This window comes from Hippoglossus stenolepis, chromosome 6 (assembly GCF_022539355.2).
Source record: "Hippoglossus stenolepis isolate QCI-W04-F060 chromosome 6, HSTE1.2, whole genome shotgun sequence".
Taxonomy (NCBI): Eukaryota; Metazoa; Chordata; class Actinopteri; order Pleuronectiformes; family Pleuronectidae; genus Hippoglossus; species Hippoglossus stenolepis.
This window is the reverse complement of record NC_061488.1, coordinates 24,191,953-24,297,008: the sequence shown is the minus strand read 5'-3', so window position 1 is coordinate 24,297,008 and position 105,056 is coordinate 24,191,953. Positions and strand designations below refer to the sequence as shown.

The 105,056-nt window shown below is 40.3% G+C and overlaps 3 protein-coding genes across 6 annotated transcripts in view; 1 reads left to right on the top strand and 2 right to left on the bottom strand.

Moving 5' to 3' along the window:
* Positions 1 to 49,559: 49,559 nt before the first annotated feature.
* On the top strand, positions 49,560 to 79,481 carry snphb (syntaphilin b). 4 transcript variants are annotated; one of them, XM_035160390.2, is made up of 7 exons: positions 49,560 to 49,820; positions 64,632 to 64,765; positions 66,949 to 67,152; positions 71,863 to 72,042; positions 73,004 to 73,111; positions 74,404 to 74,553; positions 74,700 to 79,481. In XM_035160390.2, exons 2-7 carry the CDS (start codon positions 64,716 to 64,718, stop codon positions 76,714 to 76,716), a joined length of 2,709 nt encoding a protein of 902 aa, XP_035016281.2. In that variant the 5' UTR covers positions 49,560 to 49,820; positions 64,632 to 64,715; the 3' UTR covers positions 76,717 to 79,481. The 4 variants fall into 4 exon arrangements, with proteins under 4 accessions (XP_035016281.2, XP_035016285.2, XP_035016286.2 ...); XM_035160394.2 differs by lacking the exon at positions 71,863 to 72,042; XM_035160395.2 differs by lacking the exon at positions 66,949 to 67,152 and having other exon boundaries at positions 49,561 to 49,820.
* Positions 79,482 to 83,569: 4,088 nt separating this feature from the next.
* Positions 83,570 to 103,375, bottom strand: sdcbp2 (syndecan binding protein (syntenin) 2). Its single transcript, XM_035158900.2, has 9 exons — positions 103,181 to 103,375; positions 95,093 to 95,143; positions 94,113 to 94,209; positions 90,847 to 90,947; positions 90,057 to 90,221; positions 88,859 to 89,034; positions 86,869 to 87,040; positions 86,068 to 86,159; positions 83,570 to 85,148 (listed from the first exon to the last, which is right to left on the bottom strand). Exons 2-9 carry the CDS (start codon positions 95,141 to 95,143, stop codon positions 85,094 to 85,096), a joined length of 909 nt encoding a protein of 302 aa, XP_035014791.2. The 5' UTR covers positions 103,181 to 103,375; the 3' UTR covers positions 83,570 to 85,093.
* A 1,504-nt stretch (positions 103,376 to 104,879) lies between these two features.
* The window catches only part of fkbp1ab (FKBP prolyl isomerase 1Ab), a 9,255-nt gene continuing 9,078 nt past the window's right edge, over positions 104,880 to 105,056 (bottom strand). Inside the window, exon 5 of the mRNA XM_035159453.2 lies at positions 104,880 to 105,056. This exon is cut by the window's right edge and continues 1,240 nt beyond it. The gene's annotated coding sequence lies outside the window, so the exon portion shown is untranslated.

Below are 105,056 nucleotides of genomic sequence, written 5' to 3'. Positions count from 1 at the left end.
AACTGTATATCACACATTTCTCTTGTAGAGTGTTATTTTATTTCATTATAAAATAATTATAATAATAAATAAGATGATGTTCTGACTTTGATGTTTGCAGGATTTCTCTCCTCTGTCTTATTCCTGGCACACAGTGTTTCATACATACACAGTCACACACACAGTCGCACACACACACTTGTGTCTTCATGACTTTAGAGGACATTACATTGACTTACTTTGATTTTCTGGAGATTTACTCTAATCTTAACCATAATTTGTAGTTACCTAACCCTAATCATACCATAATCTTAACCTCAACCATACACTAGCCTTCACACATGTCCTGGCCTTAAAATTCAGGGATTTAAATTATGGGGACATGATCTTTGTCCCCATAAGGAAGACGAGTCTCTGTACTGTGATTGTGTAAACAGATTTCGGTCCCCACAACATTAGTAATACTTAGAGCACACACTCACACACACCACTTAGCAGAACGGTGTTTGACCTTTCTCTAAAGCGCACTCATGATAATTAATAGCTGTAGGACATGCGTTTGGCCTCAGAGGGTCTTTGCCATATGAAACAAGCCACATGTCTCACTAAAGATGATATCTGACGAATATTATGTGACATTACCATTTCCCTCGTGAAGTGGGAAATCAATCCACTATTGTGGCTGATGTTTGTTCAGACATAAAGAGGAGGGTAGAAACTGTGTCGGCTGAATACAAGATGACACTCAGGCTTTCCCTCTGCTGTCCAGTGATATGAGAGCAGCAGCAGACCTGACCAACAAAACCATTTACCAAACAAAAATGGGGTAAAGCCAATTTGTTCTTGTTTATAACCAGCCAGAGACATTTATTCTCACAACCAGCTGGAGAAATATCATTTGGGAGCTTGGACCAGCTACGATTTCAATGATTTTACTGTGTTCTAAATGTAGCTGCTGCTGACTCTTATCTTTGTTCCACCGCGCATAAGTGATTGACAGCTGGGTACATGTTTCCAAGAATAACATATGCCACTTCTAAAAAACAAAACCTCTTGAATCAAACTGCAGTGGACAGCAGTGAAAGCAAGGCTGTGTGTTTGGGTGTCTACTGTCACCCTGAGGCACTGGAGAGCTCATTCCCTGCCACATCAGAAAAAATAAATGCTTTAAAAGTTCTGACTTAGGGTTCGGGTTAAGCTACTCTCTTCCTAAGATGGTTTAGACAGGTTGGTTATACATTTTCCTAATTCTCTGACATTCCCTCAAATCTGCTATTTCATATTTCTCAACAAGATTATGTTTAATAAAGAAATTTCCACCCAGCAATTATCTCAGATTGTATGTGTTTATGCATAAAATGAGGGACACCTAGTCACTCAACAAAATCACGACCGTTTGCTGTCCAACTACTGGGTATTCTTTCTATTGGATATGTGAGTTAGTTTCTGTGAAAGGGAAATTCATTCATATGACACAGTTCGTGCAATTATAAAAGTGCAGAGATTGTACAAACACAAATAAGGAACTCACAACCAAAAGAATACATACAATAAATGTTTACCTATATAGAGAGATAATCCTGGTACAACAATGAAAATGAAAGACTTGTAAAGATTAAGTGTGAGGGTCTGCAGAACTGGATGACCTCTTAATGTTTATGCAGCTAATATACACTAAATAGTGTACAGTGTTGCAGTGGTTAGCACTGTCACCTTAACTCTGGGTTTGAGCCCTTGTTCAACCGGGCCTTTATGGGTTTTGCAAGAGTTTTCAAGTTCCTCCTCCACTTGCGTGGGTTTTCTCTGGGAACTCCAGCGTCCTTCCACAGTATAAAGACTTAGGATAAGTAGAGACTCTGTCTGTAGGTGGGAATATGAGTGACCCAAATTAAAATCATGAACCTAGATGTGAGCATAATATGTAAATCCTTTAATTTTCTTGTTTTCTTTGAAAGTGGTGGCGAGGTTAGTCAGTCTCTATTTGTTTCTTGCTGAACTTTCATGGAGCTGTTGAAATTCTATACTGCACTACAACAGGAGCTATTCTTGCATTTAGTATAGCCACTGTCTATAGTTTTTATTCCATTCATAATTTTTATAACCCCTTACATCCAAACAAGTATTTTACTGATGTCTATGTTTGACTGTCCTCTTACTGCTGTAACGTTGCAAACTTTCCTACTGTGGAACAAATAAAGGATTATCTTATCTTATTTATTGAAAATTGATTGATTCCACTTACCTCTGTACAGCCTGACATGTGCAGGGAGATTTGAAAGAAGTGAAATAAGGCTGATAGCCGGCCTCTCTTCGGGGTTGGTGGAGTTGAACTTGTTCATGTCCAACCCCTTTTTTGTGTTATGGTGCAGAGTTGGTTTCTACATTAATCGATATAATCCTCAAGGTCTTCCACATTGAAGGGTTGTGTAGTTCCTGTAAATAGAATAAAGAAAGAGAGGATATGAAAGCTTTATTTTGGTGGAAAAAACTGTAGTAATTGTGTTTATAGTCTATCAGCTGGGGGCTGCCATCTTTATTCTTGCATCTGGCTCTGCTTGTAGTTGGCCAACCATTGACAGAGACACTGAAGAATTGAATGCAGCCTGTTCCATCTGCAGCCACGACTGTCCTCCCACCTTGGTTACATTCTGCCCTTGACTGTGTCCCCAGACTCTTTCTCAAGGTAATTCAGTCATTCTAACAACCATTGATAGATTTCCAAAACCCATTTTGTCACTGTCCAAGCACCCCTCTTCCAAAGAGAACACAGAATGTTCATTGTGTGTTCTTCCTACTAGACATACTGTACTGATTATTACTATAAAGATTAGAGTACTCATGTAATATTTTAGTAATGATTCTGAGGAGTGGTCATGTAATAATAGTGATCATGTAATAATGTAGTAATGCTTGGAATGATCCCATTGCAAGATGGTCTCTAGTTTAACAATGTGATCCAATTGGCTTAGGAAACAACACTACTACTTCAAGTAGTAGGTTAGTTAGCCCGACTTAAACACAACCTGAGTCCAGGTTCAATTTTATAAACCCACACCCATCCTGCACCCATAAAGCTTGGAGCAACAACTGACCCCTTGCCTGCAAGTATCTATAAATCTGATCCAGACGTGACCCGCTAATGCAAGTCCCGCGACCTGACTCACAATAATAACTCAACACATAAGCCACACAGTCACTCACTATAAACCATCCAGATTGTATTTACACAGCTTTTTTTTATAATGGTTGGCCTGAGGTTAATTGTCGTTCTGTGTAGTGCACTGTCCCATTCAGATGTAAAAAACACTGTGGTAATCATCTTTCCACAAAACAAGTTGCAAGTTTCAAGTTTCAAGAGTTTATTGTCATATGCACAACAATTACATTTAGCAGTCGCTGGCAATGAAATGCTTGGGTCACAGGCTCTCTTCTAGCAATGCTCAGAATATTACAAGCAAAAAAAATATCGAATAAAATAAATATAAAATAGAATATCAAAAATATAAAATATATATATATATATATACACATTTAAAATATATATATACACCTAAAGAAAAAAATATATATCCACAGTGGGTCCCTGCTCTTTCCAGGCAGCTGCCTTCTCAGTTCCGGAACGATGATGAATAAAGGGGTAATAGTTTCTTATTATTATTTCTTATTCTTAAAAAATAAACATACAACACATTTAGTGTAGTTTCACAGGGCACCCAGTGCAGGACTCTGAGTTTTGCTCTAATCAGAGCCCAGTTGACAGAACTTTAACATGAGGAGACATTCAAAGCTTAACTGGCCCCACTCTACCAGTTACAACTGCTAAGGCTATAATTGGACATGTGCTGGTGAACAGATGAGGCCGAGTCTCTTGCCTTGCCTTTCTTGTGGAGTACCAAAATAAAGTTCTTGAGTTATTCTTTCAGATGGGACATCTAATCTTTAATCTGATCACTTGTTTAATTTTGTCAACAGAATGGAGGCCATCAGACATCAGTGTGTGTAAAGTCTGCATAATTATGATAACAATCTTGCAGAAGCGTCAAGAGAAAAAACATTTTATGACTAGTGCTCAGGTTTGTCCAATTTATTGTTGTAGGTCGAAACAACAGAATCATGATGTAAATATTCACATTCATTATCAGTTAGATGGTTTATTTTTTCAGTATATTAGTCAATTGAACTAAACGCAGATATTTGCCCATATGTTTGCTAAATGTGTCTTAAATTTCAGCCATATTTCACGTTTATTGTTTTTAAAGGTCCATGCTTAGACTTTGCATTTACCCTTATTCTAGTTCATCCAGTTTGATAAATAGGGTCCGCCTTCTCGCTGTGCCATTAGGAGCTGGATGTGGAATTTCAATTCTCTCCCTTGTCTCTCCCTGTCCACTCTCTGGTCCATTCTGCCAAATGGAAATTTAAGCACATGGCAGACCACAACTCAAGTCCATATATCACTTCCAAATAAAAGAATGCTTGTCTAATGACCAACAACGGAATTGAAGTGGCTGCATTTGAATTGCTTTATCACAACATGCACACAGACACACATCTGAAAGTGAGGGAAGAGCTTTCAATCCATTAAAACAAGAATTCTATAAAACCATTTGTCTAAACAGAAAAACAGCATCTCATTCAGTGTCTTGTTGACGTTTCCTTCCTTTTTCCTTATCTTCCTTTCTTCCCTTGGATACTATGTCAACCTGATGTTAATTTGATACAATCAAACATACCTTATGGTCCTTTCATTGTAAATAAACAGGGTGTGGTATACATTTACCGTGTATCTGCAATCTGCAGAAATGTGTCTCATGTCAACCTGTATGCACATTATGTGTAACCTTGAGCACATAATGATATAATTTATAAGATATATTCCAAAATGTATAAAAGGCCACAGCTGACTCGAGGGAGGAGAGTCCACTGCTTCTCACAGAAACCAACTCCTTCAATATCTGACCTTCAGCATTAATTGTACCTGGTTCGAGTGAAACATAGGCTACTTTGGTAATTGGAAAATTTCACAAATAAGAACTTGGTCAAGCTTTGTGTGGCTGAGAAGAACCTGTTTCTTCGATAGAAGGGACCATAATCCCTCCATTCTTGGTCTGTCAATCACATGGCGAGTTCTCCTCACCCAGCTCCGGGGAACACCTGAACACATTCCTGCAGGGGTAAGCTGTTGTACGGTAAAGACTAATGTTAGGCTTGCTGGTCGGGATGAATGGCATGACAGTTTACAAAGGAGCCTTGCAGGCAGTGAGCAGTGATGCACAGCATTTTGTAGCCTGGCATGTAATGATGCATTACAGACCATGGGGAAATGAGCATTGTCACTCAGTAACACCGATCCATCCAAGAACCACCGAGAAGTCCCATGAAATAAAGAAAATCATAACAGACTCTTCACATTTTTACTTAATCTCTTTCAGAGAGACTATGTACAATATGTCATAAGCATACACCAAATACTGTCATGGTTACACACACACACTCACCATTTCCTGCTGCATGTGCTATGTCACTTCCTGTTTTATTTTGATACTCACGCTTGTCTCTGTTTCTTCTAGGTAGCTTCACTCCGACTCCCTGTGTACCGAACCCTGCCTGGTAATACAGACCACTTCTTTTTGAAAACTGAACTCTGTCTGCGAGTTGTGCTATTGGGTCCCAGTTCTAGTACGGAACCTTACAAATACAAAGAGGGACCTCATGACGGATCACCAAAAGTGAAGCCAATATGTCTTGTTGCCCCCTGGTGGCTTGCTGCATTATAGGTCATAAACCCCCTCCTCCACCATGTAAGTGGATGGGAAAGTAACCAATAAAGGCAGATTACACTTCAAATAAGTTTTTCTTAAAGATGGTTTCTGTCATTTTAGTTTGTTCTTATCACCCTGACATTTGTTAAAGTGCAATTCTTTTATTATTTGATGCTATAAAAAAGTGATGAAACGTCATAGCGTCATTACATCATAGAAAAATCAAATCATGCTGACAAAAAAATCCATAAAAAGTCGATAGGTCGTTCTACTTGTTAGTTCAAGATATTACTGTTGTAATAAACTCAAATAAACCACTGTTACAATTTTTAATAGAGTACTGAGGTAATTAAATGAATCATAGCAGAACCACTGTTGCTTTTATTTATAGCCTTAGCAATTAGAAGATTTTTTTTATGATCACCAGTACTCAAATAAATACCAGCACTATACAGTATGAAGCCGTCCATCTTCCGCTTTTCAAAACAAATAAATGGATTCAACTAACAGAAATGCTGGAGTGCTTTTTTTTTTAAACAGGTGGGCTACAAGAAGTGTTGAAAATATTTATGTTCATGACATATTCGACAGATAAACATTGAATTCTGATCTGAACCGCTCGCAGAACTCGGAAAAAAATCTGCGAGAATCTCTGGAAGAGCAGCGCAACTTCCGTTCCGCAGCCGTTCCCCGGCCACCCTGCCGCCAGTGTGGCCCTGGTGTTAATAATCAGGAATCAGTGTACGAAATAAAAATTTGTATAAATAAAGGAATGGTGGTGGGGTGGTTAGCAAAGTCGACCCACAGCAAGATCCTATTAATCTTTTAACTTAATTTTTTGTTTTACTCTTTGTAGGTTGTTGGCCTGTTGATGAGGTTGTGATTGATCTGATTTGGTATTGTTTAGTGTGATTTTTGTGTTGTGTTTGTTTTTGGGTTCAACATTTTTTGTCTGTTCTTTACGTTACGAGTTAGGTTAATTAATAATAAAAAAATTTAAAACTGATTTAAAAATCAAATCGAAACCTTTGGTTTAGATTATTTTGATGTGCCCTTGGATAACTGTCAACATAGCAATCTCTCTTTCACAGGTTTTGTTTTGCCTGTCTCCCACATCTTCCTCTAATTATCAGCTTATCAAATTATATTGAATAATAAATAATGTATTGTCTGCAGTAATTACACAAAGTTTTCAAAAAATTTCATTGGACAACCAGAAGTCGTTTTGCATTAGAGTTAACTATTGATTCTGTTGAAGGATATTTAAAAATCATATTCTTGGATCTGAGTCCAACTAAAGCTGCAGAAATTGCCTTCAGGAGAAGGAGAGTCAGCCACGCGCCATATTTCTTGATGTCCTTATTTCCCTGACTAACAGAGTGTATGAGCCATAACTCTCCTTCTCCTCTTCATCCTCCTGTGGGTAGACTTCTTCACAGTGAAGGCAACAACACAACCTGGCAGATAATCACCTCGAAGCACCCAAAGAAAAACATGAATTAATGCAGAAAAACAGAAAAGTGTGTGAGCAAAGGATTTACAGTCGAGAGTAACAGGGAAAGCCTAAGTGGATAAACAAAGTGGAAGAGATCCAGACAGACAGACATACAGAGAGAGGGGTGTTCAAGCGTATGAACAGCATGTTACTGCCCAGTCACTGGATGTAGGTAAATCAACACAGGAGGCATCCAAATCCAGTCCCTGGGAATTTGTACAGCAGATTGTTTTTAGAGCCAACACAGGAGCTTAGAGATGGCTTTCCCACAGGTTTCCATGAGGGAGCCGTCGCTCTCATTAGCTGCAGCTGCACAGAGGAGGGAAAGCAGTCAGATAGAATGGCCGGGTCACGGACAAAACACTCAACATTCCTCACTATTCTGTCAGCCGACACAGTTTCCACAAATTGCCAAAAACTAAATCACATAATTTACATCCGTCCCAGAATATCATCGAACTAGAATTACCAAACTGCGGTTGTATGACTCCGCTGACCAGTGCAGTTTCTGTGAACATATTTCAACATACTTATTTTTCCAGATCATATAAGGTCATTGTGACCTTTGATCACTGAAACGTAATCACTTTACGTTAGGGTCCAAGTGACAACTGATCAAAAGTTAAAGAAATTCCCTCAAGCTTTCTTGAGATTTCACATTCAAGAGGCCAAATACATGTTTTTTAAGCAACTGTGAACTTGACCAGGAAATCTAATGAGTTAATCAGTGAGTCCAAGTGAATTGTACCAGATGTAATGAAATTCCTCATGGGCAGTCCTTAAATATCACAATCACAGGGACGTGAGGTCATTGTGACCTTGACTTTTGACTTTCAGGTACCAAATGAACATTAGTCCTAAATGTAAATACATTCCCTGAAGCTGATGTTAAAATATCATGTTCAACAAAAACATAAACATACTTTGTGAGGCCTGTGTGATCTTAACCTTTGACTATTGGCTACCAAGATGAAATCCAACTTCAAGTGAATGATTTTGCCAAATGTGAAAGAATAGCCTCAAGGCGTTCCGGAGATATCGCATTCACAAGGCGAAAAACGCGCTTTGTGAGGTCACAGTGACCTTGACCTCTGGTCCTTGGGCTGTCAAATTCTATTTAGGTCATCCTGTAGTCTAAATGAAAGTTTGTGCCACATGTAAGGATATTCCCTTTGGGCATTCCCGATATATTGCATTCAAAACTATGCAAGGTCATGGGACCATGATCTTTTGACTTTTGACCACTAAAATAAGTTTAATTAGAGTGAGTGAACATTTGTACCAAATTTGAAGACATTCCCTCAAGCTGATCTTAAGATATCACATTCAAGAAAAACATGAACATACTTTGTGAGGCCACCCTGACCATGACCTTGACCTTTGGCTACCAAAATCAAGTGATTCAATTCTTGAATGTTTGTGCCCAATGTGAAAGCTTGACAGCGTTTCAGAGATATCACCTTCATAAGACCTTTGACCGCCAAAATCTTAGTTCATCCTCGACTTCAAGTGAATATTTGTACCAAAAAAATTCCCTCAAGGCATACTTCAAGTATTGCGTTCACGAGAATTGGGCGGACGGACAGACGTAAGTACATACGGACGGACGGCTGGACAGCCCAAACACACATCCCCACGGGCACATTGCTCGATTATGCAAGAATTGCAAGGTAACACAAAAGTATGTCTGGTAACACAAAAGTATTGCATGGTAATACAAAATATATTGTGAGGAAACACAGAGGTGGCCCTCAGGGGCTCACAAGATGACAAGATGTTGCAATAGTGAGTGTTATTTTTATTGAGGACAGGTAGAGGAGAGAAAATACTGGATGAACAGACCACTCTATAAAAAAAGGCACATTTTCAGAAACAGGAAAGCATTTTATTGACTAAATGATCACACAATCAAATGCGATTGAATGGTGCTTGTGTTCTCTCACTGTGCATGAGAAAAGTAAATGTTGAGGGGCTTGACATCAGTGTGAATAAGATCAACAAAGATGTCAATATAAAATATCTGCTGTAAGATTACAGGAAAGCATTGTATTGACTAAATTATGTCACAATCAAATGTAATGCTCCCGTAATCTTACAGAAGACCGTTTATCTTGACATCTTTGTTTATCTTATTCACACTGTTTTGTTTTTTCCAATCTGTGTTCACATCTTTACTTTGCTCATGAACAGTGAGAGAACCCAAGCACCGAATGGGTGTAAGTAAACATGAGCTAGCAGAATGGCAGGTGGCGGAAGCTGCTATTGACTGGGTGTCAGATGACAAAGTCCTGTGGTGACAGCTTTCATTCCTGCCATGTCAACACAACATATCATGTCCATTGATCACTTCACATCAGTCTACATGAAGAGGTTTGACTGATTAGTCGTGTTGCAAACCATCAACCCGATATGCTGTATGAATGGAGCTGGCCGGGCAGATCATTTGTTATCATGTACTATAAATAATGTCATGATGATGTCATTATGAAATGGCATTACAATATAAAAAGCTGGAATGCCTGATTAGACAGTGTGTGTGCAAGGTATGCATCACCCCTCTGATGCTTTTTATTTAAATGTTGGACAGCTTGCACTGGAGTTTAGGACATGGATGTATGATCCATGGTGTAGAGCAAGAGATACTGCATATCAGTAAGTGATTAATCAAAGTAGCTGAGACTTCAACTGTTCTTGCCTCCAGTCTCAAAAGTCAACTTGATGAACGAGCATTGAGTTAGAGGTTGTTGAGTGCTTGAGAGCACAGGATGGTCACAGTCAGAGAGGTCAATCAATCAATCGAATTTTATTTGTATAGCCCATATTCACAAATCACGATTTGTCTCATAGGGCTTTAACAAGGTGTGACATCCTCTGTCCTTAACCCTCAACAAGAGTGAGGAAAAACTACCAATTGAGTGGGAAAAAACATAGTGTGGTTGAAAATATAGCGGGCCAATTTAAAATGAAATTTAATGCTGTTACTAAGAATATAAAAAATAATTTAATACTTGAATTTTAAAACTGGTCATTTCATGATTCATTTGACCATCATCTCTTTCTGCGCAACCCTTGTACATATTGAAGTATTTTGTAGAATTAGTGCAGTGCCTGTTCTAAACATGAATAGGCTGTTTGCTTGGCCTGTGTTAATACTGGTTGCAGCTTTCTTTCTGAAACTGTTAAAGTGACCTGCAGTAATTGAGCTGCAGAAAGTAAAGGAGCTGCTGCTGGACTCAGTCCACAGAACCATGATGCTGCAGCACCACTACTGCACAAAGAACTGTTCAGCTGTTTATTCAAAGTTTGACTCAGTAGTTTCAGTCAGAACACAGAACCCCCGAACTGGAGAATCAGTCGCAATTGTCGGAAATGCACTGTTGTCGTGATCATCACGTTGTCTGTTTATTCAAAGTTTAGTAATATTGAACGTATCACTTGTCCAAATCCCACCAAATTCGATGCTGCACTTGTTTGGCCCTGTGCAATACGCATGCAGAGTTTGAAGACGATAAAAGGGTTATTGAGACATGTGTTCCACATATAGACAGAGATTCCTGGAATTATACTGTTTAAAAAAAACTTAAACAGTGTCAATGATAGAATCGACTGATATTATTGATTAATGATCTGTGAATATGTATGTGTCTGTTATTTGTCTTTGAGACCTTTTTAATATGAGCACAGTCAAACTAAAGGACATAAATTACCCCTGACAGACGAGCATACTGTATCTTGTATTATTGCCAACACTCCATGGAATAGAACCACCAGAGAGGGAACATAACAGAAAATTGCAGTTGAAGGATGACAGAAAAAAATCACTTTTCATATCTTGTTTCATCACAGAAGCAAGTAAACCTTGTCCAAAATGCCGCAGCAAGTGTCCTGACAAGAACCAAGAAAAGAGACCACATTTCTCCTGTATTAGATTCACTACACTGGCTTCCAGTTAAATCTAGAATAGAATTTAAAATTCTCCTCCTCACCTTCAAGGCCCTTAATAATATGGCACCATTATATCTTAAAGAGCTGATAGTACCTTATCAACCCACTAGAGCACTGCGCTCCCAGAATTCAGGCTTACTTGTCGTCCCTAAAGTCTCTAAAAGTAGAGTAGGAGCCAGAGCTTTCAGCTATCAAGCTCCTCTCCTGTACGTTTAAGAGTCGGCTTAAAACCTTCCTTTACGATAAAGCTTATAGTTAGAGCCGGTCCAGGCTTGTCTTAGACCTGCTCTTAGTTATGCTGCTATAGGTCTAGAAGGTCGGGGGACACATGACACACGGAGCTTCTCTTCCCAGCTTCTCCTTCCTCTTCTCAATCCTTATCACGTCAAAGAAATTAATATCTCATCAATACATGTTACTGACTTGACTTCTTCCCCGGAGTCCCTTTGCCTTATCGTCCGCAGATCCAGGGCCGCAGCTGTGGCCACATCGTGGATTATGATGGTGGATCGCGTATCAGAGATCGTAATGGTGGATCCAGTATGGCGGATTCTGTATCGTGCTGGCTGATCGTGATAATAATGGCGGATCCTTTATCGTGTTGGCATCTGATAATGGTTGTGGACCACGATTGAGGTGGCAGCTGATGGTGGATCCTAATGGCAGTGGACAATGTCTGTGGACTATAGTGGCATCCGATCTTGATGGTGGATCATGATCTTGCTGGCTGCTGACCATAGACTATGATTGCAACAGGACTGCTTGATACATAGTATTTCTCCTCAGACACTTGACCATTAATGACATTAATCCACCAATTCATTGACCTTCAGTTATGCTTCAAAATGTTTACCCTTATCAATGCTGCTAAAACCTTTATCTTGATGATGTTCTCCTTTACACTTGACATCTATTGCACTTCTGTCCGTCCTGGGAGAGGGATCCTCACATGTCGCTCTCTCTGAGTTTTCTACTTTCTTTTTACCCTGTTAAAAGGGTTTTTTAGTAGTTTTTCCTTACTCTTGTTGAGGGTTAAGGGCAGAGGATGTCACACCTTGTTAAAGCCCTATGAGACAAACTGTGATTTGTGAATATGGGCTAAACAAATAAAATTTGATTGATTGATTGAAACCAAACAAGTGACCATGAACAAGTGAATGTCTCATTTACTGAGATGTTTAGAAAATACTGAAGTCCTTTGGGGATGTGGCACTTTTGCTCTCTGCAGCCTATATGCTGTCACTTTTTACTCGATACTGATAAACTCCCTTATCTGTCAACTTATAATATATTAAAAACTATTGCATCCTTTTCTCAACTAGTTTATGGGTTGAAGAAATTTTACACCGTACCGATATTTATTGTTTCATGGTAGGATGGGGAAATAAAAAACTACTCAATCTCCCATAAATAAATAATATAAATGTAACATTATTATTATTGAATCGATCATGCCCAGATAGCATACGGATAAGGGCCACTTCAGGCAAATATGCAGTGCTTCTGTTCCTATTGTGGCCTTAACAAAATTGATTTAGGTCTAAAGTGGCTATTTGTAAAATATCAAATGTGATCCAAATATCACAAAACAAATGTGCACAGCAGCTGATGTCTTATGCAGAAGATTTTAATGTGGACTTGATGCATCAAGGAGACCAGAAGGTGGAACAATATACAAACACTAACAGAGTAACATGAGCAATTATCACCCCCAAGTCTGAAGATGTCTCCCACAGCTTCCACATATATCTTCCTCTACTTGTGTCACCCATTCTAACAGCACATCCATGAATGGCTAGAATTGCTGTCACTCTCTATGTTACATGTAGGTTTTCGCATCCTATTGGATAGTTAAGTCGAAAGTATGAATTCCTAAATCACATTTTGTCCTTACGTCTTGCCACTGGTGAAATAGGCAAAAGAGTTGAAGTTGGCGAGAGTTGAAGTTGGTGCCTCTCTGTCTGGGGCATCTGAGTTAGATATGAAAGTCACTAAACGTAGACACTATATGTACTGTTGGTTGGTCCTTTATCTATAACCTCAACTTGGGTACTGCTTAAAGAGAGAAGAGAGAATCTGTGGAACTAAACAGGCACTATTCTCCTGTACAGATATAATGTGCAATGTAAACTATATACATAATACTGTATATAGTGGCATACACATTAATGTGTCAGGATGGTCAAAAATTCCTCAACAGACGGAAAAGGTGTGATGGATGGTGATTCATTCTCCCTTCAATCACCTGCCAAGTATCTTTTGAAAGCACCAGCACCTGTTTCCCATGAAGCCCTCCCAGATGGTTCGACATGTAAGACACCATCTGCTCCATCAGGTTAATAATAATTGGGAATTCAGGGAATCGGTTCATATTTTCACCATTACATTTAATGTGTGAAACTGTTTGGCACTTTTCATTGTCATAACGTCTGTGCCCCTGTCACTGGCTTGAAAGAACAAATCTGACACTTGAAGTGCAGACAAGTTGAATATAAAATGTAATTTATCCAGCATTCAATTTCCATTACCTTACCGCTGCAGGCAGTATGAGGCACACTGTGGCACCCCATATTTACTGAGGGCTGATATTGAGCCTGTGAATAATCTCATCATAGACGGTATCACATTGAAAATATAACACAAGCATCATATTCTATGTATTGTTAAAGTGGGTGTATGCAGACTGTTATTCAAACTAATGCACCCATTATTGCAACCATGCATTATCTGTTTGTGTGTGCGTGCGTGCGTGTGTGCAAAGATTTTAATATAAAAAGTCAAACGTATAACTGAATAGCATTGGCTACTTTCATTTTTCAAGCTTCTATCATCACATGTTAATATTTAAAGGGGACATAGCATGCCCATTTTACCACAAGTTGATATGGTTCCTTGGGGTCTTAATGAAATGTCTGTAACATACTTTGGTCAAAATACCACAAGGATCATTTAAAACAGCACCCTTTTTACCCTGTATAAAACAGCCCTCCACAGAGTGACCTGTTTTGAGTGCCTGTTCCTTTAAATGCTAATGAGCCAGCTCCCCCTCCCCTCTCTCCCATGATTTTTATTTTATATGATATAAATTATCAAATATGCATCCCATACTTTGTATTCCCCTTCTGTTGTCCTGGAGTTTTAATTTTCCCAATCACATAATTAATGTCCCCTCTGCCCATCCACTACAAGCACACAAGCAGACAGACAGAGAGAGAAAGAGAAAGTGAGGGGGGCTATGAAGACCATCATTTACCCCGAACCCGACATTCACGGGTACAACAACAAGCGGAGAAAGCAGAATCGCGGGCTGACCTTATATATACAGTCTATGGGGCTGACCAGTGGAGAAATGCGCTCCCTGTGAACAGCCAGGCGGCTGCGTGGCTTGAGAACGGCGCTGCGCTGCCTCGCCAGCTTCGGTGTAAACCCGGCGTGCGTGTGTGGGGCGGGGGATGAGGTGGGGGGTGGGCCAAGGCCATGTAGGGAGACTTCCAGTGTATTGTGACGACACAATACACAGGAAGCTCATTCCAGTCACTCAAGCATGACGTTTCTTAGAGGAACCATAACAAAACGGGCGAGTGTTTTTTTTCCAGAGTTTTGGGTTGGTAGACATGCCAGATACCCAAATTAACGTGTAGAAGCACTAACAAAGTGGAATTTTCATGATATGTCCCCTTTAAAAAAAACTTTCTGCTGTTACACACAGGCTGTGGAAGCATAATAAAAAAAGAGAAGATACAAACACTTGAAACTTAAAGGAGAAGTAACCAGTTCCTATTTCAGGGGTCGCCTCCTTCAGAGGTTGTGGTCTTCCTAACCAATTAAGGAGGTGGTCTTCGTGGGCTACGTAGACTGAAATAAGACTGGTCTATAGAGGCTTTCCACGATCTGCATCACCAGCTCATTCCACCCTTAGCTACCTAGCAACAGAGCTGAATTTGGACGAGAAACTTTGAATGCCCCTTGTTTTAAATTGTTTGACATGTGTACCATTAGCTGTTCAGTTGAGTTGAAGCATGGCATTAAACCTTGCGTCACTTGCCAAACTTGCCAATCGGTCGTCAAATGCAGCCTCTGAAGGTTGTAGCTGCTGAATTGACACGGTTGTAGTTGACCCTGACAGTCACATGCACATTCTCCTGGGTGTTTCAAACAGGCCTAAAGATGTTGTACATATGTATATAAGTCCAAATTTTATAATGAATTTAATGTATTCCTGCCACTATAGCCTTACTTATTGGCAGGCAGTTACCATGGTTACACCTCTTTTTTCAGAGGCAGAGAATTTTCCCGACAAATATCCTTACCTTTAGTCCACCAGAACAATGCACATCATCCTCTGCTGACGTCACCATCCTCCCTTAAATGCAAAGACTGAGATGCAGACTAGACCCGCACCCACACTGCGTCTCCAGCCTGCTCTGACTGCTTGATAACACACAGCAAAAACATGAGGTTGGGAAAGAATTCATCACGTCTTTGCCTGAAAAACAGACAGAAAACCCTTCTAACATCTGGCCCACGGTGTTGTGTCAAGGTTTTCATTTTATAAAAGCAAAAAACAAAAAATCCTGGGATAGACAAAAAGAAACAGCTTGCAAGCCATCTGGACACAATTAAAGAAAAGGTCTAGCACAAACAAGCTCAGAAAGTTGATGCGTGTTTCTTTGACTTGTCACGTTTGTGTCCAGCCGAAAACCTGCAGAGTATTGAACAACTTCCAGGAAATGTCAGGAACAAAAGCTACATCTGGAAACATCCACCGTACTAATGTCACGCACCGGCTGTCATCAAAGCTTTGGATAAAAGTTACCAAAGTTGCTCTGACTCTTTACTGTAGAGGTTAAATAAAGGCTAAGGAAAATAGACACATTTTGAGTGAGCCATGCTTTGCATCTATGTGTTTGTATGGTGCATCAAGTGTCACACCAAGTTTATAGAATTGCCCAAGAAGAGAGGGTCACCCCAGATGAAAGAAATCCTCAACAAGAACTTTCCCGAACAATTAAAAATTAAAGGTACGGTGTGTGGAATTTAGTGACATCTAGTGGTGAAGTTTCATGTTGCAGCTGAATACCCCTCACCTCACCCTTCCCTTGTCATAAAAAAATCAAAAGGTGTTAAGTTTGTCCAGTCTGGGCTACTGTAAAAAACATAGCGGCCTCCTTAGAGAAGACCTGCTCCCGATGTAAATATTAAGTTTTTAAATATAAAGGGTTCACTCTAGGGTAAAGAAAACACAACAATTAGTACAATTTAGATGAAACACACTTGTGAAAACATCTCTAGGATTTTTTTTAATTCAATTTCTGCCAATAGATCCCTTTCACCTAAATCTTACACACTGAACCTTTAAATGTTACAAAGTTACAAAGCAAATCAATGAAATTAATACTGAATTAACAGAGTCACAATACGGTTTATTTGACATGTGAAAACGTGTCACAGCTGCTGTTGCTCTTCTGTAAGAAACATTGAGATAATAATATTATTTAGCTTTCTGTAGCTTTATTAAACAATGTATTGGATCATTTCATTTCTGTCACGGCAGAAGTAGTATGATTATTGGGAACATGGAAACAAAATATGAACTCAACCCTGTTATCTAATTGGCAAGAAACATAGAAATAGTAATACTAGAGACAAATTTAATCACGCTGTACTGTAAAGCTCCTTTCAGATATGCACTGAACTCCGGATAATCTCCGGACATTCTCCTGAGGGGCTGTATGTAAAGCAAACGTCTGAGTGAGAGCCTCCGGACTTTCTCCATAGTTTCTCCTTCCCGCAGCAGGAGATCCTCTGCAGGATTAACTGCGAGTGAGTGGGCGTGATGTTGATGTTTCTAACAAGTGACGGACGCAAAAAAAAAAGAGAGACAAATATCTCAGGATGAAAAAGAGGATCCATACACGTAGAAGACACTGACAAAGATATCAAGAAAGCTTGTGGGTGTTGATGTGCTGGAAAAAACCAACATGTGATCTCTGCAGCAGAATTAGTCTGTTACATTCTCTCTCTGCTGCACCACCCCTCACCTGAACGCTCCAGAGGATTCTGTGTTGTTGTGAGAGCGTCTGAACAGAGAATCTCCTGCTGTTCTGTGATGTGAAAGGCAAATTTTGGAGAAAGTCTGGACCCAATTGTGCGGACATTCTCCAGAGTTTATGTCTGAGAACAGCCTGAGTTACTGAAGGTCGTTCCTCCTTGCACAGGTGTCTGCCAATGAGAGCCTTCTTTGAGATGAACTGCACCTCTACAAAAAATGTAGACACCAGACATCCTTTGAGATCCAGGACTGATTTAATGAATTGACATCAGACCCATGTATTCACCTTGTCCCAGGTAAGGCTGGAGCTAAACAAGCAGGTGAACTGAGCAGATAAAATGACAAAGCAGACTGGGGAGCAGAGACTAGAGGGTTAGGGATCATTGAACAAAGACAATCACAGGAGGAGGGAAACCAGACAAAGACAAGAAAATAAGGTAAATAATATTAAAGTTAAACAGGAATCAATAAACACAAACAACTGAAAAACAAATCCAAAGTCTATGAATTCAAAAATTCATCCAAACACAAAGTTTCGCAAAGAAAATCAAAAGTCCATAACAGATATTCAAAAAGTCCTCAAAGTAATTTCATGTCCTTTAATAAGATCCTGCTGATAATGATGTTCATTTGTATGGCAGGGAAGATTATAAAATGCACTGCATGCTGTCTGTTATCATTACAGTGTTCATGGTTTATCTCCTTATGAAGCCATTGGACAGTTGTTAATGAACACAATGTGAGTGCTGTGAAGCAAAAGAATACTGGACATGGAAATCTGGTTTGTGTTCATTAAGTAAGATTGAGTAGTGGGGTTATATCAAAGGAAAAAAAGCTTGTGATCAATGCTGTAATATTGAGAAAATAAAGTTGTAATTTAAGGAGAAAAAAGTCACAATATCACAAGAATAAAGACAAACATTTATTTAGAAAATATGCAGCAAGTAAACCCCGTTTTACACCCTCTGGATCTAGAATCTTTACCGAACTACGAAACCCTTTTGACTAAATCACAGATGTACAGTAATAATGATGTCCTTTCAGTCGACCACTACCAACATTTCCTTCCCCACAAAAGAGGCAATTTCCTCCATGTCTGTGTTTATCTTCCTTCACAATCATTTCAATGTCCTGACACTTCCTGATAGTCTACCTATGAAAAGGACGTTTTTCTCTCCACAGTTGCTTCAGTGTTTGCTCGTTGTTTATTTATACACTGTACAAATAAAATTCTGTTGAAATCGAACTTCAATTTGAACCATCCATGAAGTGAAATCACTGCTGATTGTAAGTAAACTTGTCTTTGTTTTAACACATTTAGGTAAGAGCATCAACACCATCTCCACCAGATATGCGTCACAGATAATAATGTGACAATTTAATCAGTGGTAATAACAAGTTCTTTCAGTTGGAGTAGAATCGTCTTCAAACCTAATGTGGTCTATGAACTCTCCTTGGCTGGCATGTGCGTCACAGAAGCTCGAAGGTAAATGGGCTCTTTATATAGAGCTTTTCTTGTCTTAATGGCCACTCTAAGCACTTTACAGTACATGTCACACTCACTCATTCAAACACACATTCATAGAGTGCAGCTATATGCAGCAATTTGCTATAAAACATCTTTAAAACTCGGACGATACAGATTCAGGATGTGGACAGAAGACCATCGACCTTTTGGTTAGGGCATGACCTGCTCCAGTCTTTTGAGAGTTTGGAAACACGGTTGACCCTGTTCTATTTTTAGAACTCCACAGCTGTGTTTTAGTCTGGACGGGAAAAACAGAGACATTTGGAAATGATGACTCCATATTCACTTCCGGATTGGTTCTTATCAGACGCAACTCGACTACCAGTGGTGAGTGCAAAGAGTTGTATACACTCATAACAGTTATCTCATCGTAAGAAGAAAACAAATCACTCATCATACTTTTCACAATTGCAGTTCCTCGTTTGTAGTTTTTCTTTAACTAAGCAACTAACTGCAGAATAGACAATCTGCTTCCTGTTTACACTGGCACACACGCCCAGTAGTGTCCATGAATGGTTGGTTGTCTTAGCAAGGATGACGATTTGTAACTGGTGCAGATGTAGCCGGAGGTCCTCCCCCTTCCAGCTTTTACTGGGCAGTGCCATGCTCCCTTTTATATGGAGGTGTGGCCATACGTTAGTCTCTCTCTCTCTCTCTTTCTGTTTGCACTCATCTCCTGTGGCGGCTGCAGCCTGGCATGGAAGAGTCTTTTGTCTGGCACTGCCGTTACTCCTCCTCATTCCTCTGCCTAAGTTCTAATTTTATGTCACTTTATTAGTGTAATTGATCCTGGTGTTTGACATTTTAATTTCCGTTGAAAATTGGAAATTATTTTCTTATTTTCTAAAAATAAAGTTAAACTTCTTTTCTTTTTAAACTGAAACTGTCTCTCGCCCTGTGGTATTTGACAAACCTGTTTGAATTTGCTTATTCAAAATTTAGCTTTAGTAATTTCCTAGGGGTAAAACTCCCCCAGGTGATGTTGCAACAATTTTCATCCCCGCTCACGCAACACAGAGCTAACACGCTTGAGTGGATTATGATCATTTTAGTTTCAAAACACTGTTTTAAGATGAAAGCATATAACTATGGAGCCTGAAAACATGCAGGTAACAGTTAGAAACTCAATGAACACTATGATACACCACTTAAACCATAGTGGTAGATTTACACTTGATCCTCTTTAAATACTAGGGAAGTGCAGCATTTTGTCCCCACACTTACAGCGCATGACAGACCATTCAGTCCAACACATGACATCCACCATAGGTTCCATCAAACCATGAAGCCACACAGTGCAGTTTTCTTGTAAGAAACACACTTCGTAACATTTAGAGTTACCGAAACACACTGTGCCCTGCCTCCTCATGCTGGAGCATAAACAATCAAGGACCCACTTCTATAATGATTGCTCTCTAGTGCCATTATTGTTATAACCCTCCAGTAAGTTCCTTTAAACCAGTGGTGCCCAAGTTGCTTTTTAGGCCAGACAAATAAGTCTGCTACGTGTTGTGACTAACACTGCATCACGACAACCCACTGTCTTCCCCAATGGTTCCATGGTAAAGCTAGAACGAGGATTGGTAATCTTGGAAAAACTAGCAAGAGCAAATGCAATTGATACATTCCATCCCCTCCCATCAGCCCTCGCATCATAGCTACACCCCTATAACACATGTCTGGGACAAGATCGCTAACTTCTGGCTATCGTCTCTGGTTCAGCGGTGCATCTCTCCAACAGAAGACTCAGGGTGTGCGCAGGAAGGTGGTTCAGTTGGTAACAGACAGATACTCCAGTCGTTTGTTTTACTGGCCTGTGAGTGCTACAAGGATTTCAACAAATAAGACAAAAAGTGTCACAGGAATAAAATTACGAACCCTACCTTCAACACTATTGTGTAGATGCTATATTGCCTGATACTAGGTAATTTTTCCGCAAATGGCTGTGTCCAAAAAAACCAACTTATCACTATCTAGTCCACTATATAGTGAGTTCATCATTTTGTAGTGCTATCCGAATGTTTAGTAAATTTGTTTAAACCCTATGTAGTACTCTCATTGTTTCCCAACCGATGGTCACTAACAGAAATATATACGATCATGCATTGTGCTCGCAACAGAGAGATGAGAAGCGAGAGGGCAGCAGGAAAAGCCTGACCTGTTGTACAACATGCTAATAAGAGCAGAGCAGCACATTACAGCACAAACTCCAGCATAAATGTTTATTTCTACATTTCAACATGGTCGTTCAAAGTGTTTTTTACCTAAAAGTTTAATACTTAAGTGTTAACTAAAACGTTTAAAATTCATTATTGGACTTTCCACCGGCCGACGTTGTTGCTGTTGTACGTCATAATCCTGCAACAATGACATAATTACCGGCGCAGAGAAAATGTGCAAAGGTTGTGTCTGAAAGTGTTTTTTCTTTTGCCCTTGAGCTCACTATACAGTCCTGTACATAGATGTCCCTATAGTGTGAGAAGGGGTTAAGGAATGAGTAGGTGATATTGGACACAGCAGAAGATTTTCATCATGAATCTAAAGTGGCAGAAATAGAGAGAAAATGTAGATAAAGATTCACAGTCACAAAGGTAATGAGTATGACATAATTTACAACCATATATGCAATTAAACGGAGTAAAAACAACAATGTTACCCTTGCAGAGATTGGAACAATGCAAAGGTTGGATATGCAGAGAAACAGATGGAAGAAGACAAAGCAATAACCCATCAATCAATTACTGAGGCCTTTTCATGCCAAGTCGGGTCTAAGCCTTGGATGAAATGCATGGTTGACCTTCACTATAGCAATCTATCTCATTCATATGGCACTAATGAGACAGTGACTGGGTGTGATGGATTATGTGCCATGGCACTGTGTGCACAAATCGGGCTACAAAAATGTCCAGTTGGGCAAAAGCATGGAGTAAAAACAACAAAAGCACATTTGAAAATGAGTGAATGGAGTAAAATAAACAGCGTACAGGATGACATGAGTCAAAGAAATGGATGCCAAATTAATGTTTGCATGCAACGGGTGATAGATGGGTACACAAGCAGCAGTGGAGAGTCAATAATGGGACTGTTATGAATTCCTGAGGGTGCAGTGCCACATTTTCCCTCACAGCTCATCAGGTTAAATGGTGGATAAACATTCGCTGGTACAAAATGAATCTGCAGTCAAAACTGATAGTATACGGGGCTGAGCTGGGAAGCCTCGAGTAACACTCGGGAAAATAATTGCTTATCACTCCTAAAATGTGCCTTGGAAGGCCTTCTGAAGAGAATATGTATTTGGATTAAATGAAAGTAGGAGTTATTACCATGATAAGCATTTTTTCCATCACTTATTAAAGCGTAGCTCTTGTTGATAGGAGGAGGCAATCCACAAGGTGAGCAGAGATACTAGAAAATGTTCACTGACATAGTCGGAATATTAAGTGGAACTCTTTCCGCTTGGCCTGACAGATGACTATGTCCACTTGTAACACACAGATGCTCCAGACTCTCATGAATTGGACAAGTCTGCACTGCATTTTCAGAGCAAGTGAGCAAACTCTGAATAGATAGCACTGTACTGAAAAGGAGTTTTACAGGAAGAAGAAAAGAGAAAAGTAAGAGACAAAGAAACTGAGTTTAGATCTAACTGTGCAGTAATCTGCATGTCCAGATCATCAAGCCCTGTGTAATACAGGATGGAGTACAGTGTCTATTTGTCCGTAGACATGTTTTAATTGCTTAGTCTTGGAAACTATTTTCTTTTATCTTGGCAACAAGTTAGCAACTTTACATCTGTTTCCCAATCTCATTCACTTTACTCCCTTCCTTCGCTCATTTTCTCAACATAGCCTAATAGAATAGGGTAAGTGGTTGTGAGGAGTAATGCAGGAAATGGGAAGGACAAACAGGTCACATCCAGAGAGCCGTGAGCTAATCCCTACAGCTGTTGAGTGTCTGGAGTCTTTAGGTGATTTTGCTGGAAGAAAGGAAATTCACAGCTTTCACTGAACCAGCAAAATAAAAAACCCTTCTTGGCTCTCTGCCCAGACAAATGCATAAATTCCCACACTTCCAAAGAGGCTCTGTTGATTCGCCATCAAAGAGAAGGTATCACACATGTTGTCAGCCGGTTCCGCCCACTGTAATGAACAGATAACATATTTTAGCAAAAGCGTCAGCCAACAGTATCAGTAACGTTTAAACTGCACAGCTGTTCACCCACAGCACGAAAATAACACAAAATGAGGGACTGTGCATAAATTCAAACACACACACAAGCTATTACGTTCTATCTCAGTCATCTTCCATTGTGCGTCAATCACAGAGACAGCTCAATTATGTTTATCAGCAAGCCCTGTTTCTTCACCCGTTTCAGAGTCTCTGCTGGTATCCAGAGTTTTTACTTATATTAATGATAAGATGAGCTAATTATTCCGAGCAATTTTATTATCAAGAGCACTCGAGCATCCTGAATTGATGGAAGTCCATTTGTATTTGACTTGGAGGTGAAATACAGCAGTGTAATAATCACTAGAAAACTAGATATTTTTAATGCAGACTGGTTTTCCACCATTAATACTTCAACTACCAGAATTCAACTGTAAGTGTAACAGAGAGATCCATTTTAAATGTAGTGTGATATACTCACACAATGAAAGAGATATATTTAGTCATTTTCAGGCTAATAACTGATTTATGGGTTGTATTTGTAATGCTGCCATGACTGCATTACAGCTTAATGAAAAGAAAATGGCTGGGTTCGGGGCATTGTAGAGGGGAGTGAGACTGAGGAGGGCTCTCACAAAACCTGGAATGAAGAGTCTATTTTTGTTTGTATTTTTTTTTTAATTTCCAAGTAATTATTGTCATTAGTAAACAAAAATCTGAATAAATTGGTTGAGACTGAGTGTCCCTGCACTACTCCACGCTCAGCCGACTACTTGTGCTAGAGCTGGAGGCTGCAGCACCTGCCGTGAGAAAGAGATACCTAAAAGAAAAGAGAGAACGAAAAAGGGAAAGAAAGCAGATTGAGGGAAAACTGGGTCACACCTCTCTCCTCTCTGAATAGGAGAAAAAAATGAAAATGCTTCAAGGGGCCACTTCATATAAGACCCTGGAGCACATGAATGATTTCAATCAATCAATCAATTTCACAAATCACAATTTGTCTCATAGGGCTTTAACAAGGTGTCAGTAATATTTCAGACAGTAAAGATGGTTGTCCACCAAACAGAAGGTCAGTCGTTCGATCCCTATCTACCCCAGTCCGCGTCCCTAAGTGTCCTATGACAAACACTGCAGTCTTGAATAGAAGCACTGTATGAGTGTCTGAATGGGTGGACGTGACGTGGAGTGTAAAGTGCTTAGAGTGGTCGATAACAGTTGAAGAGCAACAGGAATGATGACGTCAGATGATCCACCATCATTTTCAAAAGGTTAACATTCGACCAAGAAAACCAAGAATAATTTAATTTTTTAAGAGCACAGAGATCAATGAGTCTAATTAAAACAGAACTCTCCTCTAGCTTTACTTTTCACTTTCAGATTAAAAAGGCCCAGTGATTCTGTACGTCATTGCATGGTGAGAATACGGGAACTTGTCTTGGTTCTTGAGGAGTTTTAGCCTGAACTGATTGAACATGTCACTGCTAGTTCACAGCTTCACAGCAAACTTCTAAATCTCTGCTGCAGTCACCAGCCTCACCGTCACACACTCACTCTTTCTCGCACACGCCTCACTTGTGTACAATTTGTGTAACACATTTACATTTCTGCACAGAGATGACGGATCAGTGCAAGCTTGCCCACTACTGTTGCCTCTTAAAGCAACACTATGCTACTGTTTTTCCTACAAATAGCAGCTTCAATGTTAGTTTCATTTTTCGCTGACTTTCAATAGAGAGAATATTTTTATTTCCAACCCTCACCTGGTGATCAGGCACAATCTCCTGTGAGAAGTGAGCAGCGTCAATTGTCAGAATCAGGGCGGGTAATGTTGAACTGTAGATCACTTAATTAGTAAATGGTTTGTATTTATATAGAGTTTTTCTAGTCTTGATGACCACTCAAAGTGCTTTAAAGTACAGTTTTGCCATTCACCCATTCACACACACATTCATACAGTGCATCTATGTGCAGCACCTTTTCTATGAGGGGCCATCCAGGGTTCAGCATCTTGCCCAAAGACACTTCAACATGCAAATGGGGAAGACTGGGATCGAACCGATGCAGCCCTTAGCCACAGCACCCCTCCTCAGTCTCACCTTCCCCCCTCTACAATGCCCCCGAACCCAGACATTTTCTTTTCAGTAAGCTGTAATGCAGTTATGGCAGCATTACAAATACAACCCTTATAATTGTGTGAGTGTATCCCACTACAATTAAAATGGATCTCTCTGTTACGCTTACAGTTCAATTTTGGTAGTTTAAGTATTAATGGTGGAAAACCAGTCTGCAATATAAATATTTAGTTTTCTAGTGATTATTACACGATGTATTTCACCTTCATGTCAAATACAAGTGGACTTGTATTTAAAGTTAAAAGAGTTAGAAGTCATAAAACCAGCGTTTATTTACAATATTGAAGTGAGGAAACTTTTACAATATCAAGAATTCTAAACAGAGTTTGGTGGATTTGTTAAAGAGGCAGCTCTTCTGATTCAGTAAGTCGCGGATCATGAGTAGTACCCACCATTCAGTTGTGTTCCAGTATAGTGAGTGGTAGACTTCGTATTTTCTCTACATGAAAACCAATTCATGGGTCAAACGTGGTGCTTAACAGAATTAATCACCACATGTGGCTGCAGAGGGCGCTGTGGCTCAGTAAAAGTTGCATAACTTTAACAATTAAGAAGAAAATAATGTTGGATACATTTTCTAATGGTCAGGTTAATTTTCCACATTAATGCAAGCAAGATACCTGATCTCAGAACAGTGGAAACTGGGTCAGAAGCAGCTTGAACAATAATTGTTTGTAGCCAACTGTAGTTAGTCATCTGTCTGAGATCCCAGGTTTGATCCTCAATGTGCATAAGTCCAAAACATGCTGCGCTCAACAGGACACGAAAATGACCTGCAATCAGTTGCATCATCTGGAAGTCAAGCTGGTTTCCAGAGACCACTGTCTGCTGCTGCGACAAGTGGCCAGTAAATTACAAGCTAAATACAAACACAGTACCATGATCACTAAAGTATTGTCTGATAGATGTCTATTGCACTGCTTGAAATGCTAAACCAAACGGCACGCCACCGGTCAAACTATTTAAAGATAAAATGTCACAAATTCCCTGACTGTCTGGACAAGAGGCAAACATTGTAGCAATGAAGGGCACTCACCTGTGCACACACACACACACACACACACACACACACACACACACACACACACATACAAAGTGCCTCTTACAATCATTAGAATCAACACAGCCAATATAGCCACGGAAGCGGGAGTGTTGCTCAGATCTTGCATTTAAGTAAATGAACCTAAGCATAAGTAGTTGTTAAGGGTATTTCTAAGCATGCACACACTTGAATGTGATTATCTGGCATAATCAGCGATTGCTATATAGAATAATACAACATTCAAATTTCACTTGAATAAACATGAGGGGACATGAAGTGGAAAAAACGAAAGAGGTGTGGGTGGAGAACAAGGGATGTCATGAGATATGCACTGATCTCAGACAGATATGAGTAATAATACAGGTTTATAATTGGTTCTGTTGAGGACATTTTGAAAAGTAGAGCATGGAGAGTGTGACTCACATGTGGTGGGTTAAAGTGGTTTCAGTACAGGTCTTAGAAGATATTTATGAATGTCTATATAGAATGTCTTTTGCAGTATCTCTTGAGAGTTTATTGTATCTATTCAGAGGACAATTGTTTTAGTGCACCTCATGTAGCATCCAGTGGCAGCTGGTCAATAAGGGGTTCTGGGGCGCCGCCCACTCCAACATCCTGATATTGGAGATATATCGATTTTCCTCAGGATGCTCTCTGCACCCCGGACATGCCCACTTTTATTTACAGCCAATAGGTATTAATTTACGTTTTTTTTAACCTAATGTGATTGATTGTCACTGAGTTACGTCCGCTGTGAGCTGACTTGTAAACATATGGCTACTTCAAATGGAAATCCAGAGATTTCTTTCGAAATCCACCGTCATCTTGATATAAGGCTAAGCAGGTAGCTTACTAGGTTGTAAACTACAACACTTTTCAGTAAAGCAAACTTTTTTAAAAGGTTGTCAATTTTGAAATGCAATGATTGTAAGAGTGTAGTGCTCTGAGTACCACCTACTTAAATGGTAACAGTGACTAAATACAGTTACTAAATTATTGCTACATATCAAAATTTTGGTCATATGGCTCATGACTTTCCTTTGGATATTACTTTAAAAGGTTTAAAAGGTCTAATATTCAGATAACGCTTCACTATCCTCATTTTGTTCATTGTTGCAGCTTCTCGTATCAGCCTCTGTCTGAAATGCTTGGTTTTAGACTCTGCCTTTTTAAGCCCCCCTCCCCATGAAAGCCCAGTCTTCTCTGATTGGCCAGCTGGCCCATTTATTGGGATTAGTGAACTGCTTCCAGCACATCAAAAAGTTACATGTATTCTTTTACTCCCCAAGACTCCCGAAGGGGACAGCCTTATGGACACATCTGATAGTGGTAATCAAAGAAGGGTTGAATCAAGGGCAGCTTGTCTTGGTTGTAGATACTTGAAGACATCCCCCTCTCAGCCAGGAGGCGTCTTCAGTTTAGAGTGACGTATGGAGTCTCAGGGGTCATTACAGGGCCGGCTGTGGCTGAGGGTTAGAGCGGTCGTCCTCCAACCTGAAGATCGGCAGTTCGATCCCCAGTCTTCCCCATCTGCATGCTGAAGTTGCTGAACCCCGAATTGCCCCTCATAGAACAAAAAAGTGCTGCTAATAGATGCACTGTATGAATGTGTGTGTGAATGGGTGAATGTAAAACTGTACTGTAAAGAGCTTTGAGTGGTGCTAGTAAAGCGCTATATAAATACAAAACCATTTACCACATTATCAAGGCCATTGATTGGCTCATCAGTGCTCATGGCTGTTGTAAAAACAGTGTTAGAGTCAGTGGGGTCACCTGAAGCAAAGTGTAAACAACTTTGCAGACACTAATGCATTTTTGTTTGAAAACAGTTTTGCTACATTTACGCAACATTTGCTTTGGTCTTAAACACTTTACACCTTCACCCATTCTGACACATTGATACAGCGCTTCTATGATAGATCGTTGCTTTTCAAAGTGGGGGTCCCGACCAGGGGGAAAGCTTTAAGGGAAAAGGGGGGACAATGTGTTAAAATGTAATTATTAAATATTGAATTAAATATGTTTTTTAGATGTTATTAATCACTGCATATCCGTCAATGACAATCTTTCTTTTTTTTTACTAATGCCAATCTTTTAATTAAAGAAAAAACACACACCACTCAAGCCAAACAGAATCGAGCAGCCGCTCCATCATAAAGTTGCTGTGTGCCTGAAAACTTGCTAGGCCATCTCCTGCTAAAGTCAAAAATTAAAAAAAAAATTTAAATCAGACAACCGGACTGAAGGTGACTAAGCTGCAAAAGAGCCACAACCACAGAATACCACCTGGGCATCTAAAACTCTGCGGTATGAGCCATCATACATAAAGTATGGCTTTACCATGGCAAGTAAGAACGGCCGTGATGTGCCCAAATGTGTTCTCTGCCTCGAGATCCTCGCCAACGAATCTTTAAAGCCATCTAAACTTGAACGACACCTGAAACAAAAGCACCCAGCAGAAGCTAACAAATCAATAGACTTTGTTAAAAGAAAAGAAGAGCACCTATCGATGCAGTCGGCTATATTCAAGCAACAAGTCAGCGTTCCTGAGCGGGCCTTGAAGGCATCATTTTTGGCATCTTACCACATCGCTTGTATACATCCAATTTATTTCCCAGGACAACTTTGTTGAGGAAATATTATTTTGCAAAGCACTGGAAGGTAGGGCCACAGGAAGAGACATTTTTCAAGTTTCAGATGAGTACATCTCAAATGGAAAAGGGGACAAATGGTGGAACATTGGGAGTCCAGTTATTGCATTGCTGCAGGCTCGGTAATGATGAGAGAAACGAGTTATTGGTCTCAATCCTTCTTTGTACAGAATTAAAGTAACTAAATTGAGCTGCCTCCTTCTGTCAAGCACAAAGAGCTTGAACCAGGAATTGTAACTTGCGGCTATTTTCCATTGATATGTGTCACAGCTGCAGATGTACTCTCTTGTAATCGCGTAATAATGACTTTGAGGCATCTGCAGTAGTGCTCCCAGGTGTGCCCAAGTGAACCATGATGTCCTATGGATTAACAAGAGACAAAGCAAACCGTGTTTATTCTTTGATTTGCTCCTAAATGAATGAAACAAAGGGGAGCATTTGGTGGAGAACAACAACGCATAAAAGTAAACAGGTTTAAAGGGGCCACATGAAGAGTGAAGGCTAAACACTCAACTGAGAATTCTGCCTGTCACACCACGCTCCAGTGATCTCATTACTCTCAGGCAGGGAAGGGGATTACGATTTTATCCAGTGAAGGATGTCTGCCTGATGTTAAAATTCTCCATCTACTTAACTCCCTGCAGCTAAACTTCATTCTTTAGCCATCAACTCCCACTAAAAGTGCTGATCTCCACTGCTCTCTCTGCTGCCTCTGCTTGTTTCGACACTGAGCCAATGAGCCATATATATTACAACACGAGTTTATCAGAGGAAGAATCAAATCTGTGCCGTCTTTTTTATTACAGTCCCTCTGGACTCATTTTATATTTGACAATTCACATAATGAAAGCTACACAAATCCACCATTTCCAGCACCCTGAGGAGCGGTTCAGAGGAGCTGATTAGATAAAAACAGGAAATAGAAACATTGCTTTGCCCACTGCCTATTATGATCTTTTTCGTTTCAAATATTCCTTTTTAAAGACTGTTCAGAATACATTTAACCTCATAAGTACTCCTCAGTGATTGCAATGTCATCTGTCCATGTAGTATTTTAAAGGTCAACATCCTCTGGGACAAGGGTTTGTATACAACTGAGCTGGATCTTTCACGTCTATCAGCTCCAGCAGTATTCACTTCACCAACAATTTTAAACATTGTAATTTTATTTATAGAGCTGCCAATCCTCCCTTCTTGCTGGTTTACGCTGGTAAATGTATTTTTTTTATGATCATATAAATGAATACACCAACTAACACCAATTAATTTTTCATTGTGACTGCACAAGGCTGCAGCAAGTCATACATACACTCCTAGCAGCCTTTCTAATGATGTTTCACCCATCAAATTATGTCTCTTTGTTTTGTGGCCATGGATAAATTAACAGGAACAAATAGTGAATGACTGAATAATTTGACCTGGATCATTTCAAACTGTGAAAAGATGTCACTGAGAAGATTTTTGCTTTTAGTGAGCATCTGTCATAGACTTTGTGTTCCATCTGATGGAAACAGACTAGAAAGGCTGGTTTAATTATGGGAAGGAGACATAAATACACAATTCCTGGGATGTTTTTCTTAAATTTCTCATAGGCACAGATGAGCTATTGTTAATATTAAGGTAAGGCTTTTTTAAATATTCTTCTCAAATTTAACTTAGGAGAAACAACTGCTGTAGCACTTTGGCTCAAGAAAAATGTCCCCATGGGAACAATAAAGTATATTTGATTTGATTTGATTTGAACTGCATATAACTCATCTGTGTCTTACTCTAAGGGAAATATAAGATCTCTAAATGATCTTAAGTGAGTAATTTATGTCGACTGAACATATAATTCATAAGATCTCATTCTCAAATATGCCTCAGTTGTTTTCTTGAGCTGTTAAAGATGAACACACATTAACAACACATCAGGAGATTCTTTGCTCAGACGTGTTCACGTGTTCAGAAATCTGTCCAGCTGACGGGTGGAGCAGTACCGACACCTGCTGAAATCACGTTTTTGTTTACAGCACATTGGAACCGGTGTCTGCTCATATCACCATAAACTCTCAAATCTAGTCTTGTCTTTCCAAGTTGACATTTTGTGTCTTCTACATGTATGGCTCCTCCTTTTCATCCTGAGATAATTGTTTTCTTTTTGTTTTGTTTTTTTCAGTTATGCGTCTGTCGCATGTTAGAAACATCAGCAATACACCCACTAGTCTTGCTCACTGTGAATCCTCTGGATCACCTCATGGCAGAGTTTTTACTGGGGGGCCGGCAAGAGTAACTCTTGACTCCTCCCAACATTTGCATTCTCACATACTCTCAAAATTATTCTCTGGATAATTTCAGAAGATTATCTGGAGTTCAGTGCATGTCTGAAAGCAGATTTATTGAATTACTTACGTCACATTTTGAGGTACTTGCACTCGATGGTGCCCCCTAATATAAAGTCTGCACAAAGTCTGCAGAATCTGAAAAAAATTAAAAGAAGACAAATGTCAGGATGAAAAAGTGGTGTCAAACACGTAGAAGACACGGACGAAGAGAGTTTGCAGGGATATTAATTTATTAATACTTTATATTATTCCTCTGTCTGCTGTTCCACCCCTCACCTGACTCCTGTGGACGGTTTGTTGCTGTTGTGAATGAGATTGAGCAGAGAACCTCCCTCTGTATTATGCATGAGTGAAAAGAAAACTGCAGAGAAAGTCCAGACCCAATTCTTAGGCGATCCTCCTCGGGACATGTCTGAAAACAGCTTATTTCAAACAGGCCTAGATCCTTTGCTCAGAGCCCATTTCCACTTGACAGCTTTGTATGAACACACCACATCAGAAAAATAGAATAATACAATATGACTGAGTTAAGTTCTAGAGGTTTCTTCCAGCGAAGAGCAAAGTTTTTCTCTCCTCAGTCACCAAGTGTTTGCTTGTTGTGGGAACTGTTGGGATTCTTTATCATTTTGAAGGTCTTGACCTTACCATGTTAAGTGTATTGAGATACTTTATGTTGTGATTTGGTGCTGCACAAATGAAATTGAATTAAAAGAAAATCCATATCTCAAAGTGATTTCATAATTACTTTTGATTTCATTAACTCAGCATTAAATCAATAAAAACTGAAATTACTATATTTTGTAATTATTTTAAATGGATGGATCCTGGGGTGGTGGAGGGACTGAATGGAAAGGCAGTGATGCTGACGCAGGACAGCAGAGGCACAAGCAAAGGGAGGGATGGGATCTTTGCAGCTGAAATAAACTGGGAGGCCGTGTATGACAGAGGATTGTATAGAGTGAGGCATGTCACATGATTAGAGCAGCTCAGCTCGAGTTGGCTGCCTGAACTAGCTCACGAGCATTGCTCCATTATTAAAAGTAGATGAATATGGCAAACCACGACAGGGACAAAAGTTTATGTGATAATTAACACCTATTATTAAGTGTAATTTTCAATTTGTGCATAAAGGCCTAAGTGGAAATGCCAAGAACTTGGAATGTTTCTATGATTCTGTGTTTCAAACCTCTTTTTCTGCAGCTGTTTGATAAAGATGAGAACATTTGTGTCAATATTGTCTCGATGCTCCTTCATTTGTATATTGTTTTAAGAATTTTCTGGCTTCACTGAAGTGAACATGGTCCGACCCAAGTGTGACAGATGGTTCATAGAGACTTCCTGGAGAGTTACTCTAACCTTAACCATAGTTACTACAGTACTTGCCCAACCATAACCCTAACCTTAACTTAACCTTAAAACTTGTCTTCACTTTAAACTTTGGTCTCCACAACATGGGTTACACCTGGACCACTTTCAAACCATTAAAAAAATGACAGTGAGCTATTGTGGTGATTGTTTGTGAAACAGAAAGACGCTCTCTGCTTGTCATGTGACTTTATTTTCTCCAGACATTCAGACAGTTCTATGGAAACTTCATTTTTAATCTTAACTTATCTATAAGAGACTTGAACATATGCGATCAGTGGTACCCGGTGATAATAAATGACTGTCAGGGCATTCATCAGAAATCCTTGCCTTCTTTCTCTGCTGTAATTGAGTCATATTTGTTATAAACTCTACCACCATGTCCCGTCACTGCCGAGAACAAGGGTGGGCTGGTATTCCCTTCCTGAGTCTGACACAAAGTCTCCCTTCTCCTGCCTACTTAACTTTTATATGTTACCAGACAAACTACCAACCACATAAACATAAACCCTGGGTTTAGTTAGCAGGATTATGTTACTGAGCTCAGATTTCAGCTAATTATAAAACGGCCAATAGCAAAAGTTCTGTTTAGCTCAGACTTAATTGCACTTACTAAAATTAATTATGTTGATACTATTTACAGTCAAGTTTGAATTCTAATCTTGCTAGTACTAAGAGAAGGGGAAGCATATAAATGCTTACACACAAATTACAACAATGAAATTGAATGCAAAAAGAAGTGCAGTAATGTTTTGTCTTTACGGTTTTAAACAGCCTACTGGGAGATCAATACACCTCCATTTCTGACATGTGTGACAGCAACATGAGGAGTTTTCTACCTCAACCAGACACTTGCTGTCGCCTCCCTCCAAGGAGTGAACTTGAAAACAGAAGTGGAGCAAGGAGTACCCAAAATGTTTTATGATTTTAAACAACCTTGAAGCAATTGGCCAGACACTGAAATTGAATAGAGGGACAGCACCTCGTACTGTCAGCACATAGATCACTGCTGCAGCCCAGAGCGGCACAACTGACAGATCCACAGAAGGATCAATGCTCATTTGTCTGCACTTGTACCTGTCAGCCAGTGAATGCAAAGTATGGAGAGAAAAAGAGAGAGTAGATGTGCTTTCTCATGTTATCTGTGTCCATCTGTCTCTTTATCTTCGTGTGTGTGTGTGTGTGCCTGTACTTATATCTTTGTGAGGACCATTTTAAGCATAGACTCTACAGAGTAGGGCCATTTTTGGAAATTGAGGACATTTTGACCAATCCTCACCTTTTCAAGGAGCAGTTTGAGGGTTAAGACTTGATTTAGGGTTAGAATTAGGTTTAGGTTAGGGTTAGGGTAAGGGTTAGGCATTTAGTTTGGATGGTCAAGGTTAGCGTAAGGGGCTAGGGAATGTATTTTGTCAATGAGTGTCCTCACTAAGATAAAAGTACAAATGTGTGTGTTTCACTACTTGACGTCACTGGCCACAACCATCAGACAAACCTCACACGTTTGCAAGCATTTCACCGTAATACGTTTGACTGGACCTGGGAACTAAAGTGAGGTGGACATCTGTATACAACACAACACAGTGTGAGAGCCTGCAGCCAGAGCCTGCTGAAACGCCTTCAATGCCTTGTACTGTAGAGAAATGTTCCTAATGGTATGATAAAACTAGGGATGCACCGATATGGAAATTCTTGGCCGAAACCGATATTTAAAACAACAATCTAGCCGATACCGATATTTGTTTATTACTTGAATAATATGAAAAACAGAAAAAGTGACAAGTGTAACTTTAGATGCCATGGTGTCAGGGTAAATGACGTATTCTCCAAGCAAGCCTTTAGCCCCCTCCCCAAATCTCTCTTTTTTATATATGTCTGCTTGTGTGCCTGTAGTGGATGGGCAGAGGGGGACATTTAATTATGTGATTGGGAAAATTAAAACTCCAGGACAACAGAAGGGGAATACAAAGTATGGGATGCATATTTGATCATTTATATCATATAAAATATGTCATTTATATCGTTTAAAATCATTTTTCAGTCTGTTTCCTGGCGCGATACGCTCGCTCGCACGCCGAAACCATCGGTGAAGGGCGCTGGCGCGGCGCATCGCAGCCCATGTGAACCGCACAAAGGTTTAACAGGGGGGTGGATGGGAGGCGCCTGGCTTTCCTTGGCGCTGCGCTGCGCGGCGCTTCAGCGCCCGGTGTAAACCCGGCGTCAGTGTACCATAATCTGGATGCCAGATTGGCAGGCTGCAGAAAACATACCAATGAACATCGGCCAATGTTATCGGTGAAAGTCAAGTTTATTACCGATACGCCGATGGCAGTAAACGAGGCGAATATCGTCCGCTACCGATATACGGCCGATACATCGGTGCACCACTATAAAACTATTCATCACTGGAAATCAGGTGCTACCTTGGAAAAAATCGCTTAATGTTTAAGTAACATTTTATTTAGATCATGTATTTATTGCTTGGTTTTCTTGTATAAAGTATTATTTCAATATGTAAAATGGAAATAACACAACTGGCATGAGCCTTCTTAAATTGGGACATGATATTTTAAAACTATTTCAGAGGAATATGCCAGAAAATGTCACTTCTGTTGGTCGTAGATTCTCTTTAAACAAGTGGGAGGTTAAGTTACTGTAAGACTAAGTGTTGACCAGGCATGAAGGGTCTAATTACTCTTCTGGTAAATCTGTCACCGGTGTCATTGCTTGGCTTAGCTAACACACACTTATTTTAGTCTTTCTGACATATTCTATCACTGTGTCCCATTTCAAAGCGTCAGTCTGCCTCTAATGCAACACAAAATACACAAATAATCAAAAGATTCACAAAGCAACTCTGATTCTATTATTATTAGTAGTATATTTTACGAGAGGACAGTGTCTCAGGTCTGAAATTTATTTTACTCTGAAATACTGGGTGAAAACCAAAGAACCAGATGTTTCAAGAAACCAAGCATGATCTTTCATCTTTTTGACTCAGCAGGTCCAACACGAATTCAAGTTCAGTTTGAAAGTTTCAGCAGGGGAGGGAAAAATGAAAATATTTAACATTAATTTCTGTCAAACTCACAGAGGGCGTAAATGAAAAGATGGAGAAGATCCTGTTCTCAGTCTCCCCGGGTGACATTAACAGCCAACAACATACAAGCTGTGATGCAAGCACGCACACGCACACACGCACGCACACACACACACACACACACACACACACACACACACACACACACACACACACACACACACACACACACACACACACACATACACAAACTTTAAAACCTGAGACGAGTAAGCAATTAAAGAGAGCAGGAGAAAAGAGCTGAAATGAGAATTCGCTGAGAGAAATATCAGAGGGAGATTATCACTTTGCTGGGAGTGTAAACATAACCTCTTCTACTGAATTAGGCCTTTGTGCGTACATGACCTGCCTTTTTAAGGGACACGCACACGCACACGCACGCACGCACGCACGCACACACACACACACACACACGCACACACACACATAGTGTATACACCTGTTCACAATTAAGCTCTACTCTTATTTCTTTAATAATTCAGCCAAACAGGGAGCTGTGTTCAGGGATACTGAGGGAAATGAAAGTGAACATGATTTTCTGAGATGCAACCTCGAGGATGGAGCGGCAGACAGAGGGCTACACATTGATCACAATCGTTTTGAAGGTCACCGCAGTTACAGCGTTGTATAAGGTTTTATATTTTATCTTTCTGTTGTTTTCACATGATCTATCTTCCTGCTGTCCTTGTTTTCACTTCATCACACTTAAGAGAGGGTTACATAAATGTAAATAAAGAGAAGCCTGTCATGGTTAGGTCAAATTGTATTACTTTACTTTACTTTGTGTGTGTTTCCCAGAATGTGTTTCCCAGAATAATCAGGCAGATTGGCTTTTGTTGTTTGTCTGCTCTGGAAATAAAATGTTAATGAGAGCCTCCGGACTTTGTGATGATGTGCTTCATGAACCTAGAGCATTTAAACCTAAAGCCTCAGATTATGGTCTTGTTTTTCCAATGAGCATTGCTGATATTTAGTAGAATCTCAGACTGTGCCACCCTGATGGTTTTTCATTTACCCCTACAGACTCTTTCACTTATGAAAAATGCAATTTAACATGAAGAGTGGCTTTTCACCACTGATAAAATTAATAAGATTAAGGCACCTACAGCGGCGCAAAGTGTCTCGTTTCAGGGCAACACAGTCGTTGCTGTTGTTTAAATTACAAATGCACCAATAGAAAATGAGATGTGACTCGTAGAAAGTGTTTGCACCTGGACTGAAATCAGTGGAGCTGTGTCTCTCTGTTGATTTAAGGGGGCATTATCAAGATAGTGATATGATGTATAATTGCTCAAAATGACAGAAACCACCTTTGGAAAAGTTTCTTTTGCATGTGGTTTTTTTTCCTTCTTTTGTGCGTTTGTGTAGATTATGAATACTCAACCAGAACATAGAGAATTCCGATGGGTTAGGTCAGGTGCGGACAGAAATGTATAAAGGATGTTGGGGATCAGGTCCAGTTTGGACACATTGCCCAAACAACTCAGGAGCAAATATTTTAATTTTGAAATACTAATTAGGATGGCCTGCCTACTGATCCACCTCTTTTCCGGTGGATGTCAAGTTAAGAGCACCATCATTTTTAGCTCATGATTGATGGTTAAATAGGTGAGCAATAGCTAAACATACTATTAATGTTAAACACAGAGCAACGGCAGCCTTCTGTATGTGTGAAAACAATGCTTTTGATGGCCATTTACAAGGTCCTCAGTCTGCTCACGCATGTGTAACCAGGGTAAGCAGGAGAGCTGTAACCATGGTAACAAGAATTGCATGATATTCAGAGACGGGGACACAAACACTCGTCAGCGTCAGGCTCAGTCCCCTCCCTCTCGGGTCTGGGTCAGGTCAGACAGAAAAACCAGGCTCAGAGAAAAATATGGCCAGGGTCGCGCTCTAATGTGTTGCCCATATCACATCTGCTAATATGGAAGGGGTAGGGCTAATTTAACTAACTTGAAGCTCTTAGCAGCTAAATAGAAAGTAGAGTTGATGGAGCCCATGAATAGAGCTGAACGTGAGTGAACACAGCACTGAAGAAATACTAATGAAACCGTAACTGTTTACCAACAACTTTACTGTATCAAAACAATGAGGAGATAATGTGTCAAGGCCATTTTCACAACTTGTTTCTGCCGCCCCGAGTAGCAAACAACAGCTGGTGCAGCTAGTCCATTACTTCTTGCTTAATATTCCATATTATAATGCTCCATCTTTGTTAGAAGTTTAAATTACTGTAATGCAATGCTACACATGATGTTTAAATTCAATATGTAACCTACTATTTTGTTTATCGTGTCAATATAAGTGCATGAGTGGACAAGGCAGAGATTTCAGCCCCATAGAATAGGACTCACCAATCACATTAAGAAAAGAGCCGCACTGGCAAAAATCGAACCGAACGACACCTTCACTATCTGAATAAAATCAGTCACTTCTTAAAATCCTGAGTCCTGCATTAATGATGATGATTTCAAAAAAACACAATGCTCAGTCTTTGTATGCATCACAAAACGTTTCTCTTCAACTGTGGTCCTCACTGGCTCTGACTGTGCAAGAGAACAGGATAATAAAAGCCTCCTGTCTGCAGGATTGGGTCTGGACTTTCTCCGGAGTTTCTCTTTCACACATGAACTATGCAGCAGGAGATTCTCCACTAAGACAACAACAGAAAATTCTGTTGAATTTGAATGTCGTGGCTTACGGACACTTGGATGACACCACAGGAGCTGTATGGAGGCATGTTGTGTTTTTTCTGTTGTTTTTTCTGTTTGAAGAAGTGGTCGCCCAGTTACTTCATCTGTATTGGATTTTGTTGCAACACTGTTTGCCCCTTAGACTCCAAAAGTGTTTCGTGAACACCTACTCCTCCATCGGCATAGTGGTGAGTAGATGAGTGAATTTTAATTTTTCAGTGAATATCTCTTTAAGAGACTGGTTGAATGTCATGATCCACCAGTCCGAAGTCACCTTTTCCACAAATGTCTTTCTTAAATTTTCCCCATAAAGGAAGTTATGTTTTCACCCGCGTCTCTTTGTTCTTGTTTTTGTCGTTTTCCATCTAGGTTCATTTGTCCACAAACAACATTTCTAAACATAAATATACAAATACTCAAAGATGTAAAAAATTCTCTGTTATTGTTTTACTGACCTTTTTTTCATATGTTCTCATAAAATGGGTGATTGAACTTGTTTGCCATCGCATTTCACACCCATTCAAGAGAAATGTAATGTGTTCTGACTATAGAAAGTGTTTTCCCTGCCTCTCTGTAAACATTGACAGAGGAGGACACATTGCGTGTACACAGAGAAAGGGGGTCAGTCAACTCGGACTATATGAACTATACACCAGCATCTCAGCCAACTGGAAGCTAGTACAGGGCAGTGAATTTGCAGCCATTCTGTTGGTGCTTGTTAGTATTACAAAGTCCATACATTTCTCTCCACCAGTCTAGTTCTTTTGACTGCAGATGGTTTGTATTTGCACATTAAACGACTGACGCTGTTAATTTGGGCTAAAAGGTGATGGGGAAATTTGAAGCTGGGGCTAAATAGCAGAGCACTGTCTTACCAAACACAACAAACATTTATTTAACCACTTTAATTAACAGCTTGTTTGCTTTCTGTTAAAGTCCTGAGCTCCTCTGCCGTAATAGACCCGCCTCCAACTGATAACTTGTAATTGTTCTCATTATTGCTGCTGTAATGGTACAACGGGATTGTTAATTTGTTTGAATGGATGAAGGTTAATTTTCTGTCAAGCCCACAGTGTGAATGATGCTGAATCAGTGGCCTAATTAAACACTTACAGCTGAATTAACTCTGGAAGCAAAATAAAAGCATCAATGAAAAATCGGTTCAGTCTCGGACAATGCAGCAACATATTCAGAATTACAGATGAGCTGTTAAATAAATTAAGCTGCAGGACAGCTACATTCTATATAAAGAATCAGTTCCCACCAGTCCACAGGGCTGCACTTAAACAACGACTGACAAACAGATACATATCTTCCATGATTTAGCCGTCCTGTCTCACAGAACCTCTAAGCATCAACAGTTGATTTTATTTGAAAAAAAATCTGCAACAGCACTAATAGAAGAAGTCTCTCCTCTGAATGGCTGAATTAACTTAATGCAAATATATACAGATATGAGTTTTGTTCAAGTCAACTTTATCCAACTTAGAATATCTAGTGTTAATTTCAAGGCCACTATAGCAAGGCAAAGCAACAGGGCTACAGACAAGAAAGTTCTTCGGTTGATTAAAATCTCTTTAAAAACATGTTGTTCGGTAAAGTTGAAGCCCTAAATAAAAAATGTTTTAAGATGTTTAATCCTTGCTTGCTGCTGCCAATCCTGGAATCTGTTGGGCCAGGAAGGATCCACTTAGTGGAACCTCCGTTGCTCTGGGGTGGAAGGACATATTTGTCAATTGCATTTGAAGGAGCCTTCAAATTGGGACGGTTGAGTGGTCGATAAGATTGGAAAAGTGCTGTATAAATCCATTCAGATTCTGTGGGATGTCCTTCATTCAACAAATGCTGAAAGGTTTTATGTGAAGACATTGGGGGCCAACAGTACTGATCTCTCAGAATCACATTAGATTGTCCCTGTGTAGGTAGGAAACATCCTGATCTCTGGAGATGAAGAACAAAGGATTTTAAAGAAGAAATAATTGAGTGGCATTCTGAGGGCAGTTCGTCAACAATAAAGCCAGTGATAGAGAAACAAAAGTAGAATAAATAAGTGAAACTATGTTCTTACAGGTTTCCATGCTACCACAGCTCAGTTCCCTTCGGCACGCCTTAAGACCCTTAGGACTACCTAAGGAGGTTGAGTGAAGAGGTTAATAGACACTTGGCGAAAGAAAAACCAATGTGTCCATCTGTCGTAATGGTTTTCCTTTTTCCATCAAGCCTCTGATGGGCCCTTTGCCCCACACAAACAGAGCTATGATCAGTGAATTGTTCCATGAAAAACATCAGCCATGAAATTGAATCCTGCCACGACAGGGTGGGAAGCATCCAAAAGATGTGCAGGTATGAAAAGAAATCTTGGGTGTTGTCACATTTCATGACATGTCCCTAATGCAACCTCATAAAGCCCTAACAAATATGGAAGACGGGGAGGATGCTGCAATAAAGACCTGTCAGTAAGACGTAACTGACACACTGACCCTCTGAGGAAATATAGTAATTTATCGCTGTGGCTTTTTATTGAAGGAATTTTGATTCCGTGTCAGACCAACTATCTCACACTCCATGTGAACACTCTACGAGTTTTAGAAGCTGCTTTATTCCAGGCAACTCAAGTTACAGTTTATTCTATAAACATTTTCAAAATATCTACTTTTATATATAAAATACAGTGATAATCTGGAAATCTTCCAGATCCTTTATTTTAAGTCTTATCTTATTGTCATCCTCCCAAACATCTTACAAGCACGGGTCAGTTGGGTCCTAGCTATTCTCACTTGATTCAAATTTACGTCCTACTTAAATAGAATTAAATTTAAATTTTCTTTAAGTTTTTGTTTTCATATACTTTTTTGATTTGTATGATTATTATTATTAAAAAAACATTTTTGGTGTTTGTTTTGTTTAAATAGAGGTCCCATCCATAATTGTCCTTCTTTGTACTCTTAGGGCCTGATCTACTAAAAGTTTGCGTTTGTAAAAACGTGTGCAAACTTGATTTCACTCACAAAAAAACATGCAAGCTGATCTACTAACTGAGGATTGTGTGCAGAATAACACCTGCTCTCCATTTAGTACATTTAACTTAATGAATATGCAATATCTGGCGTTTCTACCCGAGTGCACAAAATATTGGGAGGAGTAAATGCAAATAGTTTAAATTAGCAAACGCAATGTGATTTACAAAGCCTGAAAATAATTGCGGTGGTTGTGACTGCATCTATATTTAGTATGTTTGAAAGGTAGGTGCTAATCGCCACAGCGTTACACACAGATGGCTGTTGTTATTGTGGTGATGAGGAGACAAGAATGGAAGAAGACACAGATACTCTCCCATATCGCGTTTCTTTGAGTTTTATTAATATTTCTTTGCTGTAGCTCAACAACATGTTTGTTTGCCTCTTCCACTAACACCTCCAATCCCATGGCGTTAAATTTCACTCTGCTGGTCCATGGCGGAAACCAGTAGCGCACGCAAAACACTCATTACAAATACAACTGCCTCTACCATGTTTGCACCTGTTACCATTTACGCAATTATTTTTAGTAGATCACCTGCAGAACGCCCACCAACCAAACTTGCAATCTGTTTTAATGCACACGCAATTAAGCGCTCTTTATTTGGTATCTTAGTAGATCAGACCCTTACAGGGCACAGGTTAGTAATGACATTTGGTCTTTTTATAGGATTGAGCTGCAAAGCCAGTCCGGGCGTCTCTCCAGTGTCTCCGTCTCTCCAGTGTCTCCGTCTCTCCAGTGTCTGAGTCTCTGAGTTCTTCCCTTGAGTTCTGCAGACGCTGCCTTTTAAGCACGAGGACCAATCAGCTAACAGCTCTCCCCTGCGCTGATCGATCCTCTATGAGCAGGTGAGGGTGCTCTCCCAGCCCCCTCACCTCCACACACGCCTTAGGGTATGAGTCATTAAACAGTCAGACTCTTTTATAGGCAAAGAAACAGCAGAGATTTAGACGTAAAAATACGATGATATGTATTTTTTTTCTATTAACTGAGGGACACAGGATTACAACTGGGAAAATGTATTTTTATGTCATGGGGCCTTTAACAATTTATGAATCACATATATTGAGTTTCCCACAAACAGTGGCAGCTGATGGTGAAATTATTGTATTGTACATGTTTGTGCCATGAGTAAAGAATCGAATTGTTGTGCTGTCTTTTTTATCATCCACCTTGACAAATCAAACACTTTCTCTGCTTCATTTGGACGCTGTCGGACATAAGTGCTGCACGTCAACAACATTCACCCCAAACAGTTTTCTGTTAAAGGATAAAGGGTCATTAATCGCATTAAAACAGTTGATTTGCAGGAATAGACTGCTCGTCACAGGGTGCGCCCCAATGAGCCAAGTAGCATTGCATGCACTGCAGACAGAGCTCATTAAAAACACAGAATAAAGCCACCTGACACAAACACACAGAGATGCCATCAGCTCCTGATTATGAGGACACAACCAGGCAGCGACATGTTTACTGAGCATGACTACTGACTGTTTAGGTGACAGTGTCTGTGTTGTGGCAGCTCCATCAGAACCAATCCTCCTGTATCACAGTCGCACACGAGTCATTTTTCACAAGATTATTTGCAATTATAATATTTGGAATCCAGGAGTCGTCAACAGGACATTTAAACCAAAGAGTTATTGCCACATTTTCCTTTTACCCATGGCGGAGGAAGAAAGAACATATTCAAATTGAATAGGTTATAAAATCAATACACCTCAGCAGGACATTAAGTCATTAGCCCGAACGTGTGTTGTCTATTTCAGAAGAGCATGCATCTGTCCTCCACTCTTAATTTAATACATTTAGAATCTCATCTAGAACTTCTGACAGGACTCACATTACTGTTCAGTTTGAAATACAAAAAGCTGGATTTTTTATTTTTTTTGACATTGGTTGAGTGGTTTGTCATAATATATTGGAGGAAATCCAATTTATTTGTTTGTGTACTCTATAATTTAATTGTGTCATAACTGAGTACAATTCAAGAATACAAAGTATATGAAGCCTATGTTTCAAATCCCTGAAGAATACAAAACTATATGCTATTAGTTACTTAGTTATTTTACTGTTCACCTTTAATTGTTCATGGCTTCAACAAATAGCAAACAAATAACTACCTAAAATAAGGATAAGCAAAAGGTTTTCAGAAAGTTATTAATAATAGTTTTCTGTTGGGTATTGGACAGTTGTGCTGCTCTTACAGAAGCATATGACTGGCTCAAGTCTGGACCTGAGTCCTTAGAAAGAGAGATCTTAGAGATCTGAGGTCAGCGGCCGCCTGTCAAACCAGGACATTTACTGGTCGACCACTTGGGCCAGTGGCTCAATGTGAAAAAACAAGAGAGAGAGAGATGGTGCTGTATGGTGGGGAGGTGATGGTTGAGCAGGTGAGTCGGCCTGAGCCTCAGTGGGACTCTGTCCTCCTCTTGAGCTGATGACGTTCTGAACAGTGGACTGTTGCTTTACATGAATAACATAAAATATAGTTTATTTAAAAAAGACAAACTAAAAAGTGTGGCTGAAAAGCTTAGAGACAAGCAGTTAAACACTGTGGTCACTGATCATGTGTGATATCATTGGTTTTACAGGGGAACCTACATGAGCTTCACACACCACACCACACAAATGTTCCAAGAACACATATCACATGTGCAGGCAGTCTTCTGAACATTAACTTTATTTAAATGGTGTAAAAAATAAATACATAAATAAATAAAATTGAAAAAAAGTTAAGGACCCTCAGCATTCAGCATCCTAATTACATTTGGCAAGAAAAAGTTGCTTTATACATTATGGTTGCTCTCACTGTTAATTCTATAGCGCCTCACTCAGGGCAAAAGCTCAAAGTGCAGAGGGTTGGTGAGGAGTTCAGGTTCCCATGTTTAACAATGAAATACCTTCCACCTGATTAACAGACGCACCAAATCCACTCAACCTACTAACATACACTCTCTGTGGCCAAGGTGCCAATGAATTATTGATATTCAGAAAGACACAGAGAGATATTACTTTCTGCTGGTGATGGTCAGTAGGTTGCAGTTCATCAGTCAACAAAGGTGATAAAATGAACAACTGGTTTTAGATTATAATAATCATAGATGTTGCACCCTTTACAGACACTGATGTGTTGGACAGAAAATCCATCGGACTAAAGTAAGATTCTTGCATATGGTCTGGCCACAACATCAGTGCCATATTTTTAAATGCAACTTGGAAGTGGTCAACAAGGTCCACAGCAAAAGTTGTTAAAAGCGTATTCAAAACATGTTCCATACATTTGTCTGATTAGCTCTTTAGATTTTCAATGAGTTATATACTGTCAGAGTAAATGATATGGACATGATGTAGTATGTTAACAGAATGAAATGATTTAGTGACCTCTGCTGTTGAGGGTTAAGCATTACAGTCAGAGAGACAACAGAGAAATGTCTCCACTGTTAATTCATGAACTGTATCTTTGATCTACAGAAGCCTGTATAAACTCAACTAACTGAATATATGTCCTTATGTCATCAATGAACATTTTTCTGTATGTGTCTGTATTGAGTGTCGGCATCATGTGATTTTTGCCAAACTCCTGCCATTCCTCTCATCTGGCTGTCGCTCAGGGTTTTCTTTGACCTCAGGCTGCTTACAGCTCACCTCACAGTAACAAGCTCACAATGCTGTCATATGTACAGCTCTACGGCTAACATGCACATCTGTCTGTCTGTTTGTATGTGGAACTCATATCTTGTGAACCATTCATCTTATCAGCTTCACACTCATAACATGTGTGTTATACCCAGGAAGGCAGTGAACGGGCGCCAGAAATGGAGTGTGCTAAACCTGACACGGTGTATGCTAAGCAACACAGCAAGGCTAGCAACATCAGTAAGGACCCGTTACCCATTTGTCCCGTTACCATTGGGGAAGAGATTCAGAGCCATCAAAGTCCGGACAAGCAGACTGAAGAACAGCTTCTACCTTAGAGCTGTAGCCTCCATCCCTCCCCACCCTCCCATAGCTGTTGCGGACTGAGGACTGCAGAATGTACAGTTTTCTAACTATTGCTTTTAATTAGCCAATTGTTGTGCAATACTTTTTTCACATGGCACAATCTGCACTTTTATAAGCACTATACTGCACTGTTTACAGTGTCATCCAAGTGCCTTTATTCATTTATTTATCATTAGAGAGAAACGTTACATCAAATTTCGTTGATGACAATAAATTATCTATCCATCTATCTATTTAAACAGCAAAGATTTCCCATCATCCCCTTTGCTTGCCCCCCACTGCTGCTGCACCAGTGTTGCTGCTGATCTATTCAGCCCCTCCACCACCCCAGCATCCACCTGTAGGCTCAGACGGGGGCCTCAGCACTCATCACTTCCATTATATCATGTAATCATATCTGGGGGCAGTGTTGAAGTCAGAGCCTAGACGCCACACTAACACTAACTACTGCAATAAACCATCTCAATTGCAGGTAAACCAGGTTGGATAAACTCAAAGTTTTCTGACTTCACTCTGCACTATAGACTGTTTATAAAAATCCCCAACAACTGTATATTGTAGAACTGTTTGAGGAGGACTCACTAATGACAAGGAAAAATTCTGAAGTAGCATCAACACAGGATGAGAGAACAGAACATTACAAACAGGCAGGTTTAGAATGGCCACTAAGCCATATGTCATGATGATAAGTTGATAAACACTCCCAGAAGGAACTAACCTGACACCTATTGGGTATTTGTGCTTTCTTTGCAAAAATGTTGCAGCAGCCGTTAAGAGTTAACTGAAAATGATGTGCTACAGAAATGTGATATGGCAAATTCTCCAGATAATGTAACAAAGTATATTTGTATCCTTCACATTCAAATGTGTCTTTGCTTCCCTCTGGGACATGTTGTTAAAAACTGCTGTCACAAACACATTGAAATCTCACACATTTTGTGCATTAATATTAATAATATGCAATTATTTGCAAAACTTCACAGTCGCACCAAACTCCTAACTATGAATAGGACAGTGCAGAGTACTTAAATGTTAACAGGCTTTGAGATTTACAGCCTTCAGGTGGTGTCACGCACTCGGTGGTGATTTCATTGAGATTACAGATTTAATAGAGGATGAAAAACAGTCTGACAGATTTATGTTAATGTGTTATCCGTGCACTTTGGATTTAAAGCCCATTAAAGCACTTTATTTCTGAGGTAATGGCGTTTTTTTGTCATGGGAGAACTAATTTTCAAGATCAGATTTATACAATTCAGTTTTCCGTGTACTTTCTTGGGCAGAGGGACACCATGTACTGTGTCACATCATGTACTGAGCTCCAGGATGGTGGCATTTTGGAGACAGGTAATTCTGACAAGGCTTTTTACTGATTTCTTAGCATAATGACCAATTTCAGGAATCCACCTGGAGCATAAAATCGAGACACTTGCACCCTCCTCTGTGACAGAGAGAGAGAGAGAGAGAGAGAGAGAGAGAGAGAGAGAGAGAGAATGTTGGTTACCGTTTTACATATGATATATGTGTACAATGTCATCAAATAACAACACTAATACAATTTTTTTTAAACAAACAAAATCCACATGTCCAAATCCAGGCCCCTATTCTAGCAGGAAATGAGTAATCATGACAAGAACATGTTGGCTTACACTTTATACAGTAACTCAAGTCAAATAGATGTTCACAAGTTTATCTCAGAGGGCCCTGCAATTAACTCGCTCCATCAAACTGCAGTGACACAACAGCAATGGACAAACAGCCATAATGATATAATAATGGATCATAGAGGTACAAGCTATAGATGTCAGTGGTGAATCAGTAAGACGAGGCATACAGGAACTTCCAGTTACCACAGTTATGACTTTAACCACAGAACATCCAGTTCAGGTCTGCCTTTGACCAGATCTTAGTTATGCTGCTATAGGCCTAGATTGTTGAGGGACATATGACACGTGGAACTTCTCTTTCCTCCTCATCACAGTATTGTCTCATCAATACATTTTACTGACTTGACTTCTTGCCAGGAGTCTTTGTGCTTTATCGTTGCAGATCCAGGATGGCTGCTGCGGCCATATCGTGGATCGTGGGGGTGGATCATGATTGTCATGGTGGATGTTGGATCATAGATTGTGATGGTGAATCGTGATGGTGGATGGTGATTGCAATTTCTTACTTCTGAGACTTATTCTGCTATCTGCTTTACACATTGGATTAACATATTATACCTTTCTGTAAACCTCACCAAAAGTCTAAATCACCTTGCTTTATGCATGTCAAATTCAATATTACCAATTTTTAAAAATGGACAGAAAGCTAAATCAGAAAATGTATATTAGTCATAGTAGTGTCATTAATTAATATTGATATATAAAGTCCTATTCTTTTCATTAAGAACCCTGGCAGAAATATAGAAACTATAATATTCATATAAAACATTCTATTAAGGTGTATCAAAAGATAAATCAATTAAAATTCAATCAACAGAAAGCAACAATAGGAATAACAGATTATTCATTCAGTAATTCTATTGGGGCACCAACAGTCCTTCCAGGTGAGAGACCATCAGCATCAATGATCACCCCATTGTCTTCTTGGTGAAACCAAAGGCTGCAGACCACAGGACAGACACTCTTCTGTGCTGTTGTATCACCTGTGTCCTAGAAAGCAAATTGATTATGTGCGAGTTATCAGTTTAAACAGACAGGCACAGACTGTATTTACCATTAACTCCTGTCTGTCAACTGCAGATCATAAGGTACAGGAAGTCACTAAATAAATATTTCATTTAGAGAATTTAAATGACTGTCCCAGATCACCCAAAGCATGCTGCCCCACATTATCAATCATGTTTGATAAAGTGGGACAACTAAAAATGTTTGAAAATAAAAAAACTAAAACACATTTTAAACAACTCAATGCAGGAAATAAACAGACTGAAGCTTGAGTGTCCCACATTACCCAGTGTCCCAGATTACCTGGATTCACCCTATGTCTGTGTTGTGATGTATTAAATGGAAAGGTCGGCCCATGAATGTCTTTGGAGGGGATCTTCATTTATTCTGACGATCCAATTGAAAAATAAATCCTCTGGCTAGTTTTTTACAGGTGGAGCCCTTACTATAAATTAAATAATAGGTTAGCATATGATTCCATAACTTTCAACTACCGAGTGTAATGGAAAATTCCACTGACCGGTGTCTAAAGGTAATGGAAAATTCCACTGACCAGGTGTCTCACTGCTGTGATACTGTCTACCTGACAAGGTGGAACCCTTATTTGGCGGTGTCTCACTGCTGTGACCTTGACAAACAGGATGTATGCCCTTATTCGGTGATGTTTTCTCCCAACTGCTACAGCGGACGGACACAGCAGATAGACACAGATGATGATTTCATGTCTTTTTTTCATATTATGTTTTATGAAACGCCTCTTTGTATAAATACTGGCTTTTGTGAACTTTGGGGCAGTTCCACTTTGAGCAGCCGTGCTTGTTGTGTAACCTCTGCAGAGCTTACTATTAAAAAGACTCAAAGGCAACTCCAGTCTGAGAATTTCATTATTTCAAATCTCAAGATGAATTTCCATCACACGAGTAAACGCAACACAACAACACAATAGCAGAGAAGCTAACATCCAAAAACTTGAATGACTGAAATGTCATGTATACCTCTCCCATGGAGTACAACAATAGAAAAGGTAGAGGTGAGGCAGGGGACACACTCACGTGAGGAGGGGTCATCCAGAAGTGGACGTAGGTGTACAGAATGTTCCACAATGACAATGCAGGCCTACACAGGTCACGTAATAAGTGTGTACGAAGATTCTGAGTAACTAACAATAAAATGAAATGTTTTAGAATATAGGACAAGATGGTGAATGTCCCTTGTATGTTCGACATAACATCAGTTGTGCACCTTAGCATCATCGTGTTTTGGCCTTGTAATCAATGATACCGAGGCTGAAGTTGAAGGTACGCTGAGGCTAAAGCTAAATCTGACTGGCTACTGGCTTGTATGGCAGTGTTATGAAAGCCATGTGGTCAGCTCAGTAGATCAGACATCATTACCTCCACGTTTTTTTAAACTAAACACTGTCAAATAAAATAAATTAAAATGCAAATTGGATTCTGTGACACATAATACTAAATGTATGTTACATTTAGTTTTGTTGGATTTAGTGATAACTTATGTGTCTCAAAGTGTTGATGCTGAATCAAAGTGTTTTTGTGAGGAGCTGGACGGGCCTGAAGCTTTAACAAATGCAGTGGAGTTTCCCTTTAAACGGAAACCCGACGTAACGTGACGCATGTGCTTCCGTCCACATCCCCTTGTGCCTCTCCTCCTCACGCAGTAGCCATCCAGCGCACCTCCTGCCTCCCCAGCCTGCCCCTCTCCTCTCCGCCCCTCCTCTCCCCTCCTCCCCGGGCGTGTGCGCCTGGACCACGGCTCCATCCAGCGGAGCTCCCGGTGAAGAAGCGCAGCGGGCCGACGATGAAAAGCGAAGCGATGGAGCTACGACAGGAGTGAGAGCCACACACACACACAGGGAAGCGGGCACAGGTAAGGCCAGGGCGCGTCATTGAAATCACCAGTGGCCGCTGCAGAGCTGTCGTTTTGCGGAGGTCGCTTCTGTGGAATGGGAAGTGCAGCGTGCGTCAATAATAACCGATGAGTTGAGTATCGTGCGGGAAATGTGTGGAGCATCGCGTTCGTTTGAGGCCGTGCGTGTTTCCCAGGGATCAGACTATTTCCTGCAGAGTCTGTTTATGTTGATGCAGCTGATGGAGGGATGCTGCGCACTGCGCTCCTCCAGATGTTTGCGCGTGTTGTCATCCTGTGCGCCCATGTCTGAGCGCGTAACCCCCTCCAGGGCCTGTGGGTGTGTGTCAGACCCATGTTTGCACCGGGTAATAACAGGCAATGTGTTTCATAGTAGTCCCCTCTGGTAAAGGTCGGTGGCCGGAGAGAGAGCTCTCTGTGTCTTGGAGCCAAAGTAGGTGTCATCCATGTTTGTAGGCAGTGAAGTCGTGACAGCTTGGCCGCCGCTGCAGTTTGACCTTGCAGCATTTCTGTTTTTCAGGAACGTCTCTGTCCCACCTGACAGAAAACAGAGGCACAGCTCTTCTCGCCATGACTGTCAATTTGAACAAGTTACTCTAATCATATCAAAGCTTGATCCAGTTTGAACGAGGCTGTGTGGGGTTAGGCCACTGTTCATTGAATTTACTATTTCAATTCCAAGTCGTAAGAGTAAAAGCCTGGAAGCACATTTCTTAATGAATGAATGACTGGATACCGTGAGGACTGAATGTCCTGCAGACTCTTTCAGATCTTCTTGAATAACCTTGGCACAAAAACACAGGATTTATTTTTGACAGCTAATGACAACCGATGGTCTAGCAATCTACTTCCTCTGTACCCCAAATACTTATTATTTTGGGTTAGGACAATGGGCCCATGGGAACAGATAAGAGACAACATAGGAGCCATAGTCATTTTGTGTCTCCTTGATCATTTTGGAGCTTTTTGTTGTCAGTTTGTTTCTTAGTAGTTGTTTTAAGTCTCTTTGTAGTGAAATAGAGTGTTTGTTGTTGTTTCTATTTAGTTTTTTCTATGTCTCTATTAAGTAGTGCCCCCTGGTCCTGCACGCGTAGTCCTGTGCTGTAATCCTTTCAGCCATTGGAACAGGCTTTTTAATCTATAAGTTCATATGCGCTGTGTAGTGTGTGGATGCAGGGATGAGGAAGCAAAACAAGTCTCGAGCACAGAGGCAGAGCTTGATGTTGTTTACTGTCCTTTGGTGCAGGTCACTCTTGTCCTTTGCAGCATGGCCATCTTGTCAGCAGCAGGTTCCTCCATCCTGTACCTCAGCCTTCACAACCAATGGCAGCTCTCCTACTCACACTCCTCTCAAGTGGCGGACTGACCGTCACCATGGTGACTTGGCATTCGTCTGCACTGCATGGTGTTTGATCAGATGTGCCCATGCAGGGAAAATCTCTAATTCAACCCTTACCACCACAAACTAGAATTGATCCTTAAGAGTGCAACATCATTGCAGTGGTCTCACAAATGCTACAGTTAATTCCAGGTCTCTATTTGTGCAAATTCTCCAAAGGCACCTGATGATTGTTTTTCATTCATCTTAAACGCAGAGCATGTAGCCATCAGTCCCATCTGGATTGTTGTGTTGCTCGTCACACCAGGGCTGCAGTCGCTGCCAGGGAGGAGCGTCATTTTCATCAAAGTGGTTTTATCCTGAATGAGAAGCAACAGTTGTTTGCACAATGTTAAATTAGAGAGGATGTTACTAAAAGCTGAGCAGCTGTGGCCTGAAACAGGGCATGCATGTGTGCATGGATGAAAATATCGGTAAAGGTAAATGAGATAGTTATGCTCTATGGCCCAGGCCAGTGGTCCCCAAACAACTTGGATTTGTCACCTTTTAAAGAACATCAATGTCTACTCAAGATTCCTGGACAGTACAATCACAGTCTCCCACTCTGGACAAACAACATAGCCAGGTTTTCTGCCAACGTGTCATGCTAACTGTCCATACGATGCTAAAGGGAAGTACACAAGAAATGAACTGTAAAACCAGATGACCTACTGTCTCTCCAGGGTCATTTTGACGATCAATGACAGGCCGGTCCCGTATTCGCATGAACATGATTTGATTGGCTATCACCCATGCTTAATATTTGCATGAATGCATTTTGCTTGGCTGGTGCCCGAGCTACCGCTGGAGAAGTTGTTTTCTCAACTTCTTATTATTTAACACAAAGCAAAGCAGCATTTCCGTTGAAGCCTCCAACATGTAAGTGCTCCTGAGGGACAAATCTTGCTCCTCAGCTGCCATATAATGTTCCTCAATTCATATCTAAAGGTTTCTTTCAGCTGTTGGTGCTGAGCAGGTAGCACAGCGTGACTTTTTAAAAGCTTTTTTTGTTGGGGGAAGCTAACGAGAGCGCGCCAGCGTATCACAGGTCCAACATACAAACAAACAACTATTTACACTCACATTCATACCTATAATCAATTTAAGCTAATTAAGCTAACCCCAATCTGCATGTCTTATAATAATATAAGCACCTTTGTAGCGTTTATTTGTGACTCTTAAAAAGGGTCAATATTCAATATTTTTACATTAACAATTAAACAAATGACTGTGTAACATGACTTTTATTCCTCTCAGCTCGAGAGTCCATCATTTTTGTGTCTTTGTGCTTTACTTTACTGTTTTGGTTTTACAGTCCACAGCTTCACTGTTTTGGAACAAATAGTGAGTGAATATGATGCCCTTTCCACACTAATGCAGATATTTTACAAAATGAACTTTTTCCTGTGTCAACTGGCATTTTAAGTTACTAAAACAGAGATTTTGCAAATGCCTTCCAAAGTGCAGATTTTCAAAAAACTGGTTTCCATGTTTTTGTGTGTACATGTAAAACGAGTATTTGGAAACAATGACTGTAGGCGGTGAAATGCCGGTTTCTATGATTGGTTTGGACTGCCAGGTCTAGGTTTTTTTTGCAGCTAAATTCTGTATCGTTGCACCAACATTCTCAGTCTGCAATATTACTTGGACCACAGTGTTCTTCTTTGACAGATCATTGATGTAGACTTTATCGCCACCTACTGGCGTTGCATTCTTGTTATAGCATTTGCCGTCTTTTTTAAATGAAAGGGGAAATATCCGTTCAAAAAAATATCTACATTAATGTAAACAAGGCATGAGGCCAGTGGCCAGAATCACAACTTAAAATGCTATTGCTGTTTAATGTCTATTGGATGTGCACAAAGGCAACATTTTCTAATGTTTGCTATATCATCGTGAAGATATGGTTTTACTTTTAGCATGAAAATGTCAGTGCATCTTCATCCAGAATGGAGCCTAATGTAGAGGAGCAATGGGTGTAGCCACCTGTCTCCTCCCACATAGTATTAATGTGATTGCAGATATTGATTTCCTTTTTTTATCAATGCTTGTCTTGCTTTTGATAAAAAAATTGTTTACACATACATTTAGCATGATCATTAAGGCTGCTCAGGCGCACTTTTAATCGCTGCTGCTTGGCTTACTAATGACAAACTCATGAGAAGATATTTTGAGGTTTTGGCCTAATTAAGCTCAGATAGGAGGTTCCCAGACGGCTCACATTAAAGAGCAGTCAAACTAATGCCATGTAGTTTACCCAGAACTTGCATCCAAATGAGGGTTAATTCCTGTCAGAGTCCAGTGAGACTGGTGTAAAGGGTCGGACAAAACTGGGCTTTATCTCAGATCAGTGAACAGCTGATTATAAAAGATTGTTTGAGGTTCAAGAAAATATGTTATGTTCTCCTCTCCCTTCTTTTCCCCTTTCACCCTGTGTGCTTGTGTGCGTGTGTGTGTGTGCGTGCTGTGTTGACGGTTGGCATAGCAAAAGCTCTGCTGTAGCGTTATTGCTGTGCTCTGCTGGATCTTAGCTCAGCTGCTCTGCATCTGCTGCAGCATGAGGGTGACTCTGCAGGATTGGTCTGATCTGTGTGCACGGTGGAAAACCAAATGTCATTGTTTGTGCTCTTATGCTGAACATTATTTTAAACCTGCATTTACAGAAGATGGATTTGATGAATGTGTGAGTATATGTTCTGGACTGTGTTATCTCCACACTATTGCACGCTTCATGCCAGGACTTTATGCATGTCCACAGAGCAATTGAGGCTTGTGTAGTTTTGTATTACTCTACTATCCAGCCTACTTAAGTGCTTCATGGTTTCCATTAGAAATGAAGCTGCTTTGGTGGCTTTTAAAATAGGCAGAGTAATTGATATTCCACAGCTCAAATAGCCTTCACCGCAATGTAGATGTACCAGCTGCTCAAAACCAAACAGTTAGAGGAGCCCAGTTTATCTTCCTTATCCTATGAGGAAGCTGGAAATCATCCAGCTCATAAAGGTGAGAAAACACACGTGCACCCTACTGTGTAAAGTAAATATTGTAATTTAAATTTTTTATGTTGTGCTTTTATTTTGGGAAAAATATACCTCTCTCTTTGGGGTCTACTTCCTAACCATGTGTTGCTTATGAACAATTTTGTTCTACGAGCCAGCTCCGCTTCTCTGACGGAAGCCAAATTCCATTCTTTTTTGTCTTTTGTTAATCCCCTTACTTTAAGTCTAAGGAGAAAGACAAACAAAATAGTTAAGGTAACATTGACGTTGCTAAACAAGCAGCACATTATAATTACACTGTAATAACACTCCCTGTCCATGGTTACTTCTGGTGATTGCTCAACAATGCTTTCAGAGAATACAGTTCTGATATCTGCTGCCGTCAGACGCTGGCAGCTGGACTTGACTAAACAGCTGGTTCATGCCTTGAAGAAAGGCTCCGACTTACAGATTTAAAGATTTTCCCCCTAATTTTGAGTGTGTACATGCCTCTTTCCCCTCAGGCTGAGTAAATTACTATTTAGTTAATTATAAGTTCACGAAAGAGGCACTGATTGCTGCATAAAATAACATTAAAACTAATAATCATGTGCCAACTTGAATATACGAGAAACAAGTGTCAGAATGTGAGACGCCATATGTAGGCTATACAGCATACATATAGCAAATACAAAGTTTAAACGTATTCCCAGAGCCAATTGTGCATATGTACAAATCATAGGTCATAACATTGCTAAATGTGAGTTGATTATAAAAGTCAGAAGTGAATGCAGAGCAGTTTGGGAGCTGAAACCGCCGCCTCATAGTGCTGAGCAGACCCAAATGAAGTGGCTAATTTGAAAGAGCCCCTTCTGGGCAGCATGTTTTCATGGAGACAGGTGACAGATATCCATGTGTGCACCCTGGTGTTGTGTTTATTTCACTGCCGATCTTAGTGGTAATTGGATCCGTTCACATGCAGATTTGCATATTCGCAGATGCCTGACCCTAAAAGTTGGGCTCTGTATGGGATGCACTTTAATGGGACATCTGTATGACATGATATTGTGTGTACTAGTAGTAATAGAAAAAGAGTCCGATGTAATATTGCTCTGATTAATGTTAGTAAAAGATCCTTGCTCACATATTTATGAGGTCTGAGTCTGCGGTCACTAAAATGAAGGGTGGCTAAATGAAACCTCAGGGACTTGTTAATGTGCATGCTGGCTCACTATTACACTTGATAGATGTAGACAGAGAAGACCCATCACTTTTTTCTGACAAGTCAAAATCTCTATGAAAAAAGCACAACATTCATAAATATGTTGTCTTATCTTGGAATCAACAGCATAAATCCAGTACGTCACCAGTTTGTACATTTTCTTTTCTCTTTTCTCATTTTGTCTCATTACATTGACCTATTTTTTGATTATAAGACATTCTGTGGTGAGATACAGAATATATAATGTGTATAAAATAGAAACAAATAGGTTTTACAAATGTGGGGGAGGTGAGGACAGGGTGTTTGGTGTCACAGAAACTGAAATGAATGTAACAAAATATATCTATTAGTATCTATTTTTTAAATAAAACAAACAAAATACCTTACTAACTTATCTTAAGAAGAAGCTCTCAAAATACACTGGTGACACCAACCAATAATCCTAGTGTGTCTATACAAGTGACTCAGTGTGTGCAAAAGTGTATAGGGTACCCCCACTTACCTATTGTCCAAAAAAACTCCGACCACAAACCTTACAAATACTCTCAATAGCAAACAGCACACGTAGCAGCCGATCTGAGACCGAGTCAAGACAAGCCCGGAACTCTGAGGGCTTGCTCCCTTTATTCTGAAGCCCTGATAGGCTGATGGGGAACGGGGGGAACCAATGAGCTGAGCCAATGCAGCAGCACAATCTACCAAGGCAGCAGCACCTGGGAGAACCCTAACCCTGGGAGAGACAGGGAGGGAGAGAGAGAGAGACAGGCAAGAGGGAGGAAAACACACAGGCCCTTTGACCCTGCCTGACCTTGCTGCACGTAACAGACTCACTGATTAATTGAAAAGATGCAGGGGTCAAAGGTCAGCATCAAGGTTTTTTGCCTCGTAAATGTGATATTGGCTGTAGCTCAGTGGTTAGAGTTGTCACCTCTAACCAAAAGGTCGTCAGTTTGATCCCAGTATTTCCTAATCTGCATGATGAAGTGTCCTTGGGCAAGATACTGAACCCCATATTGCCCCCTCATAGTGAAAGTCCTGCACATAGATGCACTGTGTGAATGTAAAACTGTACTGTAAAGCTCTTGAGTGGTCATCAGGACTAGAGAAGCTACTAATTGAGAGATTTTCTTCAACTTTTGATCAGTTGTCACTTGGACTCAACTATAAAGTGATTACGTTTCAGAGGTCAAAGGTCACAGTGACCTTATAAGAATCTGGGGGAAAAAGAACATAGAAATATGTTCACTGAAACTGCACTGGTGGGCGGAGGCATACTGTACAACAGCAGTGTGGTAATTCTAGTTTTCTTATACAATTGCTGTAAACTACAAGGACCAATCCTCGCTACATGAACTGACAAACACGATCACTTTCAGCTCTGTTTGTTTTCATTTGTTTTAAGGTTCTAATTCAGTCTAAACTTGTCAAAACACTGTGTATATCATTAAATCAAAAATAAACAAGTTCATTTACGAAAGGAAATATCAAAATTAGAATGTATGCTATGTTGTTCTTGTGTAACAGGTGTCAGACTTAGAACTGATTGAAGGTGGTGTATGGAGCTAAATTCATGCCAAAAGCTTTAAAAAAAAAAACATCCAAACATGTTTTACAAATTCCCTACCATTCACTTGCAAACAGTGTGGTTTGCAAATAGACAGAAAGATTTTCCCACTATCGTGTCATGCTGAGGATTTTCTTACAAATGTCCTGAGTAATTGAACCCAATTGAATGCAACCGCCACTATCAGACACGACTAGACATTGTGGACGAGAAGATGACGGCGTTGTGGCCATGGAAGCTAAAAACACTTAATGAGGTGTGCAGGAGTCAGGCCTGCGGTCAAACAGCCGTCGTTTACATCTGCGCAGTCTAACCAGCCGCCTCTAAATTTGGAGTGCAACCGGTACGGTGCATGTTGAAACAGCCCAGAGCATCTGACAAGAGCAACTTTCATCATTTGTTTTGGACTTGTATGAAATGCGGAAGGCTTTTTGTTTCTGAAGCATCATTTAGTAGCAATATGTAGTGTATTTGTACTTTTAGTATGAATTTAGCTCCATACTTAGCTTCACTTCAGCTTTGCATCGCCATATTGTTATCTAAAAATCTGCCAAACTGCAGATTTTCTTTCCACTTTCATATTCTTTCTCTATTCTGTTTTCTGAATCCAAATGCTACTTTCAAATATAACTGATTTTCCATTTCATTTCGTAATTTTCCAATAATTATGAGCTCATATTGCATTATTGAACCTGTAATCAGTCCATTAACTACAGAAAGTGTTAACTTCACAACTACCTAAAGAAAACAATACCATGAAATGTGTAATTTAGAGGTTCTCCCATGTTCCCTTATTTACCTCACTGATAGTGCAAAGAAACTAGCACATTGTTAATAAAATACAGCAGAACCTATGACAATAATTTAAAATATGAAATGTGCTAGAGCCAAAACATTAAACATGTTTGGACCTTTTTCTTTCCTTACTTAATATCACAATGAAAAGTTTACAACTGGCACCGTCTTGGGACACAAACCATGTTAGTGTGTTAGTAAAGTTAATCGATCTAATATTGAATACAAATTTTAGTCAACATGTGTGTGAGAAAGAAGGGGGCAGACAACAGGTGCTTCTGTTCAGTGCAGCTTCACTCAGCAGAATGAGTAAGTATAAATAAAAGTAAGTAAATAAAAGTCTCACCACACTGCCTCCTACTGGCAACACTGATATACTCTTTGTTTTATTACATACAAAGGTTTGTATTCTTACCAAAAGGCAATAATGGACCATTATGGTTAATACCAGCAAAAGTAATATTTCACTTGTAAATAACATTTCATGAAAACCAAAAAAATGACATACAATGTCACCTTACATTTTGTGTGCTTGTCACGTGCACAGTTGTGAGTATTTACAGGACAAGCACAAATGAAGGGTCACACTGTCTCGTTTCCCTGACAGCATGCTAATAGAAGCTGCTGACTGTGCAGTCAGTCCAGATTAGAGAATGAATCATCATCTCTGCAGACAGAGACACTGACTGAGCGATGCAGCTCTGCTCTAGGTTTTACTAAATGTGAAACCATATATCTTTTTATGTGAGATGTCAAAAGGAATTAACAGGGAATTAAGCTTATTCCCTTTCTCACTCAAAATAAGATGAGAAGATCAACAGCTCTCTCATGTCTGTACACTTAATATGAGCCACTAAATATGAGTTAGCTTAGTTTAGCTAGGCTTATTAGCTTGGCTAAAGGAAACTTCAAAAGCATATCAGAAATTGCTTTTTTAATTTACTCAACTTGCTTTTTCAAGTTATTGAAATATGTTTAGCTGTTTGTTCATTTGTTACAAAAAGGCAACAAACATCAAACATTGCTTTGCTTAAATTATTGAAAAGAGTAACAGTGTTAGTATGCGTGAAATGCTGCATAATGTGTTATTATGAACAGGTTTTGATAATGGATAGCTGGCTAACAAACATTGTTCCTGTGCAACTGGAACGATATCAACTCAGGGTACAGCAACAACAAAGTTTGGTGACATCATGAAGAAGCATGGGATACTTTTATTAAATTTATATTTAGTTCATAAAGACCAAGATCTCAAATGTGTTTTATTAAAACATGGTTTAAAAGTGGATAAAAATGTCCATTTTGACGCTTCTGATGCTAACAGAAAACGACCATGCACAAACAAGAAGGAACCGGTACAAAAATTTGAGATTTTTCTTGGTTTGAAAAATGCTTGAAACACCACTCAACAAAATATATAACATAGTCCGAGTCGTTTTTAGACATTTTAACACAGAAATGCAAAATGTATGTTTCTAATTTGAAATATATTTTAATCCTTCTTGATGTCAAAACGAAACACGAGTTGGCGTTTTTACAGTGTAAGCAGCTTTTTCAAAGTTCCGACAAAGCCAAGTGTGGGAACCAGGGCAACCTGATGAGAGGTGGGCGACTGCAACAAGTCATCATGGACTAGGGTGGAAAACATGGAATTACTGGAATGCTACTACAAGCAACCCGTGTGAGAGAGGACATATGCAGCGGATGAGGGACCTATGGAACCTTTAGAACCCAACATCTAAGCTAGCAACTATGGCTCAGTGTTCTAATGTCTCTGTCCAACATGGAAGCTTCTGTCAGGCATCACAGCAGCAATAGCAAGATGAGTAGGCACATGGCTCAACACATGAAAAGGATGGGTAGTAACACCAGAGGAACCAAGCACCAGGTACTGGTCCACAGAGCAATCATACAGGACTACAACTGTAACATATGTAAAAATAAAAATAACGTTATAAATAAAACTAAAGTTTAAATTTTGTTTGTAGAGAAGAATAATAACATTAGGCACCATGTTCCGCACAGCCCAGCTAATACGGTTTATTATCAGTGACTCTTTGAGTGACATTTCTTACATTTCCTATGGCACCTCTGTTGTGTAATCTGTGGATGGTGACAGCTAATGTCAGCTACTGTCGGCACATGATGACAGGGCACTGTACGGCTCACTGCAGCACCGTGACTCAGCACATTGTTGATCTCCGTTAATACAGACAGGAGGTAAAAAAGTTCCCTGTGCCTGATCAGACTCCAGTTTCCAAACACAACATAAACACACTCATCGTTGAATGGGTCTCTTACTAACAGCAGTGAGTTAGTGTCGCAGACCCTGCAGCTGTCTCTCAGTCCCAAACCCCTGTTTAACAGCATCTGCCTGTTTGTCTGTTGGGACTACACAGGTAAATCAAGGAGACTCTTGAGTGTAGCTGGTGTTAGTCACACTTTCCTTTTACACACATGCACAGCTCCTCCCTTCCCCAATCGGTTTGTTGACGACCCGTGAGGTGCACGTCGACATCAACTCTGCAGTCTGCTCAGTCAGGACGAGGAGGGGGACTCATCTCTCTGTTATATATTCTGTGCTCTCAGTTCAACTCTTCTCACTGTCAACACTATCACTACCATCAGTATGTGTGTATTCTCATGCATAAACACACATATGCACTAACACTATTTGTTTTGTATGAACTGAGATTAGTCAAGGCTTTTATCCTACATGACAAGGATACACTGTCTTTCATAAGAGAAACTGCAGCATCTCTGCTGCAGACACAAGGGAACAATGGCCCTGTGTGTGTTCCCAACACGTGTCACCACCTCCTCCTCTCATCTCATTGGCCTCTCTCTCTCTCTCTCTCTCTCTCTCTACATCAGCTGTGTGCGTGTGGACCTCAGTCAGGCCGTCTGTGGCGGAGGGTGGTGTTACGTAACAGGCCTAACTTATAAATCCTGTATAATGAGCTGTCATGTGGTTTGATCTGTTGCCACAGCAGCCAGAGATGGAGAACAGCTGCCTTCATGGGCCTATGTCAAACTGAGTTGAGTAAAATGTCATCAAGAAAATTGAAAATAGATATTTGACTGTTTTTACTAGTCACACTAGTGCAGATGTAATACAGTACACAACTGTGATTTAATTTTGTGTCGGTGGATGTATGAGGTTTTCTGTAAGTGAGCATATCACATTTAAGTGATGACTGCAGGTTTCTCCCCATTTATCTTCCCTGCTCCTTGTGTTTGCTCCTCACTGCCTTGATTCACGATGATTGTTACATCTCCTTATTACAGACTGAGTGATAATCAATTCAATCTTACAGGCTTATTAAAACAGGCTGGAGGTATTAGCCCAGTGTACTGCAGGTCTAACCAGGTTGAAAACACATGGAAGCTGAACAAAGTGTGCAGCACTTCAACTGGCATGACATTTTTGTGTTCGTGTGCATGAGTTTATGTGTTGGTTACCTTATGCATATAATTGCAAGAGGCCTGTGCTTAATTTCTTGCTTAAAATCTTGGGGTGGAGGTGTTGTAACAGAGTAAGCAGGTGTGTGTGTGTGTGTGTGTGTGTGTGTGTGTGTGTGTATATTTTCTTTGAAAAGGACTCGACCTTGACAAAGACGTTAGTTTGTCAGTATTAAAGCACAATGAGCGTCTCAGTGAGCATATTTCTGTATTTGTTTTCTAAATGACTGGTCAGAGCTGCCATTTCAACTGGATTATTTCTAATATGTTTGGATTATATTCATCACTGGTTTGTCTAAAACATTGAAGCTGTCAGACTGCAGGGATGTTTCTCTCCATGAAAGAAAAAGCCCATTAATGAATCTGGGCTTTGTGGTTGACTGTGCAGAGTATTGATCATCTGTCTGTATAATGAAAATAGTCTGCGGTCGATATTGTTTCTGAACTATATCTTCTCCAAGAATATTGTTGGTGTTTCTAATGACTCTATGAGTCTAATGTAACTCTAACAATATCATAGTAAGGCAGATACTTTAAATCAAGTTGAATGTAGATATTAATAAGAAATAAATCTGTTTGCTGGCAGAAACCAGGGATGTTTTGGTGGTGGTAGGGTTGTAATGGTGTATGATGGTGTAGCGTCATCAAAATTAACATTTGTGGTGTATCATCTGCACTGTACTTCTAACAAATTTGCATTTGGGGCTTTTAGCAGTGGGGGTCTTGTTCGTAATCCAGTATGGAGCTACAACATACAACACACAGTCCCCATCAGACCTCTGGTCATTCTTCAGAATCCAATCAATGAAATGAGAGAGCAGAGGAAGACTTACACTAGAGCTACATCTACGTGTGGTACGTTCACTGTCTGTGGGGGGAGAGACAGGAAGGAGTTGATGGTCGGCAGAGAGAACACCCAGCAGTTGGAGCGCGCACGCACGCACGCACGCACGCACGCACGCACGCACGCACGACCCTGAGGAGCACACCATGTAGTGTGTGATGTATTATTGATGAGTAATCCTCCTCGTTTCCTCTCTTTTTCTTTCCATCTCATCTTTTTATTATCTCATCTCTCATTCTCAGCCTAACTCTCCATCTCACAACTGATGCTGGCAGGATTTTATTTTTGTTTTTTGTTTCAACATACACCATGAAAACCACAGCTATGCAGATGCTCACACATTTTTGCATTTGGCCTTTGCAGCTGCATAATGATGTTTATGAAAATGGAAGCATGGCATTGCTCTGTCCACAAAGCTGTGTGCGTGCACTTGCATGCGTGCAAATGTACCCATGGAGTCAGGCGATGTCTGCGTTGTGTTGACTTGATGGAAAGGTCGGACAATGTGCTCTGCTCCTGCTCAGAACTGTTCACTCAGATAAACTGTCATTGCAAAATGTCCTTCATCTCTTTACAGTCTGGCTGCTCACCCAACATCTGCTCTCAGATTTCTGCTCTTGCTCTTTTCTTGAAACGACCTTGTCAGAATTCCCCAACCAATAGAATACCAGGTACAACGCTGACCAATGAAGTTGTCACTGCCTCATTACAGTACATTGCGAGTAGCACTTCACTTCTTACACAACACTCACACGTGCGTGTTGCTTTCACGCTTGACAGTGGGCATTGCTGACACACGCTTCTGGCTCAATTGTCTTAATGACAACCAATCGCAGTTTACCACTTGGACACAAGTGTCCATGAAATGTTAAAGGGAAGTATGAGGGAAATAAATTCCACAACCAGATGAACACCAGGTTAACCTCTCTCAAGGGCTATTCTGACAACCACCACACCCAATGAGAGAAAAGCAACAGAATCTCCATAAAAGAGTGTTGTTCATTGAACGTGCAAGTATTTTGGTGAACGGTAACTGTTGCTGACCTGAACAGTTTGCAACTGCTTAACGTGAGAGTTAATCTCGCAGGACTGAACAATGCTCACATGCTCACACCTGTTAGGTATAGATGTTTCAACTCAGGATGTGAGCAGTCCGTCTGGGAGAATGGAAGTTTAACAATGAGACCAGAAGTCCAAGAACTTGGTTTAGACCTCTGATTTTACTTTCTCAAATGACAAAGATACATGGCATCGTTACACCAAACTCACAGACAGATGGAAGGGTCCCGAGCTCACAGACAAAATGGCCGAATGCCTCAAACAATAGCTTTAAATATGTTTGGGTGAAACCATCCCTTACGTAGAAAAGGTAACATGAAAACAATTAAATGAAACAAGAATATTAATAAAGTGTCATCATATTGACACATTAAAGAGTACAATAACTCTAAAACAAAGGATTAAGGCTAGAGTTAATATTACCTAAGGCTTAGGAGAAAAAGAAAATACAAAAAAAAAACAATTGCTCCCTTCCCCCATTCCTCCTTCCTACATGGTTTAGTCCACATTGGCACCACCTCGTGGAGATGTGGCATTCAGGTGCGTGCGTTCATGAGAACCAGCCTCAACCAGGAAGTGAACTTCAAAGAAAACAAGGATTACAAATCAAAGCAAACAACAATGAAACAAATATTTGAATGAAAATATCTTAATTTAAACAAATGCATTTGTCAACTAAAGTGGGTCCTAATTTAGCTGAAACACAAACAGGGAAACAAATATTCTTAACAGAAACCAAATATTCAGAATTAATAAACAAAGAGCTGACCTGACTGGTGAGGGAGCGAGTGCAGCTTCCTCACAGTACCCCAAAATGAAAGGTTTCATTTCCGAAGAAATGTGTACAGTTTTAGAGTGAATATTCCCTATGAAATCATGCAGTTGTAGAACCAAATCGCTAGAAAGCCATAGCATAACATCTGAATATTATCAGTGCCACATTTTATTCTGAAAAAGTGAAGCAGAGCAAAGTTAGAGAGGTTTTTAGTCAGGACTGCCAGTAAACCGAGATAAGAAGAACATTGAAAGACATTGGATTAGCGGCTTTACCAGAGGTATGGCCTAAAACAAAACTTATCATGACAACACATCAGAGTTATGACTTGCTTCTATTGGTCGCTTTTTGATGTGAACATTTTTTTTTTTCATTCTGTGGAATCTGGGCTTGTGTTATGAGCATGAAATATGATGTTATGGACATCATGTATAGTTTGTGTGTTTTGTCTACATGTTGATTTAGATGCGTGGTGTTTTTGATTTAGTTGAAAATGGATGTTATGGTCGTTTTGTGGAGCTTCTACCCGTTCTAAAGAGGTATAGCATGTTCATATTGACCAAACTTTATTTCGTATACGTTACCTCGTCTGTGTCCACTGGGGGACCCGACGGGTTTCAGGACGTTAAAAACAATGTGAACTTTTATTATATGTTTTGATGACTTAAATCATAAATTGACTCTCTTTTCTTCCTGGGTGGGTGTGGTCACTTCCCGTCTGTTTCCTTCTGCAGGCTCCAGGCTCAACTGAGGAGGAACAGAGAGAAAAGAGAGCGTGAGGACCAAAGAAGAAACGTACGGTTGTGGTTTCTGGCCCCATGTCTGCCCCTGCTCCAGCCAATCGGAGGTCTGGGTCTGGCTCACGCCGGTAGGTGGCCAATGAGGAGCACTGATTTTTTTCATCTTCTAGCCCAGTGGTCACCAACCTTTATGAGCACAAGATCACTTTTTATTTCCAAACATAAGCCGAGATCTACCGGCCTGATATCTTCCAAAAAACCCACTTAGGAGGGTCTGATTTATTATTTTTTGCAATTTCTGTTAAAGGCTGAATGTACAAGTAAATATACACAAAGAGAGGCAGTTTGCACATTAATATCAATTTATATTTACAGCATCTGTTCAATGCACAATATTTAGCTTCAGTTCAACAATATGTTTTGCAGAGGAGCTGCTACTGCAGCACAATGTTTTTTTTGTTTTTTTCTTTGACTCAAATATGGCCGTAGATGGGACTATTTCCTTGTATAAAATTAGTCCTGTGTACTCAAATAAATACCAGTACTATACAGTATGAAGCCACGCATCTTCCGCTACTGCAAATATTTCACAATAAAAAACGCTTTTTAAACAATAGAATGGATTCCTTCAACAGAAACGCTGGAGTGCTTTTATTTTGAAAAGCAAACAAAAAGTGTTAAACTCATCCGATAAAAATCAGGTGAAAGATAATTATCTCTATTTATTCTACTGTGAACCACAATGTTTATCTGTCTACACTTCCCAAACCCTACACTTGAAGGAAATGCAGTAGATAAGCCAGCAGCTCTTCCGCCAGTAGCGGACACACAGCGTGTGTGAACAACAGCCAACCGACACACAGCTGATCTGCGGCGCAACCGCAGCCTGAGAGTTCGGGGATCGACGGTAATGACTGTCGAGATCGACCGGTAGATCGCGATCGACAGGTTGGCGACCACTGTTCTAGCCTTTCCCCTCATATTTCCTTGATAAGTATAATCCCAGAGAGCTTTTTATGTTTAGTGGGAATCCTCAATTGGCTTATTTTTATGTTTGTAATTTTGTGATGTATTTACAACGGGTTCATGGAAACAATTCAGTAAAAAATGAGGATAGAAACTGAAATTGTGTGCACTGCATGCATTGGCATACACATGGTCCTCCAGACAAAGCCATGGGTTAAATGATACAGTGGAGATGAAAAATAAGGTAAAAAGATGGATTCAAGTTGTTACCCAATTTCACAGATTTTTAGATTTATGAGAATCTCCTGCTGCGTTGTTCATGTGTGAAAGACAAACTCCGGAGAAAGTCCGGATCCAATTCTTCAGACCTCCTCCCAAATTCATGTCTGAAAACAGCTTCTCTCTCTCACTTTATCTTCTTTTGCAGTAATGTCATGTCTGCAGTTTACCGCTTTTCTGTTTTCTCGCCTGATGCTGCTGCTGGAACTGCTCTGGTATATTTGATAGTGAGGTGGGCTTAATATAAAAAAGATGTACTCAGCTACCTCCTACAGACTGACCAATGAGCAGCAAGTTTACTGCAACCTGAACTCAGTTTATCAAGTATGTATGTTGATGTATTTTCTCCCACAGCTACGGGAACTTCCTTAGCCTGTTCACTGGACATGGGTTAAAGGATGAGAATGCATTATTGACATTTTATGGTCTGTAGGAAACACTGATGACTTCTCCATCCATTAAGGCATGTAGGTTCGGACGTCAGTTTTCTGTCTTTGCAACACAAATGCTCCAGTAACGTTGTAAAGAGCATGTTTGTATTTGGGCCCGGTCACACATACGTGAACGTATAAGTGGCAAACCTTTGCTTCCCTTCACTTACAACCCGTGAGAGCAAGGAGGCGAATAAAACATTTGCTTCCTATGGCGAGGCAAATCATATCAAGGCTTTATGTGGAGTTCAACCTAAGTGAACTTTGACCTGTGATATTCACTTCACATTCGCCTATGTGTGGACGTGCCCTTATGCTTGATGTTTTCAATGATTAATATGTTATCATTCAGTTTGGCATCATGGCTCGTGAGCTCAATAATCTGAACCTAAGAAATTTCTCACATATTGTCAAAACTCCACCTGTAATAAAGTTTGTGTTTTAATCACTGTTCTCATTCAGGTGTTTCAGGTTTTATATGTGGATTACAGGCAGATAAATTCCCTCATAAACTATAGAGCCAAGATGTATATTTGTTGTGGTAATAGTGGTTTACTTGCCATGCCAGTGTGTTTAGCCACCGCAGCTCACTCTGTAGCTGTGGTGTCCTCCTCTCTCTCGTCTCTCTTCCTCAGATTCAACCCTCTGAAGGTTCTGCAGCCCAAACGCCGCTTGCAGCAAATACTGGCGTCCTCGTCCTCGCCCTCGCCGGTGCCCAAGCCGGCGACGGGGTCGGGGACGACTGCCCCAGCGGCTACTGCACCAGCGGCTACGGCACCAGCGGCTACGGCACCAGCGGCTACGGCACCAGTGGCCGTTCCTGTGCCCACGCCTCCTTCGTGAGACTCATTACAGTTACAGTCCCAGAGAGCATGCTCCGTGCTGCAGCTCCGGCATGCAATGTAGCCACTAAAACAAAGCCACCAACAGCACACGGACAACGTTCATGCTACATGTGTGTCTTAGACATAGATGTCCCTCTATTTTATTTTTGACTAATGAAGCCCAACCTCCTTTACCTACTGCACCTGTCAAGCTTTCCATCTTAGCACTGCACATCTGCACTTATAATGATAATGGTGATAGATTGTTAACCTCAAATTCTGAGTGCTTTTTGAAACGGTGGGTTCTTGATTTGAGACAGAAATAGATTTTTAAAAAGCTTCTCATTTCTAGATGACTAAGTTAGTTAAGTTAACATTAGCTCCGGACTTTTTAATGTTTCTGATCTTTTGAAACAAAAATAATGTAAAAGGGTCTTAAACATGCACTTTATTACATACCCAAAAATAAGACATGGAATGAAAGATAATCTTAAATTGGAGCCGAAAGCACTAACTTAACGCTGTTTTCTGGTTTAGCTTGCATCCTTGATAGCACTAACCAATACATTTGTCTATTGACTTTTACCCCCAAAGCTCAAATTAAGGTTTCGAATAAATAATGACAGCCATCCCGTAGATAGACACTGTTTAATTAATTCCTTTACACTTTTGCACTTTAGTTTGTACTTTTCGTCTAAAAGAAAAAGAAAGACTTCCACACCCTCTTAATGCAGAGTCGCTCTCTCACTGCAGCTCCATGTAAATCCAAAGCTTGACAGGCCTGCCATGCACCTAGGTACACTCACTAAGCTGTGACTTGGGGGTGAGGTTTAGTAAACAGCTGAACTACTGCCTGATTTTGAGTTTGAAATACACTCCTGGGTTTGAAGTTAGGTCAAAGTTCCAGTCCAGTTGTATGCAACATGAAGACAACAGAACTCTCAGTGTTCATATTCAGCTCAGACTGTTGAAAAACCAAAAAACACAGCATTCTACTGTGCTGTGTAACACTGCCCCCGAGTCCGCAGGACAAAACAAGGGAAAGCCTGGTTTACAGGTGTGCACTTGCGCATGCTACTGACATATGCACAGTAGTGTCACTAGTTAAATTTGTACATTAGAATTGGAGGGTTAGTTTTGTGTATTCTTTCCAAGCATGACGTTGTGTTTAGCGGCTACATGCACGTTAAAAATAGCACTGCTGTTTTGCTGTTGCAGCATACTGTGATCACAAGTGATCACTGGTTCACTGCAGCCGCTCACTCAACAGCAACACATTCTTTTACAAACACTAACCAGTTCCACAGCAGATAGCTGGTGAGACACAGACATTGCCTGAAATGAGAATGTGCTCTTGGAACTATTAAAAATCGTATCTGGGATGCTTCTTGAGCAAAGTCTCTGTCTCCACCGAAAACAAACCACAGCATAAAGGAATATTTCCGCACTCCACCCACTCACACTTATCAACACCTGACTCCTGGGAGGCACCTACAGCTTACAGCCAACCACTACGTCCACCAGACGGATAGGATAGACTGTCACACCTCAAACACTTGTGCTGTTTATTCTGTTCTCCTCCAGGCTCACCGCTTCAGCTGCTTCTCCCTGCCTCTCTGATCTGTTAATGTCTTGGCTTCTTGTCACATATTGATCTTCCAAGAGATACTGAGTAGTCAATATCTGGCCTCTTCCTGCACACAGGACACGTTCACTCAGCTCAACTCTTGCAAGATACTCGAAGAAGTTGGTGTAGCCCAAGAAAATTAAATGTACAGTGTAAAATTTGATGATCTGAAGTCACAAATAGGTCAGAACGCCAAATCATAGACCTTATTCACACAGTGGCCATTTTCCTGTTCTCAAGCTCAAATGCTGTTATGAACAGAATAAGGTTTTGCTGCTGTGGTCCAGGTTTATAAGTCATACAAACACAGAGAATCTGACAAACCATAGGTCCATAACTGATCAGTAAGTGAACGCACAATAGGTGTTTCAAGGTTAAACTACATATTTGAACTACATGTTTTCATATGGAAACCATGGAAACCATGTCCAGTGTGTTGTATATCTTTGAGTACAGTGACCTATTTATGTACCTCACAACACTGTCAATGTTGTTCATCATTATCATTATTATATTCACCTTAACACAGGTAACCAGTCTATATTTCAATTCAACCAACGACCAGTTTCCATTAGCAAATTCAGTTAAACACAATGTAACCATATGTGACAGTGACAGACATATGTGTTCAGATATTATATTACATATGATCACCAGAGTACTGCATACAAATCAAATAAATCAAACAAAAACTAGGTTGTGGCTCCAGCAATTAGCATTAGATAACAAGCTAGATTCCAGTGTTTTTTTCTTCCAGGCTCAAATCCCAGAAGTGCAGTGATATTTCAGGATTAAAAAGTATTTCCCATTGTATCACATAATGTTATTAAACAGTGATGTTAGCCAAGAAGTCATTGAAGGCTAACGTTAGCTGTTTTGTCATGGTAGCTAGAGCTATGTTAATTATCATTGAAACATATAACCTTCAGGATTTCAACTATCCATTGTCTTTTCAGTTCCTGATCCGTCAGGGGGCAGTGAAATGAGAACAGTTTGTCAGATTCTCTGTTTAAATGACTTACAGCAGGACATCATCGAGCTTCCCACCCTGAGCGTGGTGTCAGGAAAATGGCTGCCATTTGAATTGTCTATTGTGTTAGTGCCTCAAACATATGGTTGTGTGCACTGAGTCTAACACTGTTTCCATGTTTTGCTCTTTTGCTGAATTATCGTGTCCTGTTTACAAATCACCCATGGCTGCTCTGATTGGCCCTGCTTGTCCCGCCCTCCCTCTATGGAGGCCAGTGATTGGGCAACAGTCATGTCTTCGAGTAACAGGTCATTAACATTCACTATGTGTCATGTAGTGTCACTGATTATTGAAACATGATGATCATGATGTCCTGACAGAAGTTGCCCATCACAGATCACCCTTCCCTGTACTGGCCACCAATTATATAACTGTACTGTGATGCCCAACAACTTTAACAGGATAGTATCATTGGTTGAAGGTGGAAATGTGTGGTTACTTAACACTTTTTCAACATTGGGAATGTGTGCATTGTTTAGCATCAATTAGGTTAAATGAATAGTTTGGCATTAATGTGTTTGTCTTGCCAAGAATTAGATGAGTAGATCAATATAAGTCTCAATGAACATCAAGTATGAAGCTAGAGCCAGCAGATGTATAGCTTAGCCTAGCACAAATACTGCAAGCAGGGGGAAACTGCTAGCGGTCCACCTGCCTGTCGGAAGCATTATGTCAACAGAGACAGACGCGGAAGCATTATGTCAACTGTAATCTCTCATTTAGTATTTCTTCCATCAACCTTTCTAAAACAGTAAATTGCTTTCCATATATGAGACAAACTGGAATCATTATAGCTCTTTACTGATGTTTTTTAAAGATTTTCAACAATGGCTACATCCATACTTTATGTTTTACAATCTCTGTCCACAAAAGCATTTTGGCTCTGTATCAGTTTTAATCTACGTCCAAACTGACACGCCTGCACATGCATGCCCAGCGTACGCCTCACGTACGCTGGGCATGAGTAAACAAGAAGCATTTGTTTGTTAGTTGCAAAATTGCCATGGATTGCTCGAATAACAGCTTTTCTTTTACACATAACAGTTGTATCATTGTAAAATGCAGAATTTAACTTTACAACATCTGCCAGCAAAGACAACAGGGTTGTTTGTAATTGATTATCCATTTTGCGTTCTACACTGGTAGCGGAAGCAAATGCTGTAATAGGACCCTGACAAATCAGTGAAGTTTACGTCGTTAAAGACCCAATCAGCAATTGGTTGTGAGACTCTACTTTGTTTGCAAACATCACCGTTTCTACCAATCCAGACTACAATGCTGCCCAAAAGTTTTAAAACTAAAAATGGGTCAGCAGCGTCTACGAACTTCTTCATTTTAGCAGCTCTAAAACTCTAGAGTAGTGCAGAGGGCAGGCATATCCTTAGCAGGGGATTTTCAAATTAAAATGTAGTTATAGAGGAAGAAGGTTGACATCCTTTCAGGTGGTTTGTGGAGAGAAAGACTGGTCACTTCACAGCTGGCTGATAGTCTATAAAGATATTAACAAGCAAATATAACTGAAGAGAGATAATCTATGGTCATGTTCGGACAATTATTTGGTGTGCATTAGTATATGATTATGTTCTGTGTCTGAAAACATTTGAGTGGAAGCTTGTTGGAAGTCAGATGCTCTGCACGATGCGGCTCTTAGAATAAAAGCTGATGCCCAGCTCCTCTAATCACTGACTTCTTGTGGATGATATTTCAGGATGCAGTGTTAGTTTGTGTTCTGTGCCAGTAATTGCAAATGACCTTGTGTAGATGTTTTCGATGGGCAGCCAGAGAGCAGCCTCAGCTATGAAAGCACTGTGTCTTTCCTCTTGTAAAGCTTTCAGAGAGCCAGCTCTCCAGGGCCACTTCATTGTTTGAGTGCTTGTTGATATTTGGCATCTACGCTGCCAGCAGCTCAGACTCTGAATGAATCAGGTTAATCTTACAACATCCTACACGCAGGACAGCTTTGTCTCACCTTTGTAAGGCAGTGTGCACCTTCTGTAGCATGCACATTGCTTCATTCAGGTGTGGTCCTCCTCTGTGATTTAACACGCTGTTGTTTCTGCCTGGTCAGGTTTGACTACTGCAGGTTCATAGAGCTAGACTACGTTCCCATGGAGACAGGCTATATGGTCTCAATGCGTCCGACTAAAGGCTATCCATCGACCAAGTCTCCAAGTAAAGGATACACCTCCACCAAGTCTCCGGACCGCCACAACCGTTCCACAAACTCTCCCTCCACCCCTCGTTCTCGGTCTGTCCTGAGTCCCTCCTGTTTCCTTCAGATCAGTGTTGATCCTCTGAAGCATGTGAATAATCAGACTGTTTGACTGTTGGGAATGTTTCATGATGAGGAAAACTGAATTGTTTCCTCAGAATCATGTCTACTCTGACCTGTATCTCTTGCTTCGTCCTTTCCGTTTTTCATACTCTCTAGTGATTTGTTTCTTTTGATGCATGCTTCTTTTAGTTATGTCATTGAGCAGGTAATTTGTTTTTGATATTTGGTTTGGTTTCCATCTTTGCACAGCACATTGTCTTTTTGAAACAAACTGCAACATCACCGTCAGTGCACAAGGGAGTGTGTGTGTCTCAGGCAGAACCGTCTATGGGTAGTGTTTGTAACGTGTCTGTGTGTATTTGTGCATATCTGTGTTGTACTTGCATGTTAGTGAACTTGGACAAAAGTGTGCTTCATTCGTGTCTATTTAGACGTTTTGTATTCGAATAGTGTCATGGTGGTTTTGCAAATCACAGAGTTCACTGTCACCTCAGTGTCTACATTCAGAAGCGTATTACCACTCTCAAGCTGGCCAAGTATCAAAATAGATCATTTACTGTTTTAGTTTTTCTTACAGCATCTTCACCTTTTAAATAAACACAACTCTTCCACGGTTTTAGCAGCTAACTTTAGCTAGTTACCCTAAATTCCCAGGGATATACCATGATAATAAAAACAGGTCTATCTCAGATCATTTCAGGGAGTTGACTAGTATGAAAGATATCTTGTTTTGGAAAATTTGGGACTAGTACTAGTTACTAAATAAGTAGATTGTTGAAACCCCTAGTGAACACCTGATGCCCCAGATACAGAATAAAACAGACTGAATGTTTACACTGAATAAGGTAGTTTGACTCAATCCTGAACTAATATGGGAGAGTGGAAGAAGGGTGTGATCCGTGAGATTAACACGTCTCCTTTTACTTTGAACCAGGCGGACTCCGGCCACACCCAGTAATAGAGATCCCTATGGCAACGCCTCCTTCAGCAGCAGCAGCACCTCAGGCTCTTGTAAAGGCAGCGACTGCAGCCCCACCAAAGGGTGAGGCATCACACACTGCATGGCCTGCTCAGTAAAACAGATGATTGTATGCATTTCAGTCCAAAAGTGAACATATTTCCATTCCCTTGCTGTTTAATTAGCCTGATGATCAGACTGAACTGCTCTGTCATTGTCACTTAATTATCGAAATCACTCAACAAGATGTGGGCAGCAATTCACAAGGCTGGAATCAGGCTCTAATTCTACACCTTTTCTCTCTCTCTGCTTTTTAGTGATTATATCACACAAGCAAAATGATTTAATAGTAAATCAAACACCTTTGTGTTTGGTCAAAAATAGTGATGACCTAAAAAAAAATATATTTTCACTATCTTCAGCTCTTCTTTATTCTATGCAGACTTGTGTCTTTTCACTCTTTGTTTTGGTTCGTTATCTCATCAGTAGTTTTCACTGACAGGAAGCAACAAAGTTATGAAAAGAAATCTCTGTAAATTACTGGACCAGCACAATAGCCAGCTAGTGAGCAGCATTTGGCTCCTAAAGAGCCTGTGGCATTTCCATTAGAAGCTGGTGAAGATCAAAACCAAATTGCTCTCTCTCTACTCAGTCCTTTAAACATGCCTGATGCTTTTAATCAAGATTCATGAGTTATTCCCTAGGAAATCTGTAAAAATGTCAAAAAACTAACAAACACCCTATCTGACAATGAAAGGAAGTAATAGAACATTTCTGGATCTGGCCTCTGATCCAGATCCACACAAAGTTTAATGCGTTGTTCCCTGACCCATACTGCATCAATCCACCAAGTTTCATGGTCATTTGTACAGTAGTTTTCTAATGATATTGCTTACAAACAACCCAACACACCAACAAACAAACGGACAGGGGTGAAAACATAACCTCCTTGACATGTAACAAAGGAGTGATATTGGCTTTGTATCTGTCAGTGAGGCACAAATACACATTGCTCCATGTTTGTTTGATGTAAACCACTTTTAGATCATTTGTTGGCTTGGTCAAGTGTATGTCCTGCAAGATGATACGTCAGTGTTGTGTTTGCAGCTTGTTTTTCTGCACTCAAGTGGCCCAAAACATCAACCACTCTAGGTTTAATAGTAGGCAGGATTCAGATATTTGCACCAAAACCCACAGTTTACAATATAATAGACTTTTTCAGTACAAATAAATATATATATATTTTTTTAATCTAACCCACAAGTGGTTTCAAGACATAATGCCAAAGAATAAAAACTTGCAACACTTAAGTTTGAAGAGCAGCTCTACCCAGAAACACCATCAGACTCTTGATTTACCTGCCCTGTGTGTCCTAGACGTCACCAGAAGTACACTTCATGTACAGACAACCATGGTATTCGGCCACCTCCACCAGAGCAGTACCTCACACCCCTACAGCAGAAGGAGGTGTGTATCCGACACCTGCGGTCCAGGCTAAAGGAAACCATGACCACACTGCAAGACAGGTGAGATACTGAGAGGGGAGTAGAAATAATCAAATTTGATCAGAAAGTCTGTTTATTTTGTCGGGTTTTCCCTTGCTAAAATCTTTATCCTTCCTACTCATTTATATTCACGCTTTCTTTTCTCATGTCCTTTTTCATCCCCATAGGGACACAGAGATAGATTCGCTGAGAGGCAAGCTTTACAGGATGCAGGAAGACTGGGTTGAGGAGGAGTGTCACCGTGTAGAGGCTCAGCTGGCCCTGAAGGAGGCGCGTCAGGAGATCCAGCAGCTCAAACAGGCTGTGGACACTGTCCGGTTGAGGCTCAGTGATGCAGGAGGACCCAGTGGGGACATAGGGGTCCAGAAGTACTTCCAGGACATTAACACTCAGAACCACAAGCTCGAGAACCTTTTGCTCAATATGGAGTTAGCCCAGGCTGGATTAGCCAAAGAGGGGGAGGTCTTACCAGGCTATCGAACCCGTGTTGGGGGTTCGGCGCCAGCATCAGTGTCTGGGGAGAGTCCAGGGGGAATACCCAAACCTGCAATAGGAGGCAGGGGGTCTTGCTCCTGCGATGGTTCCCCAGCACGTTCTCTGACCCGGAGCTCCACCTACACTAAGTTCACTGATCAGGCAGACCAGAACGGCAATGGACAGGACTTCCCTTGTCTGTCAGGTGACGGCACCCAGGACAGTGGCTTTGTGTGCTGTGGGGAGAGCAGCATTCCCAGCCGGGCCGATTTGCTGCTGGAGGCTGCCTTTCTCTCTGAGGAAACAGCAGCACTACTCAACTCCTACGCACAAACCTTCTCCCAGTCTCTGCCCAACTATCTGCCCAACTCTCTGCCCCACTCTCTGCCCAGCTCTCTGCCCAGCTCTCTGCCTCACACCTACTCCCATACCTTACCTCATTCTTTCCCTCGCAATTTATCCCACTCTGTTCCCCACACTATGCCACACTCCTCCACCTACGAGAAGCTGTGCACAAGTGAACGGATTATGCCCTTTCGTTGTGGCCTGGATGGAGTGGGCTGTATGAGCCACCCCTGCCTGTCCCACCACCACCTGTACCTGCATCCCCTTCGAGAAATGGGCATTCAGACTGAAAGTTGCCCCATCCCTGCTACAGCAGGTTACCCCTCTGATCTAGATACCATTGCAGAGCAACGCACTTTTCGCTCTCAGGCCTGCAGCCCTACCTCCACCTGGATGTCTGATGAGGGGGAGGAGGACCTGGACTCCATCACCACCACAACGTCAGTGACCACAGCGACTATAATGAGTACGGCAACAGAGCCAATCCCGGCCTCCAAAACACCATTGGTCCCTCCTTTACCACGGTCTGCTACTGTGGCATTCACACTGGAGAGACCTTTATGTGGGGGGAAGGAGGGAGTGGAGGAAGAGGAAAAGCAGGAGATGGAAAAGAGAGAGAATGCAACAGATGCAAATGCTGATGCAACAGAGATGCATAATGACACAACAGTGATCAAGCTGGAGGATGATGTGAAGCAGAGGCAGGGCGCAGTAGGAGGAACTGAGGTGGAAAGGCAAGGTGCAGTGGAGGAGGCTGAATCAGAAAAACTGTGTGACTTATCAGAAACATCATCAGGGATGCATGATGAGCTTAAATTTGCAGGATGTTGTGGAGAGAGCAGGCAGAATGGAACAACAAAGAAAAACCTCACTGCGGAAGAAGTTGGTCTATCAGCAGGATCAACTCAAGTCAAGACAGGACAGTTGAGTCCAAGTCAGTCAGAATTATCACCAGGCGTAGAGCTGCCACATACCTCCCAGCCGAGGAGATCTGCTTCCCATGAGGAGATAGCTGGCATCACTGTCGTGGAGGTTAACGATGAGGACGAAGACGAAGATAAAACTAAAGAACAAGTCACAGCAGAGGGCGCCGCAGCAGAGGAGGAACATTCGTCTGACTCCGAGACAATTCAGAAAAGCTACTGGAGTCGTCACTTCCTAGTTGATCTGTTAGCAGTGGCCATCCCAGTGGTGCCAACAGTGGCATGGCTGTGCCGCGGTCCAGTCCGTGACGGACAGCCCATGTATCATATAGGGTCACTGCTGCGAGGCTGTTGCACTGTGGCACTGCACTCGCTGCGCAGGGGAGGTGGATTGAGGCATTACCCCGCAGGCGGGGGAGATTTGGGTGGATCCCAGATATGAGAGGAGAATAACTTCAGCACTTCTATGGTCATTAAATGTAGCCTCTCTTGTATGGGTCTGGGTCCTTAGCTTGATGCAAAATACGTTTGAGGAGAAGAAGAGAAAGTCCTACATTTATTAACAAGGGTTAAAGCTGAGGGACGCACCAGGAACAGGAAACATGCATTCATGACTTAGACCTCTGACCTGTAATCTGTTGTGTGTGGTCCTGCTCCTTATTGTCTCCGCCCACTTGTTCCTGCTGTTGCTAACAATATGTCTGCTAACACTACTGACTTGTGCAAAACTGAATGAGCTGACTTAAATGAATGATTAGTGCTTGGATGTTTGCTCTGATTGTTTTGTTTTTATGTGCAGGGAAAATGTTAAAGATCCACTGATCTGCCAACCTATTAATCTGACTCACATTTGGCATGTTAAAATGATCATGTGTAGATGAGTGAGAACATGAAATGTGGTATGTGTGTGTACATGATGTATGTATGTGCACACGTGTAAACCAAATAGTCTTCTTGTCTGCAGTAGACGAGCTGTGAGGAAGAGGTGATGGAAAATCCACCCTAATTCAGAATCCACATATTTCCAAAATGTTTTGGGTTCTCTTTTGAGTCTTAACGTCATCAACTGACCAAGAACAATAATGCAGACACAGAGCTCAAGTTGATTCTAAAAAGGTAGAAACACATTGAACACAGTAAGGCTGCCAAGTACCACAAATGCAGTTTACTGCTGATTCCACCATTGTTCCCATTCCAACTCTGAGTATTGGGCTGTTTTTTTCGTTATGGTGGTTTTGATAGGCCATTGTACTGGTGGTCAGTCATTTGGTTTCATTTAAACGAGTTTCTCACTCAGGGCTAAAGCCTGAGTAGTGATGAACTACCCTTGATAAACTGTAGGGAGTTCATAGGAAGCTGTAGCCAGCAGGCATTAGCTTAGCTTAGCATGCAGACTGAAAGTATGAAGGCATGGCTAACCTCAGCAGAGGAACCTGAACCTCACAAGTTCATTTTATAGGACGTTAAGTGCTGAAACTCTTTCTTGTTAGTAAAATTTAGAGTTGCTAGGATTTTGGACACATTTCCAAACTATAGTTCTGTACTTAATGTTGTGACTGAGTACATAGCCAAGACCGAGTTGGAGCTTTGACAAAAAACTGAAACTGATTGTCAGTGCAGATCAGGATAAATAATGAATTGAATAAGCCATAGAAATCAGTTGTTTGATCTTATTGGCCAAATGATGATTTGATAGAAAGACAGAAAGCAGACAATCACTTCCTTTTGCTTTTATATTCCACATTCCCAAGGGACACATTAATATTCTTTCTTTCAATAGGATTTTGCAATATAATCGAAACTTACTGAATAGGAGCTGGTGGCTCCACCCTGCTCACTGTGTTCTGTGTGGCTCTGCACTGACGGTATATTATCACATCTCTAGAAAACAAAAGCTCACGATGCATTTTCCTGCGATGTTCTCCATGCACAGCATCCCTCTGAGTTTTGACTGTCCAACCACAGCCAACATATATCAAACTCCCCAATGCATAGTGAGCCATTAAAGAGTAGTTTGACATTTTGGGAAAATGTGCGTATTTTGGCTTTCTTGCGCGAAGTGATTGATATCACATCCCCAAGCTAGCAGCTGGTGACGAGCTTGGCTTAGTTTATCTTAGCTTAGTTTATCTTAGCTTAGTTTATCTTAGCTTAGTTTAGCATAACGGCAGGTAGCAGAGAGAATCAGCTAACCTGGCTCGGCTGTACAGCTCACTAAAGCTGATTTCAGACATTTTCAGACACACATTAGTCTTTCACTTATGAACAAAGAAGTAGGAGATTCTCTGGTCAGACGTGTTCATAACAACACAAAATCTCCCTGGAGTGTTAGGCTGAGGGGTGGTGGAGCAGGCAGAGGCAGGACGTAACATATTAATTCCACAGCAGAGATCACAGGTTTTCGTTTACAGCACATCAACACCGACGTGGCCCTCATAACCAAAAGCTCTCAAATCTTGTTGACTTTTCAAGTTGGCATCTTCTACGTATTGCACCTCTTTTTCATCCTGAGATTTTTGTGTCTTCTCGTTTGCTGTGAATCCTCTGGATAATCTCCTGCTTATCGCATGGGCTCACTTTGAAGAGTTTTTCCTAGGCGGCTGGTAGGAGAAACTCCTGTGAATGTCAGCAGCAACTGACTCAGACATTTCTCACATACTGGGGAATGTCAGAAGATTATCTGGGATGTCTGAAATCAGCTAAATTAATACAATTTATTCTATTAATCCATACAAAACCATGTAAATGTAAAAAATTATAAATTATGGTTTTACACTGTGTAGTGTGCTGGAACAATTTAGCAACACCGCTCTTTGTTTTGTTTTTTTGTGTTCATTTTAAAAGCCTTTCTAAATTACAGGATGAATATTTAGGTTTATACTGTTCTACAATAATCTCAATGTCGAGGGTATTAGAACAGATGAGAGAGCTCTCAGGGTTTCCAATTGTCAATAGGGAAATATTTGTTGTTTCCAACAAAAGCAGATAAAATACAATAAAATATTTCTCCATACACATACATCTTTCATTGGATCAACTAACAAAGATAACCAAAACACTAACTCAAATGTTGTCAATCTATTACTTAAAGGTTCAGTGTGTAAATCTAGTGACATCTAGTGGTGAAGTTGCAAGTTGCAGCTGAATACCCCTCACCTCACCCTTCCCTTCCAAACATGAGAACCTGAGGTCGTCTTCAGTTGTCATAAAAACTCAAAAGGTGTTTAGTTTGTCCAGTTTGGGCTAATGTAAAAAACATAGTGGCCTCCGTAGAGAGGACCAGCTCCTGAAGTAAATATAAAGTATTTAAATACTAGAGTAAAGAAAAATACTAGGGTAAAGAAAACAACAATTTGTACAATTTAGATGAAAAATCACTAGTGAAAACATCACTAGGATTATTTTATATTCAATTTCTGCCAATAGATCCCTTTCACCTAAATCTTACACACGGGACCTCTAAGTATACAAAATCAACCATTAACAAAACATCAACACAATTTCCCAGGATAAAAACCAAATGTGTTCACTGTTAAATCACCAAATCAGGCAAACTCGCTTTTTCATGTACACAGTCTGAACTTTGAACGATGAGGCCTCCACCATGAGACCAGCCAGGTGTGTTTGTTCTGAAGGGATGTTTCAGGTGAGTGGACTTCCTGTATAGATTCTGGGGGTGGAGCCACAGGGAGCAGTAGGAGGGGATTTTCCACAGGCTTTGGTCTGTGGGATAGAATACTGAGAACAACAGGGACATTATGCTTTAGAGTGGAATTTTGCCAGTCCTCAGTCATATGATTGATCCTCATACCCTGAATCTTGCATCTGAAGCAAACAGAAAATATTATCAACCGATCCGGTCGAACAGGAGAAGTCATGTAACAATCAGACGTCTGTTTGTAGATACTCACTGGCCCAGTGTGACACTTTGATGTAGATCTGAATGAAGTGAGTCGTGCTCAGTCCGTGCGCTGTATATTTCTGCTGACTTTAATGCTTCTGTGGTGTAGTTTAACCGTCACTCTGGTCGTGTGTATTTCAAGTCCACTGTGCAAGAGTCAGTGGAGCTCCATTCAAAGCATTTCTAGACACACTACCACATGTTACATGACACTCACTATGTGATATAATAATAAGGTATCTGGCTTTGGGCTTACATTTGGGATCAGGCTGTGTTCTTTTGTGTGAACGTGTGTTTAATGAGAGGACTTCGATGAAAGGGACATGTCGATTTGCTGCTGTTCTGCAGAAGTTGAATTTTAAATGTAACAAGGGCAAGTGAGTGACTCTGAAAAAAGAAAACTCGTCCAACTGTCAGAGACCCTTGAGCCAACTGTAGATTGCTCAAAAAACAACTGGATACAAACCTCCAACACCAACTGAACTGAATAAACACCGCGAATCATGTTTTTTTTGCTTTGGTTATTTTTAACTATTTGGTTGGCATATTTGCACTATTGTTCACTTAAAGAATTTTAAGCAATTACTTGAAGTTAAGATTGTTTGGAAGTGTTGTGTGTCCACTGAGTTCAGATCAAATGTTCTGTTGGTCTGTTGTGTCAATCAAGTTTGACACAGTGCTGTTGAAAAACAATTCACAGGTAATTTCATGTCAGAAAATGCAGATATTTCAGGTAGAAAATAGTTTAAAACACGTGTCATTATAAGTGTGAATACTGCAAACCAGCTTCCTTTCATCTGTGAGAGGAGCCTTTGATCTGAGCTCTACATGTACAGTATCTACAGGCCACAGAAACTCCAAAAACATTTAAGTCTAAATGCTGTTTTTAAAATCACACACAGGCAGAGAATGAGCAGTGTTTATGCTAACTGGTCAAAAAGGTGTGATTGTCAGACATCAGTGACAATCATGACGAGCCATGAAAAGGTTGAGTGGATGCCTAGAGGCACAGGACTGCCTCCTTTCCCCCCGTCCCCCGTCACACTTCACCACCACCTCTCCTCTTTGTCACCGCTGTCAGTGACACGAGTCTTGGCTGAAGTGGATGAGCAAACGATAGAGAAATTTCATGTTTTACAAAAAGCCATACAAGCCTGTGAGGGAGCAGGTGTGAGAATGTTATTGTTAATCTCAATATTAATGTTGTGTGTAAAGAAATGATGACTCATGAGAGTGATGGCGAGTGTATGCCTGCACTGTACTGTGGTTTGAGTCTGGTGCTGCCACCGAACACAGGCTGTGGGAACAGAAACAGGGTGTCCGAGCAGAAGAGAGGGCGGATGTGGTGAACACGTGATGCTGTGTTACGAGGTTCAGGAGTTCAGGTTTGTTGTGGGTAGCAGCGATCATCTCAGCCCTGTTAATTTACCTCTATGCACAGCTGCATTATGTGGTCATGTGTCTGATAAGTTTATTCTCTCAAAGCTCTTATTGTAAAGTCATGTAGACGAGTGATGATCAGTAAGTGGATTTTCTAGTGTTTCACAAAGACCCTGAAGTCCTAAAAGATTTATTTTTTCATTTTGTGCGGGTCATTATCTTGTTCGCACGAGTTTAGCTCAGTGTCTCCTGCACACATGGATCTAGCATTTCTAAACGATCTTGTTCATAGGAGTAATTATAGTTGCACAAGATGCAACTAGTGTGCATGAGACCACAAGACTATAAATGATATATATATATATATATATATTAATTAACACAGACCTGGAGCTTTTTTGCACATATTATCATTTTTGCAAATGTTATTTTATCTTGTTTGCATATGATCTTATCTTGTACTAACTTATTAGCAAAAGATATCATCTAACAGTATGTACTTATCTTCTGCATATGAATAAAATAATAATAATAATAAACTTTATTTGCATGGCCCAATTCATACAGAAGTGCTTTAAATAAAAGTAATTATAAAGAAGAAATAAGAAACTAAAATTCAATATAAATTGGACAAGGTAAAACATTTAAATTCAGCAGTTTGATGGATTAATGAATGATAGTGAATCTTCTCCAATCTCTATGTATCTTATACACACATTTATCTTGTTCAGACATGATGGTGACACGTTTGGATACAAGTTGTCACAAGTCATCTCTTATTCAATTGTCCACAAGTTACACACAAGTGAGGTTGTATCTTTTCATATAAGATAAACATGACTTTGTTCACATGAGTTAATAACTTGTGTGTATCTTCCACACACTATGGATCATATACATACAAGTTACGCACAGGTTATTATTAAATCTCTTCAATTATGCTACTTTTATGCGTATCTTGAATTTCTTACCAATTTATTGTTGTGTCCATTTAAGATGACAAATTATTATCCTGCAAACACTAAATCAAATTTTTTTTATTAATGGGACTTTGGGGACTTTGTATTCATTAGCTTGTTGTCTTTTGATTTAATATGTTTTCAATGTTTAGAGAGGCCTGTATTAAACCTGCATGACTTCACTTACTCGAGCTAAACAGGTTTGGTGACAGTCACATCTTAAATCTCCTACGTCTAGCTGATTAACATTCAAACACCATGGGCTGCAGCGGTCTTCTTTGGGATTCTGACAGTCCAGTAATGTTAACTGTTGGAGTCCCAGCAGAGGCTTCAGACTCGTCGGGATGTGACTGATAAGTTTCCTCCAATCAATCTTGACCGTACAGCACTTTATCAAAAGATCCTTGTAACGCAGGGTAGGCCGTTCGGCTGTCCCTCACTGTACCTCTACAGTGACCCCCCTGTCCCATAATACACCTGAACTTCCTGCTGTGGTGTGAGGTTGTGTCAGTGTACGATGTGAGTGACTGGTTGATTATATACTACGTATATCCTTAGACATACATGATGCTGAATATTTCCTGGGGACAACAGGAGGAGGTGGGAGGGGAGTTTGCCTTTTTTTTTTTGTCAATATTTGAACATGTGATGTCATTTTATGCTTTATTCCTTGTCTGATTGTCTGAATATATGTTCCATAGACTATGTAATGGAAATTAATGTATACAGAGTTTATATCCAGTCTTTTAACATTCTTCCATTGAGGGCATTCAATGCCTTGTTTAGTCAATCAGCTGACATCATTAGTATCTACAGATAATGTGTTGTAAATGAACTATTTTAATGGCAATAGTAGTGTGTACAGTAAAATACATCAGTAGACTACTTCTCCATTCACACTCCCACCACACTGTGTAAAGAAAGAGCAGACCCCCTATATTAAACAGCATGGAGGAAATCTTTCTGTCGTCTCTGTCTCTGGATGTTTATTTTGCTTGATGTTGTGTTACGTGTAAATATACATGAGGTGAAGGGGGGAAACAAACACAACCCAGTTAATGTGAACAGAAAGATTTTTTATTTGTTTTACAATATTATCTTGGTTACATTCGTATATAAATTTTTTTTTTTTTACAGAATGACAGTAATGCTTATCAGATTACATACCTAGAAAATTAAAGGAAATACATGCATCCAAACATGAACAGCATTAAAAGGAGCGACTCTATATATAACAAGTAGAAATCACTGCGAGCTCTGCTCAGTCTCACTGTGCTCATCAGCAGAGGAAGGAATTTAAACTGAGCAGATGATTTTTCAGCATAATATCTTTTCTACAGTTAACAAGTTTGTTTTCATGAATTCTCTCATTAACATGAGGCACCATGAACACGACCATTGAACTTGAAATGGATACAGGAAAATCAACCTCTTAAAAGGTAGTGGAAAGTGCACTTAGTGGGTCTGCCCAGCGCGGACCCTGTCCAAACAAATACCAAAGACTCCCTCGAAAATAACACAAGACGAACACCCACACACTGCACCAGGATCTGGTCTGACTGTGCTGCTCGTGTGTTTATGGACAGGGCCGAGTCCAAGCTGCATATGACAACAAACATGTACTGCTGCCCATCTCCCTACACTTCCCCCTGGAATGTGCACACACTGTTCCCAGTAGCGACCCGCCGAACACATTAGAGTCTCATCGTAACGTTTGCCCACAGAGACAGGAAGTGTGATGCAATGATTCATCGCCATCTCATGGAGGAGCTGGAAATTCCCACATTGTATCTCTCACTTACTGTACATGTTAGAATCTAGGGTCTATAAAGGTTAGGTGTCAAGTAGAAGGAACAAAATAATCATAACGTGATCTTGGTGCCGAAAATCAACACTAATATTCACCATTATATGGTTTAAACTAAAATCGACAAATTTGTTAAAATCTATTAGTTTTACTGGCCAAGTAAAAACATACACTGGGGTCTGTTTCGAAGTCAACCAACGTTTTCACATGAGGCCCCGGGTGTTAGTGCAGCTCTGATTAGATGTAACCTATACACATTTAGGGGCCAATTGCTAGGACAGAAAGTGCAGCCGTGATCTTTGTGGTTCTTTAGCTTTTTAATGACTGACCACTGGCTTCTACAGCATTTTGACAAGGTGAAAAACATCATTTGCCAGTGATTCATCTCGACGCTGAGGAGGAAGCTCTGGACTCATGATCGTGTGCATGGCTTCAAAAAATGTTTTGTACTGTCCTCGATCTCAAATACAAAATAAGGGAAAAATAAACATGTAATACTCAGACTACAAGGTTAATACATATAAAAAGTAAAAATGTCAACAGCGGTGAGGGGAATGTTGAAAAGGTAAAAGAATAGAGTGAACAACTGAAGAGTAAAAAAAAAGGCATTTTTATGATGTTAAGGATGAGAAACGGTGAAGTGATTCTGATGCAGGAGGGGATTTGGTATGAAGACGGAAAGAGACAGGTAGATATGAATAAAGAACAGAGAGAGAGAGAGAGAGATCTGTATAGTAGATATCTTGACAGTTTACACTCGTCCTCCTGGTCTTCACACCTCTGGGACAGAGTGATCCATGGATGACCGCAGGAGACCAGTGGACATCCTGGAAAACAAAATCACACCAATAAGTTTAAGACATATTACAAATGACGGCCGAGACAACTAACACAGGAAGTGGACCGTTCTGGTCATGTCACCCAGCTTTGAGGATGGACCAAGGTATGGAATCAGACTGTGGAGACTGACAGCAATTCATGTTAACTGATGTGTTGAGTTTGTTTGTGTTCTCTTGTGTCACAGAGAACTCATGAAAAAAAAAAAAGTTATGGCAATTAATAGTCCAAACTGCAACTGGACCTGGTATCTCGTGAGTAAAAAGTAGGCACCTTTAGCTGTGTAGGTTAATCAGTCAATAATGTTAATAATTGCAAAACTACTAGTGAATTAAGACATGTAATTAGAAGTTAAGAGTCAGAAAGACTTGTGTAGAGTTTTTTGAATGTTTGATTTGTTACAAAAGAGTACACAAACGAATACCTTAAAAAGCTCATACTGAGCAAAGCACATTAAAGACCCTTTTCCACCTACACCTATAACAACTGGCTTTGCAATGGGAATGGATACAATCATCTTTCACTCCTTGGTCAAACGACTGCGAACACGAGTTCTAATCGGAAGTGATGAGAAGGTGACTCCCGTGTGAATGAGCTAATTTGTGCCTTTGTGACGTCATACATGCACCTAGTAAAAACACAGAAAGACAAACTCGCCTTTTTCTTTGAGTGGGGGTTATCCTGTGTTTAAAAACCCTGCGTATACTTGCACAATTGATATACTTGTATACTTGAAAAGAGAGGGTGTAACATGGGGAACCAGAATACCTGTGGTTAATCTGTGGACTCATCACAGACCTGAGCAAAGGCCCAACTGAACTGTACCCGGATCATTTATTACTCACTGACATGAATTGACTACATGACTGATGAGCTTATTTCACTAGATCAGGTCAACTGTTATCTCACCTCTTAATCATGTGTTCATAGATGAACTTGGGAATGATGGTGATGGTCATGGTGGTCGGAGAGGTGGTCAGAATGTCCTTGATCTGAGAATCCTGGAATTTACACACAGTGACTGGTCAGCATTTTTAATTTTAAATGAATAAAAATGACATTAAAAACAAAGGTTTTGTGAAAGACATTTACTTGAGTTTTTCTCCAATGTGTTGATAGATAATAGACATAAATCACTCTGTGGTATTAAAAAACAATTTAACGAAGTACAAACCTCTTGTCTGATAGTGGAAGCTAAAAGAGATAATAAATAGGAACTAAATATTTCAGGCAGGCTGTTCACTGCTACACGTGTGTACCATTTACGGGAGGTCATTGAACGTCAACGATCATGAAATGCATCAAATCAGAGGAGAAAAACTGTTGAATCACAATGTTAGGTTCAGACTTGAATCTAACCACAGGGCGAACAAAAACTACAGGCCTACGTGAAGCAAACTAATAAGTAAACATTGCTGATACGTACTAAACACTTAACATTTACGGACTTGGGAGTTGGTGAGTGCTGCACTTACTTTAAATCGCTGCACGTGCCCACTTTTTATTACATTCTTTTATATAGGAGCAGCCATCCAGGTGCAAACTTAAAACCCACCAAACATCTTATGAGAATCATTGTAATGAATCATTTATAGTCCATGTTCTTCTCTGCTCTTTACATCCTACACATTATTTCATACCCAATTATGAACTTATACTGATCAAACTATTTGATGCAAAGGCTCATATGCAGAAAAACAAGTGTCTGACCTTGAGTCCGATAATGTTCTGTCCATTGATTTCACAGATGAAATGCTCAGTAAGCAGACCGTTGCGGGCAGCAGAGCCATCCTTGACCAGTGAGGTGATTTTACCAGACTTGTAGATGAAGCCCACGTGACCTGAGCTGTCTTTTTGCATGGTGATGGTGCGCTGAAATGGCCTACAGAGACAGAGACAGAGAGAGAGAGAGAGAGAGAGAGAGAGAGAGAGAGAGAGAGAGAGAGAGAGAGAGGATTAGGGATCCACAGGTATAAAGCTTAGTTACAAAGAGTAACTGTACATTTATAAAATAAAAATAGACTATTTGACGTTTTTAAAATCATAGATAAAAGAAGAGTTGTGTAGCAAAGAGCAAATGATGGAGGAACCACCAGAGGGAGCCAAACATTGAAGCCACTGCAGAATACTGTGAGACTGACAGGAAACAGACAAAATCTCTCTAGGGTTAAATATAGAAATACATATAGAAATGTAAGGCTTTTATGCACATGTGATGTTTGTATGTTTTCTTTGTTCGTTGGAGAAATGGAGATTATTTGTTAAATACAAGATATAGAGATGAGATCTACACATCCTCTGTCTGATTCCATTCAATATATTAATGATCGTCAAAATATAATCTGGAGGATCATAAAGCATTTAAGACATTCTCAGTACTTTTCTCTCAAACTAACTACATCTACAAACAAAACCAAGGGTACGAAAATGATTAACATTAAAACAGAAAAAACAAACATCGTCAACAAACTAAGCAATAATGTCAAATAGACAAATTAACTAATTGTTTGACTGCAGGCTTCTGTAAGATCCAGCATGAATCTACAGAATCATGTTGTGTGCTTCTAGCAAACAGTATCCTCTGCTGTCAAAATGAACTATCTTCTTCAGAGGCTGATTTAGCTTCCGGGCCTGTTCTCATGAGCTGCAGCCAGTTTTTCAATGACTGTTTGTCTCTGCCAGCAACAGTAACTAACGTTAGGGGTTCTTAGAAAGAAAAAAAAGAAACGGATCAAAGCAGGGAGCAAGCAATGACATACACTTTTCTAAAAAGGCAAAGTTAAAATTAAAATAACATTATCAGGAACTGTGAACGTGCATGTCATGTTAATGCATACCATCCATTTTATACTCATATCATATCATATCATATATATATATGACAGCTGGGCTGTGAGCACAGGTCCCACTAGAGGAGGCCCTCATGCCACCCTCATGGAGTCTATTTCTGACAGTTTGGTCAGAAACATGCACACCAGTAGCCTGCTGGAGGTCATGTTGTAGGGCTCTGGCAGTGCTCCTCCTGTTCCTCCTCGCACAAAGGACCAGATACTGGTCCTGCTGCTGGGTTGATGCCCTTCTAAGGCCCTGTCCAGCTCTCCTTGTGTAACTGTCTCCTGGTATCTCCTCCATGCTCTTGAGACTGAGCTGGGACACACAGCAAACCTTCTTGCGACCGCACATATGGATGTGCCATTCTGTAGGAGCTGGACTACCTGTGCTACCTGATTGGGCTGCAGGTACCGCCTCATGCTACCATAGTGACAAGGACACCAGCAGGACACAAAACTAGAGAAGAATCTGTCAGGAAGGATAAGAAGAGAGCAATTGTCTGTGGCCACCATATGTAAAACCATTCCTTTTGGGGGTTGTCCTGCTTTAGCCTCTCCATCGCACCTGTTGTTCATTTGCACCAAAGCAAGTGAAATAGATTCACAATCACCTGTGCTTTCCAAATGGACAGATTGATAAACCTGAAGTTTAACTGACTTGGTGTTATTCTGTGACAATTAAAAGTGTTCGCTTCATTTTTTTGAGCAGTGTATGTTTCTGTATGTCTCTTCTGTAATTTCACTTCTTATTACCAATAATTGAAAAAAATTAAATTGGAGTCAACATAAAATGGTAAAAAGAACATTGATGTAAGGTTCAGGACATGCTGTTAAAATCTTTTGTCCTCAGTGAATCAAAGACTCCTCACCTGTCCCTGACCACAAGCTCAATGCGTGTCTCAGCTGCAGCCTTCAGGGCCTTGTGGGCCTTGTCTACGCTCCAGCCGGCACAGTTCTGACCGTTGATCTGAAGGACCTGGTCCCCAAAACGCAGACCGGCCAGGGCCGCAGGGGAATTAGCCTGCACCAGCTGGATAAACACTCCCTGTGAGAGGAAAGAGGAAACAGATAAAACATTGAACATGGCTCCAGGGAATGTAAGAAGGGAGGGGAAGAGACAGAAAACTGACAGTAGCTATAAAAAAAGGACTGACTCAAGTGGAAGGAGGACACAGGAAAGAAGATGTTAGATATTCATGAAAACTAAGAGAGAGAAGAAGTTCTAGATGATTTAAAACAATGAACGTCTGAAGGGAATGATGCAAAACATCAAAAGAAGGCTTGGGCTACACTGTTTTACTTGACTGGAGCATTACACTTCAGGTTTTACTGCCTTTTTTGGAGGACTCAGAAAATTGATGAGTCAAAAGTCAAAAGTCAAAACGGAGCATGTTGTCTCTTCTTTGGTTGCTTTGTTTCCTGCAGAATATTTTGCATTGTGTAAAAAAAAAAATCACAATTGAGCTGTCCATTTCTTTTCAGCAGTAAATCCATTACCAATACTCTGCATCTTCTTTGTTTGCCAACTCATTTATCAACCCTGCCCACTGTATTAGTGCAACTCAGTACAAACTGAATTATTAACAACAGTGGATTTCAAAAGTCTGAGACCAGAATGTGCACATTCAGACGCGCATTACCACTCTAAAGCTACCCTAATTCCAAGGGATATTCCATGCTAATAAAAACAGGTCAATCTCAGATCATTTTAGGGAGCTGACTAGTATGAAAGATATCATATTTTGGAAAACTTGGGACTTAAATGATGAGGGAGGGTCTTCACACTTGTCTGCGGATGCTATGATCACGAGCCTACAGCACATCCGGTCTTTTGCTAAAGTTGTCTCTCGGAATTTGAGACCCGTACACACACAAATAATGTCTGCAGTTGGACTTGCTGCAAATGCCCGTACCAGAAATGTTTGGTTGGGTCACCTGTACTGTTACACCCCTACTTAACCCTGAACTAATATGGGAGAGTGAAAGAGGGGGCGTGGTTTGTGTGGTGTTGAATCGGGGTTAACAACAATGCAGGTTCCTGTCAAAGAGGAAGTGATGCTGACTCACGTTGTCGATGGAGCGGAGCCGGAGTCCCACCTTCCGATCCTGGTCCTTACAGAGTATAATCTCCCGCAGCCCTGGGCGGATCTCTGCCCGCATGATGCCAACGTCTGTCCCCGTCACGGGTCGCACCATGGCCCCAACACCTGAGCTGGAGGGCACAGCCACTTGCTGAGGAGTGAGGAAAGAAAGCCAGGCAGGAAGGAGGGTGAGAAGGTGTGCGGTTTGGGAGAGGTGACAGGAAAAAAAGGATTAAAGATTAAATTAAAATTTAGAGGTAAAATGGAATTAAGCTTCAAATAGAGGTATGTGGGAGGATTAACTTTCATCTCCTCCTCCCCCAGTGAATGAGGTCAGGAATGCTTCAGGCACTGCTTTTGAAAACTCAATCATTAATATGCTTCAAACTAACAATGAAGAAATATATACATATGTTTGAAAAATTTAAATAATGGTAGAGGTGAAGACACTAATAAAAGGCTGAGAACACAGAAATACCAGCTGACAAGCTCAGGTGCTGCATGAGCCTTGACATGTGCAGGATCCACGCACTTGTGCGCACACACATACATACACTCAATTGGAGGAGAGTGAAGAGCTCACAGACTCCCACACACTGCTCCAGGCCTATGGTGAGTCATTCACTAATGTGGATCACCAGGAACCCAATACTGCGGTGCCTGGATACATCTACAGCTCATGGCGCCTTCTATTTACAAAACAATGGCCACTTGGAGGCAGCAGAAACACCCCAAAAAATTAGGGAAAGTCTAAAAAATACACAACAAACACTTACATTGTCAGTCACAGGCAAGAGGGCCAGGTTCCTCTGGACTTCATCACTGTTGAGGGCCAGGCCCATGTAGTCGCCCAGCTCCTCCAGATTTGGGTACAAGGCTGGACGAATTTGGGTGAAAGGAGGAGGAGGTGGGTGGAGCGAGGCCAAAGAAAGAATTGAGTTGTGGAGAGCAGATGGAGGGAGGACAAACAGGTGGGAGAGATGGAGAGTGAGAGACAGTTGGTTGGTAGGAGAAGAGGGAGAAGGTGGAGGAGGAGAGAAAATATTTTTTATCTTTTGGTTACATATTGAATACATAAGTACATTAGTGTATATGGCAATACAAATGTATGTTTTTCTTAAGCTCTTACCGTGATCAAATAAAATTAAGAAATTGTATTTTGTAAGTTGCAGGTATACAAATATGGTGATATTAGCCACACCACAAGAGTTTTTTTTCTTTCAAATCAGATCTCATTCTTTCCTAGATTTTGTATTTTTTGTTCAACATGGTCATTCATGAGCTTCACTGAAGCCTCTTTTGACCACTGTGTGTTGCAGTGCAATAAACCTTCCTGGCACCAGTATTCAGTTTTGTGCTATGCACTCAGGTTATAATTGAGCTGATTAAACTTGCCTAACCTTTCCCACAGGTGAAATCACTCGATCATGGTTCGACCAAAAATATTTATGTGAAAAATGCAGCAAGAAGACAGCAGATGGTGTCATTTGTAATTATAACAAAATATTCTCATGTTCCTAACTTCATCTCAAAAAACTAACACGTGTTTTAGTGTTAATTATGCAATGACAATATTTGTTACATAAGGTTGAAATATATCTTGGTTTTCTCATCCTGTTTCATGATATGAGAGTATGGGCTTAAGTCTCAGAATCGGTAAAGCCCAAGTAGAAGGGCTACTGTAAAGTCCTAGCTACAGTCTGTGTGTCCAGGAATGTGCAGTGCCAAGTTGGTGCGATTTGAAAAGGCGATACATTCAATTATATAGATAACGCTAAGTCGAAACTTGTTTTCTAAGTCGAAATTAATCTATGTATTAGTCAGTGACTTTTCTCGTTCAACAGCAATGACTCTACAAGATACCGTCAAGTCAACATGGTTTGAGTCAGCAACAAATGAACCACACCCATGTGATCAGAAGGAAACAGCTCTAGTCATAGTACAAAACAGGAAGAGAATGATATGTTAGCACAAAAAGTACAAATGATAGAACAAGTCAGATCTGACTCATCATGTACTACTGAATATTTTTTATTTATTTCAGAAAACAGAGAAAGCCTTTTCTAGTGGCCTACTCTTTTTTCCACATTTAGATTTCTGCGGTTTCATTCTTCATCACCTTTTCTTTCATTCACCTCTCCAACACATGCCTACACATCCAAGCCCACAGAATAAAAATAAAACAAATGGCTATATCCAAAGCTATACAATCGCCCTGTTCTTGCAGTTTAGCCTTATCTGCCCCTTTTCTGCTATCTTTAATAACAGTGTGTGGGAAACAGCCCTTGAACTCAGCCCATACTTCATAATTAGTCAGTAAATGAGGACCTGCTGGCTGATTATAAATCTTGCTTTACCAGGCAAATGTGTCCTGTTGAAGCTTTAAGGAAGGAAGGGTAAAATCATAAATGTAATGATCTTTCAGCTTTGAAAATGCAGATTAAAAATGTTAATAGTATGAATCGTGTTGCTACAAGGATAAAAGAAAACCTTGGCAGGCAGAAGAAAGACCATGTTACTGAGGCCATTTATGTGCAGTGATCACTATTTACAGACTAAGTGAATCTGACCAATTTATATTTACTCATTTGGCTGATGATTTTATCCAATGCGACTTAAAACTGAGTGACAACGCAAAAGCTTCAGTACAGCAGTAGACCTTGATGTAAGTGCTGAGTGAAAAATCTGTTGTAGTGTAGTGTTGTGCCTCTTTTACACCAAATTTGGCAGCTATACACAGGTTGTGTGTCTAAACCCTCTAAAAATTACGACAATAAACTCGATAAAAGAAGTTTGCCTTTCAGTTTCGCGCATTAGCGCATTCACCTGGATGTAATGTTTCTATCACTAAAAACCTGCATAGTCATTTGAACTGGAAGTGAATGCCAACTATATTCATTCCCATTGCAGACAAAAGCAGCCAGATGCGAGTGGGTTTTTTGAGCAGTGGAACAGGGGCTTAGTTAAATTGCTAGGGTGTTTGGTGTCAGGAGAGGAGCTGCTTTGAAATAAGGGAGACTTCAAAGGTTCTTAAAGATAAGAGGGACGGACGTGCTCATTTGGTACCTTGTTCCACCATGGGAGAGCCACAATCAGGACAAGTCTGGACTGTCATTGCCTTGTGTGCAGGGATGGCACATCTGAGAAGATGGAACACAGTGGGCTGTGGTCCAGCACGGATGTCAACCAGGCCATCTCCTTTCACCTCCCTGTCTCTTTCTTTCCTCACCACCAAGAGAACAAACTCTTCCTTTACCCCTCGAGCTTACTACTGCCCCCCGCCCCCTCCCTCCTCGCTCTTTTTCAAATCAACTCCTCCTCCTCTCTCTGTCTCCCATCATGCCCTGTCCTAGCACAACTGCCAGAGCCAGTCTCCATGGTAACTTCTGGTCACTGCTAAGATAAAAACAAAAGACCAAAAGCCCACAGGACTCTGCATCCAAACAGAGAAAAGAGAAGCAGAATGAGCTGGAGATTGAGAAAATTGAAAGATGTGATTGAAAATAAGCCGAACGTTTGTCTTCTCTAATGGGCCCCATGCCCATCTTTTACCCACTTTTAATCATTTGTGGGTGCCTAACTCATCTCTCTCTCTCTCTTTTCTTCCATCTGAGTAAAACTTACTGCAGTTCGGGCCCATTTTCATACAATCTCCAAAAACACATATCCCGAGCCAAAACACAACGGGTGAGACAGAAACAGAAAGTCACAAACACAGAAAGAAAGATTGAGAAATCATAGCCGATGAGGAGGGGGGGAGCATAACTACATGTATACCTCCCAGCCCAGTCCCTTCACTCCACACGTATTCATCCGCCCCCAATACTAGAGATCTGTGCTTGTTCAAAGAACTGCAGACACCCTTTACAAACAAGGAAATGGAACACAAAATAATATGGAGATAGGAGAGCAGGTATAGTAGGAGGCATTTCTGCTTTAAAGGTGGGCATTTACTTGTAATGTGTAATGTGTAAACACATTTTCAACACAATAGAGGATAACATATTCTATAAAAGCTTTTAAAACTATATATGACACTCACTTGATCCTGGCATCCCAGCAGTAGCAAGCTGAGGCTGGTAGGTTCCCTCAGTGATGGCCGGCATGGGGGTGGTGGTCTGAGCAAACTGGGCCTGGGCCTAGAGAGTAATTAAATGTAACAGTCAGTGGATGGCAGTGAGATGCAATCAATGTTGGTGATGGTGTTGGCGATGTTTGTGACTTAGATGATTATGATGAGTGCTGTGAGCGAGTGAGAGTGAGAGTGAGAGAGAGAGAGAGAGAGAGAGAGAGAGAGAGAGAGAGAGAGAGAGAGAGAGAGAGAGCATGTGTCAACCACTAAGAGAGAGAGACCAAATTCTTTGTGTGCATTCGCGGTTTTCCTTCAGGTTCTATGATCATAAATAAGCTACTCAATTATGTTATATAATCAACCGCTCATAGTGATGAATCTGATCCATGACAAACGTGATCACTAGAAGTTTCCACAGTAGAATTTGGTTGGGAGCAGGCAGAGCAAGATTTGACGAAGCCACCTCGTAATTCTCTGTTCTCTCTCTATTCTCTTCTTATTCTCTTCTTATTCTCTTCTTCCGACAATGATTCGTTGAAGGAAAACCCGTCAATGATCTGAATATCATTAATTTATTATGTAGGGCAGCAGGGATCCATTTGATTGGCCAAATATATTGACATGCAGAGCGTGAATACATGGTGCATGGAACAACATTTATTGCAGTTTAAGCCGTCTTTTGCGATACATGTTGATATCGCAATGACGATACATTTTCGATATATCGTGCAGCCCTACTTTCTATTGACTTTTATTAAATTAGGACTCATAACACACAGATCAAACGAAGAATATCGAAAATTAAAGCAGCCTGATCTGCCCATAAAACTACTATAGATTTTTATCTTTATCTTATTTAAAATATTTCTATTAGATTATCTTCAAACTTGTAAAAGCTCTAAAAGATATTACACAACTAGTAGAATAAATTGAAAAAAACTAAAACTTACCTTGATGACCTTGTCGACCTTCAAGTCCTCAAGAGATGGATACAGAGACATCTTAAAGAGAAAACACAAACAGCAGTGAGTGGATGACCTAAACAGAAGGAGAACAGAATGGCTGAATCAGATAATAACCCTGCTATATAGGCCTCAGCATAGGCCTTAAGTTATCCATTACCTTTAAGCTCCATTAAGCTCCATTCTACATTAATAATGCATCAAATGACCATGTGATTCTAAACGGATGCTAGTCCTGCCGTTTTTACAGAGACAAAAGCAACTCTGGTTAAGTGTGGTTTTCTACAAACCACAGACAAAACCAAAACAGTGCTGTTCACCTGACAAACAGGAAATGATGCAGAGATAAAATAAACAAGTGACTGATGAAGAAAACCAAAGAGAGACACATGTTCTGCTCAGGAGTTGGCAGCACTAACCACAGCTTCAGGCAGCTTCTTAAATCTTAGAATCACTGCTTTTCATAATTTGTTATGACAGTAAATTAAATATGTTTGGACGGTTGGTTGCAAAAAAAAATTACAATGTATTATAACTTTTATGAAAACAATTAATCAAAGGACATGATTATAATAATTAACTAGGGCCGCGAAGCAGCACTGTGAGGGCCAGAGCACTTGCGAACTCGGGACTTGATGCTGCCGTGGGGGAGGGCGAACAAGGTACGGGCGAAACGGCTCTGCGTTGCGTGCGTTTTGTCGCTGGACCACGCCCACTAATCACTGCATTATAGTCCACGCCATCAAGTGTAGACTACACAGTGAAAATTTTATGTAAATCAAATTAAAGTTGTAAAACGAGGCTTACCTTCTTTTGGCAGTAGGTGGTGCTATCACTATCACTACAGACAGACTAGACATAGATCTGTTCTGGTCGCTTGTTTCTTTTCAGATCGTATAAATCTTTCATCTTTGCAACATTCAAAGATATCAAAGGAATATATGACCACTGACATTAAAGCAAACTGACAACAAGGAATTATTTGCTGTGTTCTTTTATATAAAGCCTGGGTGGAGTTAAATAGTAAGTCACAAACTAGGGCTGCGAAGCAGCACTGTGAGGGCCCGAACACTTGCGAACCCGGGACCTGATGCTGCCATGGGGGAGGGTCGATGGGGACTGGCAAAACGGCTCTGCGTTGCGTGCGTTATGTGCACTGCAGGAAGGATAAAGGCATCACTTCCTGCGTCCGTCACGCGGCGCCGGTCCCCGCCTACTAATCACGCATTAAAGTGCATCAAGTGCAGACCACACGGTGACAATTTTATGTAAATCGAATTTAAGTTGTAAAGTAAGTGGCGCTATCACTATCACTACATACTACTCAATACATACATAATAGATCTGTTCAGGTTTGGGCTCTGATGAAGTGTGAGCAATTTGGGGCAGATTCGACAATATGCAGCGGAGTTACAACAACTTCATTTTGACACTGATCAGTAGGAGGCATATGACCTTGAGTTAATTTTGACACATCGAGCTGTTCAGGCCATGACTCTGATCATGTGACATCATTTTGGTGCTGATTGGACAATGCACAGTGGAGTTATAATAAATCCCTCTTTTTGGCAAATCATCAAACTTTGACGCCACGCCACGGTCAGACCATGTCACGCACACTAAAACTTTGAGTTCATTTTAATCTCCATGTTGTTGAGATGACACTCACTGAATTTGAAGTTGATCTGATGAAATCTCTAGGAGGAGTTCGTCATGTGTAAATGGTAAAAAATGGCCACTAAATCCAAAATGGCCAACTTCCCGTTGCGTTAATCTCATTCTAATCTAATCTAATTCGGTCATGAAACACGTGTGTTCTGAATTTCGTGAAGATCGGTTAAATCACACGGAATTGCTGCATTTTAGGGGGCGCTGTTGAGCCATTTTGCCACGCCCATTTCCAATTACTCCAGAATACGTTGATTTTCACCAGGCCTGAAGCTCCCAGTTCATTTTCCTGAATAATCAAATGAAAAGCAAGAGGGTCTTCGCACTGTCGGTGCTCGGGCCCTAATAAACGATTTGGCCAAATAAAAATATTCTTATCAGTCGGTATTGATAATTATCATGATAAATTTCATATTAGTATTTGGCTCATGAAGTTTAAAGATTAATGTTACAAATACGAGGTATGTCATTAACTATTATACATCCTCACTGTGCTTGCACAATGTATATTTCTTATATCAAGTTTATTATATAGCTATTGATGGAAATTATGTCGCAATTAATAATGATATTGTTTTATTGCCCAGCCCTAATAATTAGAGTATAACTTAACATGGGCAATATTAGTAAAATCCACTCCTGGCATATATTTTGACAGAATTGTTTTAAACCTCTGCAGTTTGTTGCTTGATAGTGAGCAGATAATGTAATTATATTGTCCAACATGGAAAACTGAGGTACCAAACAGCATTTGGTAGAATAACACATATATCTAAGATAAAGCCACCGAATAGCCAGGTTTATGCAGTACACTTTCCATAAACACAGTTTAGCACTGGCAGCAAAGTTCCAGAAATAGCACAAAATACCACAGCACATCAGCTTATGGACGGGTGCCTGCATAGACACTGTCAGTCTGTGTAAAGCACAGAGACAATAAGAGGGCCACTTATTGTAATGTGACTTTGTGACTTCACAATGGATCACTTCACCCTGGCACCACATCTTCTTATCTAATCTTGTTCTCACACGGCTGATAAATGAGTGTGATGACTTTGAGCTTAGCCTCATTACTGAAAATGACTAACATGTGGACCAAAGCAAGAAAGGAGGACAGAGGGAACACAGGCAGAAGTAGTTCAGCTACATTGGGCAACTGGACTTCCACACTGTTCTTGCTCCACTTGTTGCTCAAACACTAACAACACACACCTAAAACTGAAAAATTACAATGAAAAACCTCAGTAGTACAAGCTGCTGCAGAACATACATGTGTAAACATGGGTGGAGTTTTATAAAGCACCACAGCACAGGCAATGCTGGCTCACAGGATCCCATTATGTGACAAATCATGATGGTTTCTACATGACAGTGGGAACTCCCTGTGGTTCAGCTCCAACCAAAACTAGATTCATTAGTACAGCACAGAAACTAAACAGCCTGAAGAGGAAGTGAGCAATAAGTCAGTCACCTGACCAGCATCACGCCCACAGACCAATAACACAAGCAGAGACATGCAGGGATGATCTGACAGCTAGTAAACACAAGTATGTTTGAGTCTGAAAACAGTTCGTTTTAATCCAATGACCACATTTCTCTCTGTGCCATATTGTCTATGGTGATTTGGAACCAAAACATAAAAAGGTACACAATTATTATATCAAGTGTTATATAAACAGCAATGTCCCCAGTTTGACTCAAGTTGCAGACATTTGCTGCATGTCACCCCTCCTCTCCACGTATTTTCTGTCAGTCTCAACTGTCAAAGTATAGGTGTACAGATCCAAGTAGACATAATAAAGACAGAAAAAAAGATAATGGGTCATTGACGTGATGCCTATATTTTCTGTCCGGCTGCATTTTCTTCAGTTAAAAGAAGGTTTAAATACATAAAGAAATACCATATATATAGTACCTCTCCAAATTTTCTGAAATTTTTTAAAATTTCCAAAAAACATTAGTTATTTCAATGTTTCTGTTTTTTAAAGTGTCAAAATATCGTGTGGTGCTACCGTCCGGTCATGACTGCTGTTGTGAAAACTTATTTGAAATTAAAATCTATTCAAATTTATTTTCTGCCATATTTTGCGTGATTTCCAAAGTGTTTTGTAGTCCTATACAAATTTTGCAAAGCATTTGTATTTATATTTCCATCATATTATACAAACAAACTTTGTCTGATGATGTCCATTTTATGAAATATCATGTGGTGCGCATCAAGAAAGGACTAATATGGGACTTTGATGTTGAAACCCATTCAAAGACAGGAAGTTGCATCATAAACCATTTTGCCAAGGACCCGTGGAAGCAGCAACAGGTTTGTAACTCTCTCTCAAATTTGGAAAAAAACAACCTTTTTAAGAGCTGGTATGTAGTTGCCACATTTGGATATAATGTGGTATGACCTCAAACAAACTATGAATTTTAAGCTATTTCTAAAAATATATATTTTGATTATAAATTCCATAGTGGCCTTTTGTGCTGACCTAGCTTGTTTTCTTTAGGTGGCCAATTCTGTGCCTGTAAATTTTGACTGAACTTGAAAATATCATGTGGTGCGATCAAATATCATGTGGTGCGAGTGGTTTACATGATAGATATAAGTCTTAGATTGGGAGTTTTTGTGCTATTTTTATATTCAATTAATGATTTATATACATAAAGTGCTTTATTTTAGTATTATTTGGAAAATATTTCTATGCAATTAGAGTATTTTTTCTAATATTTCAGAAACAACGGTTTATGTTTAATTTTTGTACAATAACATGTGAATATACCACCCCAAAAATTGTACATGTAATTTCACTTCGGTAATTATGCATTTATTAGTAATTGATTATTTATTTATGTTTTTATTTATTTATTTATAACTGTTTCAATGTATTTTACCAGATACCATTTCCAAGCCAAATAAAAACCACTCGCCATATGCAGCGTGTTAATTCTGACTGTGCAGCAAGAGCGGAGTACCTTGCTCGGAAAAGAGAAAGGTATGTTAAAACATTTTAAAAATGAAAACTACAAAGAAAACAACATGAAGTACATATTGCGTTATGTGTTTTTCATTACCTGGACGAAATGCATATTTTCATTAAAATGTTCATCTATCATTAGTCCAAAATAACTTATTGATTTATGGCATGACACTACATATCTTATTCAGCTACCAGAGAAATGAACAGCAGGGAAAGATTCCATATGCAAAGTCAAGTGAGTTGGCAGAGAGAGAGAAAAAGAAACAGAGAGAGAAATGGAGGGCTGCATCCAGAACTTACAGAGAAAGTAAAAATATGGCAAACGCTGTGTTAGACCTTACCCCGCCATCTATGGAGAACATTCCACCAGTTCTGGTTGATGTAGATGTAGCAGCCAGAAGATGCACGTGCCCCACTTTCACACGTCAAGTTTAATAAATTGTTTGTTCACAACAATGTGTGCTGCACTTAAATGTTCTTGATGATATTTTTTTTTTTTTGTTATGTTTATGAAATGTTTGTGTTAAAAAAAAAGTCTATGAAATTTTAATAAAATCTGGTTTAAATCAATTTTTTGTACGGAATTTATTGTTTATTGATCTCTTTAAACGATAGGAGGTTTTCATATCATTTGGAGCGACCACTCATCATGTGGTGCGACCAATTATACCAAGACTTTTATTAAATTTAAAGTAAAATATAAATTTTCTGTGGCTGAAATATTAATCACTGATACAGTATGCTTAAATTAAATTTCTCAATTTTATGCGCTTTACAGGAAAATAAGTCTGTTAACTACATTTAAGAAGGGGACGGTGACATTATAGAACAAATTTATGAGATTATTGTTTACAAAAACTCAAGAGAAATGCAACTACTTTGTTTTTAATGACTTTATATTAGTGAAAAATTGTAAAAACAATGTAAGCATATTAAGGAAATGAATTAATTTTAAGATTAATCACGGTCGCACCACATGACATTTTTTAAGGCCACAGCCAATTCAGTGAGATGAAAAAACAATAAAATCAAATAATTCGAAATTTTTATATGATTTTATGTGTACACAACATTCCTAATGTTTGAACAATTATAATAGATATTCTTATTTTTTGTATTTTAAAATTTGCCTGTTGAAAATCCTTATACGTCATTGACCCTATAATATCTGTGAAGAAGAAACGTACAAATATTTTCTGCATTTTTGCTTGAAAATATACGTCAACAACTAAATCGATTATCGGCTAATTATTGCAGCTCTACTTCCGTCACAGATTTGAGATTCCAGTACCTAAATTCACGGCATGTTGGAATCCTTTAACAGAGCTAACTCAATATATACCTTAAATGTTTTCTTTCTTCTTCTTTTGAAAATGTCTGTCTTTCATGTTAAACCCATCACCTCTTTCTGGGTTAAATCTTATAACTTTGAGCTTTGAAGTAGTGCAAATACCAAATTCAGTTAAACTCGAATTTAAAATGAATCACACAGCTAGGAACTTGTTCTAGTGGCCAAAGGGCCAAATTGAGTTGGCATCCCACGATGACTATGTGACTGAATGATCTGATAACAAAAACACTGAATTTTATCAAGACAGTGACAAAGAAACTATATTCAATGTTGTCATGTGGTCATGTCACAGCTAATACATGATCCGCTTGACCTGGGAAGTATCATATCACATACACAAACCCAGTGTATTGCACTGATGAGTCTCTCAAATAGAGATAAAATGAAAAGTCATAAAAAACAAAGAGACTGACTGAACTTCAGTCTTTCTCTTTCCAGACCCTCTACTAATGGAACCGAAGCAACAGATTTTCCTCACCACACTGTGTCACCATCACAAGACATGTTAACAGTTATCTTGCTAAAAAAAAAAGGAAGGAAGAGAACAGTATTATATAAAAATAGATATGTTGATCCTCACACTCAGGTCAAGTCAAAGAAACGCTGCCAAAATATCTCATGATAAAAAAAGCAGTGCCAAACATGTAGACAAGAGAGCTTTTGGCCATATGGTCCGATGCCTGTCTCTGCTCAAGCATCGCTCACCTCCGGAGATGTCTGTGTAGTAGTTCATGTGTAAAAATCTGACACAGCACATCACTATATGAGGTCAAAAGCCCAAGTCTTCCCTGAAATAAACCACAATCACATTACTGCGACATCTCACTCTCCAAGCTACTCCAGCCACTACTCCAGTCTCATATTGTCAGTGCTGGCAGACAAGTGCATCATTGTGTTAGTGGACACAGAGGGGCATTTCAATACCTACTAGTGTTTACTTTTCAGCTGTGTTTGTTTGCTCCGTGTATTACCCTCACCCTCCCACCTTCGGACGTGCAGGCCAGAGTTATAAGTAAATAAGCCTGGGAAAAAAATGACTGCTTGGATTCAGCTCTTGTAAAGCCATAATCTAATCCCTGAGTCACCTCTGGTACTGCAGCTCAGATGAGAGGGACAAGTGGAATGTGAAAGGAGGAATTTCCAGCAAATTTTTTAAAACATGTAAGAGGCTTTTATTTATATTATATATAACTCAGAGCGGTTTAGCTGTTGTGCTCCTTGTTCCTCTGCCTCAAGGTGTGAGGCAAAGGAAGCAAACCAAAACGCTTTGGTGGATCCTGGAGAGGAAAGACAGAGCTAACTTCAGCCGGCCTGAACGAATTGGTTAAATAGAAGAATGTGGTCTGCTTGGCAACTTATTCCGGTCTATTGATATGGCTGGGAAAGAGACAGAAGGAGTGGGAGGAAGAAGCAGAAGGAGGAGGAGGAAGAGGACTGTTAATGGAAAAAGGAAAAACTGAAGTGACCCACACCCTTTCTTTCCTAATGTACATGTTAAATAGACCAGATCCTATTACACGAGTCCAGAGGCTAACATACAGTCATCTCATGTAAACAGGCTCAATGAGTTGTTGTAATGACGCTGTAACAACACAGCAACTCCATTAGGCTGAGAGACAACACACAGGGCTGAACACACGCTAGCTTCATTAGCATATATCCCGTCATATTATAACACTGAGGTGAAGTGTGTGTGTGTGTGTGTGTGTACTGTTAGGCCGGTATAACTGCCCTGTGTATGTCATATGACTGACTTGCTAATAAACGTTAGCTAACGCTGCGGTGCCCCCACTCCACTGTCATTAAAAATGAACCACAGACTGTTAGCTGGTCCGGGCAGACAGACACATATTCCACAGCCTAGCGAACAGATGTGCGGGATTAGCCCCCACTGTGGAGTATATGAAGGACGGCCGAGCAGGCGGGGAGCTGCGCGTCTTTGTTCCGACACAAACAGCAGCGGAGCAGCGGAGCAGGGAGCTAACCTTAGCCGCAACGTTAGCTTGTTAGGTAAACCTGGCTGTTAACCGTTAGCTGCTACTAGCAAGGCTGAGGTGCGAGGGGCTTGATGGAGACACTCACCTTTAATGTGTTGGTGGCAGAAACAGACTGAAACACGCGTGGACGGCTGACAGCGGCACTCTCCTCTCTGTATTTCTCTGGTTTCGCTCTCCTGGGTCGCTCTGGCTTCCGTCGATGAGACGCTTCTGGAGGGGGAATTCTGGAAAGTGATGTCACTGCTGGCTTCCTGGTTCGCGGTGCCCACGTCAATCACTGTTGCCGCCTTAAGCCACGCCCCGTGCGGGTCACACGGGCGGTGACTGCGCATAGACCTGATGGCTCCACACTGAACATTAAAGAGGATAAACACATGCTTTGATATTTTGACAGTATTGAATAAACATATACAATTATTTGTGCGATCGTTTTATCCTCATCCCAGACTCAAATTTGATCTGCATCAGAATAGCCCCACATTACGAGGACCCGAGGATAAGAAGGCAATTAAAAAAAAGACTTGGTTGATAAATCTCTACATTTACTATGTTTTCTTTCTCTTTCTCTTTCTCTGTCTTTCTTTGTCCATCTATTTAATTATCTACCTTCTAGAGATGTGTGGATCGGCTCTGACGTCATCCTAATTCGCATTTAGGCTTGGCTCACCCACCCGAAGTAATTATTTCCTCTAATTTAGAGAACCACACCTGGATGAACATTCCAAAAATAAACTGTCATCCACGCCTCAATGATACTCCCGGCCGTGCTGAATGAGCACTCGCTAGCAGCGCTCGTTGCAGAAATGCTAAAGTCTCTCTTTGTAAGGTGCTGCAGCCGTGGGAATGAGCGGCCTTGTTTCTATGAAAAATGAAACCAAATTGACCTCTGATAACTCTTCCAATTGGCCTATTTCACCCACATAAACCCAACCGCTATTAATCAGAAATGTTCATTTTTACAAACCTATACCCACCCAACCTGCAGATCAACGGCAAGTCTGCGGGTGTAACTGCAATCCACGCATCACTATTACCTTCTATTTCCACAAACATCCGTCTGTCTGTCTGTCTGTATGTGGAACGCACATCTCGAGAACCATTCATCGTATAGACTTCAAACTTGGCATGTGTATTGTTAACAGTCCAGGGAAGTGCAGTCCTGAGTTTGGCTCAATTTGGACACACGATATGTTGAATATTGATAAAATGTTAATGGCGACCAGCGCTTTGTAGCAGTCAGTGGTGACAGGACTATAAAATCTTCACAGGATGAACTCAACGTTTTCTACCTTCACTCTGCATCATAGATCATAGTTTATAAAAAATTCTTCACACAAACAATAAAAAGTGACAGTATATTGTACAACTGTTTGAGGAGGACTCACTAATGACAAGGAATAATTATAAAGTTGCTCCAGAGCTTTAACAAGAGAACAGAACATTCCAAATAGGCAGGGTAAGAACAGGCACTGCACTACTGTATTTAAATTGCTTGTTTTGTACTTTTTTACTACCCCTGGCATAGACAGTTTTTGTGTGTATATACTTTTCAGTTGTAAAAAATGTATATGAAAAGGGTGGCCCACATAAAATCTAGTTGGAAAGTGTTGTATAAACAAGACAGTTGATGGTTGAGTGCTGTGTTTGTGTAAAGTATTGTTGCACTGTGTTAGGGCTCATGTGAGGGTGGACCACGCCAAATCTGTATGTGGCACATTTCTAATAACTCAAATATGTGGTGTAGTAGAGAGAAAATATGAGGAACAAAATCAACCATAGGCAGGTGGAGAGTACTTCTTTTATTTTAAATACGTCATCATTGGTTCAGCCTGCATACAGTAACGTATCAGCACATAACTACACAGTACAGAGGTGGACTGCTGCCACACCAATTGCAGCTTGGCCAATATGTAACATCGACAGCCACAGTCAATATCTGACAGCCAGGCCAGCGTATTCCT

Coding starts and splice junctions, on each gene's coding strand:
- snphb (XM_035160390.2), top strand. CDS start 64,716: ATGTCTGCCCCTGCTCCAGCCAATCGGAGGTCTGGGTCTGGCTCACGC. Junction 72,043..73,003: donor CCCTCCACCCCTCGTTCTCG/GTCTGTCCTGAG, acceptor ACTTTGAACCAG/GCGGACTCCGGCCACACCCA. Junction 74,554..74,699: donor ATGACCACACTGCAAGACAG/GTGAGATACTGA, acceptor TCATCCCCATAG/GGACACAGAGATAGATTCGC.
- sdcbp2 (XM_035158900.2), bottom strand. CDS start 95,143: ATGTCTCTGTATCCATCTCTTGAGGACTTGAAGGTCGACAAGGTCATC. Junction 90,948..94,112: donor TGCTGGGATGCCAGGATCAA/GTGAGTGTCATA, acceptor AAATTCGTCCAG/CCTTGTACCCAAATCTGGAG. Junction 87,041..88,858: donor GAGCTTGTGGTCAGGGACAG/GTGAGGAGTCTT, acceptor CTGTCTCTGTAG/GCCATTTCAGCGCACCATCA.